Raw genomic sequence first — 144,179 nt, forward strand, 5'->3', positions numbered from 1 at the left:
AAACAGAGGCCAAAATAAAAATTTTGAAACAATAGAGACAATTCTGTGAGCAAAAGAAAATATCAAAATAAACTAAAGAATACTTACCATTAACATTATTTAAAAATAAGATACATTTTTACATCCAAACAGCACTAACAAAATGCAAAAAAGTAAAAAAATGTAAAAAGATACTCAAAAATGGAAAGAACTCTTAGAAATTAAAAACATGATAGCTAAAATAAAAAAATAGTGAGCTTAAAAGTAAAGTTGGTGGAAAATAGTAAGGGATGTATTAGAAACATAGAGACTCAATCTAGGAGGTCTAGCAGATGGACATTCCAGGAAGAGAAAGAAAAAAGTGAATGGAAAAAAATTGTAGAAGAAATAATATAGGAAAGTTACCCTGAATTGAAGTTTCCATAACAAAAGGGCATACTTCCTGCCCAAAAATATGAGTACAAAATTTCAGAATATCTGGGTAAATAGAATATTTATAAAGTTTTTCAAAAGGAAAAAAGGAAAATATCAAGAATCAGAATGTAAGATTTCTCAACATTAGTTCTGGAAAATAATGGAATAGTACCTTCAAAGTTCTGAGGGAAATTTATTTTAGCCTGAAATTCTATATTCAACCATACTCTCAATCACGTGTGAGGATGGAATAAAGGAAAGGACATTCTTAGGCATGAAAAGATTCAAAATATTCATTTTCCCTACATTCTTTCTTAGAAAACCCCTAAGAGATACACTCCATCAAAACAAGGGTACAAGTCAAGAAATGGGTAGAAATTAAATCCAGGGATCTAAACAGAGACACAACAGGAATTCTCTGGTTGGTGAGAGGACGAGAGCTTCGCAACAGACCCAGATTGGAGAAGGCCAGCAAAGTGTCTCAGAAGGATGACTTCAGGGGGGAAAATGGTATTTCTAGATTTCCTGTCATGTTTGATTATTCTGAGAAGAGTTAAGAGTTCTGTTGGAGAATTTGGGAAAGAGTTAGCAAATAAAAATCAATTCAACTACCAACTTCAGAGAAAAAAAAACAAGAAAGGAGATCTAATAATAGTATACTACATGGCTCTCCTGCAAATAATATTTTCCTAGTCATAATTGCATAAACACTGATTACTGAATTAACTTAAAACCTTACTTTCACCAAATTAGGAAAATAGAGGAGAAATTGAGATGAGTGCTGAATTCTTCCCCTTCATAGGAAGAAGTTAATAATAATGTTTAACTCTGAAAACACAAGAAATAGTAGCATAAGCATGCTATTTAGAAATGTGGAGTTAAGATGAGGAGAAAAAATTATAAAAATAATTTAAAGAAGTTGCCTCTGGGGAGCAGGACTTGAAGGAGTGAGAGGTTGGGGCAGAGAGATGCTGGTTTTTATTATAAACAAGGTAGCACCATTTGAACTTTTTTTTTTTTTTTTGGTAACTTTGTTATTTTTAAAATTTGTTCTGAAATATTTCAGAGTTAAAAAAACATAAAAGAATAATATGATGAACATGCATGTACTCACAACAACTCACCAACACCATTATAAATCTTGATCATGTCTGCTTATTCCTCGCCATCCTTCTTCCCCTAAGGCCAGTTAGACTTTTTAAACTGTGTACATATATTATAACAGCAAATAATAATAATATTTCTAAAATATAATTTATAATCAGGATGAGCTTTAAATGCAAAGAAATTATGTATCTACTTAGGATTTATAATAGATTCTTCAGCTATGTCACAGCAATTCCATTCAGGATACAGGCAAGAAAAAAAGATTTGGAGAGGTCTCTGAGTTGGAAGAGTTGACCTATGGGAAGAGAGGGAAGAAAATTTTAACAATTGGTAGAAGAAAATAGGAGGAAAAGTGAGGGGGAGGACATTGCTATGACTAATAGTGTTACTTCATCAAAAAGTGGCCCAAGAAGAAAAAAATAGATAGAAATTAATCCAAAGAGCTCTCACTACCTATTCCTTAACTTTTAACCTTAACTTTGGCCTTTAAAGTCCTTCATGACCTGTACCTTCTATGAGTTCTTCATCTTCCCTGTCAGCCATCTTCTCCATGAGACCCTCCATCCCATCTCCCATAGCGGTCTACGTAAACCTGTGCCCTGGTCAGACCAGATCTTCTACAGATTGTTTCTGCTATATCAGCTACTTTCTATCTATGGCCTCTTTTCCACTCACATGCCTTCTCCCTTCCTCTGTGAGATCCAAATCCTACCCATTCTGTAAGCCCCAGTGCAAGCTGCATTACCCGCATGAAGCCCCTGGACCATACACATCAGCAGTGACCTGTCTGCCTTTTGGCCCTTCTCAGTCTTTCTCATCTGCTCTGTGCATTTGGCCACTTGCCTCCATTTTGTCCTACAGTAGCCTCTGTATATGTCTGATTTCTCTGACAAAACTGCGTTCACAGTCATAGGCAGATAGTAGGCGCTTGATATACATTTGATTTTTACCTTAGTTGATTCATGTAATTCCTGATTTAATTGCCTTTTCATGTTACCAAGCTACCAAGATATTTTGGGATTTCCTTCAAAATAAAATTATTTTATAAATCTCAGGAATTTATGGCTCGAAAAACATCCAACTTTGCAAGGAGAAAAGTAACTTCTTAGTGTTAAGAAGGAGAAAGTTAAGGAGAAAGTAACTTCTTAGAGGCTCACTTCTTAGTGTATTCAATTCAATAACAAGTGATAACTGTGTTTACTAAATAACTGCAGACCACGATTGCAAAATCAGGTCAATGTAAGAAAAAAAAAGCAAATGATGACACACATCATGGCAAGTGTCCTTCTCTGTTATTAATTACATGATGATACGAGGCCATTCATGCCACGTCTCACTATTATTTTCTAAATTCTGTGCAAATAGAATCAGGCTTCGACTGGAGAGAGGAATGAAGAGCCTTCTACTTTTATTTTTGTTCTTTATAACATTTTCTTCTGCATTTCCTGTAGACCGAATGATGGAAAATGAAGAAAACATGCAACTGGCTCAGGTACTATTTCAAGCATGTTATTAATGACTATCCATTGGAAGTTTATTTTATTGATTCTCTCAGGACCTAAAAAGACAGCAAGTTTCTGTAAAAGGGTCCTGATCTTTCTTGTGAGAAGAAGCTGCTTTCCATTTGTCCAGCTCTAAGAATATCCAGAAACTATGTGAGGGGCGGGGGGCTGGGGCAGGGTGGGGAAAAAGACAGGATCTGCTGCAACTTTGAGCAGTGGTCACGAGTGAAGGGATATTTAGTGAGAGGAGAAAGGGACATCCCTGCAAGGCATGGAGATCTCTATAAAAGCATTTCAAGACAGCCAGGAGGACCTGGTCTACAAATTGGAGCCCTAATCCCTATATGTGTGAAACATACATTGCTCTGGAGAGTTCCTCTAAAAAATTAGTGCAGTTAATTTGTCATATTTGGTTAAATCAACTAAATTTGCAAAATGGATAACTACCTGTCTCTTCTAGAATTTGTTTCAAGGAAACACCAAAATGAAAGTAACAGCAAAAATATGTGAAATATGTCATCCTTTAACAGGTAGAAGAAGCTTTATTTTCTTCTGTGAAGGTTTGGAGTTTCATGGATTGTGTGGTTTGGCTAATTCTGGTCACTCATAAATCAACCAGTTCTCGGAAATTGAAAGCAGTCGGGTGACTCGTTTCTTTCCTCCTTTGTGTCCTTCCTTTCTTGTTTCTTCCCTCCCTCCTTTCTTTCCCTCATTAATTATTTTCTTTTATTTTTTTTCCTCTCTACTGCCAAAAGGATTTCAGGCAATTTTGTTTTATCCTGAGATGGAGATTTGCTCTCCTGTAGTCGGTGCCTTTTTTTGTCTTTTTGGTCAGGCATATCTCAACCAGTTCTACTCTCTTGAAATAGAAGGGAGTCACCTTGTTCAAAGCAAGAACAGAAGTCTCATTGATGGCAAAATTCAGGAAATGCAGGCATTTTTTGGATTGACAGTGACTGGAAAACTGGACTCAAACACTCTTGAGATCATGAAGACACCCAGGTGTGGTGTGCCTGACGTGGGTCAGTATGGCTACACTCTCCCCGGGTGGAACAAACACAACCTCACATATAGGTAATGCTTCCATCAACTTATTACCACCTGATCCAAGGAAACATGAATATAACCTTCAAGGAACAATAACAATAATTGTTTATTTTACTGAGCACTTCCTATGTGCATGGTACTTTATAGATTTCATTTAGTCCATCCTCTCAACAAACCTGTGCTGTAGACACTACTGTTATGGCCACATTATACATAGAGAAACCGAAACAAAGGTTATTTAACATAGGTAGGGTTACACAGCTCTTACCAGGAGAGTGGCTACAGCATACATGTTCTGATCTCTAGTCTCTGGCACCTTCATGTAAGCTCATGACAAGAAACTGCCATCTGACTGCAGATGCTCAGTGGGACAGATGAAGTATGCTCAGGAGAAAACAGGGGAGACCCTGGGGCATGACCGGTTCATGTTAGACATGTGTGAGCTGCCAAATCTCAGATGGACCCACAGGGAAGTATGGAGTTTCCTTCAGACATGTCAAGGAGAAGGGGACTGACTCATTGGCAGAAAGAGGATGAAGCGTGCCCTTGATCTGAGATAGAGCCAATGACGTTGACCACAACTCTAGGGTCTTTGTGATAGTTCTTCCTTCATTGTATGAAGTCTTAGGACTCGAGATAAAAATGAGTTTAGCAAGATAGGGAATATACACATGAGAAAAATCTTTTCCCAAGTTACTATTTGTGGCTCTTGAGTAAGACTCTTAATATATGACATATGCCCAAGACTGATTTCCGAAGCCATTCAGGAAGATAAATCTCAATTCTTTTTTTGATATATTTGTAATATATTCATATATAAGCAAATACATACAAAGATGAATGCTGTCCCACATAGGGTATGATCTTTGGGAATTCATTTAACTTCTTTAAGCCTCCTATGTTAAAGTGGAATACTACTCCCTGATTCATAGGGAAAATGAAAAAAATCGAATTATATAGCATATGTTAAAGTACTTCATTTAAATGAAATGCTATGCAAATGTAAGATGATAGCACTTTACCAAAAGTTACTGCAGCACATGATGGGCAAGCTAGAAATGACTTGTGTGGTATGTGTGTACATACATGCACATATAACCAGCAATTGATATATTTTTATTAATGTTTAAGACTAATGAATTACACTCCGGATATGGCACGAGCTGATGTGGATGAGGCTATCCAAGATGCTTTAGAAGTGTGGAGCAAAGTTACTCCACTAACATTCACCAAGATTTCCAAGGGAATTGCAGACATCATGATTGCCTTTAGGACTCGAGGTAAGGTTTTCAATAGAGAGAAAAGTGTGGCTATTTTTAATCTCAGGTGATTTAAGGAAGCTGCTCTTTTTTTCCTCCTATGAACTCTATGTCAGTCCATGGTCGGTGTCCTCGTTATTTTGACGGCCCCTTGGGAGTCCTCGGCCATGCCTTTCCTCCTGGTCTGGGCCTGGGTGGTGACACTCACTTCGATGAGGATGAAAACTGGACCAAGAATGCAGAAGGTGAGTCTAATTTTATTTATGAATAGAATTTTATTATTCTAAAGAATCCCTGAAAAGAATAGCTTTTTAACTCTAAACTTCCCAATTTCCCCACAATTTCCACGTTCCACAATGACACTGATGGAAGTGCTCAATATCAGACACAACACCCTCATAAAGTTGCCAATCCTTTTATGATCAGAGCATTCTTCATTTATTCATACATTCCTTCATATGTCCACAATGCCTGAGGGTTCCCTGTGTGCCTGGAACTATGTAAGGTGTTGTATGGACCCCAAAGTTGGACTAGAAAAGTTTCAGCTCTTTGGAGGTTCATGATCCTGTGTGATACATAAGGCTTAGCCCACACACCCACCATATAACGCAGAATGTGTTCTGTGTCATACCAGCGGTAGAAGTCATCTGTTCCTTGAGGATTCAAAGAAGACTCTAGGGAAGTGGTAATTTTGAGTTAGCAATTAAAGCATAGTGTGTGGATTCATGGCCCATAGAGGGTTTATTTAAAAGCATGAACTTTCTTGTTTGACTCTTGCCTATCTATCAAGGAATTAGACCGTAATCCTTATATTTGACTTATTCCTTCAAACCAAGTAAGTTGATTTTATTTCTCTTAATGGGCCTGCCTGGAATTAAGAGAGTTTTAATACTTTTCCAATAAAAAAACCACAAAACATGACTATAGTAACAGTGTGTGCATTAAGCAAAGCAGCAGGCTTAATGGATTCTCAGGTCCTCCTCATTCTTATTTTTTTTTTTTTTTTATCACTGACATCTGTCTTCTTGGGTGACAGCTAAAAACTGGTGGCTTCTAATTTTTTTAATAACCATTTCTGAGACACTGATTTCAAGCCATTTTCTTACTCTGGGTTATATTGCTCCATAATGTGACTAATACCAGTTGCTATCACGCTCTATAGAGGAATGTTTCAGGCAATGACAGACCGTGTATGTAACAGGGCCCTTAAGACTATGATGGAGCTAGTGATGTCATAGCACAGTGTATTTGGCACGTGTCGGTGGTGATGCTGGTATAAATGAACCTACTGCACTGCCAGTCATATAAAAGTACAGCACATGCAATTATGTACAGTAATAATACTTGATAATAAATGACTACGCTACTGGTTTATGTATTTACTATACTCTACTTTTTATCCTTAGAGTGTACTCTTTCTACTTATTAAAAAAAAAGGTAACTGTAAAATAGCCTCAGGCAGGTCCTTCAGGAGGTGTTCCAAAAGAAGATCCTGTTATCATAGATGACAGTTCGATGTGTGTTTTTGCCCCTTAAGACTTTCCAGTGGGATACGATGTGGAGGTGCGAAACAGTGATATTGATGATCCTGATCCTGTGTAGGCCTAGGCTAATTTGTGTGTTTGTGTCTTATTTTTAAAAAAAAGTTTAAAAACTAAAAAAACAATTAAAATTTTTAAAAATAGTAAAAGGTTCATAGACTAAGGATATAAAGAAAAAAATTATCCTACCCATAGAGCAGCAGGAGAGATTTAAGTTTAAATTTAAAAAAAAAAAAAAGATACTTTTTTAAAAAGAAAAAAATATTTTGTACAGCAGTGCCATGCATTTGCTTTTTAAGCTAAGTATTATTACAAAAAAGTCAAAAGTTAAAAATATTTAAAAGTTTATAAAGTAAAAAACTTTAGTAAGGTTAATTTAATATTGAAGAAAAAAATTTCTATAAGTTTAGCGTAGCCTAAGTGTACAGTATTTATAAAGGCTACAGCAGTGCACAGTAATGTCCTAGTCCCTTACCTTCTCTTACCCCTCATCACTGACTCACCCAGAGCAACTTCTGGTCAGGCAAGCTCCATTCATGTTAAGTGCCCTGTGTAGGTATACCATTTTTTATCTTTTGTACCTTATTTTCACTGTACTTTTTCTATGTTTAGAAACACAAATACTTACCATTGTGTTACAACAGCCTACAGTAATTCAGCATAGTAACATGCTGTAGAGATTTGCAGCCTAGAATCATTAAGTTCTTCCATATAGCCTAGGTGCCTAGTAGACTGTGCCATCTAGGTTTGTGCAAGTACATTCTAAGATGTTCACACCCTTGATGCATTTATCAGAATGTATCCCCATCATTCAGTGATGCATGATTGTATTAGCATTGAAATATGTCCAGATAAATTATGGTGCATATAAGAATTATCTGCTGTATATATAGCAAGCCTTTTCTTCATTTCCCTTAGTTACTTTCTAATCTCAGATGCAACCATTCTCCTTTTGATCAATTCATGTACTCCTATTCTCCCTGTTTTTATTAAGGATTCAACTTGTTTCTTGTGGCTGCTCATGAATTTGGTCATTCACTGGGGCTCTCTCACTCCAACGATCAAACAGCCTTGATGTTTCCAAATTATATCTCACTGGATCCTAGCAAATACCCATTATCTCAGGATGATATCAGTGGAATCCAATCCATCTATGGTAAGCTAAATTATAAATCTGAATATATGTGAACTAAATAGGAAGCCTTTCAGATGGGAAGTTGAGAAAATCACTTCCTGATATATTATCGTGAAGCAAGTATGCACTTAGGTAAGATACTTGTGTGGGCATGTTTCCTCATGCCTTCTTAATTCACTGTGGGATTTTTTTTTTTCTTATCAAAGGTCGGCCTAAGGTGCCTGCTAAACGAGAGAAACCCACTGTACCCCGTGCCTGTGACCCTGACTTGACTTTTGATGCTGTCACCACTTACCGCAGAGAAGTAATGTTCTTTAAAGGCAGGTAAACCCATTCCCCCAAACACCTCAACTTCCTATGAAGATTTTTCTTTTCAAGAGATTTGAGGATAAAGAAAGAGTGATGGGGATAGTAAAACTGTGTGACTTTTACTTTTCATTTTATAAGTGCTCATACCATTTGAATGTTTTACTATGTGCATATATCTCATTTGATGAATTAATTTTTAAATATATTTAAGAAATTTTTAAGTTTTCCATATAAGAAGGTGAAGTAGAGTCTACTTTCTGGGACTTCTTGGCCAGAATAATACACCAATCCCAGCGCTGTGCTGGGACCAACTTATGCCTGATTTCAGGATCCTACTGTTAAATTTTCAGGAATTTTGCAGACCAGTTCATATCACATTGGCAGCTTGAAACTGGCCATGATTGAAGTATTTACACCCTGGAAATCAGCAAGTGATTAAAGTCATGTCTTTTTCTCACCTGGAGAGCCAGTTATTAAACATGTATCAACACAACCACTGACCATTTTTTAAGGTTGCATCAATAAAGTGTTTGCTATAGTGGGATGTCCCTTCTCTCACTATGTAAAACTTATTGGACTTAAATTGCAGCATGATGTATCAGTTATGTATACCATGATTATATTTTCATAGCAGGTATGAGTACATACACCATTTGATAAGGACATAGGGGCCAAAGGAAACAATATTTGAAACCATGTTCTTTCTACCCACAATTATATAGTACTATAATTGCATGCTATCACTACCATGCTCTGAACAGCAGAAGCTGGGAAACTACTTGTCATGGATGTCAGAGAGGCGGTGCCTGTATGGGGAACAAAATGGAATATAAGGACTTTTTGATTCTCACTTATAAACTCAAAATTTTACAGCCAGAAAGGAAATTCTGAGGAAATATTTTGGCATGTCAATAACATTTCTTCATTCCAGCAAGCATCAGCTTTAAAAAGTTCCTCTTAGTAATGCTTGTTGTTGGCTTAGAATGTTGGGTGTTGCTACTTTGGCAAAAAAAAAAAAAAAAAAATGAGACCATTGAGTACTCAGAACTATTATAATATTTCCATGCATAGTTTGCCATCTGAGTACCCAAGAGAGTGGCCACAAAGGCATGTCTTGATCTTGGTAGTCCAAAGCGCAGAACTGAACTCCCACCTAAATTTGCTGGGAAAAATTGTGCTAACTCTCTAAATTATTTGAGGAAGATACCAACCAGTTAGATAAAAGTCAAGCCTGAGACTGTAGTGTTTTTACTGACATGAATAGAAAGGCTGCATGTGTAAAAAGGGTTTTGTTTAACACAGGCACCTCTGGAGGATCTATTATGATATCACTGATGTTGAATTTGAATTAATATCTTCATTCTGGCCATCTCTGCCAGCCGATCTTCAAGCTGCATATGAGAACCCCAAAGATAAGATCCTGGTTTTTAAAGGTAACCTTGCCCATTGTGATTTCTCTTCTCCCTCTGGAAGCCTGGACTGGCCAATGGGTATTTTGGCATAAGGAATATAATATTCATGGGTGAGCCAAATGCACAGGGCTTTTGACCTCATTTTAGGTTCCTCTCATAAAGAATAACTATCTAGGGATTCTCTGTGGCCGTGAAGATAAACACAATTCAAATTGCATAGAGACTAAAAGAAACCTGTGTGATAAAAACTAAAAAAATCTGTTTTTCTGCCAAATAAAGGTAATCAATTTCTCTTTTATGTTCCCTTTTTACTAGGGTTGCCAGATTTGGCAAATATAACTTTTTGGCACACTTATGACCCTTGCAATATTTCATATTTATTTACACCAAAAGTTTGTCATTCTTTATTTGAAATTCAAATTTAACTGGCATCTTATATTTAATCCAGCACCCCTACTTTTTATACAGATCTCATCAGATTACTAGCCTTTGAGAGCCCTTGACGTCTGAAATTTAGAACATGTCCAAACATACTTGATCTTTTTTGAATTTTAATTGACATAATAATTATACATATTTATTGGGTGCCACATGATGTTTTGATACATATAGACATTGCATGTTTGATTTTTTTGACTGACAGAATTAGCCAATTAAAGGTAATCAATACAGTGAAACCAACTGGCAAGGGTATGTACACTATTGATCTCAGGCTATATTGTTTGTATAATATTAGTGATATTAGCCGCTAAAGAACTTGGTAACAATAAAAGAAGACATAAAATTACTAAGTCTGTAAGCAATGAAGTTAAGAGCAGCTAGGCATCTAATTACTTTCAAACTTCTTAAGACATCTATTTCTCCCTGTAGGAAATAGAGCAGAAGATAATCACTTTCTGTCTTTCTAGATGAAAACTTCTGGATGATCAGAGGGTATGCTGTCTTGCCAGATTATCCCAAATCCATTCACACACTTGGTTTTCCAAGCAATGTGAAGAAAATAGATGCAGCTGTCTGTGACCGAAACACAAGAAAAACCTACTTCTTTGTGGGAATTTGGTGCTGGAGGCAAGTTCACAGTTAATTGACCGGTTTGTTTTATTATGGGGAAAAGTATTCACAACAGCATCACTTTGACACAGGAAAAAATAAAATGAATTTGTAGTCTTCTTAAGGTGAATTATGTTAAAGGAAATCTCTGGTGGATGACATTTACCAAACCAAAAGATGTTTCAATGAGCCCAGTGATTTTTCTCTAACTTAAAAAAATACAGATAAGATAAAATAATAAAGTTGCTAATACCAACCAAATTGCCAATGACACAAACACATCCAATCAAAATTTATGAAAGCTCCAAGCTGAGCCCTCAGTGTGACTTAACAATTCCTTAGGCCAGGCGCAGTGGCTCACACCTGTAATCCTAGCACTCTGGGAGGCCTAGGTGGGTGGATCGTTTGAGCTCAGGAGTTCGAGACTAGCCTGAGCAAGAGCGAGACCCCGTCTCTACTAAAAATAGAAAGAAATTAGCTGGACAGCTAAAAATATATACAAAAAATTAGCCAGGCATGGTGGCACATGCCTGTAGTCCCAGCTACTCGGGAGGCTGAGCCAGTAGGATTGCTTGAGCCCAGGAGTTTGAGGTTGTGAGCTAGGCTGACGCCACGGCACTCTAGCCTGGGCAACAGAGTGAGACTCTGTCTCAAAAAAAAAAAAAAAAAAAAAATTAAAAAAAAAAAAAAATTCCTCAGAATAACATCAATCTAACAAATGATGTGGCTTTTGTCCCTGATCATTGCTTGTTTGCAAGATACCATAAATGATTGAATAAAACATAATTTTCACCATGTTTTTAATATTGATTCAATTAGTTTTCCTCTACTAGGTCTATTTATCCCCCACATCCTGCTTGACTCTAAGTTGAGAAGTAGATTAATTAAGCTCCCCAAACCAATGATCCACTAGAAACCTTTCAAATCCTTGCATGCAGGTATGACGAGATGACCCAAACCATGGAGAAAGGGTTCCCACAGAGGGTGATAAAACACTTTCCAGGAATCGGTCTCCGTGTTGATGCTGCTTTCCAGTATAAAGGTGAGCATTGATGCCTAAACTATTAGGACACTTGGGAGATTGTATCGACTATAAAAGAAAACAGCACAAAAACTTAAATGTTTTGATTTTAATGTAATTTTATTGCTCGTAAGTATATGAAATAATAAACATTGACTCTGCAGGCATTATCATAAACTGAATCCAAAACATCCTGAATTATATTCTATGTTATACTATTTCAAATCTATCAAAAGTACCAAAATTAGTTTTGCTCCTCACTGATGCAAAAAAAAAAAAAAACCCTAAAAAAACAACCCAAAAGTGCGAAAAATAACTAAGCACATGAACTGAACAATGATTCTCAAACTTCAGTGTATGTAGTTTAATATGTAAAGCTTGGGGTTTGTGTATGAAACAAATTTCAAAGTATCTGAGGCAGTAGGATTGTGGGTGAGACCCAGGAATCTGTAGAAACTCAGGGAATCTGATGTACATAGTTCAGCTACTGTATCTGCAAAGACAATGACCTCCTAGACGGTGGAGTAATCAGAAGTCTAAAAATGTTTTTGAGTAACATAATCCATTTTTACAATGAAATCTAACACAGAACCTCAAAACCTAAAACAGATAAAAATAAAACAGCTTTAAGAAAATGAGGATGTAGGGCCCAAGGCCATACCCACAGGGACTCCTCCCTGTCACTGAGACATTTTGTTGAAACCTAGTTTGAGAACCTCTGGTGTAGACCACAGTCTGGCTATAAAGATAATAAGTCCCTTGAAACTGATACTTTATACCATGGCTTCCTTCTCATGGAAATAAAAATAATAAGATTTCCCACATGACAGTAAAAAACTAAAAATGTATCTATGTAATTCCACAAGTTTCTTTGTTCTCCGTAATGTCATTTTATTCTATATTCATAAAATTAAAATGTATGAAACCATTATATAGTTATGCCAGATAACTAATCATGATTCTCTGTCTCTAGGATTCTTGTATTTCTCCCGTGGATCAAAGCAATTCGAATATGATGTTAAGGCAAAAAACATTACCCGAATGATGAGAACCAATACTTGGTTTCAGTGTAAAGAACCATTAAACTCATCATTTGATTTTGGTGTCAACAAGGAAAAAGCACATTCGGGAGTGGAGATATTGTATCATAAAAGTTCAAGCTTGTTTATTTTCAGTATTATTCATCTGCTGAAAAATATTTATAGTTATCAATAAATTCACAGACCTGAAATAAACCTCAAGAGGTCTTTTAATCTAAGCTCTGCCTCAAAGTAGAATAGAACCATTCTTAAACATCAAATTGCCAGTCCTAGGTCTAAATATCTATTGGATAAAGATTCAACAACCATATGCAGCTGCCTAATTCTTTTAACAGGAAGTTGTTATGTATGAACAAAATCCCTGACTGTACTTTAAGCCTATTATATGCTTTGTGAACTTGGAGAAGCTAGACATGTCTTATAACTAAATACTAAAAAACATTTATTAAATCAATCTTCAGCATTCTATTTTGTCTGAACCTTTGGAGTTTAAGAGCCCCATTAAACTGCATTCCTCATCCCTATGCATGTTCTGAACTCACCTCCCAAAGAGAAGGCTGAGAGCCCGGATAGATGCAGGGTGTGTTACATTAGAGGTGATCCCCTTACAAGTAAGGAACTAGCAAAAGTAGGAGAGAAGTGTTCCCCCTAGCCCCTCAAACGTTGACCAATACATTTAACCATTCCCTAGAGTATAAAAATCAAGTTTTGTGCACATTAATCTCACATACAAGAAATGTAGAAATTTCTTCTCTGTGTTTGAGATATATGGGACATCACCTGAGCCTATGCTTGGAAAATAATCCCAGCAACTGAGGATGCTGAGGCAGGAGGAGAAGTTGAATCCAGGAGTTTGAGACTAGCCTGGGTAACATAGTGAGATCTCCATCTCTAAAATATATCTACACACACACACACGCACACACACACCCCTACCTCAGTTTCTCCATTTGTGAAATGAGCATTGTAAGAAATCCAGGCTCACAGAGTTGTTCAGAGGCTGAGCAACTGGTCACACAAAGCACATAGAATCAGTACTTGACGCAGTAAGCGCTCAGTAACTGGGAGCCATCATTACTATAAGTTAATCTAAAGTACAAACAATTGTAAAAACTAGAAGCTGAGCTCAGAGTGTCTCAAAATTGTAATACAATATTTACCTATTCTTTCTGTGCTATATCATACGCTTACCAGAAACAGATTAACTGGAACAACAAACACAGTGGACACTAGCATTGTCCCTTCTGATTATCTCGCGGGCCTACGATCAGGTCTTGAAAGGAAAAAAAACAGCTTTAAAAACAAGCATAAACAAGACTATGTTGGTAACAGTTACTCATTTTGGAGATCTGAACAGCTGAGGTGGAACAGAATGAATTCACACAGACAAAATGTATTTGAATTTCTTCTTGCCTGAGGACAAAGACAGAAATTCATCATAATCTTTCTAGTGTTTATCATGGGTGGATTCTTTTAAGACACTCACCTGAATGAATCATTTGCTCCAGAAAAGAATGAGATTATTTTTTTTTTGGTCTTGAAGTTATTTCAAACACATGACATATCTTCAGGGTGAAATTCAATCCTTTTTTTGTCTTTGGGAGAATCTTAAAGAGGCAGATCAATAGCTAAAACAGGTCTTTAATAAAATTGTCCCCCAAATCCTAAATTTTAATTCTATCTTTGTTCATTATCCAGAAGTCTTTCCAAAGTCATAGGGAAAATCAAAATACAGTTGTTACTTAAACAAATAACTTAGAATTTGATCTATAGAAGAGATCAAGAAAATGTGAACAAGAAAATGAACTATGAATTTAAGATTGTCTTAAAGTGGAAAATTTCCAGAAAAATGTTTCTGTTTGACCACTATTTATAGTTTCTCATAGTATTTATCGTTTAGTTGACCATAAAGCCAGAGTTGATTTTTGATCTTGAGATTTAATAAATTATTTTTTGCCCATTTTTTCTGGATTATAGTGTTCAGTTTTAATATTAATAGTAATAAATAGTGTAAGCATTTATTTTCAAGGTTGTTTTGCTTTTTTATTTATTTATTTATTTTAAATTGAGTTCAGAGTTTCAGATTGCCTGAACTATTTTTAGGAAATTGGAAGCAAAAGTCATCAAGTAGGAAGCATTTTAACTGGACAAATTAATAAAAATGAAATGGAAAATAGCTGAGTCTAAAAGCCCTCAGGAAATATGATACTAAGGATTCAAAGAATTCACATATGAAAATACATCATAAACTATGAGATTCTTCAAATGAATGTGATCTCAGGAGTCTTGGCATGTTAAAACATCTCTTGAGATGGATTGCAACTAAGATGGCACCATATTATTCTTCACTTACCTACCTTTGTATTAAATTGTTAGTCATTCTCATTCATGCAATAGCATTTATTCAATGCCTGCTGTAAGTCAGATTCACTGGCTGTTGAGACATATTTGTTCATCCGAAGAATATCTGCCAAGTGCCTACTATGTGCCAGGCACTGTTCTAGGAGTCATTGATACAGCAGTGAACAGACAGCAAAGCCCCTGCTTGGTAGATCTTACATTCTAGTCAAGGTAGAGAAACCACAATTAAACAAAAAATTGTAACTATGTTAAGGATGATAAAAATGCTCTGAGGAAAAACATAGCAGATTGTGCCGGTGCTGGGCCTGTTTGCCCTGAGACTCCCTTTCCAGGGCTCGGAATGGGGTGGTGGGTGCTGCCCCCTGTAGATGGAGCGTGTCCTCGTGTCCTCGGTGTCAGCGCCTCTGGGTGAGTTCACCCAAAGGGAAGCACTGAGGGAGGCTGGAGGGCAGGAGGGAGGGAGAAGCCAGGTGTCACTCCCTCCCCCGCCTCCCTTGGCAGCATCTGTAGTGGCTGCGTCTCTTCAGTGCTGCAGCTTCTGCCACAAGCACTTCAATTGCCGCTTTGGCCAGGTGATATGGGTGCCTTTGTCCCTCCTTTCTGCGGGGAGGGGGCTAGCAGTTTCCTACTGATCCCAACTTCTGAGTTGCCTCAGTGTCTGTCCTCTGTTTGGCTTTTCAGCCTCCACCATCACACATGTAACTAATTTCCATTAAATCACCCCTTTATTTCAGATAGTAAGAATGATTTCTATTTTCCTGGTTAGCCCTTGAGTGATTCTTTGGTTTAGCAAAGAGGGAGAGAGAAAAGGAGGAAAGAGAGAAATGTGGGGTGTTCTTCACCTAGAGCTCCTGGTGAAGACCTGAGATCTATAGCTGAAGGTGGTGAGCAAGCAAAGCATATCTAGGGAAAAGAGCACTCCAGGGAGATGACAGTGAGTCCAAAGGCCCTGAGGTGGGAATGTGCTGGGCTTGGTTTCTGGGGAGAAATTCAGACAGGGGTGGAGCGAGGGGGGCAGAGAGGAGGCTGGAGAAGTGTTAAGGAGGCAGGTCCTGTAAGGCCTTATTGGCCATCATACAGACTTTGGATTCAAGAGAGATGTGAGCAGAAACAACATTATTTGACTTATATTTTAGAAGAATCGCTCTGCTGCTCTGAGAACAATAAACCATAGGAGCAAAAGAGTAGAAACAGGAGATCTATTAAGAGGCTACTGCAACAATCTGGACAGGAGATGATGGTGGTAGCAAGCGAGAAATAGTCTAAGGTTCTATTTTGAAGGCAGAGACAAGATCTGCTAATGGATTGGATGTGTGATGTGGTATGAAGAGAGGAGTCAGGCATAACCCAACTTTTGTTTTTCTGAACAAGTGGAAGAACGGGGTGTCCATTCAATGAGGTGGTAAAGTGTGTGGGAGGCACAACTTTGGGGAGGAGTTCAAGATACCCAGTAGGCAGTATAATATATGGGTGTGTGAAGTTCAGAGAAGAGACTGAGCATAGAAAAATAAATTTTGGGGAGTTGTCATTATGTAGACACAGGATTTGGATTAGGTCACCTAGGTGGTGACCCAGATAGAGACAAAAAGAAATTGAGACCTGATCCCCAGTGATTACTTAAAAGATTAAAAGTAAACTTTGTTGTACATTTTATTGATCCCTATAGCAATTCCATTTAACATATGGGCACATTCTTCCTGTTGGGTGCTCATTCTCCCTGTTGGATCACTGAACTCCATACTTCACCCTGCATGATTTGCCAGAACTCTTAATCCTTCTAGTGGATTCTTCAAACCAGAGCATGGGCATGTTTTGCAGGATGAGGGAGGGAGAGGTGTGAGGGACTGGCCCCTAACTTCCCAGATTTAAACAACATAGAACATTCAAAAGCACATGAAATCATCTATGTCAACAACGTAGGCCATGGTTTTATTTCGTAAACATATAAAAAGGTCATAAATTTTTTATTAATGTAGAAAAATTTACAAAATGAGAAAACTTTGATCCTGCCATCTGAGAAGAGATCTGTTGTCTACAGTGTAGGAGAACTCTGCCTCTCCTCCTGCTAAATGTTTTCCAGCAAAGTTTCTGGCTTTGTGGGCTATTGAGACTTTATTTTAACGGACATTATAAACATGATTGACATTTTTTCCTTTTTCTACAAGAATGGAACTTGTTTTAACAAACAACAAAAAGAATCAATTTAAAAATTTTACATTAGAGAAAACATTTCTTAAAAAAAAAAAAACTCACTTGGCCATTTTCCACCTCAGTCATTGAATTCAAGTTAGGAAAATACCCTGCTTTGCAGACATGAGTCCTGGTGGCAAGGACAGCACATTGTCAGAATGCAGTGCCTCCTCTGTGACAGATGCTCAAGTGGAAAAGGAGTTCCTATATTTTTAAGCCCTTATCTTTACTGCTGAAGACAGTTTATCTCCCAGCTAATTCTAAATAGTCATGATAATAATAGCCATTTACTGAACACTTACAACATATTACAGTTACTTTATGTTACTTCATTTATCCTCATAAGAATCCTTTAAGGGTAGATATTGTTGCCATTTTACAAATGAAGAAAGATGCTTAGATTATTTTTGTTGCCCAAGGTCACATGATAAATGTTAGGATTTAATTCTGTCTTACATATTTACATTTTCCATGTTCTCATGGAAGATGAATGTTCTAGCATTCTATCATGCCCCTCACTCACCACCACCATCACTCAAAACCAAGCAAAACAAAAGCAGAAAGCCCTTCTTTACATTTATTTTCTTACCTACAAGAACCTGATGCTCCTGTCCACCCCCAAACTTGCAGCAGCAGCCAGCGGGCTCCATTGCGATGTGTTTCCCGGTTCTTCTGCAACAGATTTCACCAAAGTTCTGATTTCATGATGGCTGTGGTTTATTTTCTCAATAAAGGAGGGGAAAAAAGAAAGAACATGGCACAGTCCCCATTAAGCAATCCTACAACACACCAAGTGACACCAAAAGTAACCCAGATTGTGCCGGACCCCGTGGCACATGCATCAGCCCCCGAAATTATACCTGCAGAAGGCAATTGTCAGAGACACTCTGGGAACCAAACCATGTCTCAATTCTCCATCCTCTCAACCTGGGATTCCTCATTTCACAATAATAAAAATGACTAAAAATATTGCGAGTTATTTGCATGGAACTACATAAGCAAAAAAATGACAATAGTGACAATTTAAAGTTTGTATTTCACTAATTGTTTTCACATTCGTGATCTTATTTGGTTCTCAAGATAACATTTCAAGGCAAAAAAGAAGGAAGATACACCATTAGCTGGTAAGAAAGACGGAATTCATATTTAGATATCCTGGCCACTAGTCCTGTGCTCTTTTCACTGCAATTCTGTTCTATGTAACAGTCTTTGCCTTTCCAAATTATATTTTTGTTGTTATTGATTATGTGTTTTAGTCTTCATAATCCCCTTCTTAAATGTGGGGACCATGCCTTAGGCATTTTTTACCACTTTTTCTTGTGTGTGTAAATTTTTGTTATTTAAAGAATTTAGGGGGGTACGAGTGTTTTTTGTTACATGGATGGATTGTATCATGCTGAAGTCAGGACTTTTAGTGTGTCTGTCTCCAGAATAGTGTGCATTGTACACGACAGGTAGATTTTTGTCCTTCACCCCCCCCCCACCCTCCCCTGTTCTTAGTTTCCAACGTCCTTTACAACTCTTTATGACCATATATATCCCTCGTTTAGCTCCCACTTGTAAGTGCAAACATTCCTGACATACTTCACTTAGGATGATGGTCTCCAATTTCATCCAAGTTGCAGCAAATTCAGTATCGTGTCTAATACCAAAGAGACCTCAAGGACCATGTGTTGGATTGAAATAAACAATCTCTCATACTTTCGTGATCTTGTTCAGGCCTTCATGTTCCCTGAATTCATGCCATAAAACACAGCCTAAGGTCCTAGTGGTGGCTTGGAGAATATTAAAATCCACTTCACTATTTTACGTAATCCAAAGAAAAGAAGCAGTCAGTAAATTTAAAAGTTAATACCCAAAGATGTAATCATCCCAAGGATTATAAGACACTGGAGCAGGCCTTAATGGGAGCCATGTTCACAAAATCAGAGCTACAGCTTCCTTAGGATATCACGTCTACACACGATCTGTTCGATTAGCCTGAAAGCCCAAGACTCAGTTTCCTCTGAGTGTCTTGAGGCTGGAGCCCAGTGCTGACTGCCACCCAGCTGCCTGGGCCAGTCCTGAGGCTCTCCTGGAGGGACTACCTTCCCCCTGCCCAGAGCTGGGCCTTTCTCCTACTGGCTAACCTGGTCCCCATTTCTCAGATAGAGCCCTGGTTGCAGGCTGTAGACCCTGAGCTGGGTTGGAGTTGAATTTTGGACTTCCAAGACCTCCTTTTCTTATTCCACATTTCATTTTTTCATGACTTTCCCCTTACACAGTTAGTAACTTGAGCTTAGCTCTTTGCTTCACTCCCCCTGAGGGAACCGGAAAGTGTCATTGACTGATGGTGTGCCACTTAAAACTCCTGGCTTGATTCCTCCCTGCATCCTTCTATTGCTGAAACTCAGAAACCTACTCCTCTTGGGAAGGAAGGGTGATAACTGAGTTATTCTAGTTGAACTCCAGTGAATCCACAAAGAAAAATCATTCATACCTTTTAATATCTATGCAGAAGAAACCATCTTTTCTTCTGGAAAATATAAATTTATTTAACAATCTCTTCCTTAGAGCAGTAATTCTCAATTCTGGATGCACAATTAGAATCCTGTTGGAAGTTTTTTAAGTGACCAATAATTGGGGTTCTGTATGCTAGGCCAATTAAATCTGAATCTCAGGAGGATGGGGCCATTTCTAACAAATCCCCAAGCAGTATTTGTCCACAACCTTTGAGTAGCACCAACTTTCTAAAATGTTGGTTGTCAAATGTTAGTGTGCATCAAAATTACACAGATTTTCTGATTCAGTTGGTCTTGAGTAGGACTGAGAATCTGCATTTCTAGCAAGTTCTCGGATTATATTGATGTTGCTCGTCTGGAGTCCACACTGCAAAAACCACTATAGTTCACACTGCCCCTGGCCCACCCCACCCCCTACCCTTTTTTGTCCTTCTAACTTCATTGTGGTTACAAGAGTGAAGATCTGGGAGCATAAGGAGCTAGACCAAGGAAGACAGGTGGAGAGTTCCTAATCCGGTAAGTGTTCGTGGGTCAAATTCCATGAATTTGATGTCAGGATTTGGATTAAGGCAGCTAGCCACAGCCCATGCAGCCTCCTCGGTCCAACAGTCCCCATTTGTGTGCCACATGTTTATCAAACAGGAGCCAGCCTCGCATTCACTCAGGCCTCCTCATAAGCAGCCACTCAGTCCCCAAAGAAAATAGGCACCTCCCTTGGCCGGGCTAAAGGTTTGGAACACTGGAATGAGTGGTTATAGCCAATTGTGAAATAGCTTTCCCGGAAAAGGCCAACACCCACCTGAACTCTGAGGGTCCAGGAATCTGTCTGAAGCATATAGACCCTCATTAAATCAATTTGACAAACTACTTGGCAAGAGAATTTGCTCACAAGAATAGTCTGAGGACACAGACAGCATTTTCTCCCTATCATGACGCCTGATGTGACTGTCTAGCTGGTCAGGGGAACGGGAAGTGCCTGTTTGTGAGACAATTCCTGATTTATTCTTCTTGCCCAAGGAGGGCTGCCATTAATTACTTCCCTTGTTTTCACCCTTGGGCTCTGAGTGAAGGAAGGAGAGGGCCAAGTAAACATAGCTCCACCGTTTATGGAAGCCCGGAGTAGAGTGAGTAACTAGCCCACTCTCAGTGCCGGCCGGGCTTAGCTTGGAGTGGGCAGTTACCAGAGAAGGTGATTCTATCAAGGAGGGTCACAACTCACATTTCTAGAGCTTGATAGCAACCAGTCAGGTTCCACAAATCTCCACAGGGTTATTAGAGGAAAACATCAGGCTTGGCCAGTGTGAGAACATTCAACCCAATGACCAGAAAGAAATACGACCAGATCACAGAACTAGGCATACTGTGGTCACTTCCCCCTAAGCACAGACCTGAATTAGCTTCCTCCTAACCTCCCATAAAATTGATCTTTAGCTGAGTGGACCCAGAATATCAAGTCTGGTTTTCACAATTTTCTGAATCTAAAAACTTCGAATCTTAAGCATTATTTAAAATTCTCCATGCGCCACCTAGTGAAAACTTTAGTGAGCTGAAAAGGTGCTGTTTCATCTATCCTGTAGGGTCTGTCCATTGCTTTTGAGTGTTTTTGTTTTTGTTTTTGTTTTTGTTTTTGTTTTTGAAAGAGTGTCCCGCTCTGTTGCCCAGGCTAGAGTGCAGTGGCCGGATCATAGCTCACCGAAGCCTCAAACTCCTGGGCTCAAGCGATCCTTCTGCCTCAGCCTCCCCACTAGCTGGAACGACAGGCATGAGCCACCACACTCAGCCTGACCATTGTTTAATAAAGGGAAAAACACAAACATATACAACCTACTCCAGTGTTTCACTAATTTTAATGTGCACAGGAATCACTGGGGATCTTGGTAAAATGCAGATTCTGATTCAAGATGTCCTCGATAGGGCCCGAGATTCTGCATGTCTGCCAAGCTCCCAGGTGATGGCCACGTTGAGGTTCTCCAAACAATGCTTTGAGCAGAAAGGACCTATTCCACCTGAGCTGGTGTTTTAGATTTACAGCTGTTAAAGTGCCAAAAGAAAACATGAGAGAATTTTTTTAACATTTTTCTTTCTGCATAAGTCATAAACCCAGAAGTCACACAGAAAAATTTGATCAAATAAAAATTTAAATTTCTACATGACAAAAATACTATAAACAAGGCAAAACAGGAGAAATATTTGCTTATGGAAAGGGAGTGTTTATTTCTTTAATGTTAAAAGCTCTTTTAATATCAGTAAGAAAATGACTATCAAGTCAATAAAAACAACAGTCAAATGACATGAACAAACAGTTTTTATGACCAGGGGAAGGAGAGCTTACATGAATCTATGCCCAACCTCACTCATAATTAAAGAAATAAGATAAAAAAAAATGGAGATTTTTTTTTAACCTCTCAGATCTCAAAGTTGTTTTTTTTTAACGTCCTAACATGTGATGTTGATGGGAATATAGGATAAGAGGTGTTCTCCTGTCCTGCTAATGCACATGTAAACTGTTGCAATGTAGTTGAACAATTAACACACACACACCTTTTGATCCAGTCAATACCACTCCCAAGAATTTAGTCTAAGAGTAAAGATGCATATATACAAAGTTGCATATCCACAGATAATCATTGCAGCATTGTTTTTAATTCTAAGTTATTGGAAATAACTAAATATACATTAAATAAATCAGTCCTTTATTTCTGAACTGATTAAATGGTTAAACATCCATACAACTGTATATAACACAACCATTAAAAACATTGATAGAGTTCTAGATTATTGATATAAAAAGATCTCCAGAAACTTCAACAAAATCAAAAAGTTTTGCTCTATAATAGACCCTGTGAAGAAGATAAAAATACAAGCTACAGACTGGGAGAAAATATTTGCAAACCACATATCTGGCAAAACCTTCGTATCTAGAGTATACAAGGAACTCTCAAAACTCAATTTAAGAAATCCGATTGAGATCAAAGATGGCGGAGTGGTGGTGACGGCCTGAATCTGCGCTCCTGGGAAGGAAGGCATCGATCCGGACCTGCCACAACGCTAGAAGACCGCTCCCACACAGGAACAACGGTGTGAATCCACGGAGAATCAGCGTGGGACAAACAGAGCGAGTGAGGTCTGAGGTGAACGAAAATTGGGAACGCGGGACAGACACTAGCCAGTGGAGCGCGGGTCGGATACACCCGCCCCCAGCCGGGGCGGGTGCAGCCTCTCGGGAAAGCGGCTAGCCCTCCACTCCCAATTGAACAGAGCCCTGACCCAGGCCAGCACAGAATCACTGAGGGATACGTGGCGCATTGGAGACAGGAGGCTTTTTTTGAGAAATTACCTTAGAACCTGGGGGATCTCAGCTGAGACAGCGCTTGGCGGAGGGACGGATCTGCCCCAGGGCAGAAAAACACAAAAGACTCCCGGACAGCAAATAGCGTCGTACCCCGTGCTGCCTTTTTCGGCAGTTCTCCAGCCGGTCACCCCCGGTGCGTGTCCTTGCTGGCCAGCCCCTGGGCAGTGGCGGTCTCTGCCTGCCGGAGAGCCGGTCCCCTCCAGCCCCGGAGCACGGCAGGCGCCATCTTGAAAGCGAGAGCGAAACGGCTCGGGAGCCAAAAAGTGCCCAGCGGCTCTTTCTGCCGGTGCTGCCTTTTTCGGCGGTTCTCCAGCCGGTCACCCCCGGTGCGTGTCCTTGCTGGCCAGCCCCTGGGCAGTGGCGGTCTCTGCCTGCCGGAGAGCCGGTCCCCTCCAGCCCCGGAGCACGGCAGGCGCCATCTTGAAAGCGAGAGCGAAACGGCTCGGGAGCCAAAAAGTGCCCAGCGGCTCTTTCTGCCCGTGCTGACTTTTTCGGCAGTTCTCCAGCCGGTCACCCCCGGTGCGCGTCCTTGCTGGCCAGCCCCTGGGCAGTGGCGGTCTCTGCCTGCCGGGGAGCCGGTCCCCTCCAGCCCCGGAGCTCGGCAGGCGCCATCTTGAAAGCGAAGGCAAAACTGCTCGGGAGCCAAAAAGTGCACAGCAGCTCTTTCTGCCCGTGCTGCCTTTTTCGGCGGTTCTCCAGCCGGTGACCCCCTGGTGCACGTTCTTGCTCGCCAGCCCCTGGGCAGTGGTGGTCTCTGCCTGCCGAGGAGCCGGTCTCCTCCAGCCCCGGAGCTCTGCAGGCGCCATCTTGAAAGCGAGGGCGAAACCGCTCGGGAGCCATAAAGTGCCGAGCGGCTCTCTCTGCCCGGCGCCCTCCGCTGGTCTCTGAACCAACGCCAGGAGTGCGGGATATGCTGGGGCCGCGCTCGGGGTGAAGGGGCAGAGCTGCGCTAAGGCAAAAAAAAAAAAAAAAAAAACACGAACAAGAAGAATAGGCTCGCCGAACTGTATATTTTATTCTTGGTAAATTTCTTCTGGGTTTTGTTTGTTTGTGTTTGTGTTTGTTTTTGTTTTTTGGGGGTTTTTTCTTTTTTTTTCTTTCCTTTTCTTTTCTTTTTCTTTTTTTTTCCGGCGGCGGGCAGCCTCGGTGGGCACCTCTGCCCTCTGGGCCTCTGGCTGCCGCGCCTTTTTGAGCGCGGAGGTTGGATCCCCACCACCCTCGGAGCTGTGCGGGCGCGCAGACGCCATCTTGAAATCCACTGCGAAACCGCCCGGGACCCAGCCGGGCGGGCGTGAAGGGGCGGAGCTGTGCTAAGGCGTAAAAACAAAAACATCTAATGGCCGCTCCGGACCCAGCCGAGCGGAAGTGAAGGGGCAGAGCTGTGCTAAGGCGTAAAACAAACAAACAAACAAAAAAACATTGAGTCGCTGAATTATATACTTCAGATTTGTGTATCTTTCTGCCTTGCGGTGTGGTGAAGTGCTATGTAGTTTGTTTTTGTTCATTTTTGTTGGCGTTTTTGGTGTTTTTTGGTTTGGCTTTTTGCGTTTCTTTTCTTTTCTTTTTTTTTTTTTTTTCTTTTTCTTTCTTTCTTTTTCTTCTTTTTTTTCTTTTCTCTTTCGTTTTCTCCTCTTTCTTTTCTTTCTTTCCTCTTCTTTTTTCCTTTTTTTTCTTTTTTTTTCTCTTCTCTTTCTCCTCTCTTTTCACCTTCTAACTGGGGACCCACGGTGAGCTTCGGAACGGGTCAGGTCCCTGGCTCTGGTACATACCGGATCCTGAGTAGTCACCCCCAGGGCCGGAGATCTGCGGGCATGCAATTGCCACTCTAGGGCCCACAGCCAAGTCACTGCGGAGCAATAGGGTACCAAGAGGCTCCCTGGACGGCCCTCTCCCCTGGTCCACGGACCTTATATAGGATCCTTGCCCAAGTGTAAACACTGAATACTTCTCCAGAAGCGAGAGTGTGGAACCCGATCCCTGGGGACATTGGGCCAAGACAGACTTTTGCCCGTGGGAGCTACAGCAACTGGGGCACTGAGCAAGCAAAGTCACCGTCCTCTCCCCATAGCTAGTATCTTGCTGGCAGATAGAGTCAGAAACCTCCCCTATAGAGGAAGAACCAAAGGGAAACAAACAAACAAACAAACAAAGAGAATTTCGGTCTACTATTAGTGTGGACCCTGCCTGCCTTCTGAAAGACCACAACACAGTGTCCTAACTCACCAAAGCGGTCCTGGATCACTCCAATCCTCTAGGATCGGACCCATCGGAAGCAGTCCCCCAACGGAAACAGAAAAATCTCTGAACAATACACAACAGTCTCCCCCTCTTGCCAAAAGAAGCAACATACCTAGACTGTTTCACAGCCTAAGAATAGAGCACAAAGAGTCCTGTTAACCAGACTAAACCTATAAGTAAAGATCCAACGACAAATCTAGATGGGAAGGGCCCAGCGAAAAAACACGGAGAGCAAAAAGAATCAAATGGAAAGCTCATCCCCAAAGAGAAATACCAGCTCCCAACCATTTGACACAAACCAGACTCAAAACACCAACATGTCACAGGAAGAATTCCAATTATGGATTATAAACAAGCTGAATAATATACAAGAATCAATGGATAAACAACACAAGGAAAACACAAAAAAAATACAGGATTTGGAGGAAAAATTCACTAAAGAAATTGAAATATTGAAGAAAAACCAAACTGAACTCCTAGAAGTGAAGAATTCACTCAGAGAGCTACAAAACACTGTGGAAAGTCTCAAGAGCAGGGTAGATCAAACAGAGGAAAGAATCTCAGAAATTGAAGATAACTCCTTCCAACTAAATAAGTCAGTCACAGAGATAGATCGAAAAAGTAAGAGAAATGATCTGAGTCTTCAAGAAATGTGGGATTATGTGAAGAAACCTAACTTGAGAGTTATTGGCATTCCTGAGGGTGAAGAAGATAACAAGCAAGGGTTGGACAAGCTATTTGAAGACATAATCGAGGAAAATTTTCCAGGCCTTGCCAATACTCTAGACATACAGATTCAAGAAGCTCAAAGGACCCCTGGGAGATTCATAGCAAATAGGAAAACACCACGCCACGTAGTCATCAGGCTGACCAAAATATCCACTAAAGAGTCCCTTCTCCGAGCTGTAAGGAGAAAGAAACAAGTAACTTACAAAGGAAAACCCATCAGAATTACGCCAGATTTCTCAGCTGAAACCTTACAAGCAAGAAGAGGTTGGGGCCCCATTTTCACGCTTCTGAAACAGAATAATGCCCAGCCTAGAATCTTGTACCCAGCTAAGCTAAGTTTTCTATACGAAGGAGAAATCAAGACATTCTCAGATAAACAAAGGTTGAGGGAATTCACCAAGACAAGACCAGCCCTCCAAGAAGTACTCAAAAGAGAATTATACACGGATCAGCACAAGAAAGATCCACGAATGTAAAACTACTCAAGAGCTAAAGATGAAATTCCAGATACCACAATGGCCCAGGAGAGAAAAGATCACAATGAAGTTCTACCCAACAAGCTGAACAAAAAACTGTCTCACCTATCAGTTTTCTCAATAAATGTGAATGGCTTGAACTCCCCGCTCAAGAGACATAGACTGGCCCAATGGATAAAAAAAATACAATCCAAGTATCTGCTGTCTTCAAGAAACTCACCTAACCTGAAAAGATGCATTTAGACTGAAAATAAAAGGATGGAAATCGATATTTCAAGCAAATGGTAACCAAAAGAAAGCTGGTGTGGCAATCTTAATTTCCAATAACTTAGCTTTCAAACCAACAAAAATAATAAAAGACAAAGATGGCTACTACATACTGATTAAAGGCACAATTCATCAAGAAGCCATGACTATACTCAATATATATGCACCCAACCTAGGTGCACCTAGATTCATAAAGCAAACCCTACTAGATCTCAACCAAATGATAGATAACAATACTGTAATAGCTGGAGACTTTAACACCCCACTGACAGTACAGGACAGATCCTCTAAACAGAAAATAAACAAAGACATAATGGACCTCAATAGAATGCTAGAACAAATGGGCATGGCTGACATCTATAGGACATTCTACCCAAAGTCCACAGAATATACATTCTTCTCATCAGCTCACGGGACATTCTCTAAGATTGACCATGTCCTAGGACATAAATCATGTCTTCAAAAATTCAAAAAAATAGAAATTATACCATGCATCTTCTCAGATCACAGCGGAATAAAAGTAACAATGATCACAAACAGAAACCCTCACTCTTACTCAAAGTCATGGAAGCTAAATAACCTTCTCCTGAATAATTATTCTATAAAAGAAGAAATCAAGATGGAAATCAAAAATTTCTTTGAATTAAATGACAATGGAGATACAACTTATCAAAATCTATGGGATGCAGCTAAAGCAGTCCTGAGAGGAAAATTCATATCCATAAATGCCTATATCAAAAAGACAGAAAACATGCAAATAGACAACCTAACGAATAGACTCAAAGAACTGGAGAAAGAAGAACAGAACGATCCCAAACCCAGCAGAAGGCGAGAAATTACTAAGATCAAATCAGAACTAAATGAAAAGGACAACAAAGAAACTATAAGGGAAATTAATAAAACAAAAAGTTGGTTCTTTGAAAAGATAAACAAAATAGACACACCTCTGGCTAGACTAACCAAGAGCACAAAAGTAAAATCTCTAATAACCTCCATTAGGAACATGAAAGGAGAAATCACAACCGACGCTACAGAGATACAAGATATCATCTATGAATTCTACAAAAATCTTTATGCACACAAACTGGAGAACGTGGAGGAAATGGACAAATTTTTAGAAACACGTCGTCTTCCCAGGCTCAACCAGGAAGAAATAGAGTACCTGAACAGACCAATATCAAGAACTGAAATCGAAACAGCAATAAAAAACCTTCCCAAAAAGAAAAGCCCTGGTCCAGATGGGTTCACACCTGAATTTTACCATACATACAAAGAAGAACTGGTGCCCATCCTACATAAACTATTCTCCAATATTGAGAAGGATGGAGTTCTCCCTAACACATTCTACCAAGCCAATATAACATTAATACCAAAACCTGGAAAGGACACAACAAAAATAGAGAACTACAGACCAATTTCCCTCATGAATATAGATGCAAAAATTTTCAATAAAATACTAGCAAATCGAATCCAAGTACTTATCAAAAAAGTAATCCACCACGACCAAGTGGGCTTCATCCCCGAGATGCAGGGGTGGTTCAACATACGTAAATCTATAAATGTAATTCACCACATAAATAGAAGCAAAAACAAAAACCATATGATACTCTCATTAGATGCAGAAAAAGCATTTGACAAAATTCAACACCCTTTTATGATAAAAACGCTTAACAAAATAGGCATTGATGGAACCTACCTAAAAATGATACAAGCCATATATGACAAACCCACAGCCAACATCATACTGAATGGGGAAAAACTGAAAGCACTCCCACTTAGAACTGGAACCAGACAGGGCTGCCCATTGTCTCCATTACTTTTCAACATAGTATTGGAAGTCCTTGCGAGAGCTATCAGGCAAGAGAGCAGAATCAAGGGAGTCCAAATAGGGAAGGAAGAGATCAAACTCTCACTTTTTGCTGATGATATGATGTTATATCTGGAAAACCCCCAGGATTCAACCAAGAGACTCCTGGAATTGATTAACGAATACAGCAAAGTCTCAGGCTACAAAATTAATATACACAAATCAGAGGCATTTATATATGCCAATAACAGTCAATTGGAAAACCAAATTAAAGACTCAGTACCCTTCAAAATAGCAACAAAGAAAATAAAATATCTAGGTATATATCTAACTAAAGAGGTAAAGGACCTCTATAAGGAAAACTATGAAACACTGAGAAAAGAAATAGCAGAACTTGCAAATAGATGGAAAAATATACCATGCTCCTGGATCGGAAGAATCAACATTGTTAAAATGTCTATACTACCCAAAGTGATCTACAGATTCAATGCAATCCCTATTAAATTACCAACATCATTCTTTACAGACATAGAGAAAATAATTATACACTTTGTATGGAATCAAAGAAGACCCCGTATAGCAAAAGCAATTTTAAGCAACAAAAACAAAATGGGAGGTATTAATTTGCCAGACCTCAAACTATACTACAAGGCCGTGGTTCTTAAAACAGCCTGGTATTGGCACAAGTGCAGGGACACAGACCAGTGGAACACAACAGAAAATCCAAATATAGAACCATCCTCATATAGTCACCTAATTTTCGACAAAGCGGGAAAGAATATACTCTGGGGACAAGAATCCCTATTCAACAAATGGTGCTGGGAGAATTGGTTAGCCACTTGTAGAAGACTGAAACAGGACCCACAGCTTTCACCTCTCACAAAAATCAAATCACGGTGGATAACAGACTTAAACCTTAGGCGTGATACAATTAGAATTCTAGAAGAAAATGTAGGAAAGACTCTTACAGACATTGGCCTAGGCAAAGAATTTATGAAGAAGACCCCCAAGGCAATCACAGCAGCAACAAAAATAAATGAATGGGACATGATTAAATTAAAAAGCTTCTGCACAGCCAAAGAAACAGTCCAGAGAATAAACAGACCACCTACAGAATGGGAAAAAATTTTTGCATACTACACATCAGATAAAGGACTGATAACAAGAATCTATTTAGAACTCAGGAAAATCAACAAGAAAAAATCAAGCAACCCTATCAAAAAGTGGGCAAAGGACATGAATAGAAATTTTTCAAAAGAAGATATAAAAATGGCTAACAAACATATGAAAAAGTGTTCAACATCTCTAATCATCAGGGAAATGCAAATCAAAACCACAATGAGATATCACTTAACCCCAGTGAGAATGGCCTTTATCAAAAAAACCCAAAACAACACATGTTGGCGTGGGTGTGGAGAGACAGGAACACTAATACACTGCTGGTGGGACTGCAAACTAGTGCAACCTCTGTGGAAAGCATTATGGAGGTATCTTAAACAGATTCAAGTAGACCTGCCATTTGACCCAGCAATCCCATTACTGGGCATATACCCAAAGGAAAAAAGGTCATTCTGTAACAAAGGCACGTGTACCCAAATGTTTATAGCAGCACAATTCACAATCGCAAAGATGTGGAAACAACCCAAATGCCCATCAATACATGATTGGATTAGTAAACTGTGGTATATGTATACCATGGAATACTACTCAGCTATAAGGAATGATGAAGATACAACATCTCTATGGTTCTCCTGGAGAGAGTTGGAACCCATTATATTAAGTGAAGTATCCCAAGAATGGAAAAACAAGCATCACATGTACTCACCAGAAAATTGGTTTCCCTGATCATCACCTAAATACAAATCTGGGAACGACACCAATTGGACATCAGACTGAGGTGGGGGGTGGGGGAGGGGATGGGGGTATGCCTACACAATGAGTGCATTGCTCACCGTTTGGGGAGTGGTAACACTTGAAGGTGCTGACTCGGGAAAGGGGGGGTGGGGAAAAAAATATGAAACTATTGTTTTTAACTTGCACTGTTCACTTAATAATTTATCATGAATATTTCCCATATTATTTCATATCATTGTACAAGAAATAATGTATACATTATGAGGACATACTGTATCTAACAAGATATACTGTTAGACTCTTTGATTCTGTAAAATTAAATAAAAAAAAAAAAAAAGAAATCCGATTGGAAAATGAGCAAAAGGCATGAAGAGACATTTCACAGAGGAGGCTATTCTGATAGCAAATAAGTACAGGAGAAGATATTAAATATAGCCATTAGGAAAATGCAAATTAAGACCACAATAAGGTATCAGTACATACCTATTAGAACAGCTAAAATAAAAACTAGTGACAATACCAAATGCTGATGAAGATACTGAGCAACTGATGTCTCACGCATCTCTTGTAGGAATGTAAAATTGTACACTTGGGGAAATAGTTTGGCAGTTTGTCAAAAAATAAATAAATAAACATACTAGCCAAGCAATTGCACTCCTAGGTATTTATACCAGAGAAATGAAAATTTATGTCCACACAAAGATCAGTAAACAATTGTGCATAGCAGCTTTTTTTTTTATAACAGTCAAAAATTTGAAACAACCAATATGTCCCTTAATAGGTGAATTGTTAAACAAACTGTGGCAAACCCATGCCAGGGAACACTACTCAACTATTAAAAGGGATGAACTATTGATACACAAAACAATTTGGATAGATCTCAAAGGCACTACTCTAAGTGGAAAAAGCCAGTCTCAAAAAGTCATGTACTGTATGATTTCATTTATATTACATTCTCTAAATGACAAAATTGTAGAGACAGAAAATAGATTAGTGGCTGCCAGGGTTTAGGGATGGTAGGAGGAGAGAGTGGGGAGAGGGCAAGTATAACCACAAAACAACAGCACAAGGGACATCTTGGTGGTGATGGACTAGTTCTGGCTCTTGATTGCAATGGTGGTTACATGACTCTACACACGTGATAAAATAACAGAGAGCGATATACACACGTTGTACCAATGTCAATTTCCTGGTTTTAATATTGTACTACAATTATGTAAGATGGAACCAATGGGGGAACTGGGTCACGGGTACTTGGGTCATCTCTGTATTATGTTTGCAACTTCATGTGAATCTATGAGCACTTTTAAATAAAAAGTGTTTTTTAAAAAGCAGCCAGACATTCATGTTAAATTTAACATTTGGTTTGAGTATTGAAATAAATCTCTAAGACAAACTAAATAAGAAAAGAGGCAAGGTTGAGAATGATGATTAATAATGTGCTCCTATTTTTTCTTTTAGAAAAGCTGTATATGCATTTGCATATCTATATCTATATCTATATATATATATATATATGTGCATATATAGAGAGAGAAATTTCCTAAGTGACATCCAAGAAACTAATAGCAAAAGTTACCCCTGGGGGACAGGCTGGGGGAATCTAGAGCACAAGACATTTTTAAAAGTGATAGAGGACTCTAATTGCACAGAGACGATGGGCATTAACAGGGCCCAAACTGGGAAAATCAGAGCTTATAGTCACTGATAGTATACATTCAATAAACGCTAGTTATTGTTACTATCTTTTTTCTTCCTTACATTTTTATCTACCTTGTGCAAAAAAAAAAAAAAAAAAAGGTTTATGGTAGACTAAGCTATTTGTATTACCCCTCCTACTGAAAAAAGAAATCACAAAAACAGTGTTAGAATCGTGTTAACCCATCAAACATATGATAAGACATCATCTTAAAACACCTGTAAGTCACTCAGTTGTCAGCAACCCAAATGCCAGCCAGGCCAGGAAGGTAAGATAAACGTAGGAATTGGGCCAGGCATATTACTTACGGAAAGGTTCAAATTGTGGCAAACTGGAAAGAACGCTCAGGCAAAGCAGTGAAATGCAAATGTTTACAAGAAATGGCCTTGGCCAAACAAAATGCATCTCTGTCCTGCCAGTTCCCGATAGCAACCCATGCATGCTAAGGCATCCTGTTCCACTGCAGACAGGTCTAAATGCCAGAAAGTTCTTTATGCTTAGCTGACATTTACCTTTGATAATTTCTCCCTATATATCTTAGATCTGAGCATTTTTTTCATAATGAGATTCAGTTGATTTGGTTTCAGATAACACGTGCTGGTGTTTAATAAGAACTCGTTCCTTTGGTAAATGCTCAAAACTACCTAGTGGTAGGCATTGTCACTCAAGTTTGTCAGAAAGACCACGGCTAAATGTCACCTCTATCATCTAAAAGCTCTAGGACATTGAAAAAGTTATTTAATCTTTAGAAATCTCTAAATTCAAAATGAGGATAATAAAATGCTCAGCTTGCAGAGTTGCTGTGAAGATTAAATGTGGAAACATGTAAAATGCCTAGTAGATGTCAAATGAAGTCTTCCGTAAGAAAACAATTGTAATGAAAGTTATTTGGGGCTAATTCTTCAACTTGCTTGGATTGTTGTGAGAGTAGGAAATCAGCACATTTTCAGAGTAATTTCATAGCCAAGGACTGAAAATTGAGCTCAGTCACCTGGAAACTTCCCCCTTCCCAAACTGCCAGATGTGTTTCCTCACTCTGCCACTAGATGGCAATTGCTTCTTAGAGTATTTGAACTCAAAAAAAGTAAAATCCCCCAGGCCTCCCGAAGTTGATCTTCACATTATAAATCAGTCCTAGAGCTACACACTAGGCAACAAAATGGCTCACTTAGTAACTAAGACATTGGGGGCCCCTTCCTGAAATTCAAGGGGGTGGGAGTAAGAGGTGATTACCCAGAAGAGCAATTTATGACTTTTTCTGCCAAGGAACTCGTTCATCTGACCTTTGCACTTACCAACCCATCTTCCTATATTCTCTTTTTGTATTTGTACAGAGCACTCTTTTATGTATTAACTTAGTAACTCCATGCCTCCATAATGTATTATAAGTCCCAAGAGAGCAGGGGATGTTTTAGTTGCCTAGAGTATCCCCAACCTCAAAAAATATGCTCACCACATAGTAAGTACTCAATAAACAGTGGCCAAATGAAAGTTAAGTGAACACCCAGGAGTCTCAAAAGTTACTCATCCACTGGCTTAAACAACACTCATTTTCTTCTCCTCAAGAAAGCAAACTGAGACGCAAGTGAACAAGAGACATGGTCTGTCCTGTTGGCACAGGGCTTGATGCTTCTGTGGCTTCCCACCCCCCACCTCTAGAAATCACATCTACATTCCTTGAGCCTCCGGTGACAATCGCAAGGCTAATCGACTCACATGAGATGACGGAGAAAAGTCAGGAAGTCTTTCCTTATCAATAACTTGGCTTCTGGTAGAGTCCTTCTGGAGCCAAAGCTGTTCCCCAAACCCACCATCTCCTTCCTGTAGTCTTTTATCTACACCTGTAGGTCTCATAGGTGCTTCAAACCCAAGTAAATTCAGTCTCTCCTTCCATGACTGTCCCTGATAGTGGTATCTGGGTCACAGGACTTCAGGTCAGTGCTCTCCTTGGACCCTATATGTAATCATCTTCCCCCGATAATCTCACCTCCAGTGCACCTCTGTGTTCCTCTTTTCCATTCTCACGGCCACCACCCAGAGTCAGGACTTCATTTTCCTACAGACTATTTGATGATATGCACAGCTCTGGCCTTGACACTCTACCTAAAACCTTCCAAGGACCCCGTAAAGATGAGCTATGCCATCTCCTTATGAAGCCTCCCCGCTCCCTGCCTCTCTGGGCAGAATCGGCCCCTTGTGTCTCTACTGCGCTTCATGAAGACTCCTCTCAAACAGCTGTTCCTCTCTACGCCAGTGAATCCTTAGCCAGCTGCTTCCCCTACACTAGAAGATCTTTAGGGTTGGATCACATCGTTTTTTTTTTTTATGCCCAGTACCTAAACAGGGACCTGAAGCATAGTGCTGCCCATAATCGGTCCCCATCACCTATCAAATAAAATCTGAGACTCTTGCTTTGTCATCAGCAGTCACCAGGATGGCCCTTCATTACTCCCCCACATGTCTCTTCCACTCCCAGCCAGGCAGAGTCCCCCTGGATACCCCATTAGCAGATGTCTGGGACTACCTTAGTGTCCCTGGAGAGAGGCCCCCTGAATGATAAATTTTAGTACATGATAGCAGATTGTAATTAAAATGTTGGAATTCTGGTTAACTGAAGGTCCTAGAGCCAGACTACCCGGGTTCAAATCTCCCTTCCACCACTTACTAGCTGTGTGACTTGGGAAAGTGCATTACCTAAGCTTCTCTGTGCTTCAGTTCTTCACTGGCAAAAACATGCTAATAATAGTACCTTTCCCATGAGGGTTTTTTGGAGATTAGGCTAATATATGTAAAGCGCTGGACCAATCTTACCACATAATAAGCATTCAACTAATTCTGATTATTATTGAGTGTTACATGTCAGCCATGATGCTAGAAACTTGATACATATTACTTCTAATCCTTACAAATACTGCAAGTGGGCAGTATTTTCTTCCTTCAACTGGAAAAAGAGTTAAGGCCCATAGAGATTAAGTATAATATCTTTCTCTAATTCCCATGCTCAGAAAGTGTTGAAGCAAGGATTTGAACACAAGGCTTTTTGATTCTTTTCACTATGCTAACACTTTCCAAACTTCAATCAACTGTGTACTACTTGTGTGATTTTTGCCACATGTATATTATCATTTACTGAATACCCTTTTATTTGGCTCCTTTCTTTTAAATAAAAATAATATGTGTTAGCTAATTACCCTAATTTGCATTAAAATAAAGTTATAACTCTTCATATAAATGGCTGTCTGTGTTCCACCTAAAACTATCCTGTGTTCCACAGTACTTGGTAAACACAGTACTGAGCCACGCTGCTTAGCCTGTTTTTACTTATATGAATTATAAAAGAATAAAGTAGTTAATTGTTTTATAAGTAACAAGGACTTCAAAAGCAATTTATTCTAGAAATCAGTAGGCAAATGTCATGCTCTCTGTGCCGCTGGGCCCAGGAGGCTGGGGGAAGGGGGCTTGGCCGTTCTTCGTCTTCTCCAACCCACTCAGCTTTTCAGAGGTGATGCCCCATCAACTTTTCTTCCTCCCGCCAACATTCCCTAGCTGGACAACCAGCAGAGTTGTATTTTACCAGGAGACACGAGTGAGTAACAGAGGAAGGAAACTGTGGCAACTCCACGCACTGCAGTGATGGTACCGTGGGAGGCAGCGGACCCCGCGCCATCAAGGCGGCAATGAAAGGGATGGACAGACGATGTGCTGGACAGGACACTCAGCTGAGGGGGGCATAAACACCAGGAGCTGTAGCAGCCAGACACAGTAGGATCCCGGCGAGTAAACATTGTTTAATGTGATAACTGTGTATTAACCCTGCAGTCAGCATTTAGCCCCTGTCCGTAAGCCGGCAGGATGCCTCTAAGTGCTTACTGGGGCTCTTGCATGTCTATATTTTCCTGCTCCAACACATACTTAAGGCAGACACTGGGTTGTGGTAAGGGATCTTTTTTATGGCTATTTACTTGGGCCAACTTGTGATGCCCATGTGGACAAGCCTCTACTTATTTGGTCCCCTTTGAAGGAGAAAAATAAATTCTCCTACTGATTCTCTCTCTGATTCTTCCTATTCTTTCTGGTATTGAAAAGAAGGGAGGTTTGTTCAGTTGTCAGGATCTCTCCAGAAACTAAAAAAGAAGGGTCAGAGGCCCTTCCTCTTCTGGCAAGACCAGGCCTCTTTTTCAGAAAATGTCTAAAGGACCATGATACAGAAAAGAGTCAACATGGCTGACCTGAACTGCTATCCTTAGAAAGCCCTGCCTGCCAGGTTGGCCCTTGGCTGGCACTCAGAAACTTAGATTTCACAAGGTTCCCACCATTCATGGGTAAGAATGACTCACAGTGCCTAAACTGTTCATGCAAAATATGGTGTATGCTCAACACCTGCTTTCCTTCTGGGAGTCTGGAATTGGAGTGCCTGTCAGACAGAGGCAGGTAGAGGGGGTGTGTCACTAGACCCCACTTAAAAACCCGGGCACTGAGTTTCTAATGAGTGTCCTTGATTGGCAACATTTCACACATGTTGTCACAACTCATTGCTGGGGGATTTAAGAGTGTCCCGTGTGACGACACTAGGAAACTTGCACCTGGCTTCCCCTGCACTTGGCCCTATGTACCTTTTCCCTTTGCTGATTTTTCTCTGTTTCCTTTCACTGCAATAAATCGTCACTGAGAGTAAGACCACATGCTGATTCCTGTGAGTCCTCCCAGGGGATCGTGAAACCAAGGGGCAGATGTGGGGAATCCACTGGCACAAACACTATTGTTTTCCTGCGCTCTAGGGATATAAGAAGATGGGTCATGGCCAAAAAAAACAAAAATAAAATAAAAACTAAAAATATGAAATTTAAATATAAGGTGTGAACTCCATAAACATCAACTAGAGAGAGTTGATCTATGTCTTGGACAAGTGGGGAAACATGATGAGGTTCTTGCAGCAATTGGAGAAGGTTTATTTCGCCCTTGAAAAGCATCGTTTAGCTTATGATCTGATCTTGCATGGAAGAAAAGAAAGTTACCATGTAAGTAAATGCTAGTTAATACAAATGACCTTCCTTGATGTAGAACTACCTGAAAAATGGAAATGTAAAGTTCCTTCTTGCTTTGTTGTAAAGGCCCTGTCTGCCATAAAGGCCTTTAGAAAACCTTAGACCTGAAGGGCTCTGGGAGGTTGTCATTCCCTCCCTTCTCAGCGTAGAAATCCTCTCTAGAACATTCATATCCAATCTGACTTGAGCACTTCTCTTCCGCTCAGTGCTTCTCAAAATTTTCTTCCAAACTTCCCTAAGAAAATAACTTATTGGCAGAGTAGATACAGGTGTAGTTCAAATCAGTATTGCAAATATAAATATCTATCTCTGAACGTACTTGCTTTTGCGTAAAAATTATCTGATTTTTGCTATTTCATTGCACGTCAGTGTTTACTTAATGCAAAAATATAGATTCACACATAAACTGGTATATTTCTGTGGAGATAGTCATCACCATTTTAAAAAGCATGGCCTCAAAGATCACTGAAATAAAGTACATTTTTACATAACTTTTTTCCTAATTACAAGACACAGCAAAGCACAAAGGAAAGGGGGCAAGAATAATGCATGATCCCTGCACCTCCATCCCAAGATAACCACTTTTAGTATTCAGGTCCCTGTCTTAGAAAGAAATTTTTAATTTAAAGAAAAAAGAACAACTACAATATATTGTGATAGGTTCTACTTGCAGAAAAACTAAGAAAGAAAAAAAGAATTGGGAATTACAATTTCAACAGAAGTGCCTGAAATCTAACTTTGACTAGAAGAACTAGAGATGAGAAAGACAGAAAATTAGATATAATAACCATGTTTCCATTTTAAAACATATATTTCAAGTAAGGATCCAAATGCTTCAGATATAATATGGCCAAGACAGAGTCCAGAAAATTGAAGAAAGGCTGTCTGCATGTTTATTCACCCTGATTCTTTGTTAATATGAGGTTAGGCATCTATACACCCTTTAGTTATGCTACTTAGCAGCTGTCAGCAGAATCGCTGCACAAGTGAAGAAACATCAGTGCTGGGAATTTATTTTCCAGTCTTTGTGTGTGTGTGTGTGTGTGTGTGTGTGTGTGTATATATATATATATATATATATACACAGGTTGACATATACAGGTCTTTCCAAGAGGAAGAGAACTGAATCTCATAAAAAAAAAAAAATAATTGTGCTTGCAAGACTATTAAACTCTGTGTTTGGTCAAATAGGAGGCCTAGGTAGGTTTCAAGTGCCTAAAAGAAGTGCATGTTGCACACACACACACACACACACACACACAAAGGGGCGGGGTAAAACTCCTACTGAACAACAACAACATTCCACCAGGTACCTGGCTAAATGACTGGAAGTTACACCAATGGTTGGAAACCTAGAGAGGCACCTACAGTGTTTCAAAGAAACTGAAAATTTGCTCTGCCAGAAAAAGTCCAAGTTCTGCCATTTCCCGACTGGCGGCCTTTGCAAGCCATTTCACTTCTCCAAGCCTGTTTTCCCATCAATAGCATAGGTATAACAATGCCCACCTTGAAGGATTAAAGTCTGAATAATTTAGAATGCCTGGTATATAATAAATACTGAATAAATGATAGCTCAGAGGGTTGTTATGCTGATAAAATAAAACAATACATGTGAAAGGACTTTGTAATCTGTATAGTTACCTGAGAATGGGAGGGAGCAGAAATCTTACTGGAATGCTAATGTTTAGAACTAAGGATTACACTTAATAGGGGCCTCATAGGCTAAGGAAGGCAAACAGATTTCACCTGGAGGGACACCTCCGTTCGATGAGGAGCTGTTGTCTCAAGTGCTGCTGCATTGTAAAAAAATCCTGAAGCCATGTGTACAGCAGGGAAAAAGCAGTACAGCACTCATGCCTGGTATTGCCTTGTAATCTAAATGAGTCCATGTTAGAGCTTCAGCCCAGCAGGGACTTAGAGACAGGTGCCCTGCCTGCACCCTGGCTCCCTGATCTGCAGCCACTCCACTTAGTGTTGCAGAAAAAGGCTTCACGAACAGACAACAGTAATCATAAACATCAGACTTGTAAGATGTATACACTGTTTTTCAAATCTATCTAAATGCATCATCTCAAATTACTGGGTATCAGCAAAAAAGAACAGGGAATCTTCCCACCCAAAATCCAAGGATAATAGCAGGCGTCAGTTTCCACTAAATATGAGAGTACTTATAGTTCTACTTCCTACAGTTTTTATGAGGAATATATGAGATGAAATACATAAAATACCTAGAACACACCTAGCATGTGGCAAGCATTCAATAATATTTAACTATTATTATGAGCATAAAGATTTATCTTTTGTTTCAACAATTTATAATATGATTTGGAATGATGTTATAAAATTAATGAGTAATGCAATACTCAGGTCAAATCAAAATGATTTTTTAATAATCCTTGAATTGGCAAGACCTGAAGACTTGGATGATGCAAATTCATTTATAATTTCTCTTAAGAATTAAATCAAACAGAATTAAAAGACTTAAAGTTGTCTTCTACTATGCCCTAGTCTGACAACTCAGAGACAATTACTGCAACAGATTTAATTATATTCAACATCATTTCTCTAAGTAATGTATTTATGCATTTATTTCTTGATTTGTGTGTTTGATACATCTAGTGACTTCTGATAAGATATTTAGCTGTTATACTCCCAACCCTCCACCCCTTTTCCTCCCTACATTCCTTCTTTACTCATATCACAATTTTTTCTTACTAAATCGATAGTGCTTACATTTTTACTTATGTAAACATTGTTTACTACTTCTAAGTTAAATAGTTTATTATAATTAAATTTTCATTTACAGACAACTTTCTGATTTTCCTAAAAACGTTTTTTTCCTGAAAGTTAGTAATTGCTTTATTTGTCATTGCTTGGTTTTCTATGTGCCCATTCCAAGTTTTTCCAAATGCACCAGCTGATTTGATGTGTACCAATCGATAATTATTGGTACTCAGTGGTAGCCAACCATTTCATTCAGTAACATATTTTTCCTCCTTGAGGACGAAGCTGTCTATTCAGTTCTGATCAGAACTGGTAGCTTACTAGCCCTGATGCTCAGCTGTTTATCCTGAAATTTTCCCTTCACTTCTTTCCTATATTGGGTCCCATGATTCCTCAATACCATGTTACTCTCTTTCTTGTTTTACACTATCAATTTGCTGAACCATATTATGCAATAACTTTCTGAGAAAGGATACATGGAAAATTTGTTTTTTGGCTTCTCATGTATCTTGATGGATGATTGGTTGGGTATAAAAACCTGAGTTTAAATCATTTCTGCTTAGAATTTTGAAGGTATTTCTCCATTGTTTTCTAGAATCCTATATTCTAGCCATTTGAATTCCCATCCTTTGTGACCAATTTTTTCTCTTTTTACCTCTGTTTTTCTGAAATTTCAAGGTAATAATGCCTTGATGTGGGCCTATTTGCATTTGTTAATCTGGGCAATTGGCAGACTCTTTCAGTCTAGAAACTTTCAGAGAAATCTTCCTATATAATTTATTTGATAAATTCTTCCTCTCTTTTTTCTTTTTCTGGAATTCTTGGCTGGATGCTAGTTCTCCTGGTTTGATCTCCAATTTTCTTCTTTTTCTCTCCAATTTTTTACCTCTTCATCTTTTAGTTCTATTTTCTAGAGTAAGCAATATCCTTCACTTTATCTATTACTTATATTTTTAATAAAATTAACTAATTTGTTTGTATTAGTCAGGGTACTTAGTTACAATCATGAGAAGCAGACTCTGGCTAATTAAGCAGAAAGGGAATGTACTTAAAACATTTGGAGCAGCTTATAGAATATATGAGATGGAAGGACAGACTTACAGACTGTAATATCCAAGAAACCAAAATATCCTAAATACCCTACAGAATTTGCTCTATAAAGACACTACTGTCACTATCATTGGGCATAGTCAGCACAGCTTGCACTGCCAGTGCTACCAACACTGGCTGTTAGATGGTGTCTCCAGAATCTCCACCAATCTACCACTGGAAGTTGAAATTAGCTGCAACCACAACTTCTAGACTTATCAGAATGGACCTGTGTGGTACCCGAGTCTTCCTGTCATTAAATGCTAATTCAAAGCCTGGAAAATCTGACCAGGCCCTAGTTGCAAACAAATGCTTGGCATTTTCAGTTTCAAAATTGGAAGTTGTCTCTGCCTCATAAGGTATAGAATCCCTCAAACATAAGATAAGCGTTCAAAGGTTGGGCAATAGCAAAGGATAAAAACAGTCCAATGAAGTCCACCCTCGATCCATTCTACACCAATATTCACAATTCTTCTATACTTATACTTCTTCTAAAAATGCTCCTACATAGCATAATGAAACCAACAATCCTTCGTCCAGCTGAAAACATGGGCATCTTTTTCCCTAATATTAAAAAAAGTGGTCAACCTAAAGTCTCATTATTATTTGTTCTTTCCATTCCAAGACCAAGATCTCTGAGTGATGTTCATTGTCCTTTGGTTGTGTCCTGATTCCACTTCCATTCGATATCTTGTAATCTATGGATTAATTAGTAAATTTAGCCATAGTAAACAAATATAAAGTAGCAGGAGATGGAAAAGAAATGAAAGAAAAGAAGATAATTAGCTCAACTGTCTAGGATACATAATTCAAGAAAATATTGGTAGATGCTATTTTCCTTATTTCTCCAAATCACCACAAAGCTTGTGATGGGCTGAAAAATGGCTCCCCAAAGGTATGTTCACATCCTGAACCTTGGAACCTGTATATGTTACCTTATTTGAAAAAGTCTTTGTAGAAACAATTGAATTAGGGATCTTGAGATAAGGAGATGATCCTGGACTATCAGTGTGAGCATGAAATCCAATCATAAGAGTCTTTATAAGAGAGAGGCAGAGGAACACTTGACACAGACAGAAGATGAAAACTCCATGTCCCCCCAGAGGCAGAGATTGCAGTGATGTGGCCACAAGCCAAGGAATGCCAGTAGTCACCAGAAGCTGGAAGAAGCTAAGAAGACTGTCCTCTAAAGCCTTGGGAGGGAATATGACCTGCTGGCAGGTTGATTTTAGCTAAGTGAAACCGATGTCAGATTTCTGGCCTCCAGAACTGTAAGAGAATAAATTTCAGTTGTTTTAATCAACGAAGTTTGTGAGAATTCGTTACAGCGGCCACAGAAAACGAATATGAGGCTGCAGTCATTTGTAGGATTTCCCTTATCTACGATCACGCTTAGAAGTCTGTATTTCTCAAATGCTCCTCAGGAAATACCAGACATTATTTAGATTTTTAAATTACTGCTCTGTTAGCAGCAGCATCTGCTAAAGGGATCACTTCTTCACCACCCCTGATAGTTCCTTCTACAGGAAAAAGCTCCTATAGCTTTAACACTTCTGATCTGCCCAATTCCTCACTAATTGGTGAATTTAGAAGGAGAAGGTCTTTTCTTTTTAGAGCTTTGCTGCCTGCATGGAGGCTTTTACAGTCGGGGTGTTGGCTTTTAACTGCTGCAACCTGAACAAGAGGCTTTTAAGTCTAGGCCACACAGTGTTTTGACTTTTGTGGATGATTGTAGGTTAAGGAGGCTAAATTCCACAGGCAGAACTTGACCCATGAGTAGTTCCAGAGAAGTGGCAAGTGGAGGCCACTTGGGCCTCAGCAAAGACACTGAAGCCCACACATCTCAGCAAAAGCACCAGGCAGAATGTTTGGTGGGGTGAGAGGACCTCAGCCAGAGGGAGTTCACACAGGGGCTGGCAAAAAAACTGTCACCACTCTGTCCTCAGCAAATGTATAGGCCTGTAATGGGCACAGGTAGCCTCACAGCATTGGCAGAAGCAGTTCAACCTTTGACTGCATGTAACACACCTGTGTGGGCAGCAGGCCCTTTGCAGATGCCTTGGAATATGGTGGGAGTCCCGAGTCACCAGGAACATGGGGCAAGGGTTCAGTCATAGGGAAACGAAAGCCTTTCTTCCTATAGGCCTTTTAGACATTAATGACAGCACAATGTTTGTGTTTTTTTAAACTGAAAAAAAGGTAAAGTCATGTGCACTAGGGGGTTTCTAGCTTTATATCATTTGTGTCTGGCCTACATAAGAAGTGCTAAATCGGCTGTCCCAACTTCCACTCTATGTTCCCAAGGGGAGAGCTGCAACAAGGTTTACCCTTGAATTCATGAGTCTTGCACCTGGACTCCAGAATCATTCCCACTGTGTAGTGTCCCATTTGATTTATCTCATATGAGGAAGAAACCTTCCCCAGGGAGTAGTTTTCTCTGACCTAAACAACCACATAGGCAGAGGGGGTGTATAATGACTACTGGGCAAGATCTGGAGCACTTTGAGTATCAAAATAAATGATACTAATATAACACAATTGAATAAAATAGGACTACTATCATTTATTTTGATACTTACTCAAAGTGCTCCAGATCTGGCCAGCAGGAGCCCTTCAACCAGGCTTCTGTATCCTTTTGACATGTCCCCGTTAATCTTTAAACACCTCCTTACTATCTAGAAAAACAGGCTCATCTTGTACTTTTTCTTTCCTGTCCCTGGATCAGTTGTTTCTCCAAGGAGCTCTGGTTCCTTTGAAGAGGGAATGGTACTTAGAAACCAAGATCTAGGTGCTGGTTGTGTCTATTGCTATTGAAGTATCACTGCTTCCAGGCCCCTCATCAGATAAAGCTGGAAAATATACATCTATACAATCATATGCACACCTGAAGACACTCGTGTATGTGAACACACACAGACTTTTACATCTGGACTTATTTCTCTCTCTGTATGTATCTTGAAAACCATGAGTTCACATTAATGTCCCAAATTCCAACCCAACACTTAGGTTTCTCTTTCCGTACTCATAATGCTGCCTCTAATAGTAAGAAACCCACCTTCTATTATCCTTATGATATTTACTTGTTTGAGCTATCCTCTAGTATGTGCCAAACCTCCCGTGTCCCTTGCTGCCCTAGACCCCATGCAGATGCCCTCTTCATACCTCTCAGACTGCAGCACCCTCACTGGGTTGTCCACACCCACACCCCTGCGTGGACACCCTCCCGACCCGACTCATGCTCCAGGATGCTATGCTGGGCCCCCCACAGGGGCCACCTCCTCACCCCATTTTAGGTTCTGGTACCCTGCTCTGGATACCATAGCCTTCCTCCCACAGCCGCCCCCAACCTTTTCATGACTTCTCTTAATAGCTTTTGGAGCGAATTATTTTAAAAGGAAAGCAAAGGAGAGGAGAAAGAAAGACATTTAATCTTTAAGAACTTGATTTGACCAAAAAATGTGAGCAAATAGAAACCTAAAATCCCTCAAATTTTGTTAAAATGTGGGAAAGATGTTTAGATATTACATCTCCCAACTGCCAGTGAGAAGGCCTCTATATGTGAACTATAGCATGACCCTGTATTTTTTATAATTTTTTTTCCTTTTTTTCCTTTTTTACAAAAAATTCTAATAGATATAGGGGGTATAAGTTGAATTCTTTTACACGTATTATTATACAGTGGTGGAGTCTGGGCTTTTGGTTTACCCACTATTTGAGTAATATACATTATAACCCATAGGTGATATTTCATACCTCATGCCCTTGCACCTTCCCCACTTGTGAGTATAGTGTATATTATACTACTCTGCGTGCCCTTGTGCAGACATAGTTTAGCTCTCACTTAAAAGTGAGAACATGTGGCATTTATTTTTCTGTTCCTGAATTAATTCACTTAGGATACTGGCCTCCAGTTCCATCTAAATTGCTGCAAAGACGTTATTTCATTCTTTCTTATCACTGAATAGTACTCCATGGTATATATATGCCACAGTTTTCTTAATCCACTCATCAGTTGATGGACACTTGGGTTGATTCCATATCTTTGCGATTGTGAATTGTGCTGCAATAGACATATGAGTGCAGGTATCTTTTTGATATAATGATTTCTTTTCCTCTGGTTAGATACCCAGTAGTGGGATTTCAGGATTCAATGGTAGATCTAGTTTTAGTTCTTTGAGAAATCTCCATACTGATCTCCATAGAGGTTGTGGTAATTTACATTCCCATCAACAGTGGATAAGTGTTCCCTTTTTACCACATCTGCATCAGCATCTATTGTTTGTTTTTTTTTTTTTTTTTACTTTTTTGATAACAGCCATTCTAATTGGTGTATGATGGTACCTCATTGTGTTTTAAATTTGCATTTCTCTGATGATTGGTGATGTTGAGCATTTTTTCATGTTTGTTATATCTTCCTCAAAAAAATGCCTATTCATGTCATTTGCCTACTTTTTAATGGGGTTGTTTGTTTTTTACTTGCTGAGTTGTTTGAATTCCGTGTGTGTGTGTATGTGTGTGTGTGTGCATGTACACACACACACATATACACACACACCCCACACTTTCTTTATCTACTCATCAGTTGGTGGACACTTAGGTTGGTTCCATATATTAGCAATTGTAACTTGTGCTGAGATAATTGTCCCCTCCAAAGCCCGTGTTGAAATGTGTTGCCCAATGTTGGAGGTGGAGCCTGGGGAAAGGTGTTTGGGTTATGGGGTGTATCCCCGTGATTGGCTTGGTGCCATCCTTGTGGCAGTATGTGAGCTCTCTCTCTCTATTAATTCACTGGAGAGCTTGTTGTTTAAAAAGATCTTGGCACTCCCTCCTCTCTCTCTCTTGCCCCCTCTCTTGCCATATGACACACCTGCTCTCCCTTCACCTTCCACCATGATTGGAAGCTCCCTGAAGCCCTCACCAGAAGCAGATGCTGGCACCATGCTTCTTGTACAGCCTGCAGAACCATGAGCCACATAAACCTCTTTTCCTTTAAAATTTACCTAGCCACTGGTATTTTCTTTATAGCAATGCAAACAGACTAAGACAGTGGTATTTGGCAAACTCCAGGAACTAAGTCACCAGCTCTTTCAACAATCCATGAATGCTACAATCTAGAGTGGTATGGCCTTTTTAAGAACCTTGTAATCAGCTATGGACCTAAACCTAGATGATGGGTGTTGACCTGAGCAGACAACCAAAAAGAGGAAATAAGGTTGTATTTCTGGAAAGTAAGCACTATGTTGAAAGAATGGAGGAATGGAGTCATTTATTTAGAAGAGTACATGAAAATGTAATAAGATGAAGAAGAATCTAATTTATCAAATTTCCTTTGTTAGGGAAAGCACTGTATTTGTCCTGGAATAAACATCTTGATTAGCCACTACTGGTTAAGGGTGAGAATCACCCATGCCCCACAGGTGCATGTCAAAAAACAAGCATGGGTTGCTAAATTATTCTGCATCGTAGAGAGGTGAAGAGTTTTTATTTGAAAAGAGAAAGAGAAAAGGCAAAATGTGTATGCAATCTGAAGAGAAACACTAGCCAAAGGAATACACAGATTAATGTAATTGCTATCACAATTCCAAAGGCATTCTTCACAGAAATAGAAAGAGCAATCTTAAAATTCATATGGAACCACAGAAAAAAACCCAACTAGCCAAAGCAATACTGAGAACAAAAAACAAAATTGGAGGCATCTCACTTCCTGATTTAAAATTATGTTACTAAGCTATAGTAATCAAGACAGTATGGTACTGGTATAAAAACAGAAATGTAAACTAATGTAACAAAATAGCCCAGAAATAAATCCAAATATATATGGTCAATTAATTTTTGTCAAGGGTACCAAGAGGATACAATGGGGAACATACAGTCTCTTCAATAGGAAAACTGGATTTCCACATGCAAAAGAAATCAACCTAAGATGGATAAAAGACCTGAAACGTAAGCCTAGAGACCATAAACCTCCGAGAATAGAACATGGGGGAGAACCTCCTCGACATTGGCCTTGGTAATGATTTTTTAGATATCACACCAAAAGCTCAGACTATAAAAACAAAAATAAATAAATGGAACTATATCAAACCAAAAAGCTTCTGCACAGCAAACGAAATAATCAAAAAAAATGAAAAGACATCCTGTGAACTGGGAAAAAATAATTGCAAACCACAAATCTGATAAGTGGTTAAATCCAAAATTTATAAGGAACACTTACAACTCAATAGCAGAAAAACAAAAAACCTGATTAGAAAATGGGCAAAGGATCTCAACAGACATTTCTCTAAATAAGGCATACAAACAGCTGACAAGTAAATGAAAAGTTGCTCAACATCACTAACCATCAAGGAAATGCAAATTAAAACCACTATGAGATATCATATTATACTGTGAGATATCATCTCACATTCATAAAGATGGCTATTCACAAAAAGATAAGAGGTAACAAATGCAGGCAAAGGTGTGGAGAAAAGGGAACCCTAGTACACTGGTGGTGGGAATGTAGACTGGTACAGCCATTATGGAAAACCGCATGGAGGTTCCTAAAGAAATTAAAGATAGAAGTACCATATGACTCAGGAATTCCTCCTCTGGGTATATACTCAAAGGAGATGAAATCATCACTGCACAAGATATCTGCATTCCCATGTTCTTTGCAGCATTGCAGCAGTATTCACAGTAGCTAAGATATGGAAACAACCTAAATGCCCATATATGGACAAATGGATAAAGAAAATGTAATACACACACACACACACACACACACACACACACACACAGTGGAACGTTATTTGGGCTTAAAAAAGAAAGAGATCCTGCTATTTACCACAACATGAATGGACCAGGAGGACATAATGCAAAGTGAAATAAGTCAACCACAGAAAGAAAACTATTGCATGATCTCCCTTATATGTGAAATTTTTTTAAAAAGATCTCAAATACACAGAGATAGAGAATGAAACAGTGGTTGCCAGGGGAGCGATGGGGAGATGTAGGTTAAAGGATACAAACTAGCAGATGCATAGGATGAACAAGTCTAGAGATCTAAAGTACAACATGAGAACTAAAGTTAATAAAATTGTATTTGGGATTTGTGTTATTAAATAAGTACATTTTAGCTGCTCTTGTCACAAAAAAGTAACTATGTGAGATGATAGATATGTTAATCTGCTTCTCTATAGTAACCATGTTACCACCTGTATGTATCCCATAACATCATGTTGTAAAATTCAAATACGCACAATAAAAATTATTCAAAAAAAGACGTCAGAGAAAGAAAACTCCCTGAAGTGGCAAAAAGAGAAATAACTGAGGAGAATAGATATCCCAGATGGTTAAACCATAACTGGAAAAGGCTTAAATAAAATATTATTTCTTTTAAAAATGTTTGGACCTCTGTGTCCTTCCTTTCTTGTATATTTTAAAAAAAAACTATAGGGTAAGCAAATGTTTGCAAAAGTTTAAACTCATGTCTCCTTAGAGACAGGGACTAAAAGACCTTTTGAGACCTTCTTAGTCTTGTGATTCTATGACATTTCATGGAATCAAGAGCATGATTAAACCTGAAGAACTATAATAAAACAAAGCTTACATGTAATTATAATATCCAAAAGTGCCTGCTTCATCTCTTTTGCTGCTGCTGCTTGTATTTTTACTGAAACAGCTTCAAACTGCAAATTAGCATTTTTGAAAAGATCCTGGGCTGTCAAGAAAAAAAAGAAAGAAAGAAAAAGGAAATACTTCTGAATTCACAACATGATTCTGGTTTCAGGTCAATATTTTTGCGGCTGCTATAATTTCTCTGATACAACAAATATTTGCTAAACTGTTCTCTACAGTTCATATTAGATCTTATGGGGAAGGGGAATTGAAGATGAGTAAAATATGACTTCTGCTTTTAGAAAACTCATAATCCAGTGTGGCAGACAGAAATACAATAAATAGCCCAAGTAAAAGCAGGTAAGTGCAGAAATGGAGTTGTGTGAAATTGCTACCTAATGAAACAATTCTTATTTAAGACATGGAAAAGTATATCCACTGCAAATCTTTAGAGCTGTTCTCTGTAGTACTATCATATCCTATCATCTTTCATATCAAAACTCAAGTTAGTCTTCTGGAGACAAACAATAAAATATGACAGTAGATGATAATGCCACGTAAAAGAAAGAGTAAGGCTCTGAGCCCAGAAGTTGTAGTATAACTTCATAAAGGCTACCAGCCTGGTTGTCAGATTGTTTTGCAGTGTAAGCCAATTCGTGGCCTCGCCATTCAAGGATCACAGAGAGTGAGAAGATACAAAGTGCCCTAGGAAGAGTCAGCCCTTAGGAGTTGACACTACCACTGCCACCATTTCATTCAGATGAAATCAGGTTAAGATGAACATCAAGGAGAGACAAAGAAATCATAAAGGCAATTTGCCACCTTCCCAGGCTGGTCTGTAGAAGTAGAGAACTTTGAGTTGATTGGATGATGATGGTCTTGGGGGAGCAGCAAATGCTTCAGATCACTTGAGCCCCACCAGCTAAGTCACATCATGCCCAGCACCGTCAGCTTGACCTTGAGACTTGAAGACTCCACAAGGGGACCCCCCCCACCCACTATTTGCTGCCATCTGTGGATGGCCCTAATCTCTGCTCCTCCCACCAAAAGACCCTAAGGCCAACTGGCTATTTGCAGACAAAGAAACTACATTTCTTGATTTCAAATCAATGAACAACCTCTGAAGGCTTTCTGGGGGAAAAAAATAATAGTACTTAATAATCTGAAAACACAGCAGAGTTTCCTTCTCTAATTAAAATTGCATTATAATTAATGCATTATAATTAAATAGAAATCACTTACAGTGCCTTTCTTTCTCATTTCACTTTTTATTTATTCCTCTTCAATAAAATTTGGGGGTGGGGGAGGGTGACACCAAATTTTAAGTGACATGTGCCAGAATTTTTTTCTAATTCAATGCTACAAGGAAACAGGAACACATATTTTAAGAAATCAAAGAAAACTGTGAAGATAAATTACAGACAAGGGCTGTAATATATAAATATGTGACAATTGAACAACCAGTTTTGAGGGGAAACAAAGCTAACGGCAATGACAAAATGAAAAATAAAATCATTAATAAGATTAAATTTCCTTTGAATTCAATCTCCGAAAAGAAAGAAAGAAGAAAAGAATCCATCGAGTGTATAGAACCTTAGCTAAAGTCCAAGTCAGTCATCGTTTTCGCAGTGGCTGTTACAATATTTACTGTAAAAATGGAAGAAGCTACTTTTACAGTAAATATTGCAATTTTTTACAATAAATATTGTAATCATTTATCATAATAAATAAATGTGTTGAATGATTGTTTTTCTCACTTTAATAGAATAATCATACTTAAAGGTCAAGATTTTTCTTTTGAAACAGCAATAAGGGAAATGAAAACATGGGAATAAAATCTAAAAACTTCTCACTTAAGTAGAGAAAAAAAGATGATCGCAGGTCGTTGCAAAAGTGAAAATAAGCTCTGACAACTCAAAAAAAACACACACCTGCACAGGGAGAACCCAGTAGTGCACCGGAAACTCAGACCCGGATGCAGGAGGTCAAGAGAATACATCGCAGCTTCTTTCTGTTCCCTGTGGACCCCAATTTCTCAGGAATACACATTTTCAGCCAGAGCCAAGCATCCATTCTTGATATTAGAGGCAACCGAGGGAGGAAAACCCAAACAGGAAAAGCCAGGAAGTTGCAGTTGAAAGTGCAGGCGGGTCAAACCCCTCCGTGTTTATCTCTCACCTCTGCAAGCTGGAGTCCGACTCTCGCTGTGGCACAGAAGACGCTCCATGGCCTGACCCTGTGGCCTCCTCTCCCTTGTCTCTTGCCACCCACCCTGCCCTTCAGGCATCAGGAACACTGGTTTGTGGTGTTCTTGTACAAACCAGGCACCTCATTCTGTCCCACTTCCTAAAGCACCACCTTATTTTCCTTTGCCTAGTTCAGGGCTGCCTGTCCTGTCATGCTCAGGAAGGCCGCCCTCATGTCCCAATAATCCCATAACAATGACATCCTATCTCAGCCCTGGACCTTGCTTTGTAATTGCTCTTTTGTATGACTGTCCCTTGGATCAGCCAGTGAGCTGGACAGGGCTGGGTCAATGTTTACTATTAATACAATATGACTGGTGCCGGGCATGTGGCCATTTGTCAAGTGAATAGTGACTGAGATACTTGCAAACTTCCATTCAGCCATTTATTTAACTTTTGCTGACAGAATCTTCCTAAGCCATGTTCCAGGGATGACTGGGGAAAAGGAAGGAAGGAAGGAAAAGAAGGAAGAAAGAAAGAAAAGAAGGGAGGAAAGAAGGAAGAATGCACAGTAAGCCCTGTGTCCTTAAAGAGAATGCCTTTGAATTTTGGAGTGGTTGGACAGGGGTAGGGGAGGTAAATTTAGGATGTGTTTAAAAGATTGGGAAGGAGAAAATTACGAAAGAGGAAAAAAACAGAGTATTCTCATAACCACTCGTTAGGCTGGGCACATTTGCTTGGCAGTTCTAGGCATGCATGAAGGGGTTCAAGTGAAAAAGGAGGGACACTGAGAGGATTTGCAGATAAATTACATCTTATGCTTATAATAATGACTATATAGTAAATCTTAATTGTATGTTCTATATGTGTACATAATATATAATGCTGTGTATTAATACCAGTAATTTATCCAACACTTTCTACTTTCCAGGCATTGTGCCAAGCATATATACCATCTCATTTAATTCATATAACTCAATGTAGTAAGTCTTAATATCCTTATATCATAAAAGAAGAAGCCAAAATTTAGAAAAGTTAAATAATTTACCCAAGATCACGCAGTGGTAGTGCTTATTTATCTCACATATATATAAGTAATCAAAAAGATAAGTAACTTAATTAACTAAAATTTCCATCACTATCCATAAACAGACTTGTCCAAAACAGGAGGTGTCCTGGAAAGAGCTTTTTTTCATCTTGCTGCAAAAACATCTCCTGTGTCTCAAACGCACCAATAATTCTTCCCCAAAATGGAATGTTACCCTTGTTAAGATTCTGATTAATTGTAAATGAATCATAACTTGTGAATTGTTTCCTTTAAATTTGTCCCAGATTATTAGGAAAAGGGTTTATAAAACAAAATTGAGGTTTTATTTATACATTATTTGGGTTTCAAGAAAACATTTGTTGACATAAGTAATTTGGGATTGCAGATTAGAGAGATCTAGGGCTATTCCCTCTTAAAGATGAAAATAAAATTATTTAAGAAGCTTGATAAATACAAAATACTGTTTTATTTGTTGGGAACACTGAGTAGGAAGTTCTGTGGTGGTTTTATTATGTGTTCATGAATTACTATGATTATGTGGTTTAGGACAACTAGCCTTTATTTATTTATATACGCTTCTTTTAAATCACTGCTATGCACATTGCACTTCATTCATCATCTTCCTTATCTAAATGCAAATATTTATGTTTAGTGACTTCTTAATTCTATTAAAATCCTCTGTCTGAAACTTTTTTTTTTGAGACAGAGTCTCTCTTTGTCGCTCAGGCTAGAGTGAGTGCCGTGGTATCAGCCTAGCTCACAGCAAGCTCAAACTCCTGGGCTTAAGCAATCCTCCTGCCTAAGCCTCCCAAGTAGCTGGGACTACAGGCGTGTGCCACCATGCCCGGCTAATTTTTTCTATATAGATTTTTAGTTGTCCATATAATTTCTTTCTATTTTTAGTAGAGACGGGGGTCTTGCTCTTGCTCAGGCTGGTCTCGAACTCCTGACCTCAAGCGATCCACCTGCCTCAGCCTCTCAGAGTGCTAGGATTACAGGTGTGAGCCACCGCATCCGGCCTGTCTGAAACTTTTAAAATGATTGATTTTGCAGAATTCAATATTTGAAATCTTTTTTTATTCTTTGAGCTAAAACATTACACGTAATAATGGGCACTGATGAGCAATGAAACTAAAAGGCTAGAATCAAATTATTTTAAGTCATTATTATCAAATTTATTTTCAATTTGGTTCACAATGTAAGTTTAATTGAGATCTACTCTGTCGTCCCTCATTGAAATTATGGCTAATGGTTCTGTCATCCTAAGACCCAGCTCCCTTCTGTCTTCCTTGCACTGCTCTTCCCCAATGAAAACTTTTCATTTGACTGATAGCTTCCAGTATTCTTCCTTCATAATCATGTGAAAGAAAGAAAGGCCTGTCCACTTGACTCCAAATTGAAAGATTTTGTCCTTGTTGTCGTTTTATTACCTTTGAACTCATTGGAAAGGTTGGATTTGTGCCCCTGGCTGACAAGCCGCCCATATATGTCCATTGGAGCCTAGAGGATTTCTAAGAAATATGGCCTTCCCATTAATACACTCAGTGATGATGGAGTCCAAACCACCTAGGTCACAGTATTTGTGGATGTAGTGGACACCATGGCACAATGTCTAAGTGCTCCCCATCCTGGATTAAAGCATTTATTTATGGATTAAAGGGTTTATTTCACCCTTTTTTGAATTGCCTCAACTGAAGAGAGTTTACCTCTCCCCAGGCCATATCTGCTTCCCAGGGCAGACCACATTCAAGGACTGGTCCATGTGAGGGGAGTGAGGTCTATCAACCACGCTCCAACTCAGGGCAACTCTGAAGAGCCATGTCACTCCAGAACTGCCCATGGGGTGCTGAGACCATCCTGAGACTACATTACAGCCTAGCTTCTCCCTCTGCATACGTCTGCTTTCTTCCCCTCCCTTCCACTAGTGATGGTCCCAAGAGCGCATCCCAGTAACTTCCTATACTCTCATGATCTTCTCAGAGTCTGCTTCCAGGGGAACTTGATCTATGACAATAAAACCTCACTCTGACAAAAGTATTATAAAACTTAGTTTGCTAAATCTTTCAATTCTAAACCACATCATGTTTAACTTTTTCTAGAATCTAAAGAAACTACCATGTGGTCTTATTCTTACATACTCAGTCTTCATTCTATTTCCATTTTTTACAGAATAATTTTATTAATTCATTCAACAGATACATTTTGTTTATTTATTTAAAATTTAATTTTCTAATTCAGTCAATAAGCATAGTTATTAGGTGCCAAATTTTTTTTTGTTAAGAAGCTCAAAGCATAAGGAGAGACAGACAATTTCCCCAATAGTATGAGAGTATTAGTGACAGATAGATGATATCTAAGCTGAGTCTAGAGGACTGGCAGGCTAAGAGTGAAGTGGTGGAGGGTGTCCTGGTAGAAAGCACAACATAGGAAAGGGAGAGCAGGATTAGAGCTCATGACACAATTCGAGGATGAAAATGAGTTCTTTATAGCTGTAGAAAATACTGCAAGGAGGAAGAGGGGGAAAACAGGCTGGAGACAGCAAGACCAGAGCAGATAACTCATGCAAAGTATGATGGGCATTTCTTGGAGCCAAGTACAGGATGATATGATTATATTTTATTTTTAAAAATGTTCCTTTGGTAACAGGACAGAGTTTGGATCAGAAAGTACAAGACTAATGCAGGGAGCATGTAAGGGTTTCATCCCAGGGATGCAAGACTGGTTCAACATATGCAAATCAATAAATGTGATTCACCACATAAATAGAAAGAAGCAAAACAAAGACCATATGATCACCTCAATCAGATGCAGAGGAAGCATTTGATAAAATTCAGCACCTTTTCATGATTAAAAGAAAAACTCTCAACAAACTAGGCATAGAAAGAACATACCTCAAAATTATAAAAGGCATATATGACAAACCTACAGCTAACATCATACTGAATGGGGACAAGCTGAAAGCATTCCCCCTAAGAACTGGAAGAAGACAAGAATGCCCACTGTCACCATTTCAATTCAATATAATATTGAAAGTCCTAGCCAGAGTATTCAGGCAAGAGAAAGAAATAAAGGGAATCCAAACAGAGAAAAAGAAGGTCAAACTATCCCTGTTTGCCAATGATATGGTCTTCTAACTAGAAAACCCTAAAAACTCTACCAAAAGACTTCTAGAATTGATAAATTCAGCAAAGTCTCAGGTTACAAAATCAATGTACACAAATCAGTAGCTTTTCTATATACTAATAACAGTCAAGCTAAGAGTCAAAGGAATAATAGCCTTCACAATAGCTACAAAGAAAATAAAATACTTAGGAATATACCTAACTAAGGAGGTGAAAGATCTCTATCAGGAGAACTACAAAACCCTGAAGAAAGTAATTATAGATGACACAAAGGAAAACAGTCCTTGCTCATGGATTGGCAGAATCAACATCATTAAAATGTCCATATTGCTCAAAGTGATTTCTGGATCCATCAAAATACTAACATCATATTTCACAGTTCTAGAAAAAACAATCCTAAGCTTCATTTGGAACCACAAAACAGCCCAAATAGCCAAAGCAGTCTTAACTAAAAAGAACAACTCTGGAGGCATGACCTTACCTGACTTCAAATTAAACTACAAGGTTATAGTAACCAAAACAGCATGGTACTGGTATAAAAATAGAGACATAGACCAATGGAATAGAATAAGAGAACCCGGAAATAAAACCACATAGCTGTCATCAACTGATCTTCAACAAAGCAAACAACAACATGTACTGGGAATTAGAGGATTGCTTGAGGCCAGGAGTTCATGATGGTGCTGGGAAAATTGGATAGCCACACGCAGAAGAATGAAACAGAGACCCTATCTCTCACCGTATACAAAAATTAATTCAAGATGGATAAAAGATTTAAATATAAGGCATGAAACCATAAAAATTCTAGAAGAAAACATAGGAAAAACTCTTCTAGACATCAGCCTAAGCAAAGCATTTATGACTAAGACCCCAAAGGCAAATGCAGCAACAATAAAAATAAATAAATGGAACTTAATTAAATTAAAAGGCTTCTTCATAGCAAAGGAAATAATCAACAGAGTGAATAGACAACCTACAGAATGGGAGAAAATATTCACAAACTATACATACAAGAAAGAACTAATATCCAGAATCTACAAAGAACTCAAACAAATCAGCACACACACACACACACACACACACACACGCACACGCACACACACACACAAAAACGAGCAACCCCATCAAAAAGTGGGCAAAAGACATGAACAGAAGTTTTCCAAAAGAAGATTGACAAATGGCCAACAAACGTATGAAAAAAATGCTCAACATCAGTAATCACCAGGGAAATACAAATTAACACTACCATGAGATACCACCTTACCACTATCAGGATGGCCAAAAAGTCAAAAAACAATAGATGCTAGCATGGATGCAGAGAGAAATGAATGCATATACACTGTTAATGAGACTGCAAATTAGTACAACCTTTATGGAAAACAGTATGGAGATTCCTCAAAGAAATAAACATAAATCTACCATTCAGTCCAGCAATCCCACTGCTAGGTATCTACCCAAAGGAAAAGAAGTCAATGTATTAAAAAAGACACCTACACTTGAATGTTTACCACAGCACAATTCACAATTGCAAAGATGTAGAATCAATCTAAGTGTCCATCAATTCGGAAGTGGATAAAGTGTGGCATATATATAATACAGAGTACTACTCATCCACAAAAAGGAAAGAAATAATGCCTTTTGAGGCAACTTGTATGGAACTGGAGACCATTATCCTAAGTGAGGTATCTCAGGAATGAAAAACCAAACACGATATATTCTCACTAATAAGTGGGCACTAAACAATTGGCACACATGGGCACAAAGAGACATGATGGACACTGGAAACCAAGAAGAGCAGGGTGAGGGATAAAAACTTACCTGTTGAGTACAATGAACACTATTCTGGTCAGGGGCACACGAAAAGCTTTGACTTAAGCATTGTACAAGGTATCCACATAATAAAAACATTTGTACCTCCTTAATATTTTGAAATTAAAAAAAAAAAGACATAAACTAAAAAAAAAAAGAACAGCCAATACCCTATTATATGATAACATGGACAAAGCACTAAATAAATATTGAATCACAACAGGAAAAAAAAGGATATCAGAAAAATACACTTTCTTCTATTAATACAGATCATTTTTTATGTATAAATGAAGATTCACAGCCCAGGCACAGTGGCTCACTCCTGTAATCTCAGTACTTTGGGAGGCTGAGGTGGGAGGATTGCTTGAGGCCACGATTTTATGATCAGTCTGGGCAACATAGAGAGACCCTGTCTCTACAAAACATAAGCAAATTAGCTGGGCATAGTGGCACATACCTGTAGTCTCAGCTACTGGGGAGACTGAAGCAGGAAGATCACTGGAGCATGGAAGTTCAAGGTCACAGAGAGCTATGACCACACCACTGCATTCCAGCCTGGGGAACAGAGTAAGACCTCGTTTCTAACAAAAATAAAAATAAATAAAATAAAATAAGATTCATCATAAGTACTTAATGAATCACAAATTTTTAACTTATTTGGATTTATCTTTTATTCCAGTGTTTCCTTTACACAGATAAACAAAACTAGAGTTAATTTGCATGGGTATGGTTCTACAGACTGTTTATAATATTTTCAAAAAAAATATTTTCTAGCTTGTGTGTTTTCATAATAATTCCTAATTTTCTAGAGTATTTATTCTTCTCTTTGGATGACACAACAATTTAAATTTACAAATAACTTTCACACTCTTTCACTAAGCTGACAGTGAAGAAGGTAGTCTGAGTCCTATTTTTCTAGCATGGTAAATTGAGCCTGAATTATTTAGATGATTATTTTTTTTTTTTTTTTTTTTTTTTTTTTTTGTGGAGACAGAGTCTCACTTTGTTGCCCAGGCTAGAGTGAGTGCCGTGGCGTCAGCTTAGCTCACAGCAACCTCAGACTCCTCGGCTTAAGCGATCCTACTGCCTCAGCCTCCCAAGTAGCTGGGACTACAGGCATGTGCCACCATGCCCGGCTAATTTTTTCTATACAGATTTTTAGTTGTCCATATAATTTCTTTCTATTTTTAGTAGAGACGGGGTCTCGCTCTTGCTCAAGCTGGTCTCGAACTCCTGACCTCGAGCGATCCACCCGCCTCGGCCTCCCAGAGTGCTAGGATTACAGGCGTGAGCCACCGCGCCTGGCCTAGATGATTATTTTTTAAATGTTTATTTTTAAAATGTATTTAGAGCTGTAAAAAAAAAAGTAATAAATAAATAAATAAATAAAAAATGTATTTAATTTTGAAGCAGTTTAAAACTTACAGAAAATTTGCAAGAATAGTAGAAAGAACTCTCACCCAGAGACCCCATTTAAGTTTTTTCAATTGTGCCAGTAATGTCCTTTACAGCAAAGGATCCCATTGCCAAATCTCTCTAGTTTTCTTCAATTTGAACCAGCTCCTCAGTCTTTCTTTGACTTTCATGACCTTGATATTTTTTTAAAGCATAGGCCAGTTACTTTGTAGAATGTCTCTCAGTTTGGATTTGTCTAATGTATTCTCATGATTAGGATCAGGTTATGTATTTTTGTCCAGAGTATCACAGAAACTTTGTCCTTTTCTTCCCAACATATTGGTGGCACACTGTGGCTATTTATCCCATTACAGATGATAATAATTTTTTTCCTGGTAGTTAATACGCATTTTGTGAGGTGATACTTTGTAACTATATAGAAATCCCTTTCTTCACCCCACTTTCACCCACTAGTTTTATCATCCCTTGATGTTTCTTGCCTGACTCAGTTATTACTAAGATTGCTTCCAATCTTATTTTCTTTTTTTATTGATACATAATAATTGTACATTAATTATGGGGTACATGTGATATTTTGATACATCCATACAATGTATAATGATCAAGTCAGGGTAATTATGGTATCCATCACCTCAAATATGTATCATTTCTTTGTATTGGGAGCATTTCAAATCTTCTAGCTATTTTGAAATATACAAAGAATTATTGTTAACTATAATCATCTTACTGTGCTGAACACTAGAACTTATTCATTCTAACTGTATTTTTATATATTAACGACCCTTTCTTCAGCCCCCTCCCCACCCTTTCCAGCCTCACTTATTCACTTATCATAGTGACCTCCAGTTCCATCCATGTTTCTGCAAATGGCAGGATATTGGGGTTTTTTATGGCTGAATAGTATTCTATGGGGGGTGTGTGTGTATATATGTATGTGTATATATATATAATTTTTGCAGCCATTTTTGTATCCATTCATCCACTGACGGACACTAAGGTTGATTCCATATCTTGGCTATGAATAGTGCTGCAATAAACATGCTAGTGCAAGTATTCATTTGATATACTGATTTCCTTTCTTTTGGATAGATACTCAGTGGTGGTGTTGCTGGATCATACAGTAGTTCCAGTTTTTGTTTTTTAAGAAATCTCCATCCTGTTTTCCACAGTGGCTGTACTAATTTGCATTCCCACCACAGTGTACTAGTGTTTCCCTTTCTCCACATCTCCCCCAGCATCTGTTATTTTTTGTCTTTTTGATAATAGCCATTTTACCTGGGGCAAGATGATATTTTATTGTGGTCTTGATTTTCATTTCCTTGACAACCAAATGTGTATTTTTTAAAGCCATCATTCTTTCCACATTTATTTATTAGTTGGCTTTTAACCAATAAGGAAGAGCTTTCTCATCTCTCCTTATTTGTTTGTTTATACCAGTGAAGACTCTTGCATTTTTATTTCATTCAATGGAATACAACCCATTACAATCATTATGTATTTTGATGCCCAAAGAGTCCCAGGTTAGGCCAGAGGAGGCTCCAACAAGCTGGCCTGTGCTCGTGTCCTTCAGACACGCCTCCATCATTCTTTGAGCACTTCCGTACTACCTGGCATCACAAGATGTTCCAGGTTTGTCTCAGTTCATAGGGGCTGCAACAACAAAACACCATAAACTGTGTGACTTATAAACAATGAAAATTTATTTTTCACAATTCTGAAGCCTGGGACATCCAAGATCAAGGGCCCTTTTCATGATGCATAGATGGTGATTTTTTTGCTGTGTCCTCACATGGTGGAATTGGCCAGGCAGCTCTCTGGGGTCTCTTTTTATAAGGGCACAATCCCAATCATGAGGGCTCAGCTTTCATGACAAAATCACCTTCTGAGGCCCCACCACCTAATACCATTGCGTTGGGGTTAGGATTTCAACATATGAATTTGTGGTGTGGGAAGGGGGGCGGGGACACAAACATTCAGACCATAGCACTAGGGGTGTGTGTGGTAGATCCTCCAAAACAGTTAAATTGATTTTATGTGTAGACAAAACTCTAGAAGAAAAAAACGGAGACTCTCAAATGAAACTGCTGGGCAAACCATCAACTTCCAGAAATTGCTGATTCACACACTGAAATAGGCCTATAATTTAGTGAATTGACTCACATAAACAATTGAGTGAGTAGAATGTGCTCTAATGGGACGTTTAACATCCTGCCCTCTACACAGGCAGCTGTAAACACATTTACCAACCAACCTCAAATGCTCACATTGGTGATCGTTGCATTACAGGCTGGGGATTTTACAAGAATAAACAAAATGCGAGCTATTTATACCGGCAAGCGGGCCTCTCATAACCCACCCCTCGGTGCCCCCCCCACCCCCGCATCCCCACTCCCCTCCAATCTATGCTGCACGCTCCTTTCAGAGCAGCCATTGTGTACATGCAAACCCCATCATGTCATTGCTGGCGAAGAAACGCTCTAGTGGTTTTCCGTCACAAACCGTTCATGTCTAGATGCCCTAGCCTGGCACAAAAGGCTTCCATGACGTTGCCCAGTCCACTCCTTTCCAGCCCCTTACATAAACCCTGCAAGCCCTCAAAAGCCCTGGCTGTACTGTGGCTGCTCCACATGTGTTCCTGCCACTCTGCCTCCTTTGTTTTGCTGACCTTATTCCAGTTCTGCGCCTTGGATCCACAGGTTGGGCTGCAGCTTGCTCTCTGGCTTTCCCTTTTGGCTGTGGCTCACCCAGCAACTGACTCCTGGCCTCTACCTTCCTGTTTTGGTCACTGGAATTGTGGGTGAGAGGTGTCCTTCAACAGACAGTTCTCTGCCTACCTTTTCTCTCCGGTCCTGTTGCTTCTCCCAAATTGCCTTGGGCATAGAAATACCATCAGTTTCTCTAGAACAGATGCTCTTTGACGTCTCACCCCCTAACCTCTTCAGCTTGGAATTTCTCCCTCCTTACTTGCTGTTGCCATCCCTCCTTCTCACCTCGCCCCTCTCACTGTGAGCTCTAACCGTGCGGGCAGTCGGCACTCAACTAATGCCCCACCCCATGGAAAGCCCACCCTGCCCCCTCCTCCACTCCATTTCACGCCCATCCTCAACTGCTTAGTCAAGAGATGGGTTTTCCCTCTTCTGCCCTCACTTCTGCACTTAAATACCTCTGTTATTCCAATAATTATACTGCAGGATATTTTGAGTTTACCTCTAAGTCTCTCCCTGGAGAATCTAAGACCCTGGTAGGTAGGAACAGGTTATTATTTACGTTTTGTACCTCCAGCACCAAGCCTAGTGCCAGTGTACAGAATAAATGCAGGACTTCTAGACCGAGTGAACAAATAAAGCACACGGGAACAAATGAATGAGTAAAATATGCCACTGGGCTTGTCACAATATGCCTTCTGTTTCTCAAATGCAGATTTAAAGTGTGCATTGATACAGTCACACAAACTTTCACTAACTGCTTTCAAACATTGCATGGTAGCATTAGAGGAAAATGTACAACAATTGTTAGGTACAAGGCCATGCCACCCTCATATCATTGCTTTTATTTCTCCAGATTTCCTCCCAACTTTTTTGCCTATACACTTTTCTTTAGTAGATATAGAATCAAATTTTGTGTAATTTTCTATTTGCCTTTTTTTTTTTTTTGGTTAAAATTGTTCTTTTAATATTTCACACATTGCTAAATCATTTCTAATAACTAAATTATATATCATTAAGTTGCCATAATTTATGTAACCACTTCCCTATATGTTGTTTCCAGGTTTTTACTCTTATAACTAAACATAAAATAAGTATTTTTGCTTTTATTTATCTAAATATTTTCTTAGTGAATATTCTTAGGAGTGGAATATTGCCCCCAAAATATGAGCCTTTTACAGTTCTTGTTACTTATTGCATAATTGCTTTTTTAGAAGGATTCTACCGGTTAGCAATGTAAAGGCACATTTTTTTGGTCACAAGGATTCAGTCAATCTTTATCTAAGATTTTACTTAAAGTTTAATGTTATTGCAGTAGTAAATTTTGAGCTCTTGGAGTATAAAACCAGTGTGTCATATCTCTGTATTTTTAGTACCTAACAAATAATTGATGCTCAATACAGATTAATTGAAAATGTGAATGAATGTAAGTATTTTACTTATTGCATTAATATACATAACATATAAATATTTATAAATTATATATAATATATATGAATAAAATTTGGTGGAGTCGTCTAATCTAAGCTTTCCTCATATATCTGAACCTGAGCACACAGGCAGAACCTCACAGAACCCAATCCCTTCTGAACGGTCCTCTGCTCTGTACTCGAAGACTTCTGAAGGCATCTCCACAAACTTCTTTAATATCTCATTTTGATGCTAGTAACTGCTGGATCAGAAGGTTGTTTGTTTCCTTTTCTCTAACCAAAGTCACCTATTATACAGAGTAAATGTGTCTGTTTCTTTTCTTTCCTCTCCTTCCCTTCTCTCTTCCTTCTGCTGTCTTTGGTGAAGATAAACAAGTTGGCATCTAGGTACAAGCTGGCCAGGCCCTCTCTGAGCTTCTCACTCTCACAAGTAAGGTAAGATCATTTGCTCACTTTCTGTATGAGATTCTGAGTGTCGTCTTTGGTTCTAAGTACACTTTTTCTTTCTTCTATTTTTATTACATCTGATTCTAGAATATGTGTTTACCTAGAAATTCATGTTATTCTATATTCTTATTGAACTTTTCTAAATTTAAAAAATACCTCTACAAAAACAGAACATGATAGGATTTACAAGTTAAATAAAAACACTTTTTAAAAGCCAGGCACTCAAAGTGGTGTGTATTTACTAGAGCCATTTGGAGGAAGGTCTGCGGCCAGGCTGGCTATGGGCTAAGAGGCAGGTGGTGGTTGCTGACTCAGAAGCCTGCCTCACTGGGAGGCATTCTTTACCTTGAAAATTTTACCAGGTTCTGATCAAGCTCCTTGGAAATCCAGAAATCTGATCATTCACAAAAGTAAAATTCACTAGAGACTGAAATGTAGAAACCAGAGTAACAAAGAAATGGCTTGCAATGAGAAATACTATCATCAGCCAGGGAGCTCGGACGGCCTGGGCGGCCCAACTTCTGTGCAGGCAGGACGCACGAGAGTGCTAGGGAGCTGCACAGCTACTGGAGTCGGCCCTGGTCTCTACCTGCCAGCCAGCTAGAGGCCCAGGGTTCCCCAGGGCACCGCTCCCATGGGCACCAACGTGTGCTTCCTGTAACTGGTAAGAGCACAGGCTTCCAGGTCTAACAGATCTGGGTGAAAATCTTGGGGCCACCATTTCATATCTATGTGAACTTCAACAAATTATTTATCCTCCCTGAGCCCAAGTTTCTCCACTTGAAAAATGGGGTGTCATAAAGTTGTGTGAAAAACAGACATAAGATACTTGGCTGAATATCTGGTGTATAATAAGGGTCGAAGTATCTTAAACAAGATTTAATCTCAGTTTGTCTGACTCGAAAGTGCTTTTCCCATGACTCCTTAGAGTAATGCTACACATCTTCATTTGATCTATTATACGGGTTGATTTAGAATTATCCCCCTGAGGACAATATTGTTTTCCTTATTTGTGTCTTTAATCATTCAATGGATCACTCATTCATGCATTCATTTATTCAATGCCTGCTTATTGAAAACCTATTTTGTCCCAGGCACTAGGGATATTGCTGTAAGCAAAATATATAGAGTCTTTATCCTTATGGAGCTTACATTCTAGTGGTGAAAGACAATAAACACATAACAATATATAGTATGACAAGGTATACATTTAATGATGTCCTGTTTATTTTTTCTCACAACTGTTATTCAATCAATGGCCAATTTAATAACCAGTGATGTCTTAGAAGTAAGAAAATATCATATGTTTATTTTTATTAATCTGTCATAACATTTCTGGAAAATTTTTACAAATCAGAGCGAAAGTAATTCTGAAATCTCCCACTTAGGAACTGGACTGAGTGCCAAACAACCATTAGCCATTTTTGTCCTCCTAACATTTTTCTAATATAGCTGTGACTATCCTAAGTCTTACAGAAGAGGAGGTAGAAGTTTAGGAAGGTCACTGATTGTGTTGAACATTTTCTGGGTTTGCTTTTGATTAGTTTTGATTTGCTCCTTTGTCAAGGACATTCCCCGTTACATATGTTATCGGTGGTGTCTGCAGAAGTTGACCTGCCTCCTCATATAGAGGTCCTCCTGCTTCTTGCCTCCGGACATCAGGGTGAGGGGACATAACCCAAGCCTGACCAACAGACTCTCGCACCCAGGACTTTGAATGCTGAAAAGTCCTGCAGCAACAGCCTTCACTGTCTGGTGGTAAGAGGCAAGGGTCCCACCGACAGATCATGCCTTGGCTTTGGTTTCTACTGCCCACCATTCCTGGCAATTCGCTGAGCTACCTAATATCCTCCCCACAAAATATAGATTCTCTTAAATTAAACCAGCGCTGATTTCTGAAACTTGAAATTTAAGAACATTGGTAATGTTCTAGAAAATGGTCAAGTCAGTGTTTGATTCTACGTCTGCCTAAATACAAAGCCTGTGTCCTTTACTTAAGTAAGACAAATAGGCAATCTGTCACTTATTCAACAATTATTCATCAATTTATCACGTGCATGGAAGGCACAATCTCAGAAACCTAAATGTTGAAGATCTACTAAAACTTCCATGGAATTCAATTCAGCTAGGATCTAGCAAGGAGACATTCTCTGTAAAAACTTGATTTTATAGTTTAAAATCCTTATTCCCCTGTATTAGTAGCACATGGAAACTTAGGCTCTGTTTAAAGTTTCTAAGAAATCTACAGGATCCCGAAAGCATCATGCCTTCCTGAAGGCTATCAATGTCCTATCTCCTGTATATTATTTTTACCATCCAATTTTTCTACAGATACTATGTTTTCCACGTTTCTCTGATAGGTCTCTCATTTCACATCCTTTTAGTCATTGGCTTGCTTTGATATGATCTTTTTAGGTTTGAATGATTGAACTTAAATTTAGATTTGATACAAGAATAATTGAAAGAAAGCAGACTTTTGCTCCTCCGTGAAGAGAGAAAAATCAAGAAGAGGAAAATTCTATCAAGAAATGACCAGACATTGAGTCTGTCATTCTCTCTGGAAAAGGCAAAGGGGTTGCCTAGTGTTGACTGTGAGGTGAAATTTATTCACACTAACATAAGAACATAAGTTGCCATTCTTCCTCAAAATTTTTGCACTTAGCAATTGAAGTGCTGCACTTGGGAATATTGGTATTGATTTCACTCATGTGTTAGAAGAGTGGATATTAGAACCTTTGAGAAGTATCTAAATCACACCTTATAGGAAGTTATTTACTTCAATCTACCTCCAAAAGTGAAACTTAAAATACTCACTCTTTAGAGTCCTAAAGGCAAGAATGTCGGCTTTAGAATTCCTTCCCCTCCAATGCCTACCTCCCTATCGGCCTTTGCATTAAGGTTCTCATGATGAACATTTAGGGGGACAAAAGGGAAGAAGATGACCAGTTGGAGGGAAGTTTCAAGGACTCAGCTCTTGTTCTTCAATTTTGGCAGCTGCTGTGAATCTCTACAGAGGATAGGAGAACATATATATAAATGCAAATTTTTAAAGATTATTGTAGTATCCTTTTCCTTTTCTGAGACGAAAAAGTGACAATTAATATATTTTGTACATTCATTCATTCAACAAACTTGATTAAGTGACATTTTTATATCACATAATCTTCAAAGAGCTTACAAGTTTGTTAGTTGAATGAGTCTAATAGATCTTTGGACTTCTTTCTTTTTTTCTTCTGAGACACGTTTTGTGCATCTCACAGTATGTAACAGAGATGACATCTGGATGTGTCATCTTGAGCACCTGGGGTTGCTCACTAGACCCCATATGCTGGCTATAACACCATCACTTCCTCTTCCATGCAAGAAAGTGTATCAGAATGCAACAGAGCAAGAAAGAAAGACATCACTATAAGGATAACCTTAGATCTAAATGTCTCTAAATGTGAAAGTAAGTCATCCACATACTTTCATGGTTTAACAAGTATTAATAATAAATTATTTGCAACAGACTTCACAAATGGCTTTCAAATACCAAGTGGGTCGCCACTAAAAAGCACAGTCCCATATGGCAAGTGCAGTACTGAATGTCTTCTGGGACTGGGATATTCTTGGCACTTTCCATACATTTTTTTCATTTCACCTCAGACCCCATAATTCTATTCACTCAACTAATCCAGTGGTTTTCCAACTTTAGCATGCATCAGAATTACCTGGAAGGCTTGTTAAAATGCAGCCAGCTGGGACTCATTCCCAGAGTTTCCCATTCAGTAAATCCGGGGGAGGGGCCTGAGAGTTTGCATTTCTGGCATGTTCCCAGGACATAGTGTTGCTGCCAGTCCAGAACCCACACTTTGAAAATCATTGATCTAGTCATCGATTCATCCATTCAAAAAAAATTATGAAAAGCCTACCAAGTACCTGGCACCAAAATAAAAAGGTAAATTGAACATTGTTTTGTAAGAGATAATGCCTACTAAGCATTTTGCTAAGAGCTTTGTTATTATGGGATTTCCTCCTTTATGACAATTCTGCAAAGTAGACATCTTTTCCCTATTTTACAGATGAAAATAACATAGTTAAAAGAGATTAATCAACCTGCTGAAAGTCATATGGACATTTCAGAATTAGTATTTGAACCCAGTTCTAACGGATGCTATGTGGTGCTAGTAGAAATCATGCTCTATGATGTGTTACCCTATAACCTTGAGGAGTTTACATATGGTAGTATTGGGCTATTAAGTATGGAATGTCTGATTTCCTTAAGTACTAAATTTGACAGTTGATATCTCTGACATATTACTTTGACACCTCTTTATTTTTTTTAATTGTGAAGGTACATCCTCATTCTTTCAAACGCACATTTTGGCTTGTGATTATCTTTCAAAAAATTTTTAGAGCAATTTTTGTGAAACATGGATATGTCAAAAATTCATGTTATCTTCAAATATGAGTTCCATCATGGAACCAATACAGCGTAGACAGCTCGAAATATCAACGAAGTGTTTGGGAAGGATGTGGCTAATCAATGCACAGCATGTCGATGGTTTGAGAAGTTCTGTTCTGGTGATTTTAATCTTTAAAATGAGCCATGTGGGTGTCCTGAGACCAAGGTGGATAATGATGAACTGAAAGCTGTCATGGAAGCAAATCCGTCTCAACCTAGATGTGTATTAGCAGCAAGGTTTGATGTTACTGTTCCAACAATATTGGACTATTTGAAACAAATGGGCAAGGTAAATAAAGGTGGATAGATGGGTACCACATGAATTAAACAAGCATGAGAAGAGAAATCATCTCGAAGCTTGCCTTTCTTTGCTGTCACAATATAAAGGCTAACCATTTCTACACCGTATTGTTATATATGACGAAAAATGGATTCTTTTTGACAATTGTAAGCATTCTGCACAATGGCTGGATAAAGATAAAGTGCCAAAACACAGCCCAAAACCAAATATTCATCAAAAAATGCTAATGGTGTCTGTTTGGTGATCCAGTGATGGTATTATCCACTATGGCTTCATGAAACCTGGTCTGTCGATTACAGCAGATGTCTACTGCAACAGGTTGGACAAAATGATGAGGGATGCTAGTGATTAAGTAGCTGAGATTGGTCACTAGAGACAGGTCAATCCTCTTGCAAGACAACACTTGAGCACATGTCACACAAACAATGCTGCTCAAACTATATCAGCTGGACTTGGAAACTCTCTGTCATCCATCATATTCACCAGACCTTGCACCAACTGATTACCACTTCTTCCAGGCTTTGGACTACCTCTTGCGAGGAAAAATATTCTATTCTCAACAAGCTGTGGAAAACGCCTTTTGCAATTTCATCACCTCTCACTCTCCAGGTTTCTTCGCTGCTGGCATAAGCAAACCTGTTAAGATGGCAAACCTGTATCGATAGTTTAGGCACATACTTTGATTAATTGTACTGCTTCTTCTTTGAGATATAATAAACTACACTTTCAATCCAAAATCAGACATTTCATATTTAATGATCTAATATTATTGTCAGTCTTTTGCAGAGTAAAAAAACTGATGTTCACAGAGCTTAACTAACTTGTCCAAGGTCATACAGCTAGGAAGTATCTTAAAATTTAATCTCAGTTTGACTCCAAAGTGCTTTTCCCATCATACATCATCATTTTTCCATGCGATCTCTAGATCAAAATCCATCTTAATTGGAGCCAGAAAAAAGAATATGACTCCAGTTAACCAGAGTGCACAGAGAATGGGGAGTTCTGCCTGATGTTTTGGTTCACTAAGGTAACTCTTGTGTTAACTCACTGAAAAGCTTTCTAACAGTATCAGTTCACTTTCCACCCTAAGTCAGCACAGTATAATATAATGTTACCTTGATGATTCAGAATTTTACCTGTCTCAGAACCATCATTATGAACAGCATCTGTTACTAGAAATGTCGAGGCCGATGCAGAAGATACAGGCGATTGGGTTGAATACACGGGCAGCCCAGGATTACTGTGAAGGTAAATTCAATTATGTTCTAATCATTCAACTTTTCTGTAATCAGAATGGAAAAAGGGCCCCAAACTGAGACAAATGAAATGTTTCAGCTGAGTTGGGTCCAAACCAACCAAGTTTACCCCAGTTCCCCAATTTGTGTCGGTAGCTGGCAAACTTCATTAAAAGGAACTGGTTTTCTCCTTTTGCCGCTTGGTACATCGCAAAGAATGAAGCTTTCCTGACTCCTGTGTACGGCTGTGTTACCCCATCATCAGGGAGCTGTGTAATTACCGTTTGAGACATGAATCATCCCTGCTCGGAGGGCCCAGACCCATTTGACTCTATAAAAGGAGCTCAGGGTCGAAGTGCAAATGTGCACTGTCTGCCATCCCCCAGGCTGATATAATTACCGAGCCACGGTAAGGAGATGAAGGTGCTCCCTGCATCTGGCCTTGCTGTCCTCCTCATCACAGCCTTGAAGCTTTCCACGGCAGCCCCCTCCCTATTTTCAGCCACCCCCAGGACCTGGAGGAACAACTACCACCTTGCACAGGTTTGTGAATCTTTGCCCAATTCCCTCTTCCTCCTCCTGCCCTGCAAAACCTAAAAGGGCATAGTGAGAAAATAAGCAATATATCTATTATACTTTTTTAAATCATTTTATAAGTCCATTGAAGTCTAATCAGTGTTATCTCCTGTCCATCTAAGATTAGTATCTGGTGCATACGAGGTGTACGTGTTGCATGACTGAATCGATAAATGAATAAATATCTGTCTAGGTATCTTGCTTCATACAGAATTCGAGGTGGCTTGCAAATAACATGCAATACAAAAAGACAAAGCAAGTATTTGAGGAATAATGTAAGAGGAAAAATAGAGGCAGAAAAGTAAACACCAAGATATAAAATGCACACACTAGAGGCACGTTGTGAATTTAGGTCTAAGCTTCCTAGCAGTTGCAGCAAACAGATTAGCTGTGCTCACATTTTTTACTTGCCTAAATTGGTTCCCATGTGTTCACATTTTTTAAATGGCTCTCGTATTCAAGGTAACCTTGGTCAAAATTTAAAGTGGATGAGGGCCTTTCCTCTCTAAAGCATATTCCCCAACTAACCTTCTTTACTTAGACTTTCTGTATTTTCTTCTTTTAAGATCTCTCCCATATGACTGATGGAAAGGGTCTGATACAAATAATTCACATTAGTACTTTTATAAAGAGTAAGTGACTCAAAATGAGCCAATGTGTCTATGCTTCCAAGTGTTTTTGCATTTAAAAGGAAGGTGGTAATCCTTAATCTAAAGAAATGGATTTCTAATGATGGAATTTCAGACATTAGGGAAGAGTATGTGGAAAAGATGTTTTTACACACAAGCCTCTCTTTCGATGTCTGTCACAATTGTAGCAGCTCTATGATTACCAGCTCTGCCTCAGGGTTGTTTTCCTGCAATCCAGGCTGCGCCTGTGCCCTGCTTGGCCATGGAGTCATGGAGCTCATTTATACCCATGCATTCCAGCATGTCCCTACCAATGTTTCTGCTACTTGTTCATTCTAATTGGTCAGTTCCCCTACCGCACCAGTCCTTAAACATTCTGAATATTAGCCCTGCATATACACAGATGCCCAGTACAGGCCTGTTAAATTAAACTTCTTTTGATTTGAGGTCACTTTTAGATGAACTAAATTCAAAATAACTCAGAATATTGCTATCTGTTAAAAATTATATTATATGGGTGCCATCTAGCTTTGGGTCCCTTCTTCCCAAATGTAATTTCCTCCTACCCCACCTCATGTCCTCTGATTCAGAAAGTACGGAGGTTTTGTGACTCCCAGAAGGAGGGCCATGCTGAGGGTGGAATAGATCTGAGGTGGAATAGACCAGAGACCCTGATTCTAGCCCGGCGTTGGGGCAGACTACAGTCCTAGGGCCAGACCTGGCCATATCCCTAAGTTTACATATTACCTATGCTACTTGTGTGTCACAATGGCAGAATATAGCCTGCAAAGCCAAAACTACTATCAGTTCTTTACCAAAAAATTATCCAACCCCTGACCAGTCTATGCAGAAATAAGGCCAGAAAGTCTTGGATGAAGCTATTCTTGCTCCAGTCTGGGGTCTGCTAGGGGTGTTTGGAAAGAAGGGGGTGGCCTTGGAATGTTGGGGACCTTTAGTGATTCCTTACTTCTTCCTCTCCAAAATAAATCAGTCCTCCTCAGTCTTCCTTATGACATACTCTCAGAAAGGCCTTAGACCAACAGTTCCAGTCATCAGCTCTGGGTAGGGACACTCATCACTCTTTAGAAGCCTGGAAGGATCTGGGCAAACCTCTAAAGTGGATCCCAGCAACTAGAAAGAATTAGTGTCCCACCTTACAGTTTATAGAAATGTTACATAACAACCACATCAGCCTTGTAAAATTACAAACAAAAACATGACAATAGGCAGCTTAAGTTCATTTATTGAATGCTTACTGTGTGGTATGTGCTGGAGAAGCATGAGCGAACAAAACAAGTCCAGTCCCTGTTCCTGTGGCATTTCCATGGGGATGACGGAGCAGGTGGGAAGGTGCTGGGAGGAGATAAACGAATCAGCCAAAAAGGGCACAAGATTATTCCAGAAAGTGACAAATGATATTAGAAATAAGTTAACCAGGATGATAGCAAGTGACTGGGGTAGCGAGGGAGGGGAGGCAGGTATTTTCCATGGAGCAGTCCAGGCAGAGGAAATGGAATCTGCAGCAGCCCCGGCATGAAGGAGCTTGGAGTGTGATCATCACACCCATGTGACAAGTTGAGAGACCAGGGAAGAGGGTCCTGGAGGAGTCCCAGGGACAGAGGCCAGCAGGTCATCTGGGGCCTGGCAGCCTGGGTCAGACTAAACAGAGAGAGTGCTTAGAAAGATGCTTTATTCTTCTAGATCTCTTGCTAAGAGGGAACAAATGGCTCCTTGTGCCTGGAAACACCAGATAGTCCGTATTTCCAAACATTATACACCTCTCCCTCCAAAACCCGTGGATGCAAAAACCTACACTTGAAAAGATAAACACGTTCTTAGTTAATTTATTCAATGTCTGCTTGCATCCTTTAAATTCGGGCTTGCTATTTTGCATACAGGCTTCAAAAATGATGGGATGATAAAATGCTTACCTATTTTCATAATCCAGGGTTTTATTCTGGCTTGTTTAAAAAAAATAAGTAGTATCAATATGACAATTTTTTTTATCTATTAAAGGTATTTTATTGTGTATAATGCTTTCTGAAGCAGAAATGTAAGAGACAACAAAATCATGCTTTTTTCATATTCATACAGATGGGACTATAATGAAAGGTTGTCTTCTGCCACAGGCATAACTCTGAGCCCCTTGGTAATAAAGCAAATGTTTTCTAGGACCAAGGGATTTATATGCAAAAATCATCTTCACAATGCAAACTTTGTCTGAAAAAGAAGGCTCTTATTTTTAAAGGAGCCTTGCTAGTATCAACATAACATTTAAAACAGATTTTTTTAACTGTCTTTAAAAACAAGAAAATTTTTCATTATCATATTATTATAAACTAATAATTAAAATAAAAATAAAACCTTTCAAATACAAACTGTTAAATTCAGATGTTTTTACTACCATTTTACTTTCCGTGATAAAGATTTTTTTAATTGTCATTGTCTTCAAAATTTGGTTTTTACTTTTCTATTTTGTCATAAGAAAATTTTGATTTTTATACTAGTTTTATAACATTATTTTAAATAGTCACAAATATTTCAGAATATAAATGAGTTATAATTTACTTGACCCTTTCCTTTGTTAGACAAATAGATTATCTCCATATGAATAATGTTTCTATAAGCATCTTTGTACATCAGCCTAATCTAAAGGATTATTTTTCAGGATAGGTTTCCAGAATGGAATTAATGAGTAAAAGGGTTTTCAAAGTCTTTTGATACATTTAAAAGTATTTTCACATTGAGGATCTTTTGGATCCTCACAGTGGTATGGTCAGTAGGACAGAAACCAACCTGATTCTATAGGGGTTTCTTTTTGGTTTGGGAGAGGGGTTTGTTTGTTTGTTTGTTTGTTTTGAGACAGAGTCGTGCTCTGTCACCTAGGCTAGAATGCAGTGGTGTCATCATAGCTCACAGCAACCTCAAACTCCTGGGCTCAAGCGACCCTCCTGCCTCAGCCTCCCTCGTAGCTGGGACCACAGGCACACACCACCATGCCTCGCTAATTTTTCTAGTTTTTGTAGAGACAGGGTCTTGCTCTTGCTCAGGCTGGTCTAGAACTCCTGGCCTCAAGTGATCCTCCCACCTCGGCCACTCAGAGTGCTAGGATTACAGGTGTGAACCATCGCACCTGGCCAACCCATTCTATAGGTAAGAAAGGTGAAACCACCAGAAATTGAAAGAATTGGCCAAGCTTGTTCGTGACACAGCCTGGACTAGAACCTAGCATTTTTTTGGACAGCTTTAAAAGTTTTCACAAATCTATTTATGTGATTTAGAGAGAGAGAGAAAGAAAAGAAAGAAAGGAAAGGAAAGGAAAGGAAGGAAAGAAGGAAGGAGAGAGAAAGAAGAGAAAGGAGAGAAAGAAAAGAAAGAAAAAAAAGAGAGAAAGAAGGAAGGAAGGAAAGAGAGAAGGAAGAAAGGGAGGGAGGGAGGGAGGGAGGGGAAATAAATAAATAAATATACCTTAAATTTCACCCTGGCTTTTTAAGAGTTTAAAACCTGAGTTTTAAACTCTAATTCTCAGAGGCCAGGTGTGCTGTCTCATGCCTGTAATCCCAGCACTTTGGGAGACTGAGGCAGGAGGATCGTTGAGGCCAAGAGTTTGAGACCAGGCTGGGCAACATAGAGAGACCCTATCTCTCCAAATACAAACAAATTAGCTGGGTGTGGTGATGCCCCTGGGTGATAGAGCAAGACCCTGTCTCAAAAAAAAAAAAAAAAAAAACCAAAACAAACAAAAAAAAAACCTCTTAATTCTCAGAAAAGAAAAGGACTAGGAAAGTGCACTGAAGGTGAAGGGTTGGGAGAGAGACTGAAGCTGCTAGCTTAGTTTGCAAGGATGGAATCCTGGGCCTCCACTATTTTTATCTGTCACATACTGAAAGAGAAGTAGAGAGAGAATCATCTTATATCAACCCTAAAATTGTGACTTTAACAATTTTAACAATAGAGGAGTGAGGAAAGTGGGGAGCAAATGATACAATTTTGATGAGTCCTGAAATTTTGACCCTTGGTCAATATTGTTGAGCCAACTGCATACAAGTATTAGAGTATAACACAAAAGCAATTCTAAGTGCATATCTAACTGCCTGATGGAACATTTTGACTCTGAAAAATATGCCAAAAGTGTTGGCAAGAAAGTTCCCAGAATTTGGGAACATCTGTTAATTCTTTAAAGAAGCATATTCCCATATTGTGCCTAACGAAAAAGAGCTCAAACATTAACTGAGCATCTACTCTGAGCCTAGAACTGCGTCAGGCACAGGACCTGCACCTGTGAAGCAGTCACAGGAAAGAGCTTGCAGTTGAGCAAGTGGGAGCCAAGAAATTGGTGGAAAGTAGTAGTTTACAGTGCAATGTGACACGTGTTTTACTGGCATAAGAACCACATCCCATAAGACCTCCAAGTAGGGAGAAATTTGTTTATATCCTGCAGTGACCAATTTTTGTTCTCTTTTTAAGAATAGTTTCTAATTTTATTTTTATTTCATTAAAATGTACTGCTTTAAACCTGCTTGCTACAACTAGCCATAATTTACAGCCTTTTTGTGCTGTAAGTCTAACATCTTATGCATATTTTAAAGAAAGAAACAGCTGTAAAAATTGTATAGGTTCATAATAGAAAAATTGTAAAAACTCTATCATTAAAAAGAAATCATCTTAATTCCATCATTAAGATATAGCCACTGTTAATCCCTTAGATCATATCTTTCATAACAAGACTTTTCTATGATTCAGAGCCAGCATTAGGGTGCGGCAAATAAGGCAGGAACGCATCCTGTCTTTATTTTAAATTTTGAAATTTTGTTTATCATGAATTGTTTTGCATTAGTTTTGAGTTTTTTGAATTTTGCACTAAACCATTATTTATCTTGATTACTGAGTTTCTGGTGACCCACCACTGGCCCCATCCTAGTCCTGGTTTATAATCATATATCACTTTGTTTATAAACATGGCTCCTAGCTTCGTAGTGTAAACATGTTTTCCAATTAATTTACCATATGACCATATTTTGTGAAACAAGAATTAAAATATAGAGTATCACACTTAACCTCACAGAGAACAAAATATTTAAAATCAACTGTCTCAGAAATACAGAACATCTGGTGTTCTACACAGAGCTTAACTCTGAGGAGCACATTCAGACATTGCCACGAGCATCGAATTATCACAGCATTAACTTACGCAAACAGGAATGACTCATCGTGTCAACTTCATCTTGCAGAAAAGATCAGAAACATAAAATGCTTATTTACGATGGTCTCGTCAGAGATGGAACAGAACCAAATAGTCATGGCTTTGTTTCAGAGAAACTCTTCTAGGTTTCGGGACCTGGAGATCCATGTTGCCTCTCTCTTTGCCTCCTCTTGGCTTCTTATGTGACCTAAGATTTTTACAAGGGACGGGAGGGAAAGTGAGCTCCTCGAGCGTGCAGGGCAGGCAGGGAAGGATCAGTTGACCCTGCAGTGAGGAAATAGAGCACCCTCTCCAAACAAACGAGGAAGACTTACTCCTGTTTATTTTTCACCTTAACAGTAACAGTCACGCTTGTTGTAAAAGACTTTGGGATGTAGGAAAGGATAAAGAAGAAATTAAGCCACCCATACTTTCACCACCCAGAGATAATCAACATTAATATTCAGGCATACCTCCTTTCATTTTTTATTGTGTATGTGTGTGTATTTGGTTTATTTATAAAATTGTGATTATAATCTTATAAACATTTCTCCTCTGCTCTTCTCAGTATATTGCCATTATATCAAGAGCATTTTTCCATGCCATTAAATATTTTTCAAAACTGTGATCTTAGTAGAGGCCTAGTATTGCCTGACATGAATATATAACAATATATCTAACAAATCTTCAATTGTAAGACATTAAGTTCCCTTTTAGTTTTTTATTATTTTTATATATTTTTTTAAATGTGTGCATAATATGTAAATAATTTGTATAATTTATATATGATAATACATGGTTATTATATAAATGAGTAATATATAATTATATCTAATAAATAAACAAGTTATATACAATTGAATATAGCCAGGTCCCCATATCCATGAGTTCCATATCCAGCTGGATTCAACCAACTGTGATTCAAAAAAATTAGGGGAAAAAAACAGATGGTTGTGTTATACTGAACATGTACGGACTTTTTTCTTGCCATTTTCCCCCAAACAATACAGTATAACAACTGTTTATATAGCATTTACAGTGCATTACATATTATAAATAATCGAGATGATTTAAAATATACAGGAGGATGTATGTCATTTATATACAAATACTGTGCCATTTTATATCAGGGACTTGAGTACCTGTGGATTTTGGTACCCATGAGGGTCCTGGAACCAATGCCACAGATACCAAGGGTACTGTATTTATAAATCTATAGCTGCTCTTTGATTATTTTCCTGAAATACATTAGGTAGGTGAAATTCGTGGGCCAAAGACAGGCCTCAACCTCGTATTTGCACAACCCTAACTCATTTTACCCTAATCCTAGCCCTGAGTCATAGAAATGTGTTTTGAACAATATACACTAAGGGGTTTTAAGTGTTTATGTGCAAATGAAAGCCTTATAATTTACGGCTCATTTTACTTGCCTCAAGGGCCAAAGCAGCCTTGCCTAGGAAACCTGCCCATAGCAACAAACTCCACCCTACATACTGAACACACTTGAACTGACTAAAAGCCTCCACTGAAAAGTAGATTGACCTTCTTTCTACCTTTGTAAAGGATGAGAGGCTGGAACACAATGCCTCTGACAGTTAAAAACATACTGATCTTACACTGTGCATGATGAAACTATGATGCCAATAACTGTTTACCAAAGTAAACAGATAGCTTTTGTCTTGCAAATTGGGTAAAGAACTTCAATGACAAATAATTGATCCATGAAAAAAAATGTTCATATTAGTTTCTTTCCACTATTTTTTCTTTAAAAAAAATTAAAGCAAAAATGCATATTCATTGTAGAAAAGTGATAAAATGCAGGTGGACAAAAAAATATTAAATTATCTAAATTCCCCACTACCCCAAAATAATCATTGTTAATAATTTGGGATATATCTAAGCTTTTTCTATGCAAATATGTCTATTCTTTTTTCAAAAAAAATGGGAATATATTCTACACACTTTTTTTTAATACATCGAGAATAACGTTCCCTGCCTTACTTGAGCATGCATATTTCCCAGACCACATCATAGATGCATCAGCCTGTCTCTGCGTTTCAGGTGTATCTTGACAAGTATTACACGAAGAAAGGAGGACACCAGATTGGTGAGATCGTTGCCAGAGGAGGCAATTCCATGGTAAAGAAGATTAAGGAGCTGCAGGCCTTCTTTGGCCTCCAAGTCACCGGGAAGTTAGACCAGACCACAATGGACGTGATCAAGAGGCCGCGCTGCGGGGTTCCCGACGTGGCAAATTATCGCCTCTTCCCAAGTGAACCCAAATGGAAAAAAAATACTTTGACATACAGGTAATGAGATTGAGTCTCTCCAAATTCCGAGAGAAACACCCCTGCCCTCTTTTTTACTTTTCTTTTAAAAATATCTTCCTTCTGATCTGTATACAAATCCTGACTCCTAACAAGCATAAGAAAGATTAAGAACTTTTTAGGTGCAACCATTAGGCAATGACAATGGCCGATTCACTATGATCTCGGGACTACGGTAATGACTGGCCATCTGAGGCATTACAGACCATTTTACCAGTTAGAAACAACACACTGATCTTTAAAGCAAAGTAATCTAATCTAGGATTAAGGACCTGACAGTACAAACCAGTTTTCTTAAAACAACCCACTCAATAAGAAAGATAAAACTCGCCTATTAATAAACTAATTTCATAGATTCCAAAAATCATTTATTGATTATTTATTCACCATCAACACATGCATTCAATTTGGGGATATAAAGGTGAATAGATCACCTTTCCTGATCTTAGGGAACTCACAGTCCTTTGGGGGAGGCAGACATGCCAACATATAGCTGCAGCTGTGCGTGAGAAATGGGAAAGAAACCACAGGTCTAAGCAGAGACAGTTACCAAGTGGCCTGGGGACCGGGCAGTGACATCTGAGCCTGATTTAAAGCAGAACAGAAGCAGTTCCACCCTTAGCTCCAAGCTCCCCCCAGCCTCTCCCTGCAGTCTTCCCTCCCCTCATCCTCTGTCCTCATTCTGTATAGACCAAGGGGACACACCTAGGGGAACCTTTGTCCCTCCCTGCTGTGCTCTGGGTACCAAGGCCAGAATTGCCTGCCCCAGTGGCATGGATCTATTTTGGGGCCAGTGCAGGCCTCTTCCCCAGGTTGGTCCAATCAAGGGCAGACCATGCTTGGTGGCCGACCCTCAGCCTGAGGACGGCACTGGAGGGGTGGACTGTGCCTACATGTGTGGACCTCACACATGCCAGATGGATGCAGGCTGGAAAAGAAGAGTGGCCTCCATTTGTGGTCTTGCTCCAGGCCTTGCAAACATTAGGAGTTTTCCAAGTGGAAAAGCAAACCAAGCAAACAGCAGCAGTGAGTGGACCTGCGGGGGTGTTGAGCAGCACACCCGCCACCAAAACCTAGTGCCTGGGCTGGAGTAGAGGGTGCAGGAAGGGGAATGGCAGGAAATGAGGCTGGAGAAGCAGCGGCAGGGCAGCTAGACCGTGCTGTTGAGGAGTTTGGGCTTTCTCCCCAGGGCAGTGGAGAGCCAGGCTGGGACCAGGATCAAGTTGCATTTTTAGAAGAGCACATCTAGACGCTATCTGGAGAAGGGGAAAGGCTGCACTAGCCCACGCTGTGGTGCGCTGGAGCTGGCTCCTAACAGCTCACAGCAGCCAATCTTTAAAGTGTCAAAAATTTTGCAGCCAGTTGTTAAGTCTCCAAGAATTTTATGAGCTGGTTGCCATTATTAAATAGCCATTATTAAATCTTGTAAATTTGCACTTAAATAAATTATATTTTAAAACAAAGGTAATTGAAACATCGCTTTTCATTTTACTTCATTTTATTATTGTCTATGGTCTGGAGGCTGTTTACATCTGTTTTATCTGCACGGTGGAAACACTGCGCAACGGTGCACTCCTGCTCACCTCTTCCCAACCTCGAATTCAGTGAGGGCAAGTCGGTAGCTTGAAATTAGCCACGGTGAGAGATTTACAACACAGGAATCAGCAAGCCATGCAAATCAGGAGGGTTTTCCCTTCCCCTTGTAGCACCACTTGTTAAACTGTTCCAAGACACCAGAGTCCGTTTGATCAAATGAGGGCCTGAACACAGGGCGTGGTCAGATGATTCCGTTAGGCCGCTTGTCACCCGCTGTGAACCTATAAATCCATAAGGTGGCGCTCTGAACAAAAAAATCAAAGTAATGGGCATGGAACACCCCCCCATGCAGAGTTAAACACATGAGTGATCGTGAGATAATAAGAGTAAGATAAGGAAAATGTGTATAAATCCATGGAGTTTTTTTCATAGTTTTCTTAAAATAAGTCGTGCCCTGTGTTAGTGTGTGACTAGGTACAGCACAGACGAGGGGCAGGGAGCCAGATAACGGGAGACACGGGGAAGTCTGATATCCTGTGATTAAGCTGGGCGACCCTAGACCCCCTCAACGCACTCACGCTGCCGTCCACGCTTGCTCCCAAAGTCCTCCCCGTCCCCTCCCCTACAAAAAGACACCAGAGGCTATCCTAGTAGTCTGTCTGTGTAGCTACTGGATTTCAGAATAACTTCTTAAAACCCAGAGGATTAAGAAAGAAAAACTACAGCAGAGTGCTTATGTGCTTAAGCTTTGGAGTCAGACAGAACTGGGCTCAAAAGCCTGACTAATCATAAAATGTAAATGACTATTATTATTATTATTATTATTACCTGCCTTTCATGACTTGGGAGTGGGGATTGGATAATATACCACATTTAAAAGTGCTTAGAACAATGCCTGGCACATAGTATGTCTTCAAGAAATATTAGCTCTTATTACTATTGCTTTATCAATCCCTACACCCTGGGCAGGATTTTCTCCACATTCTCTTCTTTTCTGGTGCTGTCCCTTTCTCCATGCTTGTTTTCTCCAGCCCAACACACATATTCAACTCAAAGATCCAGCTGACATATTGTTAATGGAGGGAATTTCAGTGTACTAACTATCCAGACTTGTGATAAGTCACATATTAATATCATGCAGTGGGCGTGGCATATTTTGAAAGCATTTAATAGTCCCTTAAGGGTCTTTCTGGTTTCCCCCTTCAACTCTACAGCTCCCTTCCCTTGGCCCCAACCTCTGGGGTTATAGAGCTCCTTGGTCCTTTCCTCTCGAGTCCTGAATTTACTACCTTCTCTGTGGGACACGGTCCTTCCTTTTGGGACCCTATGATTACTGCTATTGGTCCCTGGTTGCAGTTGCCCCACCTGCATTGGAATAACCTAGGATATTTGTTAAAACACAGATTTCTGGACCATACCTCTATATTTAACAATCTTCCTAGGGAGTTACCATGGGTCCTAAAGTTTGAGAGCAACTGAGTAGGCCCTAAAACAGCTAGTTTTTAGCCTTTAATTCATCCATCATTAAGCATTTGCTGAGCATCTACTACGTGCAAGGCACTAGACAAGGAGATGGAGAAAGGGAGAAGGTAGGCTCAGTTCCTGCTCCCAAGGTTGGCTCCCACAGACCCACTTCTCACTTTGCACCCATCACCCCAGCCCAGCCTCAGGTCCCAGGTAGAAGTTGCTCTCTCCTGCCTTTCCTTTGCATGCTGCCAGAGACCCTAGCCCCTACGCTCCAGAGCAGAAAGTTCTAGAAAATCACCAACTCTGTCTTCACCCAGTTTGTCAAAAAAGCACTACGTGTTTCTGCCTCCAGATGTCGTTGTCACACCAGGACTTGCTGAAGGCTCAACCCTTTTTCAGTCCCATTGAGCATCCTTTTTTAAAGTTAGCCCTTCCTCTTTAAGAATGCATTATTTTCAGAAAAAAACAGTCCCCAACAGCCCTGGGGAAATCCTGATGGCCTGTGAATGAGAATTTGCAAAACCTCAAAACTTCACATTTATATTTCTTATAATTGAAAACTTGCATTCCCTTCTGGGGAAGAAGAGGTCCCCCCTCCAATAAAACCGCTTTACAGAAAATGGATTTTTTTTACGAGTTATAATTTTATACAACCATTATTCTTTAAAATCAGTGATAGTATAATAACAGTGGATGCCAAGTTGTTTCAGTACCAAATTATCTCAACTGTCTCTCATTTCTCCTCTTCATTTGCCTTGCTGTTTAATATGCAGCAATTTAACATACACAGAAACAACATAAGAATGATCACTTCAGAGAAAAAAATCTAAACTGTCAATTTATGTTCAACATTTTTGTTTTTAATACAACCTACAATATAATTCTTGCCTTCTTCACTCAGGAGCATTTACTGAAAGGAAAACATGTCCCTTTTATTTTCACAGAATATCCAAATACACACCTTCCATGAGTGCTGCCGAGGTGGAAAAAGCCATAGAGATGGCCTTGCGGGCCTGGAGTAGCGCTGTCCCTCTGAACTTTGTTAGAGTAAATGCAGGAGAAGCGGATATTATGATCTCTTTTGAAACTGGAGGTACTGTGGTACTTCTTGGGTTTCATCTACTAGTTCAAAGGAGAATCGTTCTAGAGCTGTTCCTTCTACACGTTCAATCCAAGTGATCAGCACAATCCTCCTTCGCAGTGTTATGATGGGCAGAGGCCAGGACCGTGGTAAAGTCGTGCTCTTCATCTGGCCAGAAAATAGGGCCATATGGGTTCTTAGCATTTCTTGTCATCATTAGACCCAGGTGTAGAAAAGATTCACTATACTAAGCTTTCATTATGGTTTTGCCTCATTTGGGGACAAATTCTGTCAGATTTAGCTTTCCCATTGGCCACCTCATCCAGTCCCATCATGGTGTTCATCACAGTATACCCTATTCCATGTTAGCCAAGAGTCTCCCACCTTGAATTCTCCCTGATGGAAGTAAATTCCACAGTGACCCTGATGTAGCTTGTCGCCCTGCAGCGATGGTTAGGAAAGCGGTGTTCCTGTCTTGCCCACGCTTGCAGACTACCTTTTGGGAGGTCCCAGGGGAGGCCTGCCTCCAACTTGCCCCCTTCTCCCTTCCCCACCCACCCTAGTGAGGAGCAGGGGAATAAGTTTGCACCAGCATTGGTGGAGAGCTCTGCGCCTTTTTCAGAGAACCATGTCTAGGAAGTAGACAAAGGAAGGGCCAAATGGCCCATGAAATTCCTTTCCCTTCTCAGCTTCCTAATAGTCAAAGTAAGTGAGACCCACTGTCTCTTCCCCTCCGCAGATAATGTTTCTAAGTGTCCTTGTCATTTCAAGTCCTGATCTTAATTTTAATCTGATGTCACTGGGGGAAAACATGCTTAGGAGCTAGGAGAGAGAAGATCAAGCAAATCCTGAGCACAAACCCTTTAGGAATGTCCTTGGGTGTGCAGCCTGGCCCATGGCAGGTCCTGTTTCTCCCAGAGGACCAAGGCCACCCTGGTGAGGTGGCAGGGCAGTGTGACACAAGGCAGCTTTGGGGGCCATGGAGTTAATGTCTGGTGTCCTGTCCCCTAACACACAAGCTGACTAGGCACTGCTGCCACTGCCTTCAGTCCTCCAGGCATGCAACCTGATTAAACAGCCTTGCACTGAAACCTGAGAAATAGCTTACCGGAACTTTGGCTGGGTTTTTAAAAAAACAAAAACAAGTCATCCTCTCTAAGATTCTAAAAAAATTGTAAAATGTAGCTTTTTCTACATCCTTCATTTTGTTCTTCCTCCTTTTCTATTAAATTTGTAATGAACTGTTAATTAAAACAGATAATAAAACAAAAACACAAAGCTTTGAAAGTTAGGATTTTATAAACACCTTTATCATTTCCATGGGTTTTACGCATGAAAGCATATCAAAATTACAGAGAAATTTTGTGTTTTTTTTTTTTTTTTTTTTGAGACAGAGTCTCACTCTGTTGCCCAGGCTAGAGTGAGTGCCTTGGCGTCAGCCTACCTCACAGCAACCTCAAACTCCTGAGCTCAAGCGATCCTCCTGTCTCAGCCTCCCGAGTAGCTGGGACTACAGGCATGCACCACCATGCCCGGCTAATTTTTTCTATATATATTTTTAGCTGTCCATATAATTTCTTTCTATTTTTAGTAGAGATGGGGTCTCGCTCTTGCTCAGGCTGGTCTCGAACTCCTGAGCTCAAACGATCCGCCCACCTCGGCCTCCCAGAGTGCTAGGATTACAGGCGTGAGCCACCGCGCCTGGCCAAATTTTGTGTTTTTTGACACTTCCTTAAATTGCACTGTGCTATTGAAACAGTAAGCACACACTTGTTCAAGGCACCACCACCATCTCAGCTGAATCTTATTTCAAAAGCTCATTCCAACAGTAGGTTCACCTGCCAAGCAGTGGACTAGTTGCTATCTGATTCCCCTCTGTTCCTAATCCTTTTGTAATCTATGGCAAGTGCAAAGTCCACAGTATGCTATGTGTCAGTTAACAGATGTCAAAACAAAAACAATAGCCAAATAAGGTTTTTTATTTTTTATTTTTAACACTTACTATCTCTGCAGTATAAAATAGCCCTCTTTATTTTTCAATAGGCAGTTATTGACATGTGAATTTCTCATTATTAAAACATGAATGTTGAAAAATAAATTTAAGTGTCAGTGATATTCAAAATGTTGCTTATTTTCTGTAACGTTATGTGCCCATCAAAATTACTAGGACTCAATCCTATTGGCCTTTCTCCCCACTTGTTTAGATCACGGGGATTCCTACCCATTCGATGGGCCTCGAGGGACTCTAGCCCATGCATTTGCCCCTGGAGAAGGCCTGGGAGGAGATACACATTTCGACAATGCTGAGAAGTGGACTATGGGAACGAATGGTATATATGCACAATTCACCATAACCTGGAAAATATTGTACCTTCTTCTGGGCCTCCATCATGAAACCTTGAGGTTCAACGTCCCAAGCCACCCTTTAACTAGGGGGGCTGGCTAGGAAAAACAAGTAAGCCAAAAATCCAAAAGGGAACACCATAAGGGAAAAGTTCCACCCTCAGTTGTGTTGTAGACGTGTCTGATCTCTGTCTCATAGCATATGATCTCAAGAACCAGTAATCCCCTCCTCAACACACAGCTCTCTTTTCCTTCATAGTACGTGTTGTTTCTCGCTTGTACTTTGAAATAGGCTACATTCAGAAATGATCCGGGGAATCAGTACTCTCCTGAGAGGTGTGGTGGGGATGGGTATAAAGGTTCCAGAATATCATGAAGGTCATTGGAAATCTTCAGTGTGAAATGTGTGTGGATAAAAAGGAGGAGGCCGTAATACCAGGGAACTATTAAGGCACTTGTAGTCAAAATCTATGTATTATAAGCCAAATATCACTGCCATTATTCACTCCGAGGCCCTACTTAATCAAGCTACCAAACACCACTGACAATGAGCAAAATAGATTGATTTATATTTCCATCCTCCCTGATCCCTAACCCCCTTCTAGCCAAGGGGAAAAGGATTAGACCAAAGTCAGCAAAGCTAAGTGCCAGAATAACCTACCGGCCTTTGCATAATCTAGTTATGAAAAGGAGACGCGTTAATTGTGATTTGGGCATAAATTCTCCTGTAAAGACAGATGATGGAGAAGACAAAAACCCATGCTGATGCTGTCTTTTTCTCTCTCATATTGTTTAGGTTTCAATTTATTTACCGTTGCTGCTCATGAGTTTGGCCATGCCCTGGGCCTGGCCCATTCCACGGACCCATCAGCACTGATGTACCCAACTTATAAGTACCAGAATCCCTACAGGTTCCACCTCCCCAGCGATGATGTGAAAGGCATCCAGGCACTGTATGGTATGACCATTACACTTCTTTGACCACTAACCCCAAGAGTGACAGGCATTCGGTCTCCAACTTAAAGAAAGTGCATTTTGCCTGCATAGGTAAAGACTAAACTAGAAACCACAGCCCCAACTATGCCTTCTTGTAGAGAACTTATTTGCCAGTTATGAATATTGCTTTCTTCTCTAAGATGTGTGATTGAATTTTACATCTTTTCTGGATAGCCATATTTCTATGGCTAGCCATATTACATATTTCTGGATAGCCATATTACATATTTCTGGATAGCCATATTCCAGTCCCTTGTCTGTTTACACACTGGGAGAGGATGGATAGATTTTATCATTCACCTACATGGTGCTCGCCCATTTGCAGATCAGTGACCTTATCTCCCTAAAAATAGCAACAACGATGATAATAACTCCACTCAGCCATGCACAGTCTGCAGTTTACGAAACATGTTTGCATGTGTTGTCTCGCATGAGTCTGTGGGGTGTGAAGAGGTTGCCTCACTTGGGGAGCTGAGGAAGCTGAGGCTCAAAGACAATAGTATCTTCAGACATTCACAATTACCTCAAGTGCTAACATCCTTCCAAAAAGTAATAAGAGATTATTAGAAAACCTATATCCAATTCAAATCCATTGTGGCCTGGAAGGTCACCGCCATTCTGATGGCCACTGTCACTCGGCCAGGAGCCAAAGCATGTGTTCTAACATGGCTATTAATACACAGTTGAATGAAATGTAAAAACACAGTTTATGTTGCCAGGGAGCACACACGTCATCAACCCCAGACCACCTTGCCACTCCTGACCCTCATCACATCTCTGATCTGACCCATTTCCAGTTTCTGATCTTCTCCAGAAGGCTCACTCCACCTTGGATCCTGCCCACATTGCTAACCCCTACTCCATCCCTGCTCTTAAACCACCTCGACCCTTATCAGGCCCTGAACCTTTCTCCTTCCCTGTGTCTCGCTCCTTCCCTGAATCTCACCTCTGCATACAAAAGGCTTCATCAAGGAGCAGGGCCCTGCCAGGGCAATGGTCCAGGCAGCGCAGCCTCACTCTTCTGTGCCTGGCGCAGTCCTCAGAGATGCCGGTTGGGAGATGAAAACTCACCGACAGCTCTCTCAAAGAGCAGGTACCTGTTTTACAAGAGGATCCACCAGAAGAAACTTCAAATAGCAAACATCTTCATGTCCTCCAATTCCACAAGAATTCACTCCGTCTTTCCTGCGTGCCTAGGCTTAAGTCCAGAGCAGGATGCCAAGGAGTATACAAAAATAATAGGAAAACACACAGGAGAGGTATAATCTTATTGGGAAAAAAAACAACTTAATTACAAAGAAATAATTCATGGCAATCTTTACATTACATTTCTAATTTGAAACACCTATAGTTATCAAAGAAATTATGTATAACAATAAAATAATGGTGACCATTTTTTGCACACTTACTATGTGCCAAGCACTCTACTAAGTGCTTTATGGGCATTATTTAATTCTCACAACAACCTTCTGAGATAGGTACTATTATTAGCACTCCTTTTTCACAATTAAGAAAGCTGAGGCTTGAAAAAGTTAAATTATTGGCTTCAAACCACACAGCTCAGTAACTAGCAAAGCCGGGATTCAAACCCAGGTCTACCTGCCCTCAACAGCCGTGCTCATGATCACATACAGAGGGAAAATGTGCAAGCTCGCCTGGGTCTCTAGAACGGAAGTGTACGAACTCCAAGTTCCTGTTACCATTTTGACCAAGTCACTTTGAATCCTAGGACCTCGGAAACCATTCCTGGGAAATCCCACTATGCCCCATGGCCCCCCTCATAAGCCGCCCACCCCCGGCCTCTGTGACTCCAGCACATCCTTTGATGCTGTGACAATGCTGGGGAAGGAGCTCCTGTTCTTCAAGGACCGGTAAGCCTAAGACATGTCGCCGGCTCTCGTCAGGCCTCGGCTCCACCTCCAGACACACCTTGCTCTAGAGGTCCTTGTTGTGGCCATGTATGAAGGTCATGCAGAAATGCTGTCCTGTGTGGCAGTAGGGTGGGAGGCAGGGGTCTTTGGGGAGGTGTAGAACTGCCAAACCTACTGTTTGTGGAGCACCTACTATGGCCTTGCTGCTGTGCTAAGCATTTTCCATATATGCACAGAATTTTTTTCTAACCCTTTTTACTGTAGAGATTAGAATTCCCAATATACGGATGAAGAAAACAGCTCAAAGAGAGCAAGCAGCTTTCCCAAGGTGACAGTCAAGTGGCTGAACTAGGACATCAGCCCAAATGTATCTGGTGTCTGCTTGGTTTACACGGTTCACCACTGTCTCCCTAGTGAGAGCACACAGCAAATGCTCAATAAACATCCGGTGAATGAGAGTTGGCTAGCTGCATGGATGAGCAGGTAGCAAGTTGGAAGGATGGATGGACGATGAGATGGATAGATAGATAGGTGCGTGGTCAGCCTTCTTCATAAACTCCTTTTTCAGGCCTCCTGACCTTTGACCTGGCAGATAGCATAGCAAAGGCAGATCCCTTTTCTCCCAGTGGCTTCTCAGGGAACAAGGCTGCTCTGTCCATGATGCTGGTAACTGTAACTACTTCTTTCCATGGAGTAAAAGAGAAACATAGCAATACTCACCCACACGCCTCCCTTTGCTGGAGCCAAAATTCAATCTCACCAGAATAAGCAGAGGCAGCTCAGGAATATTTGTGTGTGATATTTTCTCTTCTTCATTGGCAAAGTGTTCAGTGAACCCACACTGGGTGCCAAGCACTGTCCTAGTGTCTAAGGTTGTGAATACGGATTGAAACTCCGCTCCCAGCCCTGCCTTTGCATACCTCACAGTTACACGAGGGAGAAGGGTGTTCACAAAGCATTGCAAGACAGTGTGGCACGAGCTCTAAAAGGCAGGGCTGTCAGGTAAAACGGGGATAAGTACTTGGGAAGGCCCAGAGAGGATTCCCTAAAGAGGTGATGTCTGAGAAATGTGATGTTCCTTTTTTATTTTGTACTTTGGAGAATAGATTTTTAAGCTGTTACTATTAGAATCCTTTTTGCTCATCAGAACAGAGAGAGCCAGGCATGGTGGCTCGCACCTGTAATCCCAGTGACTCAGGAGGCTGAGGCAGGGGGGACCACCTGAGCCCAGGAGTTTGAGCCTGCAGTGAGCTATGACTGCACCACTGCACTCCAGCCTGGGCAACAGAGACCCTGTGTCTAAAAAAATAATTTTAAAAATAAAAATAAAAAAAGAACAGAGAAAAAGTAACAAAAATATTTTTTAGAAAGCAAAATTTACCTAGAGTCCCACCACCCAGAGTATATTCATCTGCTTGGGCTGTCATAACAAAAGATCACCAACTGGGTGGCTTAAACAACAGAAATTTATTTCTCATAGTTTTGAAGGCTGGAAGTCCAAGATCAAGGTGCCTGCAAGGTAGATTTCAGTCTGGGGCCTCTTCTCCTGGTGTGTAGGCGGCCACCATCTCACTGTGTGCCCACATGACCTCTTCATGCACATGGAGAGAGAGAGAGAGAGAGAGCTTTCTGGTGTCTCTAATGGAACCTCTGATAGTCTCTAAGGCCACTAATTCCATCATAAGGGCCCCACCTTCAAGGGTGGCCTCATTTAAACCTAATTATCTTCCAAAGGCCCCATCTCCAAATACCATCACATTGGAGATTAGGGTTCAACATATGAATTTAAAGGGGGCACAAACATCCAGCTCCTAACACAGAGTATTCACATTATCAACCATATTGTTATTTATTCTTTCAGGCTTTTTCTCTGAATAGAGAAATACATATTGTGAATACGGGAGGGGGCAAGGATTTCCACAAAAACGGAATTTTACTAGTTGCATTGATACGTGAACATTTTTCACTCACAAATATTTCATTTTTCTATGCCAATGAATTTTAATTTTCATCTTTTATATATTTTATCCCAATAAATAGATAGATCATTACTTATTTAACCAATCCTACACTTTTAAACATCTAGATTGCTTCTAAATTTTAAAAATTAGGAACAGCTTGAACCAAACCTTCAACAATGGGTAGACATTCACTTTTCAAAGACATTCACTTTTCAGAGCTTGGGAACCCAGGTTTTCATATGGGGCTAAGTGGGCTTTAATTCTGCCTCTTACTTGATGAGGTGACCCGGGGAAAATAACATGCCAGAGACATAGTGTCAAAAAATGGCAGTTACTATTTTAAGGAACGGGAATCAGAAAATACATTCAATGGCATGAAGGCTTAGAAACAACTTGAGGCATTGGAGAACCTGATTGGTTCTTTTTTATTATTATTGTTTATTTTTACTTGATAATATTATAGTTTTTAAGACTTGTTGATTATTGATGTTATTTTTATTGATTACTACCAAAAAGTAAAGCGAGTGGAATCGGCAGGCAATGACCCAGGCAGGAAGGGGGGGCAAGGTGCAGGGTGGGAGAAGCCTAGAGCACAGCAGTAGGTAACATAGGCTTCACCTGAGGATGACATTGTCAACGTCTACACTGCCGGCACACTGAAATAGCACATATTAAGAGCTATATAATTCAGGGATAAAGATGCTAGCCATCGTGAAGAGTGCAGCTTATTGTTTTGGTAAACATCAGTGGTTGTGGTAGGGGAAAAGCAACCAGGGAAGTCAAAGATATTATCCATTTCATTCGATGGTCGTTGTTCTCTTAAGTCAAAAACAAACAAAAAGAAGCCCTCTGTTTATCAAATCATGAGTATTTAGCAATTACTTATGACTATGTGAAGTTGTTACATCTTTTAACATAGCCTTGACTATAAATATTGAGGGTGGTAACAGAACAGCGTGGGAGGCGTAGCTGCAACAGACACCTGGAAATGAATCATTAGCGAGGAGGTCTGCGGGAAGGAGAGATGGCCAGCTCACGTGCATCTGCTTAGCCGACACCTTCTCAGCTTCTCCCATTTCAGATCTGAGGAGCTATTGGGGATAGGACAGGTAATTCCAAAGAACTAGGACGAGCTATAAGGAGAGCACGGAGTCAGGATTGGTTCCTTCTAGCTCTGGATTTGCCATTCGCTCCCTTCTTTGTAAAGTGAGGGTGTCATCTGATAAGAATAGTGACTTTATATGTTCGGTACTCACTATGTCAGGCACCTTGTTATCCGATCCTTACAAATACCCTTGTAAGGTATGAAGTATTACTCTCTTTTGACAAGGTAGAAAGGACAAGCAACTTGTGCAGGAGCACATGGCTAGGGAGGGATGGAGCTGGGATCCAAACCCAAACCGTCATCTTCCAGAGCCCGTGCTAACTGCCCTCCCGTACTGAGGTGCCATTTAGAGCTAGAATGCCATGACTCTATTGTGCTGATCCCCCAGCGGTTGCCGCCAAAAGTCCCAAAGTGCTTGCTAAGCCTGGACAAAGAACAAAGAATTCTTTCAAGCCACAGTTACAATGGCAACCAGGGAGCCACTGATTGTGAAAGAGCTCCCAGCCCGTCCTCTCCCACTCACTCCCCAGCCTGGAATTCCCCGTCGCCAACAATTATCTGTGGATGGGACATTCAAGCCGTGGGCATAATAACCACATGGTTTGTTTCCAAAGCACGATGGAATGAGGTACCTTTTAAAGTCACCGTGAGATTGTTAGATGTTCTCCGTCATGTGTAAATGTACATTCAAATGGTCTGTTTGAAGAGAAACAAACTTTAGCCATAATGAGTTGAAAGGCATATATATTTTTAATGTATATACATTTACTCTTTATGATAGATGATAAAATATTAAGGCTACCTCAGAATTCCTGTCACTTAGGGAAGAGAAGAAAGAAATGACTGGAATTGTAGCTATACCAAAATTATATTTGCATCTGTCAGATTATTTTGGGTTTTACCCAATATAATTTTAAGAATAAAAGCAAGATGATCACAATCAGCTATAGCCCTTAGTAGAATAATAGAATTTACAAATGGAGCAAGCATAAAGGTTGATCATGTCCAAATACTTCATTTCAGAGATAAGGAAACTGGTCCCAGGTCTCTCAGCCTGGCAGACTCTCCCTTGAACCCCAGACCTTCTGAGCCCCAGTCCAGAGTCTATCCTATTGTTAATGTAGAAAGCCTCTGGCTATGAAATGGAATTACCAAGAAAAGCACTGAATTTTAACTTGAATGAACCTTTGCCTTTTGACTATTACACATTTGAGTTAATGGGAAAAGCACTTCTGAGCTGTTCCTGTGCTCCCAGGCCCTCTGCCTGCACGTGGGGTAACCAGCCACAAAGAGGAGGATGTTCTTAGACTGTCGTAGGTTTCCCAAACATGTTTTGTGTGTTTCTCCCCACGGCTCAGAGTGCGGAGGAGCAGACACCGGCTCCCGACACCGGGCTCTGTCTGGATTACGCCTCTGCCGAGGGGTCACTGACTTCCAGCTGGATTCTCCTTGGTCATTTTCTTTCATTTTAAAAATTAACAAGCAACCCTAGACAAAGTTAAACGCTGCATTTTATTTGAAGTTTCGGAACACTGATATCCTGAATGACTCATTATGAGAAGCAGTAAAGTGTAGTGTGTGTGTAGGCAAACTGGAAGTGTACTTTTGGAATTTTCTCAGGCGATAGAATCATAAAATTCCTTCCTAAATAGCCTTGATTAAGGGTATGGTGGGCATTTCGAGGACTACATTGAAGGAGAGTGGCCGTTCTAAATCAAGTGTGATTTTGTGCACCGGGGGATATTTGGCAATATCTGGTGACAATTTTGGTTGTCACAACTGGGGGTGGGCAGTGCCACTGGCATCTAATGGGTAGAGCAGGGTTACCACTAACCATGCCACAGTGCACAGGACACCTCAACACAAGACTTACCTGGCTCAAAATATCAGTGGTGTCAAGGTTAAGAAACCCTGCTTTAAACACTGTTCTGACATATTACAATGTATACAATGTACATGCAAGACAGAAATAAACACTATCCATCATTTATGTAAATTATCATAAATTTCAAAAGGAATCTGTAATCATGAAAATTTTCAGTAAATGAATGAAGAAAAATTATGTCTGGTGGATAAGAAAACAACATACTCAGAGGATTTACATCCTTAGAGCTATAGATTACAGTAATAAATGAAGTCAAATTCACAAAAAAGTTATAGCAAGTAACCTCCTTATACATCTGTAAATGAATTTAAAATATAAGCAAAAAAGAAAAAATAACTACAAGCCTGCTGGGAAAGAACAGCTGCAGGATGTATTGGAACTGGGTAATGAAAATAGAGAAACAAATCATATCTACAGCCTATAATCTGCTCTTTAATAAAGAGGGCAGAACAATGGAGCTTATTGATATTTTAGATTAGATATTCAGCCGCATATTTATCTTCATGTACAGTAGCTAATGCTATGCCTGGCACATAGTCAAGGTCAGTAAATATTTGTTGGCTAAATGAATGGGTGCCAGAGGGTTGAGCAGAACTTCTTTGATCAGCGATTTTCATACTCTCTGAAAGTTTCATTCCCTTTTACTAAAGAGTAATAGCCGATCAAATTTGAGATTAGGTCACTGATAGCCTTCCCCTGGCCTCTGGCAGCTCTCCGCCAGTCCCTCAAACTCCCTGCAGGCAGGATCATGGATTAATATTACTCATCTTTTTATCCTTGTGTGTATGGTGCCTGGCACACTGAGGGACTTGATTCATGTTGTTGACTCTTTGTCCTTCTTTTTTTACACCCAACCATCTTCACTCCGCACCACCTGAGCAGACCCTGTCAGCCTCTCAGTTTCAGGAGATGCCTTCACCTCCTGCTGCTGGACCGTCAAGGCAATTCAGCGAAGGACGGCCCTCTTCAGCCTCACACTCCCAGATTCTGCTCTTCTCTGTCATCCTGTTCGCTACTTTGGGGAATAGTTTCTTTCTTCTTTTTATCTTTTTGATGCTCTCGGTTTCCTTGCTGCCCACTACCCTGAGATCAGGCAATGTGGTGCAGTGAAAGAAACAAGTAATGCTTAAAACCTTGTTTTATCACTGGGTATGTGACCTCGTGTGAGTCATCTAATTTTTCTGAGACTCAATTTTCTTCTCTCAAATAAGAGTGAGAATAATAAGGATATCTGCACAAATACTTCAAAGGATCAACTGAGATAATGCATATGAAGGTTTTTTATAAACCCTGGACTACTCTTATAATTATTTGCAAATACTTTAAAAAGACATGTTTTCACTCTAAAAATGTACTAATTGAGGGTATGTAAAATTTAAACTTAAGAGTTTACCGATGTAGCTAAGTTTCCTCCCAAATTTGTTTCCCTGGGAACTCTGAAGTACAAACCATCACGTCCTGGCTGAGAAGCTGTTCATTCCGCGAGGATCATTAACCATGGTGCTTAGCTCTGAATGCTTCAGATGCCACGGAATCAGCCATGCATCATCCACCTCACTGAACCCAAGAAAAACACAGCTCATAAAATTAAAAACCCACGCGTAGACAGTGGTGTGGATTAAAAATAGTCAAAGCTGTGCACAGTGTTCTTAAATTGAGAGTGTTTCAACCCATCTTAGGAGCCTACGGGGACCTGTGTTCATAGGTCATAACCTGGGAAGATGTAAAGGGGCCCGTCCTCACTCCAGAAGTGACAATGAGTCAGGGAGCTTAGAGCACCTTCTGCCTCTCTGTCTGAATTCTCACTGGATTACAGAGACCAGTATGAATAAACACAGCGCCATTTGTAGACTTTCAGTGAAGCAACCTCACAGCCAGAATAGACACAGCCCAGGAGAAAGCGCAGGAGGAAGACTCCTCCTCATCTGCAATCCTGGGAAATCCCGATTCCAAACATGCTAGTGATCACTGGCCTTGTTGTCCTCCTTCCTACACCATTTTGCATTTCTTTTTCCCCACTGGCTCCTCTTCGTGTCTTCAGACATGAACATTTTCCATCTTTGAAATCGTCTTTGGACCCTGCTGCTTCCACCAACTTCCTTTGTTATTAACAAGATTCTCAAACAAATGATTTGTATCTACCCCTTTCATTTCCCCCAGCATTTGCTCTTTTAACTGTGACCTGGCTTCCTTCCTCGCTGCTACCCTGCCGCTATCCTCCTTCGTTATCCTGGCCAGTCAGCCCCTTTTCTTCAGTCTTCAGTCTGGTGAGCTCAGCAACATTTTCCACTGCTGATCATGGATCATGAGGCTGCTACCTTCTTTGACTCTCCTTTTCCATTGTTCTCACCAAAATAGTGTTCCAATCCTGCTGGCGAGTCCTTCTGAATGCCTCTCTCCCCACGGCCTCATCCCCACCGTTACAATTCCCTGAAACGCACACCTCGTGTCTTAGCACAGTGGCTTGAACAGAGCCAGCCTTTCAGAACTATGTATGGAATCGAATTAATTGGAAGACACTTGCTTTTCAGATTCCTCCCCAGGTTCCCGGTTAATCCAAAAAATAGTTGCTGAACTCTTCTGTTCACCGTGAGGTGGTGGAGACAAAAGAAAAGAGGGAGGCTGTCCCTCTTGCCTTCAGAAAAGTCCAGGTCTCATTGGACAAAGGGTTAAGTCATAAACAAAGAAAAACCACAGATCACAAGACTGAGAATGAGCAGTAGATGCGACAGGGCGTGTGATGAAAATCGAGACAGCTGGAGTCTAATCCGGGCTCTCCCTGCCCACGACCAGGTGACCCTTAGTCTGACAGTGTTTCCAGGTCTGTTTTTCATCTGTTAATCTAGATAAGGCTGCTATGTTTTGGGCCTGTGAATGTCTATGGTGGATTCCCAATTAGTGGATAATTAAGACCTAGGCAGATAACAATTTTTTAAACAGACAGTAGCTATTCATATGGCACTTTACAGTTTATAATACACTTTCAAATGCATTATCTCATTTGATCCTTATAATGATCTCAGGAGATTGACCAGGAAATTATTATTCCCATTTAGAGATGATAAAACTGAGGCATGGAAAGGCTGGTCAGCAGTGGAGTTGGAACTCTAGTCTTTATCTTCTGAAACACAATGTGCTTTTCCTTCTGGATCATGATGCCTCTTAGGAAACATGAAGAAATATTTCTCCCTTCTCAGCATATCGCTTTCAGATTTTATTATCCGTTTAAATGGCCTCATCTGGGGCAACTTCATTAAACTCCTAAATTCGGGGGAGTATCCCCCTGAGTGCTCTCGGAGCATCCTGAACTTAACTCTTCATAGCACTGCTCACTCTGCATTATAATCGCCTCATTACTTACCAGTCGCTACTACTCGGTTCTAAACATCTTGAGGGCAAGGCCTGGGTCTTGTTCAGTGTTTCATCCTTGATGTCGACAGTGCCTAGTGATAGGTGCTCTATAAATATTTGTTAAATCAACGGATGAGAAAACTCAACATAAGATTTTGGGGGTTCCTAATTTACTAGGAAAGTTAAATGTCAAAACTTTATTGCAGTTTCCTCATCCACAAATTATCTTATACCTTGATTCTGGGCTTCTAAGGAGCCAATTAAACTATTCATGTTTTATAAAAATGATTTTCATCTCCAAAATGCAAAATAGACCATATTTACACTGATCAACCCAGTACCCTCATGTGTATACTGCCACAATTTTATGAAAATAATATTGGACAAGTGGATGGATGAGCTGCTAAGCCTTAAATTAATATGTGTGTCCTGGATTTTCTGTTAATTAGCCATCAGGCTCAAAACTGCAAACACTTCTAGGAGACAATGATGTAAGCAATGCCATAATTTATGGTTATTAATGTTTTTGCTATTTTTACAGAGACTAATTAACATCTCCCAACCACAAACTCTTAGTTCATTTATGTACTATTCATAATGTTCACCATCTGGATCACATTTATCTTTGTGAGATTTTAATTTTTAAAAGATCAGAATAGGAAAGAGAAATTTGTATCAGGTGGTATTTAGAACAGGAGGGTGCTCAGCTTAAACATGTAAATCATTGATGCTACCTCTGTATCCTTCTATGTCTTGAACACTCTTAAACAAAAGAAAAGAGATCACAGAGATGCTCAGACAATGAAAAGAGAGAGGACATTGTTTACCAAAGTCAAAAAACTATGTTTTCCTTAGAAACAAGGCAAGGACAAGGGCCATTTAGCAAGAGCCTCTGAGTTCATTTCAGTCCAAGTGCAATTTAAGACCTAAACCAACCCTTGATCTTGATGTCTTTTGGAACGCCCGACAGGATTTTCTGGCGACGGCAGGTTCACCTGCCGTCCGGGATCCGGCCCAGCACTATCACCAGCTCCTTCCCCCAGCTCATGTCCAACGTGGATGCAGCTTATGAAGTGGCTGAGAGGGGCACCGCTTACTTCTTCAAAGGTACCGTACAGGTCCCGCAAAGAAAGAAATGGCAGGGGCGCAGGGCCCCATCTCTTTGGAATGTCTAGCACTGACAGCGTTTGCTCTGCGATCCTGGAGCATGTTGCAGTTGCTCCTTCTCCTCAGGTTGGGTATGAAATGCCACCCTCTGTGTTGTGACAATGACAGTAATGATGGTGACTGTGAAACTGTTCTCAGAACGAAGCCTTTTAGCCTAGTGGAGCACTGTGCTAGGTGGCAGTGTCCAGGGAGCTAGAATCCTGGTCCCTACCCCCAGCACCTCTGCTCAGAGTGACACGGTGGCGTACTCCAGGACAGCCTTTAATTAGCAGAAACCAACTGAAACCCAGTGTGGGGTACACAATACCCTCGCTGCCAGGCCGTGCTCAGAAGCAGTGGGGAGAAGAGAACAACTGTGACTTTAGGAGGTGGACATGCACGATACCAATCTCTGGCCCCAGCTCTTTACGATTTGAATGACTTCGGGAAGTTACCTACGTTATCTCTGAGCCTTCGCATCTTCCTCTGCAAAGTGCTTATAGTAATATCAGCCTTGAGGATGTGTTGCAACAATGTATAGTCAATGGAAATAATCTGATCGGTGGTAACTCTCAGTGTTAGCTTATATTTTCTTGATGCTAAACGATAAGAGTAGAAGGCTGGTGCCAACTTAAGTAAAAATCATAGCATTTGCATGTCACTTGTCCCTTCTCTCTCATAGACATATGAAGATGAAATGAGATTATAAATGAAAGGTATCTTGAAAAAATTAATGTGCTTAATGTAAGATACAATTGTATTAGTGTTATTGCTTCTTTAAGGTATAACCAGGTACTTTGCCTCCAGGGAAGTTTGAAGTCTTTTACTGAATTAAGTAATTAGAGGATTATGTCTTCTGTTGGGTTATAGCCATGGCAAACATCACATGAACTAATCCCACTTATGATGCTTCACAGAAATCTTTATGAGTGAATTGCATCACTAATTGGTCTGGAGTTTTTGTAAATGTTGATTTCTGTTTTCAGGCCCCCACTACTGGATAACAAGGGGATTCCAAATGCAGGGTCCTCCTCGGACTATTTACGACTTTGGATTCCCAAGGCACGTGCAGCGAATAGATGCTGCCGTCTATCTCAGGGAGCCGCAGAAGACACTGTTCTTTGTGGGAGATGAATACTACAGGTATGGCTTTTCTCCTTTTGACTGTCTAAAAATATTCAATGGGAAGGACAAAAAGCCTTTTACAGGAAAGAATGCAAGACAAGTCTGTAATAAGCCCCTTGACTCTTTTCGGCCACTGGGGTGCCATTTACAAATGGTTGACTGTCTTCAAGATAACCATCCAAATGATGAGTGAAACATCCACTCAATAGTCCTATTGTTCAGTCTCTAGGACATCAAACATCCTAATCTTTCAATGCACTCATTAAGTGGACCCCCAGTGGCCTGAAAGAGTGGGTGCAGCATTGCCAAATCCCTAACTCTGCACTGGGAGTGCCTGAGGAGGCACTGCGCCTGCTGTTAGGTAAGTACCAGATACATTCCAGAATACTCTGTGATGTGGAGCAAAATGGATGTGGTCACGACTGTGAGGCTCTTTGAAGAAAAGTTCTGCTAAAAGGAAAACTCCTCATGGCTAAGCCATTTTATCTAGCCTAGAACATGAAGATTCTTCTTATCTAAATGGAACCATATAATTTCCATGCCTGTCCTGCAGAACATGTCCTTATGATAAGCAGATCTCAATTCAGTGTGATTTTTCATTCAGTCACTGCAAACAGGTCCCACCTTGTCTCTCCTACTGAGTTTCTATCCTTAATTGAGGAATGAGTGCAGCTCTTTGCCAAGCTCCTTCAAAGACCACCTCTGCCTCTGCGCATCTTCCCTCTGTTCCTGATTCTCTCTTTGGCATTGGCTTGTTTCCCTGAACTTCAAAAGAGAGAAGCAAAAGCATATTCTAAGCAGATGACTATGCTAAATACTGTAGATCTGTGGTAGGGTATGGATGGAAGCAGAATACCCAAGAGCTTTTATTTTATCTCATACTACCTATTTTTAATAACCATTTGTGTGGCATAAAAGAAATTTTAAGATAAATATTTGTCATCTTCTTCCACCTGATTGATACTATCTCCCCCAATTTAGAGCTGAGAAAGTAATATAACTGGAGCACAGAAATGTTCCATGAGAAAGAAAATTTATTTTGTAAAAAAGAATTTCAAACAAATATGGACTCCACTGACCCTTCTGGGCTACTGAGAGCCCTGGAAGTATTATGTGGTGTAATGAGTTGTCACTTCCAGACCAGTGCCAGCTGTTTTTCTCTCAGACCTTCCTTTCTGAAACATAGTCACATAAATTCATTTATTGAGCCCTTACTATCTTCTGGGCAGAGTATGATTCTGCACACGTTTTCTTTAAGGTAAGGTGGTTGTAGTCACAGTGCTGACATACAGGAAAATAGATATCAAGAAATGTGATTTCCCTGTGGATTTTGAGAGAACGAGATCAAGACAAGCACATGTAAGTGTGTGTGCAAAAGTGTGACACTTTTATGTTAGGATTATTCAGTTAGTGTTATAAAGAGTGTTCCTAGTCTGATTCTCATTGGGGGATTATCCACTTTCCCATTCTCCCTCTTCTCCTTTTATCACTCGATCTTTGGTCTAATCTACCGTCCGCCCAGCATGCTCAGTAAAACATATACCTCCAACCCGGCTGGACTAAGGATTAACAGCTAAAGCAAAAGATGAGGGCAGAGGTTCAAAATTCTGTGTAAATTTTAGGGCAGAGAAGGAGAGATTCTCTGATTTTAATGATGCCTGATGCCCGAGGAGAAATAATACTGTTCCTTTCCAGCTGGGCCTTTATGAATGTCTACTAAGAAAAAGTCTTTTGTTATCTAGATAAAACAGATTCATTAAAAAGTTGGTCTAGGGCATTAACTCAAATATTAACAAGCTTATGTTGCTGGTTAGGAAAGGAAACCATGGTAGGCATTTTTAACCTTCTCAGGTTATGGAGGGTATTAAGTGATATAACGCACGCAGACTCCGACACCTAGCAGTGTCTGCACATGGTTGGTGCTCACAGAGAGTAGCTCTTCAGTAACGGTTAAGAATTTAATTTAATTTAAAATGATTGCTTTAAACTAACAAATTTTTGCTTAAACCTCTATATTTTTCTGAGTGGCAATCCAGTAAAAGAGCTGGCCAAAGGAAATTTCCTTTATATTTTTCATTTGTAATATAAGGAATTTTCCATTAGTATTTTTAAGTACTAATGGTCCAAGACATTGTACTGAAATTACTGCTTTTGGAAAAACACAGACAATCCCTTCCCCAGTGGGAGTCTTCTACTTTACACCCATCAACACACACACTGGTGTATGCACTGAGAAGTAAGACAGACAATCTTGACCTACAGCTCAAAGGTTCAGAAGAAAGCGAATGTACCAATCCTATTAATAAACCCTTCTGAATTCTGCATATTGTGTTTTGCAGGACCTCATATGCATAACATCTTATTGTCCTGTCAAGCCCTATCTTCGTTAGAAATTGCACGCAGCTGCTAGTAACAGAGACCCTAAAATAATTGTGACTTAAATACATAAAGCTTTGTTTTTCCCATATATGTATAAAAAGGCTGAAGTTCAACAGATTTAAAGCTGGTATAGTGGGTCTGTGGTCACTGGGGCCCCAAGTGTCTTCTAACATTTTGCTCCACTATTCTTAACACGTGGCCTCCATTTTCATGGTCGTCTCATGACTCAAGGTGGTCAATGGAGCTCCAGTCATTACATCCCTACCTCAGAAGGGTGAAGCTGGAAGGAAAGGGTAAAGGCAACAAATGAAGTGTTATAGGTAAGCACATAACCACACCCTAAAATACAGAAGACCACAAGTCTCGAGTTATGGAATGAGAATTTTATTATAATGACATCCACTGACAACATGTTAGGTTTTATTCCCCTTAGTCATTTCTCAGGGTCTTCCTTAGTCTCATACTAGTTCAGTCTGTGACACAAATAATGTGCCAAGGGAAGAAAAGTCTCTTGATGCTTTTGTTATCAGGAAAATTCTCCATGAACACCCAGGGTTTGTATGTAGCGTCAGTGAATGAAGCACCATGAGATCATGATTGAGGAACTCCCTCCACAGAGGATTGAAGGTTGCCTTAGGGCCAGGTTGGTTTAGGCTCTAAGAGTGAGAACCCGTGTGTCAACATCATCATAACGTACAGGGAACAGCACACAGAGAACCACAAAGTAAAATCCAAAAAGGAAGCTCTACCATGTTGATGCTATCATAGACTACATCACCAAATGAAGTATTGGTTAAACTTTGCCAATTAAGGCTACTTCCTTTTACTTTTATTCCTTCCTTTTCTCTTTCTAGTAGTCCCTAATGATTCAGATATATATATATATATATATATATATAAAAATATATATATATATATATAAAACTTTTACTACCTATAGCTAATTTTTCTCTTTAGATGTTCTCCCTCTCCTAAAAGTAGTAGAGCAGTGGCTACATCAAGGGGTTTCTGGGGGTCTGGAGGGTACCATCACCTCCATCATTTTTCAAGATAGAAAGTCAAAGATTTCTGAATTTTATGTAAAGTGATTTGCAAATCTAGAGATCCCACTCTTTTCAATCATATTGTCCACCCTGAATCACTCTTTCTATACAGACAGACTGGAAGCATCATTGCTACAAAGTAGGCCACATCCCCCACATTCTCTCTTTACTGAATGCCCCAGGAATACTAGAAAGGGATTTTTTATTTGAGGATTTTATAACTAGTCACCACAGAGAAATAAGTAATACAAATAAAAATGATGAAGTAGAGTTCAAAATCTTATTTTTTTAATGTCTTAAACTAAAACTATAAAATTCATTATCAAACTACCACATTCAACCTACATTTATTGGGCATAATTATGTGTCAGGCTCTGTACTAGGCTATTGACCTTCAAGAGAAGGCATAGTTTGCTGGTTAAGAATATAGGCAGGAGTGAGAGAGTCCTAGTGTTATTTTCAACTCTAACAGCAATTAATTATCTGGCAATCTGGATCATCTTTCTGTCTTAGTTTCATCATCTGCAAAAGAGAGGCAGAAATAGTACCTACTTCATAGTGTTACAGAATTGAATGAGAAAAAAAGTGTGAAATGCCTGTCACATAAAAAGCACTCAATTCAGGTTGGCTGCTATTAACACTTTCAAGAGGTCTTACAGATGAGAGTAAATTTATAGGTAAATAATTAACATAAATCTATGTGCCAAAAGTACCCTAATAGAAGGCTGTCTGGAGATCAGTGGACCAACACAAAGAGGAAATGGCCAACTTTAGCAAAGGTATCAGTAAAGAATTTTAGAGGAAGTGATGACCGAGCTCCTTTTTGAGAGTTGTGTAGGAGTTTCCCAGACAGGGGGTGAGATGGGAGTGGGTGGTTTCCAAGCAGAAAGAGCAACTGAAGCAAAGGCACTGATGCACAAAACAGCCTGTGAGTATGAAGAAAACCTTAAGCAGTTCAGTATGACTGGAACATGGACTAAAATGAGAGACAGGGCCCAAGGAAAGCAGGGTATAGATCATGGAGAACCAATGCCTTTCTATGGATATCAGTGTTTACTCTATAGAAAGAGGGACATTTTTAAATATCTTAAATAAGGGAGCAGCTCAATAAGATTTATGTTATAAAAACAACACTCTGACAGCAATGTGACTGGATTAAAGAGGAACAAGACTGGACACCAGCTAAACTAGTTAGGCAGAAGACAATGGAAAGCATATTCAAAGTGCTCGGAGAAAAAGGATGCAGCCAAGAATCCTATAGACACCAAATTCTTGCAGCCAAGAATCCTATGGACACCAAAGCTATCTTTCAAAAATGAAGGAGAAATAAACACATTCCCAGACAAACAAAACCCAAGAGAATCTGTTGCTTGCAGATTTGCCTTACGAGAGATAGTAAAGAAAGCTCTTCAGGCTGAAAGCAAGTGTCACCAGATAGTAATTCAAACCCACACAAAAAAGCCAGAGAGCACCAGTGAGTGTAATTATGTAATTATAAAAGAGAGTATAAATGCATATTTCTTCTACTTTCTTCTCTTAATTTAAAATTTTAAAAATCAATTATATAAAACAAGTGTATATAAGGATACTTTGAGGCTATAACATGTAGAAAGATATCTGTGAATAATAGCATAAAGGAAGTGAGCGGAGCAAAATTATATTAGGCAAAGGAAATGATACCAGATAGTAACTCAAATTCATAGGAACAAAAGAAGAGAACCAGAATTGGTAAATAAGAAAGTTAATGTAACAAAAGCTGCAAATATATACTTGCTCTCCTTTCTTCTTTCAGCTTCTTTAGAAGGTAATAAACTATGTAAAATAATAATTATAAAATTATTTTGGGTTTTTTAACATATATAGGTGTAATATGTATAACAATAATACTACAAAAGGGATTAGAAGGAAATAGAGCCATATAGGAGTAATGTTTCTATATTCCACTGGAATTAAGTTAGTATAAATCTGAAGCAGATTTTTGTAAATTAAGATATATATGGTATGCCCTACATCAACCACTAAGGAAACAATTCAAGAAATAAAGTGAAAAAATTATGAAAGAAATTAAAATGTTACGTTAGAAAATTTTCACTAATGCAAAAGAAAGCAGTGAGGAGGAATAAAGGAGCCAAAAAGACATGTGTCATATAGAAAACAAGAAGTAAAATGGCATGCATAAATCCAACTTTATTAATAACATTAAGTGTGACTGGATTAAACAATCTAATCAAATGGCAGACATTGTCAGACTGGATTAAATAAAACCAAGATTCAATTATGTGCTCTCTACAGAAGATACATTTTAGATTCAAAGATACAGATGGATTGAAAGTAAAAGAATGGGAAAAATATATTTTGCAAACAGCAACCATAAAAAAGCTTGAGTGGCTATACTACTATCAGGCAAAATAGACTTTAAAAAATGTTACTAGAGATAAAAAGGGACATTTTATAATGATAAAAGTGTCAATACACCATGAAGACACAAAAATTACAAACATATATGAAACTGACACAGAGCCTCAAAATATGCAAAGCAGAAACTGACAGAAATGAAGGGAGATATCAACGATGTAACAATAATAGTTGGAGACTTCAATACCCCACTTTCAATAATGAAAAGAATAATTTGACAGGTCAAACGAGGAATAAAAGACTTGAACAGGACCTAAGAGATATCTATAGAATGCTCCACCCAATAAGAGCAGAGTACATATTCTTCTCAAGTGCACATGGAACATTCTCCAGAATAGATGTTAGGCCACAACACAAGTCTCAATAAATTTAAAACAGTTGAAGTCATAAAATGTATTTTTTTCTAATCACAATGGAATAAAGCTAGAAATAAATACCAGAAAGAAAACCAGAAAATTTACAAAAATGTGGAAATTAAATAACACACTAATAAACAATTAATGGATCAAAAAAGAAATCACAAGGGAAATTATAAAATACTTAGAAGTAAATGAAAATTAAAACACAACATATCAGAACTTGTAGGATGCAATGAAGGCAGTGCTCGAAGGGAAATTTATAGCTACAAATTCCTATATTAAAAAAGAAGAAAAATCTCAAATCAATAGCTTAAACTTCTGCTTTAAGACATTACAAAATCAAGAGCAAATTAAACCTAAAGCAAGAGAAAGAAGGGAATAATAAAGATTACAGTGAAAATAAATAAAATACAAGATAAATAAGCAACTTAAGAAAATCAAGAAGACCGACGTGTGGTTCTTTGAGAAGATGAACAAAATTGACAAGCTTTTTACTAGATTGACCAAGAAAAAATAGAAGATTTAAATTACTAAAATCAGAAATGAAAGGGGAGACATTACCACCAACATTGTAGAAATAAAAAGGATTATAAAGCAATATTATGAATTGTATGCCAATAAATTAGATAAGTAAAATGGACAAATTCCCAGAAAAACACAAACTAGAGAAACTGAGTCAAGAAGAAATAGTCTAAAGAGATTGAAGTAGAAATCAAAAACTATCCACAAAGAAAAGCCCAGGCCCAGATGGCTTCTCTAGTGAGTTCTACCAATACATTTAAAGAAGAATTAATACCAATTTTTTATAAGTACCTCCAAACTACGGAAGAGAACAGAACTAATACCAATTTTTCACAAACTCCTCTACAACATAGAATAGAACACTACTGTACTCATTGTATGAGTCCAGCATCACCCTTATACCAAAACAAGACAAAAATATCTCGAGAAAATAAAACTTCAGACCAATATCTATTATGAGTATGCATGTAAAAATACTAGCAAACCAAATCCAGCAACATATAAAAAGAATGCTACACCAAGACCAAGTGGGATTTTTCCCAGAAATGCAAGGTTGGTTTAAGATCCAAAAATGAATTAATGTAATGTGCCATATCAATAGAACAAAACAAAAATCATATGATCATCACAATAGATGCAGAAAAAGCATTTGGCAAAATCCAACACCATCTCATAATAAAAACACTCAACAAACTAGGAATAGAAAGAAACTTCCTCAACTTGATAAAGAGCATCTGTGAAAAACCCACAGCTGACAGCATACTCAGTGGTGAAAGACTGAATTCCTTCTTCCTAAGATCAAAAAACAAAAATTTCCACTTTCACCACTCTATTCCACATTGTACTAGAGACTCTAATCAGGACAATTATGCAAATAAATGAAATAAAACTTATTCAGGTTGGAAAGAAAGTAAAACTATCTCTATTTGCATATATGATCTTTTATATAGAAAATTCTAAAAAATACTCTAAAAAATTTTAGAACTAATAAATGAGGTCAGCAAGGTATGAGTTCAATGTATAAAAATCAATTGTATTTTTTATACACCTCAACGCAATGAACAATCTCAAAATGAAATTTGGAAAACAATTCTACTTATGATAGCATTAAAAGAAGTATAAAATTCTTAGAAATAAATTTAATAGAAGAAATGGAAAACTTATAATCTGAAAACTACAAAACATTGTTGAAAGAAATTAAACAAGATCTTAATGGAATAATATATCATGGTTTGAGATCCAAAAATGAATCTTCATGGATAGGAAGCCTTAATATTTTTAAGATGGCAATACTCCCAGAATTTATCTACATTTTTGACACAATTCCTTTCAGAATACTTCTGGCTTCTTTGTAGAAATTGACAAGCTGATCTCAAAATTTGAAGATCATAGGACCTATAATACTCAAAATGTCTCAAAAAAGAAGAATGAAGTTGGAGGACCCATACTTCCCAATTTCAAAACTTACTACAAAGAAATGGTAAATAAGACAGTGTGATGGTCGCATAAAGAAAGACACATAAATCAATGGAATAAAATTAGAATTCAGAAATAAACCCATATACCTATGGCCAATTGATTTCTGACAGTGTTCTAAGGCCAAAAAATGGGAAAATAATAGTCTCTGCAACAGATTGTACTGGAAGGAGTGGATAGCCACATGGATCCCTACCTCACAACATATACAAAAACTAACTCAAAATTTATTAAAATCCTTAAATATAAGAGCTAAAACTATAAAACTCTTAGAGGGGAATACAGATATAAATCTCCATGACCTTGGATTTAGCAATGGATGCTTAGATATGAGCCAAAAATAAAAATCAGACAAATTGGACTTCATCAAAATTAAAACTTTTCTGCTTCAAAGGTCGCTATCAAGAAAGTGAGAATTCAACCCAGGAAATGGGAGAAAATATTAGTAAGTCATATATTCTAGACTTGTTTCTAGAATATGTAAAGGACTTGTAGCTTAATTAATAACAAGAAAAATAGCCCAGTTAAAATATGGGCAAAGGATCTGAACAGACATTTCTCCTTAAAAGATATACAAATAGAGAATAAGTACATGCAAATATGACCAATATCAATAGTCATCAGGGAAATGCAAATCAAAACCACAATGAAGTATATCTCTTTACACCTGCTAGGATACTATAATCAAAATGTCAAATAATAAGTGTTGGTGAAAATATGGAAAAATCAGAACCCTCATATACTGGTAGTAGAAATGTAAATTCATATAGCCACTTTGGAAAACAGTCTCCTGTTCCTCAAAAAGTTAAACATGAAATTATCATTTAACTCAGAATTCTACTCCTGGGTCTATATCCAAGAGAAATAAAAACACATGTCTGCACAAAAACTGCACACAAACATTTATATTAGCATTATTCATGACAGCAAAATGGTGGAAACAAAATTTTCATCAAAGGTTAAATGGATATATAAAATGTGATAAAGTCATACAATGGAATATTATTTGGCCATAAAAATGAATGAAGAATGAATGAATGTACATGCTACAACATAGATGAATCTTGAAAGCATTATGCTAAACAAAAGAAGTCAGTCACAAAAACCCACATATTATAGGATTCCATTTGTATGAAATGTCCTAAATAGGCAAGTTTTACAGACAGAAAGTGGATTGATTATCAAGGTCTAGGTGGGATGGGCAGGGGGTGGGGGATGGAATGGAAGGGGAGTTGGAGACTCATGTTTAAAAGGTTTTTAGGGTGATAACAATGTTCTAAAATTGATTGTGTTGACAGTAGCAAAATTCTGTGAATACAGTCAGGCTTTGCTTAGCAATAGAGATACATTCTGAAAATACGTCATTATGTGGTTTCATCATTGTGTGAACATCATAGAACATCTAGCACAAACCTATATATTATAGCCTACTACACACCTAGGCTATGTGGTACAGCCTGTTGCTCCTGGGCTACAAACCTGTCCAGCATGTTACTGTACTGGATACTGCAGGCAATTGCAACACAAAGTTAAGTATTTGTGTATCTAAACATAGAAAAGGTACAGTAAAACTACTGTATTATAGTCTTATAGGATCACCATCGTATATGTGGTCCATCATTGATCAAAACATCATTATCTGGCACATGACTGTAAACTAAAAACCATTGAACTGCTAAACAAAAAAGAGAGAACAGACTATTGCAATAATCCTGCCAGAGATGATGAGTTTGGGGGCTGGGGGTAGATTTGATTGCTCTTCAAGCAGTAGAAAACTTAGATTTAGGTGGTGACTACTTGAGGATCATTTCTCTGATAAATAGGTTTTCAATTTTGCCATTTACCAAGACAATAAATGTAAGAAGTAAAGCTGAATTTGGGGAAGAATAGGCAGTTTCATTTCGTATATGTGGAGTTTGACTTGCTGGTGAGACCCAAGAATGGAAATATGCAGAAAGGGGTGGGACATACAGGTCTTGAACTCAAAAGAACTCAGGCAGGAAAGAAAAATTTGGAATTCATCATGTAATCAGGTGTTAACTGAGGTGATGTGAGAGTATGAGACTGCCTAGGAAGAGGGATTCAAGGACAGCATGCGATGTTTGTTATAGAAAACATGGAAAATATGAAGAGGAAAGAAAGAAATTTCCTCCAATTGCCAACACTTGCAAGATCTTTTGATAGCCACTTAATATTTTTTCTTCTAATTTTTTCTGGTTTTTTTCTCCATTTTTAAACAGGTAAGTGTATAATTTTGTATCCGGACATTTTTCTACTTAATATCATAGAAGTTTTTCTATGTTGTGACAAATGCTTCATTCCAGAATCTTCTCACAATCATTTTCCCTACAGGGTCCTGTTTCCTGACCCTCATCTGGATGGTGCATGGCAGCTTTTCCCTCTTCTGCCTTCTTGTCATTCCTGATCACTCTCCCCACTGCCCTTCTCTGGTATAGATCACAAAGGCCCCTTCCTTCATGAAAGCCATGTGATTTCTAACTAGAAGCTGATTATTAACTTCAAAGAGTAATTTCTACTTGGTAGGTTTCTACTTCATTGTCCCTCCTAATGGAAAGGTCACCTTAAGGAAACTTCCTGAAATCATCTCAGATAATTTATCAATAAGTTCCCTGTTTTTGCCATTCTTTCTCACATTCTCATTTAGTAGCCTTTAGCAGACTCAACTCTCCATTTGATACTTCAAAGGAGGTAGGATGGAATCAGTTATGCCATTGACATGTGACAGAAACCATCACAATCAAAACACCAAAAATGCCCAACAAATCTAAGTTCTAAGCATACGTGTTAGGTTAAACAAAAATGCAGGCACTTTATCAAAGTAGTCCTCAAGTCCTTAGACTACAAGTGCGGAGAGTAAGATAATATATCTGAAAACTACATCAGACGTCTGTGGCACTATGATATCACTAGTAAAGTTTAACTGTCAGCAATGATTTATTTAATATCTATATACCATTTAATCAATATTAAATAATGAAACAAAAGCCCATAAAGAAAATAAACATAGTTACAGATCATTATTTTTAGTTTGATATTTAGGTTCACAAACAAGACTTCAGTGATGAGAAAATATATGCAATGATTTTAGCAGATACTTAGTATATAGTGGATTCTCAATTAAAAAAATCATTTCTTTTCTCAATATTCAAATTCAGCTAATATTTATTGATGGCTTGCTGTGTGTCAGGAATAATGCTACATATTTTCTCATATTCTCTCTTTCTTTCATCTGCCTTCTAATCTTAAGAAGTAGGTACTATTATCTACAATTAACAGGTAAAAACATTGTAGCTCAGAGAGGTTATATGATTGGTTTAAGATCACACAGCTAGTTCAGACTCGGGGGGTTGGGGGGGCATGGGCAACATACATAACCTGAACTTTTGTACCCCCATAATGAGCTGAAATAAAAAAAAAAGATCATACAGCTAAAAAGTCCATCTGAAGGTGAAGCTGTATCTCATGTCCACTGAATCCAAATCCAAAGGGCCCTCCCATCCACCACATGTATTCATTCTTCAGTTGTCTTCACCACTTATTTATCATCCATCAAGATGCCCATGATTCTCACCCTACCATAGAATCTCCTTTTCTCTTACCCTCTTGGCAAAATTCTCAACACACCAGCAGACCTCCTTGATCTTGATTCCTTTTCTGACTTGGTTCTCTGGACTACATCCAACATTTTTTTGCCGTCCTTTTTCACCTGTTCTCAACCTTGCCTACACCTGCAAAATGTTTCCTGACAAAGTGTGTTTAAAGATTAAAGATTAAACTCCTTGATGACTTAGAATCCCAGATCAAACAACAAAGTTCGCTCAGCCTCATACTAACAAGTCAGACTTAATGGTTCTTGGGGCCAAAATAAACAACAAATTCTTATGGCTTGGGCCTGCCAAGGTGCTGCATGTGCCAGGAACCTGTGTGTATATGCACACGCACGCACGTACGTACATACGTCTGTGTGTGTGTGTGTGTGTGTGTGTGTAGGTTTTCTCTTATCTTCATGACTACTTTTCCAGATGAGAAAACCAAGGCTTAGAACTCACAGCACATTCTGCTGATCATAGAGCCAACAGATAACAGAGTCAGAAATTCAAACCAGAGCCATCTGACTTTGTATGTTGTGCTCTTTGCTCTGTAACAGAAATCTTTAAATATCTGTCCACAAAGGGCTAAATCGTCACAAAGTTTTCATCAGTTTGCAGCAAAATAAGAACATCACAATACTATAAATGCAAATAAGTGTGGTCTCTGTCAGCATAAAACAAATTTTTGGCAAGAACTGTCTTTTATTCTGCATTCATATCCTTTCTTCTTTTTTGGTGGTAAAATTTCTTTTCCTTGTGAAATAATAATGAAAATAGGTGGTAATAGGTTTTTTCAATGGTTTGATTCGTAATGTTCTTACTTGGTAAAATGAAAAGTAGGTAACCTTGTATTAGTTATATAAGCCCCTGTCTACACAATGTTCATATGAAAAGCCCAAATGAAATATTAATATGTTATATGTAATATGTTGGGAGAGTTAGCTTCCATCCATAGCCCCAACGTTCCGTAAAGCAGCTCAAGCCTCCAGTTTTAGTTTCAGCCTGAATACTTCTTTCTGAATGTGCTTCCTGCTCTGTATCATCAGAGATTAGTCCCCTGACCTGTGTAGTCATAGCCACAGGAGAGACACATTTCAGGAGATAGTGGGTGTGATCTGCTGCCCCAGGAAACTACCCAGTGGCCCAGGCACCAGGAGCAATTGACCTCTTGGTAGTAAAGGGGTGGGATGTCCACCTGGGAATGTCCCCGTTTGGAGCTCTGTGCAATGAAGAAGGGACTTTCTTCATTGAAGAGGTGAGAGTCATCTCTGTCTACTGCCATACAAATCATTTTGACTCATATAAGTCACAGTATTTTTTACAAATTGTAATTTAGGTCACGAAGAGATGTATTAACCAGTCTTGAGTTATCATTGAATGGCGGTTGCTGATCCAGAAAAAGAAACCTAATCTACTATTCAGTCAATCAAACTAATCTTTCCAGGAGACAAAAGCAATGGAATTCAACTAATTTTATTTCAAAAACAGAGGTTCGGTTATTACAGATTTTCTTAGTTCTAATTTACTGATTGTTCACATATTTGTTTATTCATTCAATGTGTATTATTTGTTCAACTCTTTCTCTCGGGGTACACAGCACTAAGCCCATGAATAAAAACCCCTATAAAAAGCTTTCAATTGTTTGATGAGCCAAGAAATTGATACACAGAGAGAGAAAAATAATAATAATTATGATAGTAAATAAGGAATTAAAAATATATGTAGAGTTCCCTTTGAAAGACAATATATTTTTTTAAAAAGTTATAGGAACATGTTGCTGTAATGTGTAGCATGACTAATTCTATACAACATATTTGGAAATTTTTTTAAAGGCTGTTTAAAGCAAGTGACTTCCAAACTGGTGGTACCAGAATCTCAGGAACATGAGAGAATAGCAATAGAGGTCTATAATCTACTTTTGGTATTTCAAGAGCCCAATTTAAACAACAACAATAACAAAGTGCATGTGTGTGTATGAGAGAGAGAAGTTTGTAAAATAAGTCATAAGTCTGCCCTGGCTGAATATGCTTAACCAGCATGCTGTCATCTATGATCGATAAAGATCTCTTATTAACATTATTTATGAAATAATATTTCTTCCAGCTATGATGAACGAAAAAGGAGGATGGAAAAAGACTATCCAAAAAGTACTGAAGAAGAATTTTCAGGAGTAAATGGCCAAATAGATGCTGCTGTAGAATTAAACGGTGAGTGTTTCCACCAAAAACTTCCTTTCTGGAAATTATAAGAAGAAATCTGGACTCTGCTTCAACACAACAGAAAATGGGTTTCTAAATGGGAGTCATTGGTTCTTATTTTTAGTTCTATGTCCTTTTATAAGTTTAGCTAACCAGATTAGCTACTAGAAAAAGATAATTATAAAAGGTCTCCCTTGTAGCTCTGTCTTTGCTGATGGAAAGTTTTAAAAATATTGCTTCCATCCATTAGTCAGCTAGACCATAAAGTCTACCCAGGTCAAGACTATCTTTTTCATCTTTAAAATACACAGTCTCAACCTTCTCAGTGCTTTTCCCACTCCTGAAATTTAACACATAGCTAGAAAAGTTGAATTGAACTGGGTTGAATAAATTTAATTGGCTCTTTTGGATTAGTCATTCAACACACTCCTCTTGGGTATGCAACACAGAGCTGGACACTGTTCAGAAATGCAAAGATAGTTCCAGACATGGCTTCTGCTCTCATGGTATGGTTAGCATCTTTGGGAAATGTTATCCATCCAACACAGATGAAATTACTGGAAAACAGACACTCTATAATTTAGTATTGAATCACATGGTAAACTTCATAGTAATTGAAAGAGATGATCTGAGAAAGAAAAAAAATCAGAATTGGCAGCAGGAGTTGGAAATTTCATAGTGGCACTTGGGAGGGGTTTTGAAGGTTGGTTAGAGGCTTGACTAGGGAAAGAAAAGGGGATGGGGGCTTGTTAGAGCAGAAGAGCGTGAGCAGAAGCAGAAAGCATAAGTGAGCATGGCATGTTGGATGACCCCATGGAGAAGGCCTGGCCCTGGCTAGAACAAAGAGAAAGATAAGAAAGGACTAGGAAGGTAGAGCTGTCAGGTTCTAGGGCATGGTGGAGCCATGCAGGAGACAAGATGTCACCTGACTAATGCCCAGTTCCCCTTTGGTGCCACCTCAAGAAAGTTACAATTACGAACCCTCCCATTTATAAATGTGCCAGTCATTTTCAGTAACCACAATTTCAACTTTGTCTCTTTTAGGCTACGTTTACTTCTTTTCGGGACCAAAAACATACAAGTATGATATAGAAAAGGAAGATGTGGTTAGTGTGGTGAAATCTAGTTCCTGGATTGGTTGCTAAATAGAAAAGTCTAGTGTTTCCCAAGGAATGAAGATGACTGCAAGCAGCTTATAACCGGATCTTAAGGACTGAAGCAGAATGTAGGATAGGGATCCTTCCCATGGCCTTCACATCTAAGGGTAATGTAGGGTTCCTTGAAAATGATATGTCAAAATTTTTTCATAGTTGTATATTCAGAATATTAATCCAAATATGGCCAACTTTACACAAAATCAGAATCAACACAATGCACTCTTCAGTTAAACACCATTATTTTTTTCTTACCTAACATACTAAATTGATCAGTTTGATTTTTATTTCCAGGAAGAAGCCTACTTGTGGATTCCATGACATGTATTATAATTCTTTTAATAAGAAATGCCATTACCGTCCAAATGATAATTATTTTTTCAAGCAGTAGCTGTTGTGGTCATCACTTGGTCATCATTTGTTGTGATAAATATAAATTTACCCATTTTTACTTTAAACACATAATGAACAAAATCATGCATAAGGTTTGTTTCCTGTTTGTTTGTTTAACTCTGTGTCTACTCACTAGTCTCCGTACGAGTCTTAGGTAGATAAACCCATACGAATGAATTTTCCTACTAGGCAAGAGATAGACACTTTGCAACAGGAAAACTTTTTAACAAAGGCCAATAAAAATGTTATAGTAGAACAGTTCCTCATTTCTCTTTTCTGTTGATCTTTACTAGCTTCCATAGCATTTCATTTGGCAACAAATTCTGTGTACCTATAGAAATCTTAAACCATAAGATAGTATCATGAGTACACAGACCCAGAAGAAATGACAACAGTAATTCACTCAATTTCCTGCTTCCTGATAATGTCCTTAATGAAACTATCTCTGACTCATCTATGTGAGTCTCTTCTGAATAGTTTTTCATTTAGGGGAGTTTATCTTTCTGTTTTAGCTTTTTTTTTTTTACTTCACACTAAACCTTTTCTTTTCCTAGTCATCAGTACAGATAGAATTATGTCTGTCTGTCATTATGATTTTGTTGTAATCTTACCCTCTAGAATATAAGAATTCTAAAATAATGTAGTGGTTCTAAAATTGAATGATAAAATACATGTAATGTACTTCATAGACTACCTGGAACATCTATGGTGTTTAATAGATGTTAACTGTTATTGTCACCATCATTTATTAAATTTGTTTCATACACTTGCTTAATATATTTAGTATTAAGAAGGGGTGGGACAGGTACTCAAGGTTACTCTAAGCTTTCCATTTGGTTTCTGTTACTGAAAGTGGTTATTTACAGCCAACCAGATGTTAAATATTTGTTGAAGACAATGTCTGACATCCTTGCTTTCCAATGTCAATGTGCCTCTATAGAGGAGAAAAGCCACTTTTGCAAAAGCAGTCAGATAAGGAGAACTTCTTACTATCAATAAGCAAGGAGGAAAACAGTGTGGCAATTCTTTAAAACGTTAAACTAGACTTACCATATGATACAGCAATTCCACTCCTAAGTATATATCTATGAGAAATTAAAACATGTCCACACAAAAACTTGCACACAAGTGTTCACAGCAGCATTATTTATAATAGCCAAAAAGTGGAAACATGTCCACCAAGTCATCAATGGACAAATAAAATGTGGTAACTTCAGACAATGGAATACTATTTGACAATAAAAAGAAATGAAGTACTAATACATGCTATAACATGGATGACGCTTAAAACATCATGCTAAGTGGATGAAGTCAAACACAAAAGGCTGCATATTATGTGTTTCTATTTATATAAAATGTTCATAATAGGAAAACCCATGGAGACAGAAAGCAGACTAGTGCTTGTCAGGAGTTGGGGATAGGGGGTTGTGGGGAGTGACTACTAATAATAGGTATGGGGTTCCTTTTCGGGGTGGTGAAAATGTTTTAAAACTAATGATGGTGATGGTTGTACAACTCTGTGAATATATTAAAAGCCATTAAACTGTACACTTTAAATGAGTAAATTGTATGTTATGTGAATTATATCTCAATAAAATATAAAAAAATAAGCAAGGACATCAAATTGGTGTGATGATCCATGAAGGTCATGCATCCTGGCAGCTGTGGCAGAGACCACACGGCATTGAAGCATCAGTCTTAAGACACCGGTGCTGAATACAACCAGCTAGATGTCCTCCTCATGCTCAGCGCTGACCCAGGAATATGCACATGAAGACACTTCAGTAAATCAATGAATGTTACTGAAAGCATTAAAGCATATACTCTGAGGTCTCATTAACTGGATTCAAACCCAGATCTTCTATTTTTAACTGTTTCACATGGATCAAAATCCGTAATCTCTCTCTGTCTCAGTTTCCTCCTTTGTAAAATTGGAATAAGAACAGTTCTTCCCTCCTAGTGATATTTAGAGGCTTTAATATATGAGTCAAAATATGCAACACTCTTAGAGTAGTCCATGGTTCTCTACAATTGGGCTCTATAATTATTGTTCTTGCAGCCATTAGAGTTGATTTTGTTTTCAGATATTTTGGAGCATCTGCATATTTCCCTTGAGATAGCTAAAGACCTGATGGCTGTAACACCACAAGAATTGACAATCAATGACCTGAAATTTTTCTTCTTAAAATTCTAAATTAAATCAAGAATTTAAAAATATACTGACTGTGGTTAACCCCCATCTCCAAAAAATAACTCTTACTAATTATCATTCCTTTGTTGAGTTAGAGAACTCTTGGCTCCCAGATATAATTAGTATGTATCTTGGAAAGATATAGTGTCTCTAAAGCACGAGAAACAGTGATTGTTTTTGTGTCATAATACAGAGCACTTTGCTCTCAGTTGATAAAGAACTTTGTGCAGAAATAATTGATAACACTTACTATTCACTTGGCTTCAGAGTGAGTGAGTGCAAAAATGTCTCATTAAATAACAGTTTTGAACAAAGTGTGGTTCAAGTCATCCTGTGGGGATCAAGAGGAAGCAGAACAGAGTTCCCTTTCCGATGGACTCCATGCATCATCCTAGTAACCTCAGTCGGTGACTGTTTGTGGGCAGAGTCTTTGAAAGCTCCAGAAAGGCTGCTGAAGATGAATGGATTTGCCTGGTGGGGAGCTTCCCTAACAGCTCCACGTTACATTTTCTGTGGTTGGGACCACTCTCTTCCATTTAGCTAGTCTGCAACAAAGACCTAACTTTGTCTATTGGGACTCGTGTTTCTTTTCAAATGTTTATTTGGAAACATTTTAGACATCCATTTCGCAAAGCAGATGGCAAACAAACTATGAAGTTGTTTATTCAGAATTCTGTGTGTGATATCTTTAAATGATCACAGGGTCTTCAGGGTGCTTTTGTTTATATATTATCCAGATGTTTTCTCTTTATTCCTGTTTTTAGTCATTTTTTTCTGTAAGTTCTATTGAAGTGTCTTGGTGAATATTCATAGCTACAATTACCCAGTGAAGTTCCATTTGAGAGGAAATGCCTAATGCTGGTCAACAGGTTGGCATTTCAGACTCCCATAATGGAGCATAGAATAAGCTAAAAGACTTTCTGCATTTTTCCACAGTAGGCCTGGGTAAAAGGAAGAAACAGCATCCTCTGATCATCTTCCATCTGCCAAGCCCAACTGGTTTCATTCCCATCCCCAAGTGGCTTGTCAACATCCAGACTAAAAGGCATCCTGTTACATTCAAAATGCCATAATCACAGCTTTGCTCCCAACACCTAGACTCTTGGAATTTAAATAGGAGCAGAATCGGAAAGCTTGCTGGTAAATAAATTACAGTGGGAAATTAGTGAATGACTTCAGGGTCCAAAAGAGGACTCTGTTTTTAGTGCACATACCCTCATTTTAATCTCTTCTCCATTAATCTTAATCCAACATCCTTTCCTTAATTCCAATGTATCATTTAACATTTTGGGGGATGAAAGTAAATTTTGTTGCACAATGCAGCATGTTGTTCTGACAAGAGTTGGAGGAGAGATCAGAAGAGACAAGAATAGGAGGGAGTTAACGAGAAAACAGTTGTGAAAGAACAGTCAAGAAATGTAACATTTAAACCCATCTCAGATCATCTACAGTGGGGGAAAGCATATCTGTAGAAAGAGTTAACAGTCTATTCATTCTTGGAAAGTCCCAGGCTTGTAACGTGAGCTTTCGAGCTGGGTAGTAAATGTGTTTATAGCCTCCTTTATAGAGGATGAATGTCAAAAGTCCTGTTCGAGTACATTCCATTTGAATCACAGACTTCCCAATGACTGTAGTGTGTCACTTTGTTGAATTTTAGACATATTTCCCTATATGAATCAGCAATTTCTGGAAGTTAATTTTATCAGTAGTTTCTTTTGAAAGACTTCATCACTTCTCTAAAATAAGTCCATCCCTACAAATAATCAATTCAGCCTTTTTGAAGGATCCAACTACCCCACCATCTCCACCCTCAGTATTCAATAGTTTGTATTGGCACAAACCTAGGCTTAGCTGCTTTCTAGCATAAACTTCTGCCCTCAAGGAGCTTACATTCTAACGACAGAGACGTACAATATTCAAATGAATAAAGAGATCTAGATATAACGAAAGATAGTAAAAATGCTTTGAAAAAATAAAACAAGGAAGGGGATAAAGGGTGTTGGAGTGCCATCTTATAAAAGCATATTTGGGAAAAGGATCTACCAAGTCTGGGATATTTATGCAGACACGAGTGAAGGGACGGAGGAAGCCATAGGGATCCCTAAGGGGTTCAGGTAGAGGAAGCAGTAAGTGTGAGGCCTTTAGATGGGAAGGGGCTGCACCTGTCAGGCACAGCAGGGAGGCCAGTGTGGCCGGAGGCAGTGAGGGAGACGCAGAGTAGAAAGAGGTGAGGTCAGAGAAGCAGCCAGCCCATCTCTGGAGAGCCTTGTGGGCCCCTGAAGTAGATCGGATTTCACTCTGTTATGATAACAAGGGTGTTGAGCAGGTGCATAACATGATCTGACTTAAAAGGATCACTCCAGCTGCTGGGTGGCAAACAGTTTGTACAAGCACTTGAGTGGATGCAGGCTCACTAGACAGTGCCGTTTTCTGGGACAGAGATGACGTCGGCACTGACCAAGGAAGTATTAATAGTGAAGATGCTCAGAGTGTTGGACTGAGGAATATTTTCCAAGTAGAGCCAAGAGGTTTTGTCCCTAAAGTGCATGCGGGATTTAGGAAAAAAGAGAAGTCAAAATTGACTGTATGCTTTTTGGTCTAAGCAAGAAGGATAATCGCAGTGAAACAAGGAAGACCACAGAAAGAGCAGGTTCACAAGGGATGGAAATCAAGAGAGCAATTTTGTATTTTTTATTATTTTTATTTATTTATTTTTTGAGGCAGAGTCCCACTCTGTCACCCTGGCTAGAGTGCCGTGGCGTCACCCTAGCTCACAGCAACCTCAAACTCTTGGGCTCAAGCGATCCTTCTGCCTCAGCCTCCCGAGTAGCTGGGACTACAGGCATGCGTCACCACGACTGGCTAATTTTTTCTGTATATTTTTAGTTGTCCAGTTAATTTCTTTCTATTTTTTAGTAGAGACGGGGGTCTCGCTCTTGCTCAGGCTGCTCTCAAACGATCCGCCCGCCTCGGCCTCCCAGAGAGCTAGGATTACAGGCGTGAGCTACGGTGCCCGGCCAAGAGAGCAATTTTGAATTCGTTGAGCTTGAGATGCCTGTTAGACATCCAAGGGGACGTATCCATATATAAAAACTTGAATAGCTAGATAGAGATAAAAAGCTTGTCTACGGCCATACCACCCTGAATGCACCCGATCTCATCTGATCTCGGAAGCTAAGCAGGTTCGGGCCTGGTTAGTACTTGGATGGGAGACAGATATAAAAAGCTTAAGTTTGAGGAAGAGTTTGAGGCCAAATATAAAAATTTGTGTGTCATAGCCTTATACTGGTATCTATACCCCTTCTGATTCCCCCCCACAGACTACATGGAATTTAGGACAAAAATGGATTATGAAAATATAAGAAGGTGGATAAAAAACGATCTCAGGTTTTCTTAATCGGTACCCAGTGTTCAGTCTACTGGCCTATTCTCCTCTTTAAGAAGGAGGCTTAGTTTTCAACAAAAATTAAACACTTTCTTTTAAGCATTCTTTAAAAAAAAATTTGGTTTTACTTTCTATGACTCCTGTTTCTAAAATCAAAGAAGAAATCACAAAAGAAAACGTAAAATTTTAAGGCTTGCCCTTCTGGGAGAAAGTTGTTGGCAGCCAAGGAACTTACTAAAAAGGATAAAAGAAGTTTCAAGATTTAAAAACGACCATTTTATTCTTATAGTGAAAACAGCTCTGTTTGTAATCTCACCAAGCCTTGCAGAGAAAGTGACTCGCAAGGTCCCTAATCAATTCCTCTGAGTTGCCTCCTAGCTCAACAGAGGCTCCAGGCCTCAGTTGTCTTGAAGAGTGTTGCCTTCCCCAGTGTCTGAGTCAATCTTCAAGGCAACACTCTTCAAGACAACTGAGGCCTGGAGCCTCGGTCAAGCCACCTAGTGGGGCTTGCATCAGAAGGGCCAGTCTTGCTCTCCAGTGGGCCAGTCTACTAAGGGCTAGGATCAATCCCACGTCTGGATACTCTATCTTGCCTGACCCCTGTCTATGCCTCCCCAGTGTGTGTGCAACCAGGCCTGTTTCCTTTCCCAGTGCACAGGTCCCTAACCCTGACTAAACCCCAGATCATGTGGCTGGCATCCCAGAATCACTTTTCCCTTCTCAGTCTTTGTGCCTTGGACCTCCAGTACAATGTCAACTAAAAGTGATGAGAACAGGCCAGGCATGGTGGCTCACGCCTGTGATCCTAGCACGCTGGGAGGACGAGGCGGGCGGATTGTTTGAGCTCAAGAGTTCGAGACCAGCCTGAGCAAGAGCGAGACCCCCGTCTCTACTAAAAAATAGAAAGAAATTAACTGGACAACTAAAAAAATACAGAAAAAATTAGCCAATCGTGGTGACGCATGCCTGTAGTCCCAGCTACTCGGGAGGCTGAGGCAGAAGGATTGCTTGAGCCCAGGAGTTTGAGGTTGCTGTGAGCTAGGCTGATGCCACAGTACTCTAGCCCAGGCAACAGAGTAAGACTCTGTCTCCAAAAAAAAAAAAAAAAAAGTGATGAAAGCAGACATCCTTGCCCTGTTCCCATTCTTTGAGAGATGTTATTCAGTCTTTCACCATTAAGTACGATGTTAACTGTACATTACTTGTAGTAGCTTTTCATTAAATTGAAGAAGTTACCTACTATTCCTAGTTTAATGAGAGTGTTGTCAGAAATGGGTATTGAATTTTGCCGTATGACTTTCTGCATATTGAAATGACTGGTTTTCTCTTTTACTACTGTGTTAATACCATGAATTAAATCAAATGGTTTTCAAATGTTAAACTAACCTCTCATTCATTCCTGGAATAAGCCTCACTTGGTCATGATGTATTTATCCTCTTTATATATTGCAGGATTCATTTTGCTAATATGTTGTTTAAAATATTTGCATCTATGCACATGGAGGGATGTTAGCCTGAGCTTTTCTCTTTTGTGTTTGTTTGGTTTGATATTAGGTTTTTGCTGTCCTCATAAAATGGGTTGGGAAGTACATCCTTCTCCTCCGTTTCATGAAGCAGTTTGTCTATTTTTTTCTTAAATATTTAGTTGAATTTACCAGTGAAGCCACCTGGGCCTGGAGTCTCCTTTGTGGGAAAGTTTTAATTACAAATACAATTTCTTTGATTTAGGGCTGCTCAGATTTCCTATTTTCCTTGTGTCCATTTCAGAAAATATTTCTGTCAAAGAAACTGCCCATTTCAATGGAGTTGTTGAATCTATTGGCATAAGATTTTTAAATAATATTTCTTTATGATCCATTTAATGTATATGGTAAATATATTAATGTCTCCTCTTTCATTCCAGAAATTGGTGAGTTGTATTTTTAATTTTTCTTAATCACTCTATATAAGTGTTTGTCATTTTTATTTACCTCTTCAAAGAACTAACTTTTGTTTGCATTGATTCTCTCAACTGTGTGTCCATTTCCTGTTTTGTTGACTTTTCACCCTTCTCTTTATCCACACTTATACTTAGTCTGGGTTTAATTTGCTGTCCTATTTCAGGTTTTTTTTTTTTAGACAGAGTCTCTCTCTTTTGCCCTGGCTAGAGTGCCAGGGCGTCAGCCTAGCTCACAGCAACCTCAAACTCCTGGACTTAAGCAATCCTTCTGCATCAGCCTCCCGAGTTGCTGGGACTACAGGCATGCTTCACCATGCCTGGCTAATTTTTTCTATATTTTTTTGGTTGTCCAGATAATTTCTTTCTATTTTTCAGTAGAGATGAGGTCTCGCTCCTGCTCAAGCTGGTCTCGAACTCCTGACCTCGAGCGATCCTCCCGCCTTGGCCTCCCAGAGTGCTAGGATTACAGGCGTGAGCCACTGTGCCCAGCCTATTTCAGGCTTGTATCTTAATCATGCCCCTTTGCACAATCCTTATGTTGCTTATTTGAGCACTTCTCCCTTTTATTTCAAATCGTTTTCTTCAGATGTTTGTTTACTTAGAACCAACATGTTATTCATTTCTTTATTAGTATATTTGTTTTCTATTTCTTGGATTTCTGCATGATCTCTAATATCTTCTTCTTTTTACATACTTCGGACTCATTTTGTTCTATTTCTTCTTAAATTGGACACATTAATTTTGAGTCCTTTTTCTTTCCTAATACGAGATTTTTCTGTTTTTATTAAATCACACAGGTCTTAAAATTCAGTATTTTCATTATTGTGTAGGTCCAAGTATTTGAAAATTCACAATATAGTTTTTTTCCTTGACCCATGAATATTTAGAAGAATGCTTCAAAGTTTTCAAATGTATGGCAATTTTTTCAATTAATGTTTTTTGTTGACTTCTAATTTAACTGAGTATGCGGCCTGAATGATACAAGCTGTTTAAATGTGTTGAGACTTACTTTAATTTTCTTTTGACTTCATACATGATCAGGTTTTTATAAGTGTTCTGTATGGGTTCAGATATAGGTGTTCAGTGTGTGAACTTTCTTTTGGACATCTTGTTCTCCTCAGATGTCTGACTAATTTCCCCTGTTAGCTCGCATTTCCATGAGATCATCGGTTTCCCCAGCGGGCGAGGCGTGAAGTCCTGGGTCTTTGTGCACCGCCTGATGATTGTAGAGATTGCCATGGGATTGAAGTACCTCGGGGCAAGGTTCTTGGTGATGAAGCCTGGACTCAATCCCTTTCCATTCTCATATTCTCATTCACTCTCCTCAGTGAATGTTCCCCTCAGGGACCCCTCAGAATTCAGTCTCAGGCTTTGAGCCTTTCTTTGTTTTGTTTTTTGTTTGTTTGTTTGTTTGTGTGTTTGTTTATAGACAATGTCTCACTCTTTCACCCAGGCTGGGGTGGCCCAATCATAGCTCACTGTAATCTCAAATTTCTAGGCTCAAGCAATCCTCCCACCTTAGCCTCCCTACAGCTAGTATTACAGGCACATGCCACCATGCTGGGCTAATTTTTTTTTTATCTTATTCTTTGTAGAGACAGGGTCTAGCTATGTTGCCAGGCTGGTCTTGAACTCCCGACCTCTAGTGATCCTCCTGCCTCAGTCTCTCAGTGTTGGGATTACAGGCATGAGCGAGCTACCATGTCTGGCCCTGTTCTGAAATTTCTGGGAGCTCTTGCTGTGTCTACAATTTTCTAGTCTCTAGTCTGGGGAGGGGTGAAAGAAGAGATCTTTTGGCAGCTGGTGAGGCTGACTGCACACCTTGTTATTAACTTCCCATCTTTGTTGGCATCCATCATCGATTCCACATTAATTTATTTAAAAATAGTCAGTGAGCACCTATTTGGCCCTTAGATTATATCGGCAAACAAAACAAAAGCCCTTGTCCTTATGGAGCTTTCAATGTACCAGGAGAAGACAAGCCATAAGCAGTCGACATAATTGATTAAATTATATAGCATGGTAGAAGATGATAAGTTCTATGGGGAAAAATAATTATAGGGCAGTGCCCAGACATTTGGGAATTGGGGGTTGGAATGCAGGCTGTAATTTTAAGTAGGTTAGCTAGAGGTCTTACTCAGAAGGTGCAAATTAGCATCTTCATGAGAAAGCAAACCCATTTATTATTTTAAAATAAAATGTATACTTATATTATACTTAATACTGACACATCAGAGAAAAGACTTTGCTATTTTTTTAGAAAACCAAAATTATTAAATAAGTCTGATTTGCTGAACATTTAGTGTCATTATGTGAATTTAAAGTCTTCAAATTTTTCTAAGCTAACAGTCCCTGTAAAAGGAATTTTTTAAAAGACTCAATACATTTAACATAGTAAAACTTTAGTTTTCTTATTTTCTATTAATTAGGGGAATATTATAATTATACAAGTCCTTGTTTATCTCTATAAAAAAACATATGAGAGCCCCTTTAATTAGAGACATTACAACCTAATTTATCAATTAATATTAATTAATAAATTAATACTCTGGTATTAATATCTTCCAGAAACTGAAAAGCATTTTCCACTCTCACAATTGAAGCACAGGACCTTTTCCAATTACAGATACTAACACATGTAGACAGACAGGTATACAGAGAGCTTACGGCTTCAGTCTTTCAATTCAGCCATGAGTCAAGAATAAACACAGAAATACAAAAACTAACTAGTCTAGGTCTTAAAAAACCATTCTTCTTCCTGGTGGGCACAACAACCTGAAATTAGAGCTCACAAATGGATGAACATACAGAAAAAAGAACAAAAAAGACTAACCAACCAGATTCTCTGTTGTTTCTCACCCAATAAAAAAAAATTCATCTCCACCATCTAGAGAGATCACCAAATGGTTACACTATAAAACTAAATTCCTAATCATTTCAGCAACCAATTAAGAATAGGTTATTGACAAGGGGGAAACCAGAAACAAAAACTAAACACAAAATTACTAGAGAGAGAGAAAAACAAGATAAACAGAGAGTAAGCAAAACCAAAGATCTATTAATGCTTGGAATTTACTCAAGAAAAGATGTTCCCAGGTGAAGGAACCATTAGTGAACTTCTTCAGCAACACAGTGTAGGGGAAGAATAATACATTTTCTTCATCCATCCTAGGTTCATGGCTGAGGCCCCTATAACAAAAGACAGATTAATGAGAGAAAAGCATACCATTTATTTAATACAACTTTTACATGACATGGAGCCTTCAAAAGGAAATCAAGACCTAAAGAAATGGTAAAACCTGTGTATTTTTATGCTAGGTTTGATGAAGAGTGGACAATTGTAGAGAAATATGATTGGACAAAGAGTATGGTCTGATGGTAATAAAAAAATAATGGTAATAAACTGGGGAAAGCTTAGCAAGTATTGTTTGATCAGATTCTTCTTTGTGTTCCTTGTCTTCAGAGATAAGGATATTCCTTTTCTCCAGGTATAGAGCAGGCACCTCTCACATGAGAGTCTTACAACCTGCTTCAGGGAAAGATCAGAAAATCCTTCCTAGGTTTCATGGCCTGCTTCAGGGGAGAAGGGCAGGGGGAAGGTGAGATGAGTTTCCTACTTCTCAAATTCCTTCAGCTTATGCCGAAGTGCCATATTTGGGGGTAGTGTGTCCTGAACCCCATCAGCAGTGTTCTTGCTGCTTTGTCAGGAGCGCCCACTTGGGCTTCTCAGCGGAATCTCCAAAACTGTTAAACTATCATTTTCTAAAAGGTAAAATCATGACTCTCAAATGAACATACAATGGACATGTGTCAAATAATTTATTTAATTAATTAAGGAGGAGACTAGGAAAAGAATCTGGAGAATATATATGTGCAATTAAAAATGCTAAAATGATTTTTCTAATAAGTACAAAACTAGTTGACATCTTATAGGTCAATAAAATATAAATTTTACATGTTAAAGTTTTATCTCTATGAGACAACATTCCTTTGCATGTCTATGAACAAGAATTGTTTGCGTTACTGTGGGCAGGAAAAACCTGCCTTGTTATCAGTTTTCTACAACTTAGTGACAGAGCTATAAAATAGCCTAGTCAATCAGACAGAGGCAGTCAAATCAAAGTCAAAGACCCACCCCATGGAATCACATACTTGCTGGAAGATCAGCTAGATAATGCTCAGGACCACTTCACTGAAAGAACATTCAATGCTCTCTTTTCTGCTCATTTCCAAGTTTTTGATAATTTTTCTTAATGTTTAAAATAAATAACAAAAATGAAATTTCCCACATCAATTTATTCAGATCTATATAATTAATTCTTTGTACAGGTGGATCTTGGGTCAGCAGTTTCTTTCATATATCTGTCTGGGCTACGGAAAACTAGCACTGGTACCTTATAAGCACCCAACTAGATTTAGCCATTATTTGAAAGTTAGTTCTAATATTAGTTCCCAATATGATGGTGGGACTTGGGGTTTAAATTCATAAAATTTCTTTTTTAAGTAATTCTTACAAATAAAGTCAATATATTTAAAGTTAAAATTAAACAAAAAAGAATCCTCTAAGTACCACAGAATGGTACCGGTCCGTGGCCTGTTGGGAACTGTGCCACACAGCAGGAGGTGAGCAGCGGGTGAGCGAGTGAAGCTTCATCTGTATTTATAGCCACTCCCCATCGCTTATATCACCACCTGAGCTCCACCTCCACACACACCCACCCCCAGTCCATGGAAAAATTGTCTTCCATGAAACCAGTCCCTGGTGACAAAAAGGTTGGGGACCACTGTTTTAAGTCAAAACACTGCTTTCTCCTCCAGTTTTGCCAAATGCTATTCTTCAGAAAGTTGGTTACTGGGTGGACTTAACTCAGAGATAGGACATCTGAGTGAAGGGACACTTCCTGGAGCAGGGCTTTTGCGGACAGCTGATGTGGGCTCCAGAAGTTCACCTGACCTCCTGAAGGCAGTGCATGGCATCTGGTAGCTGTTGCTGCTTTGGGTCTGGAAAATGCAGTCTGGTCCAGATCCTCTAAGTAAGGACTAGCAGCTAGTCTCCTTTCTGTATGTACTCAGAAACTAGCCTCCAACCCCACACCTGATAGGTAATTGGATATGTATCTATTACTTGGGCAGTACAATGCCAAAATAATTGGCTAAATAGAAAAATTTTCATCCAGTATTTTTGGGTGTAATCCCAGTTTTATCAGATGTGTAAGAAACTCTTGGCATTTGAAGTTTTGATCATTGAGGTTTCAGCTTTTTGCAAGCACAGAATGTCCAAGGACACGCATTTACCATTTTTGCTAAAGCAAAAATTTGTTGCACTTGCGTTGTGAGGTTGGTGAGTATGAGGGAAATACTCAAACAGTAAATCCTCCTAGCCACGGGGCATCTACCGTGTATAATAATACAACTTACCAGTATCCCTAGCCAGTGTCCAGGTTCTGCTGTATTTTTAGTTTTGAGGCCTGTGGCCTGTTGGGACACAGAAAACAATACCCCAAAATGTGGCACTTTGCCATGTGGAGTAGCTTTGAATTAAAGAAAATCAAAAGGTCTCAGAAATAAGCCTCAGAACCAAGGTCTCTGATGTTCCCCTGCCCTCTGTCTCTCTGATCCTCTTTCTTTCCTGAAACACTGGAAGGGACTCTCTCTGGAACTTTTTTTTCTGACTAAGAAAGCTTCCTTCCAAAAAAAAAAAATGCAATTAGCTTAAAATCCTCTCCCTAAGAATTGCATCAAATAACTAGGAAAGATTAATCCCAGAGAAGAGACTGGGAAGCTGTTACCACACCCAGACAGATTTTCATCTATTCTTTTGAGGGAAGTTCCAGGAGATTATCTGTATAATTAAGACAACCTTTGTTCACAGTGGAGTTCCACCCCTTGCCTTCCCACTGCCTCCCCCAGAGCTCAGAGCTTTGTCACTTACTCCTACACCCTCCACCTCCCCTTCCTCTATGAAAAATATATATATGCATCCGGACGTCACTGCATTATTGCATAACCATTTTTCTGAAATTCCCCCATGATTATGCACGTTATATAAATGCTATGTGCTTCCCCCCACAGTTAATCTGCCTTTTGTCAGTCCATTTTCAGTGAACCTTCAGAGGGTGAAAGGGAAGCTTTCCCTCTCCACCTGTACAAGCCCTTGAGATATACTGAGGCATATTCTTCATTACAGTAAAACTTCTAAAGCAGTTCTGTGCTGTAAGAAAGAACAATGAGTCTCTTTCAGTTCATTCAAGTCTATTCGACTGTTACAAATAGTGCTATTGTGAATATTGCTGTATGTATCTGTTGGTGAAACTCCCTGTGGTAGCTTCTAAAACAGTTAATGTTCCCTGCCTCCTGCCATTCGTATCCTATGTGATCCCCTCCTCTGGGAGTAAAGTAGACCTAGTGGCTCGCTTTTAATGAATAGAATACGGCAAACATCATGGGGTACTACTTTCCAAGATTAGGTCATAAAAGGGTGTGGCCTTGGTCTTGCTGGGGATCTGTCTCTCTCTCCTGCTCACTCTCGCTCTCACTCTTCTTGCTTGCTTTCACCAATGAAGCCTACTGTCGTGTCGGAAGCTGCCCTGTGAGGAGACTCGGTGATGAGAAACTGAGGACAGACTTCTGCGAAAAACCGAGGTCTTCACTCTAACAACCCATGAAAAACTGAATCCTGCTATTAGGGTGTGAATTCGTACTCAGGTTGAGAAAGATTTCTCACACAAAGATTAGGATAGAAAGAAATACAAAGGTTATTATACTTTAAGGACTAGAATAGTTTTAAAGAAAGAAATTTCATTTTACTTCCCAAAGGTGGGAAGGGCATGACACAAAGGAAGGAAAGGAAAAGTGTTGGCTCTGAACAGAAGCAGTGCAGGATTTTTATGGGGACAAAGAGAAGAGAGAAAAAAGTAGTTATGGCCACCGGCTCGTAACAGAAGCAGCTGTGGAGCTGCTATGCTTATTTTTCCCTTTTTTTTTTTTTTTTTTTTTTTCCTTTTCTCTGTGAGGCTGGCTTTCTCATAGTCCTTGGAATCTGGTTCTGGGAGAGCTCGGAGGGAGCTCACACCCCTACTGTCCGCTTAGGGCTCTTCAAGGCTGTAAAAACAAACTTTTAGAGATGACGAGTTAGGCTTGAAGACAACTGAGTTGAGTCCCAGGTGTTTAATCAAACAAAACAAAGGGGGCTGTGCTGTGAGTTTTCTCTTCAAAGGGGGCAATTATGTGCTGTGAGTTTATTCCTCTTACTTTCTGTTTGATAGTTTATTTTTCTCTGTTAGCCAGTTTATTAACAAGGCTGCCCTTTCACCTGCCAACAACTACTTTTGTAAGCCTGGAAAATGATCCTTCCCCAAGCAGGCCTGGAGGTGACCACAGCCCCCTGATACCTTGATTGTAGCCTTGTGAAATACCCTGAGCCAGAGGACCCAGTTCAGCCACCCCGGAATTCCTGACCCACAGAAACTGAGACAATAAATGCTGTTTTTAGCCACTGAGTTTCAGGATGATTTGTTATTAGACAACTAACATGCATGCATTTGGGTAAATACAGAGCTAGGGAAATACAGAGCTAGAATTGTTGGGACATAATCTATGCATATGTTCATCTTTAATATATACCACCAAATTATTTTCAAAAGCAGTTTTTCTAATGTACACTCCCACCAGAAATGTGTAAGAGTTTTTATTCAATTTTAATGAATGAGCATTTTTCTTGAGCATTTATTACGTGACAGGCACTATTTAAGTACTTTACATGTGTTGTTTCATTTAATCTTCACAATTCAGTGAGGTGGGTATTATTACTTCCTCCCTTTTCAGATTAAATGAACTTGCCTCAGTCATATAACTAAAAGGAGGCAGAGCCAGGATTTGAACCCATGTTCAATTCTTTTAACCATTAAGCTGAGAAAGACTTAAATGCAATTATAGAAAACACATATGAAAAATGTCCCTCATTACACACTAAAGAGCAGCATTTTGTCCTGTGTGTAAATCACCTGTCAGCTGTACACAGCGCTGTATCTAAGGGCCGATGAGAGCAGACAGAAGGCCTCCAGATGATGTTTGTGTGGAAAGAAAGATTGGGAGATTAGGGAGGGAGGGAAGGATGGCTTAGGCCAGGCTGGGAGTTGGAGAACATGAGTGAGGTCAAGAGCTCTGTGCATTTGCCTCTCTCTGCCCTCTGCATCTGCAGCCTCCTACGCAGGTGTCATCCTTGGCAGTGAGTTGTCTCACCTGTGGAGCTCTCTCCAGAGTAATACAGACCCCCCAGGGTCCTGAATGAAGGAGTGATTTTCACACACATTTCATCTTTCCCAGGGGAGAACATTACTCAGTTATTTCTTCCTGGAACTCCTCCCTTTGTTCTTTTGCTCTGTTTGTTGTTTCTGAGTGGGACTTTCTTCTTCTCTTCCTCATTCCTGCTGGTGCTTATCTATTTAGTCACCACTCTGATGGGAATTCCTCTTAAGGTGCTGGCGGTTTCTTTGATGAGCCTCCCCTCCCAGACTTAAGGTAAACTCCTGGAAGGATGCCCTGAGCTTCTGGCTGTCTGACCACCTTCCCACAACCCACAACCGGAGCGTTTCTGTGCACGAATTGTCCATTTTCTCCTCTTAAAACCCTGGGAGACTCAATCTGCCTCTTTGAGATCCAAAATAGGGCCTTGCCTTACTCTTTGGGTGGATGCTTCTGTGGGCAAGCTTATAGCATCACATTTTAGCCCAAGTGTCTCCAAAGTTCTACCTTTGAAGCCACACTTTTCTCTAATATCCAAATACAATAATGAGAACCCCCATCCCACACTGGGTCTCAAATTATCCTCTCCCCCCACAAACACCACCACCACCGAATCCCTCTGAGAATGTCCATGTTAGAGGGAGGCTCCCAGCCTCTACATTGTCCCCATCATCTCTTCTCCAAGCTCCTTCTCTGAGCACTGACATGATGGTCTGCACCTTGTCACCCTTCCTGGGTCTGGGGTCTTCTTCAACATGGACACGACTCTGCTTCTCAAGCTCCTACTCACCATTTCACACTGTTGACGAGGGCAGCAGATTTAGTGCACGTTTAAAAGGGAGGTTAGAGCACAGGAGAGAAAACAAGTTACAACTGAGTATCAGCCCTCACTCTTGCAGCCTTCCCCGGCCATGTCCATCCCTGTCTCCTGACTCTTCACAGGCCTGGTCTCAGTTGCCGCAGCTTCTTTCCCTCTTGCCTGTCTTCTCCCTTTTCCCACTTCTCCAAATTCAGCGACCCTGGAATACGTCCTTGGGACCACCAGGAAAAAATAAAAGATCCCTATTACTTTATTACATGAGTCAATTGCACTTCTTTTGCCTCCAATTCCCATTTCCTGGACCTTGACTTTCATAACCAAAGTGCTGTGAATGGTATTCTCAAAAGAACACTGTCCACTCTCAGCTTCCAACTTCAGCAGTAGCCTGGAACTCTGAAATTATTATTTTTTAACAGCTTCAAAGTTTCCAGTTCTAGTTTCCTTAGCTTCTCGGTAAAAGCACGTGTGCTTTCCCCTCCCAGGACTCTGTAGGTAGCAGAGCAGTTAACAGTCTCATCTCACCGCCTCCTGGGCAAACATAAGGGCTTGAGCTCTTTTTGTCTCCTCTTTCATGGATAAAAATACTTCTCATGGTCTCCTAAAGAGGAATCATGTCTCATCAGGCAAAAATTCAATTTAAGAACCAGCCATATAAGAGGATACAAAAAAATCTTTCTCTTCCCCACTATTATGGAGCACACACATCACAAGTCAAACTGAATAGCAAAATCTTGTCACATATAAAAGATCTGAAACATATTTGTAACTTCAAGATGTATGATATTTACATGAGAGATTAGGTCCTATTTCCTATGGTCCACGTGAAACAACCTTTTTTGTTCCCCTACTGTATGCCAAGAGTTTAATTCTCAGAAAGGCCCTGGGAGATGAGTTATTAGTCTCACCTAACAGGCAATATAACTGAGGTTCACAATAAGATTTTTGCCTTGTTTAGCACAAATACTTGCCATAAGAATAATTAAAACCTTGTTATTCAAATTCCAAGTCCCTGCCATGTTGTGGTTCCCCAAAATACAGGTGATAAGTCAAACATCCAAGTGGCAGTCTGACTCTTAGCACCTGCTTCTTACCCCAAGTCCATCAGATGAGGAGACATAAGAGGCAATGAGACAATGAGATATAGAGACAGGTCTCTGAAGCAGGAGAGAAGAACATGAAAGATAAATAAAGCATTAAATACATCAGCCTATGCTTATTAAGTATATTTGTGGCCTGTTAATTCATAAAAGTATCTGAATTATTAATTATTCTTTGCAGAAATCTATACTGCTCTGCTCCTCCAAAGTAGGGAGAACAGATATAAATAATAATAAAAAGAACAAGAAGAACAAAATACTGGAAATGAGTACCTTCAAGAATACCAAGCACAGGACTTCCAGCTCAACTGTCAGAGACATAATGGAGGAGAAAATCAAGTGAAAAATGAGAAGAAAATGTCAGGGTACAGGGGCTATAGATTGCTGATCAGTGCATTGTGACCAAAGACCAGATGCCTGAGACAAGGCAGCTTCAGAGCCTCCCCAGCAATCTATGAAAGGTCAAGACACAATCAGGATTTTGTAGCTCAAGAGAGCTGCCCACAGGTTCTTCAGACCCCACTGGAGCTGCTGCAGTCCACCCGCTGTTGTAAGGGTTTCATGCTTCCCTCCTGGAGGGGCCCTTAATGACAACTGTCCCCCTTCGCACATTATTCAAGTAATGAAGGTTAAAGAACATGCCTATGATCCCACAGATTGTCAAAGTAGAGACTAGCACTCAGACCCAGCCTGTGTCCCCAGAATCCAACAGTGAAAAGGTGAATTGCTAGGTGGGTAGAGGTTGGGGCTCAGGGAGGAGGGTGGCAGCGACTATAGCTGGAGCTCACAGCTTCAGACAGTCCTGTGGTTCAATGTGCTTTGTCCCACTTTTATCTTTCTGATGACACATACACCTTAATAATAACACATGGGGCTGTGGGGTCCATAATCAGGCCAGTAAGAGCTGATTTGGGGCAAATTATTTACTTCTCTAAGCCTCAGTTTTCTCATCTATAAAACGGGACTAATCATTACGGAATTACTGTTGTAAGAATTGAGATAATCTAGATAAAGTGTTTAGCACAATGCCTAGTTCATAATAAACAATCAATTAATAATTCACCCAATAATAGAAATGATTATTATTTCTATTTCCCTTCTGAAACCCTGAGGACAAGCCCCATGTGGTGGTGCAACCCATCGTTACTCAATACCAGGTAACAAGAAATCTGGGCTCTAGTCCAAGTCTCCTGCTGATGAGCTCTGTGTTCTTGGATGACTTTCTTCATCTTTTCAGACTGGCTGAAACTCAGTCTTCTTTTTAGTGTCACCAGGTGCCAGCAATTCCAAATATCATTGACAAAATCTTTCTCCTCCCAAAATCTTATATGGGTCTATGTTCTAAACAAATGCTGAAGTTACTGTTGTATTTGAACAATATATATGTATACTTCAAACTAGCACATTTTTATTATTTATCTTTCACAGATATTGTGTCCCACATGGAAGTTAATTTGAAGAACTTCTAGCTATGCAGTTAGCGCTGGACAAGTGAAGACTCAGCGATACACAAACCCTTTGAAAGTCAGTCCATAATGGCTCCCGCTAACTCACTTTGTTCCTCCAATCCCTGCAGTGCTAGACATTCCTGCCTTTAAACAGTGGATTCAAGGTAAACAATAGTGCTGGGTGTGGTGTCTCATACCTGTTATCCTAGCACTCTGGGAGGCCGAGGAAGGAGAATCACTTGACATCAGGAGTTTGAGACCAGCCTGAGCAAGAGGGAGACCCCGTCTCTACCACAAATAGGAAAATTAGCCAGGCATGGTGGTGTGTGCCTGTAGCTATCAGGGAGGCTGAGGCAGGAGGATTGCTTGAGCACAGGAGTTTGAGGTTGCTGTGAGTTAGGCTGATGCCACAGCACTCCTAGCCCAGGCAACAGAGCGAGCCCCCGTCTCAAAAAAACAAAAACAACAACAAAACCTAAATAAATAAATAAACAATAGGAGCATGAGATTATAATGATGAGAAAACAGAACTTGAATTCCATCAATTCTATCCTTGTGACACACAGAGTTTTTATCTGTATTTTAGATTTTTCAAAGATGAAGACTTCTGAAAATCAATCCCAAAGAAATGCACATGGTAGCATTGTGATTTCTGGAATTGATGTGCAAAGGGATCCTTTATGACTTTGACAAACATCCTTATGTTTAAGACTTTACCAAACTATTTGTGTATTGGTTACTGTCTGTATAAGAAACTTTTCAAAAATCAAAATTAGTAAAAAGTATTCTCCAGTTAACTATGAATAGAGATAGATCGACACATTTTTTAACATGAATATGCAAGGATCAACTATGATGATATTCAGGCTCAAAAAACAAAAACTAACATTGTTTATTACTACGATAGATTGTTAGTGGGGATACAGTTTCTCCTTTTTTCAACATTAATATAATTTTCCCTTTTGTATTTGAATATTCATTTTATTTGCTGTTCGTTTTCCTGCATAATTACCTATAAAATGTTCAGTAACTGAAATTTTCACTTTCTGCATTTCTTTTCCAGTCAATATTCGTATTCATTTTCTGATTAGTATTGAAAATAATTTTTTTGTATAGAAAAAGGGGTTGTTAAAATATGATCCAATCCGTGGGCCATATGTACTAGGTTTGTTCCTGCCCCTTCCAACCAGGCGTAAAGGCACTGCACAGGTTCAGGGATTGTAAAGGAGGGGCCCATAGCAAAAGCTAACCTAAAGGTGTGTTTTGTTTGAACTGTATGGTGTTGGACCACACAGTAGTGTTCTTTTTAAAATGTATTTATTTTAATTAGTTGATATTTAAAAATCAGGGTCCTCATGATTTAAAAATTAAAAATTTCTGACATCTCTTGAACAGTCAGAAAATCTAGTAACAATCAGCTAGAGCTGAGCAGCAACTGTTTAGCTTAGATGTGGCTCTCCAGTTGACGGAGGTCACCACCTCTCCCTTTTCACCACCCTGACCCAGAGGCTGAGCTTTGGCAATTTGCCAATTAGCTCTTGGTTTGCAGTAAACTACTGTACAAGTGCAAAGTGTCCTCAACGTGCTGTGTCTTTGCTTGAGGCTCGGGGAGGCAACATAGCATCCTTAGGTTAGTCAACAACAAAACCGAAACCACCACCCCAGAACTTCTGACCAGAGTCCCCTGTCTGAGAGAGAGAGAGAGAGAGAGAGAGAAAGAGAGAGTGTATGTGTGTGTGTAAGAGAGACAGTACCACATAGCAGGTGTTAGTGCAAGGACAAGAGGTGTACACAGAAGATTTGGACTCAGCATATTGAGAAGCTTTTATCTTTCAGAGGAATAACTACTGGATCTAGTTCTGGGCCATATTCTTCTGAATCCTCCATCCCTCCCTCCCTCCCTTTCTCCTTTCTTCAAGAAACACATGTCCCTAACTGCACCTATTGAACACCTATGATGTGTCAGGCATTACCTAATCACTATAACACTTACTTTGCCAACACATAAATTCTCTCAACTCCAAGGTTCTCAAACTGCGTGCTGAAGCAACCTCACTACAAAGGTGAACTCACAGAATATGTTAAGTTTTCAAGGGAAATACAGTGACAATTGACATTTGCTGGACACTGCACAAACTGCTCCAGTTAGTTCACAGTTTTAATACTAGATCATGCTATGTTCCTTTAAATATCATTAAAGTTGGAAAAGGTTTTTTGCAGTTGCTGTGATCAAAAGCAAGCACTATACGAAAGTCAATGTGGACTGATCTGATTAAAAAAATCAAGAAGTTGTACAGTGCACAAAATGTGTACACACTCCATCAGTAAGGAATTGTTGCTATTTAAGAATAAAATAAAAATATTATTTTTACTTTTAATTTATATGTGTTCCTTTTTTAAAATAGCTACCAAGTTGGGACATAAATAAGTTGATTTGGACCTAACTACTTTATAAACAGGACTATTGAACATTTCTTTTGGCCTAGGGGCATTGTGAAAAAATTTAGTCAGACTCCAGTGACCAGAAACAAGAAAGCTTTAAAACTTCTATATTCACCCATTCTAGAGGTGAGAAATTAGGCCCAGGGAAGTTAACTAACTTGCCCAAGTGATAATTCTAAGATTTAAGTCCAGATGTACCTGATCCCAAAGTCCATGCTCTTTCTGCGGCCCTATATTGCCTCCTGCATGTCAGAAAACACACCAGTTCCATGAACACAAAGCAGGGTCAGACTTGGTCACTGTCTCAAGAGACTCGTAAATGTGGCCCTGTGTGTCATGGGTGCTACACCAACCACTCACATTATTTACAACCTGCCAGGAACTTCAATTATTTCCCCAATTCTCTGTCTGGCTCACAAGCACACACCAAACTCAGGTCCCTAAGGAAAAAGACTGTCCCCTACACAACTCTGCTAGTGAGATATGGCAACATGATGTCATCTCGGGCAGTCTGTGTGAGGCACAGACAAGGGGGTGGGGGAAGTTCCATCACTGACGTCGGTCCTGGGAAAGGAGAACTGTCAGTTTCATATTTACCAGGGAGAATCTTCTGACTGTGTGTAAGCACCTTAGGAAATTCTCCGACTAGAATGGCTAGTAAAGACGAGATGTTAGAATTACTTCCAAGGAATAGATTAAACATTAGAGAGTTCTTTCCTTCACCATAAATGAATGCAACTTCTTCAAAACAAGGAAGGAGGCAAAAGAAAATCCTGATAGCAAAAGTATGGAATGTATTACTAAATGCCACTACCGCCACGCCCCCCCCCCAAAAAAAACGTAGTGGTGTGTTGGCTAATTTAATCATGATTTACATCAAGAGAAGAAAAACCAAAAATAATCAAATGCAAATTATCAAAAAGAAAAAAAAAAAAAAAAACACCAGCTACTAAGTTGAAGGGAAGATAGGGGACTTTTCAGGTGCAGGGCCGTATCCCCCAAGGCCACGTCATCTGTAGGTACTTAATAATTATGATCGAGTTGAATTGAACCAAATTATTTGACCCTAAGCTGATTCCAAATTAGCTTCACCAGAGTGAATTTGGAAATTCTACCATGAGCTAGAGTGAAACTCTAAGTTTTTTTATTTTCTTTTAAAAACCAACCACCATTATGGTATGTAAATTATAATTCAATAAAGCTGTATTTTTAAAAAACAATATCTACTAAGCTCTCTTGAAAATTTCAGAGGTTATAATTAGAAATTCTCTATTCATCTTGTAGAAAATTACTTATTTTTCATTCGCATTTCTTAGTCACACTTTGAAATTTCTCCAAAATACATAACATACATATTTGTAGGGGAGGAAAAATAATATTCTCTCTACCCTTCACAGTTCTGTAACAAAAGACAAATTAACAAGAGGAAAACAAATAAGTTTAATATTAATAATATGTATACACAGAGATAGGGAAAATGAGTAGATCTCAAAGAGGTAGCTTTGAGCTCAGGCTTAAATATCACCCTCAACTGAAACAAAGAAGGAAGGATATGGGGGTGGAAGGACCAGGGAGATTCCCAGGAAAGCAAGGTAAACAAGGGTAAAGTTTGTTTTGCAGATTCAAGTTAATGTCTTGTCTGTTGATAAGAGTTTCTAGTGATATAAAGTTAACATTCTCTTCCTGGTACGGTGAGAGAGAGACAGACATCCTTACAAATAAAGATTTCTTTTATAGATGTGAATTTCTCTTGCAAAAGGGTGACTTCTCTGTTTTCAGAACTTCTTCTGTGCCTTCTGTTTCCCAAAATATTCAGCTCAAAATAATCCTTATACTAAAGAGGCATATTTGCAGTAGCATATTCTGGTCTGCCACAGTCATATATTGAGGTGACATGTTCTGAACCCCATCATATTTATATGCATGCTTACCAATAAATTTAATAATGTAGGATTGAGAAAGCAGTTTGACTGGATAATTAAGAGCATATTTTTAGTGTCAGACTGGGTTTAAAACTTGGCTACACCACTCACTAACAAGTTACTTAAACCCCTTGTGACTCACTTTCCTCATCCGTAAAGTGCAAGTGATGATAATGATGATGATGATGATGATAGCTATTTTATGAGTTTCTATATGTGTCAAGGACTAGTCTAATAAGTGCACATGTATATCTCGATTAATTCTCATTATTACTTAAGTACCACTATTTCTCCAGTACCCTACTACTTAGGTATCACTTTTATTTACATTTTACAAATGAGGAAACAGGGAATTAAATAATTTGTTTAAGGTCATAGTTACAAAACTAGTCTGTTCATAAGCTGAGATTTAGAGTTTAAACTCTGGAATATCTACAAGCCAGAAGACCCCACGCTTTTAACCACTAGTATCTTCCTCATGGGGTTGTGATTAGTAAGTGAAATAAAGTAGGTGAAGACTCAGGACAGTGCCTGGCATATGCCAATAAATGTTATCTCTTATTAATGGCTATATGGTAAAAAGCAAAAATCTCCCTTGATCTGTTCCAATATCCTCCTTTTCCCAAAATAAATCACTGCTATACATACATTTTGTCTTTAAATGCGTATTTGTTTATGTAAATGGAGTAATACTAACCGTATTGTTTAGCGACTTGCTTTAAACTTACTTCTTCATCTTTGGATACTTGGAGACATTTACATGACAGTCCATAAAGATCATTTAATTTAGGATGAAGATAATGCTTTAATTCAGCAGAAAAGATGAATTATTTAATTCATGGTATTAGCTCTACTGGATTATCTTTTCTTCCACATGGTCCTGTTCACTGTGCATGGAGTCCAGCGGTCTGGGACATACCAAATATCCCCTCCCAGGTAAACACCAGGCTACTATATCTTCTACCTCCTATCACTAAGAAATAAGCACAGCAATCTTTAGGTTTTCGAGACAGCAGGTATCATTCTGACCTATTCATTGGATGAATTGGAAGGCTGCCAAATTCAAATAGGGCCAGAAAGGTAATTTTATTGCAGTTTCAAACCATAAGATCTAGCAGGCCCCAATAAAAGAGTCACAGCTACAGACCCCCAGGATTCTGAAACAAGAATGGGCTCTTTGTAGCAGAGATCTGTTCACCATTTGAAAGGCAAACATGATAGAAATGGCACATTCAGGGCCAGACCCAAGCTGGTGAAGGGTCAAGTAAGTCACATGAGTAGGTAACCAAAACTCTCACGTCACTTACATCTTTTGCACCAATGCCTCTCCCCAGCTGATGCTTACAGTCCTGTGAGAATTCTCTATGACTAAGGCAGGGTAGAAAAAAATCCTTTTTCCTCTACCCTCCAGGTTCCCTGGCTGGGGCCCTATAAATTAGACTGATAAAAGATTAACAAGAGAAAAACAAACAAAAGTTTATCAACATATGCATCAAGCTTACATGTGGGAGTACTCACTGATGAGTAACTCAAAGAGGTGGTTAGAACTTGGGTTTAGGCCGGGCGCGGTGGCTCACGCCTGTAATCCTAGCACTCTGGGAGGCCGAGGCCAGTGGATTGTTTGAGGTCAGAGTTCGAGACCAGCCTGAGCAAGAGTGAGACCCCCGTCTCTACTAAAAATAGAAAGAAATTAGCAGGACAACTAAAAATATACATAGAAAAAATTAGCTGGGCATAGGGGCGAATGCCTGTAGTCCCAGCTACTCGGGAGGCTGAGGCAGAAGGATTGCTTGATCCCAGGAGTCTGAGGTTGCTGTGAGTTAGGCTGACACCACGCACTCCAGCCTGAGCAACAGAGTGAGACTCTGTCTCAAAAAAAAAAAAAAAAAAGAACTTGGGCTTATATAGCATCTTAATAAAAGAATAATAAATTTTTAGAGAAGTGACAAGACAAAGGAAAAGGACTTTGAGTTTCTAGACTCAGTTGTGTGAAGGTAAATATATGTGGGAACCAATGGAAGATAATGGCTAGTTATTAAAGTTTGTTATATAGAATCATTCATGCTGTCTCCAGGCTGAGAAAGGTCTAGAGTTGTCTCCAGTGAAAGTGATTAACTTCTGTGCTCACTGCTATGAAAGGGATGGGAGATCTCTTACACATTTTAAGCAAATAGGGAAAGAGCAGAGAGCTTTTCTTGTATCTGTTTCCGTTCATTTGCCTTCAGCTCAAAATAACCCTTATGCCAAAGTGGTGTGTTTTGGAGTGGCATATTCTGCTACCCTTTATTAACTAACTCCACTAAGTAGGAAAAAAAAATTCCTGCCTGGCTAACTATAAATAGACTGCTGCTGTACTTTATCCTCACACAAGGATGACTCCGAAAGCCAAGAGGGAGAAGAAATGCCTCCAGGAAGCAGAGCATTGAGTACATTCAGTGTTGATGGTGACAATAACGAGCACTGAGCACTGGTGTGGAGTGGGAGTGAAGTGAACCAGGTAAGAAGGCACGTAGATTACTGGATAATCACAAGTTGCTGGACTGGTTTGTCACATTCTGGAAGGAGCAAGATAGCAAGATTATGAGATCAGAGACAAAGATGTTTGGGAAAGTAGCACCTGAATGAACTTAGGGAATTAAGCACAAAATGTGTGGATCTTTGTGTCTTGCATCAATGCCTGAAAGAGAACTTCTACTGAGGAGGAAACACTGAACACCTGTGTGACCAGGATGTGGCAGTCAGCCAGCTCTGTTCTCTACACAGTGACCCAGTGAACACAATGGTCCCACGAACAGCACGGCCGTGGTAAAAGGCACAAAGGCTATTTGGGAGCCCAGCTACAATTGAGCTAGTTGCTGCTGCTGCTGCTGCTGCTGCTGCTGCTGCTGCTGCTGCTGCTGCTACCAAAGGTCTGACTTGTCAGCACTAAGGACTGAATCTGAGCCCTCAGTATGGTACCATCTTTCAAGGGGACCCACCAGTCACTTGGTTACAAGTTCATTAAAGCAGATCCTTTCCACCCTGTAGGGGGACATGCTTTTCAGGACTGATATGTATCACAGGCATGGGTCTGTCTTCTTTGGCCTCGTGCATCAGCCACTAAGACTGAGCTAAATGTTTAAATCTTCCTTATATTTCTTCACCTCAACAAATACCTTTACCACTGCACAGAACACACTGCATTCTAGTTCTGTACACCTGTTTCACACACAAAACTTCTTGAGCTTCTTGAGGGCAGATCCCAGGTCTTATTCTTCATGAGCTCCCATTCCTACTACAGGGCCAGACTACATAGCATAAGCTTTATAAATATTTGGTAAGTAAATGAACAAATAAAAAACTCATGCAAACACCCAAATGAGGGATACTGAGAGCCATAAGTAGGGCAGTGGCAGTGGGTTTGGAGAATCCTCTGTCCTTTGTCCCCCAGGGCATGCTCCTGTGAATTGCCACAGCAAGAATAGGGAGCCCTACATAACTATACAGGCTCAGGATAGAGGGAGAATCAGACCAGAGAGCAATTCAGTTGGTAAAACTATTTTATTATCTATTTATTATTAATAACCGTGATTATCACAGTGACACAAAAATCTAGTATTAGAAATCTGTCATGAGTCTCGATAGTCCTAGCACTTAGCACAGTACCTGGCATGACACATACGCTATTTGTAGAATGAATAATAAATGTTTGAATTCCTGAATGAGAAGTAGCATGGAATGTTGAAAGAAGTATGGGCTTAACAGACAAGCAGGCTTGGACTCACATCCGATCTCTATCACTTGTTAGCTATGTAACTTTGGGGATATACTAGCTATAACAATAACTTCCTGTATTATGCGGAATTTGTTTGGTTGAAAGTGTCAAAAAATCAACCCAAACTAGCTCAATCAATAACAAAAAGTGTGGGAAATTTTATCAGCTTGCATAATTGGGAAATCCCACTAGTATAGACTCCTTCGTGTCTGGGTTAAATAAAGAGATTCAAATTATATTATTGGAAATCTAATGACCTCTGCTTGACTTTATTCTCATACAGATTTTCTCCAGGTGGTAACGAGATGGCCACTATGTGTTCCAAGCTTATTATGGTCCTTATAACTCATGTTCCGGGAAAAGAACAAGATCTTATCTCAGCCATTGTCTACATCAAATCCAGAAACAAATACTGTGAGTATTGTACACAGGACAGAGCAGATGATATGAGACAATCACTGCCTTCATGGATTTCAGAATCTAGACAGATGTGCTAAGGTTTCAATCGTGCTTTAGTGAGAAGCACGCAAACATTGAAACACAAATAGTCTCCTTGGAACATGGGGGTCATTTGAGAAGAAGCAACATCTAGGGTGTTATACAGGATGGATGAGACTTCTCCAGACAGTTAAGTCATCTGGGTAGGGTGCAGTGGACAGGGGATGGGGACAGGTGGCAGGGAACTCAGAGGAAGGAGAGTGGGAAAGTCTCTCCAGGATGATACATTCAGGAGGTCAGACGTAGCTTGGTATTGAGAGAGCATTAAGTAGAAAGAGGAAGTGGGAGAAAGTGAAGCTGGAGAGATAAACAGTTATCAGATCCTAAAACTCCATTAATGCCTCGTTAAATAACTTTGTCTTTATTCTTGGGTTCCAGCTTCACAGAGTTAGGGCATTTATACCTCCATGGGTGAGTGGGAAGTGGAGAAGAGCAGGTAATGGAGAGACACGATAGGAGCACAGTCTTATCTCTGTTTAAGACTCAGAGGTAGCTAAGTCAAGATTTCTAGACTCAGGAACCAGATTTTGTCTGGATTTAAATCCCAGCTCCAACATTCAGTAGCTCGTGAGACCTTGAGCAAGTTACTAAACTTCTCTGTGCCTCAGTTTCTTCATCTGTAAAATGGGCTTAACAACAACACCTATCTCATAAGAGTGTAAAGATTAAATGCACATAAAACATTAGAATAGTGCCTCAAACAAAAAAAATGTTAGTTATCATTATTCCTGCAATGATGATATCATTATTCTTATCATTCATTCCTAAAATGAAGTATCAGTTTGTTAATCCTTTTACTGTCTATTTGCTTAAAGATTTAGTAAAGAAAGCTTTTTTTATTAAAGACATATCATCAATTAAAATGCAAAATTTGTGTGAATCATTATAAACGAAACATAAGACATCAAAGACCTTTTCCCCACTTATGGGGAGAGACTTTAGACCACACCCTTGGAATATCCAAGGGCACCTGAGTAGAAAGGTTTGAGAAACACAGTTATAGGCAATAAGAAACTAGTGACAAGACTCTCTTCAAGTGACAAAGGCCCAGAGGCTAACACTGTCCCTGGGCATTGGCAAAGTAGGGAGGACCTGAAGGGAGGTAGGGAGGACCTGAAGGGAGGTAGGGACAGGCAGGAAGGCCTCCCTTCCTTCCAGAATTGCTCTAACTTATTCAGTGATGCCTGATACCTCTTGAAAAGGACATGACCATCCTGAGTTATAGACATAGGATTCAAATGACGTGCCCGTTGGAGTGTTAATGGAGGCTAAAGATCCCGGCAAGGTGTAGATGACCTATGTAGATCCTAAGAGTTGATGAAGGAAGAATAAGTACTGGGGAGCCTGAAAGTTGAAGAGGGTGGGGGCAATGACAATCCACTGGAGAGAAAGGGCCAGAAGAAGAAAGAAACCTCTGGTTGATCCTAGAATTGGCTCCGATCTGAACCCAGTCTTAAACTGGCAAACTCCCTCAGCCATAACCACATGAGAAAACTGAGTGAAGACACCACCCTTGGTGAACCACAAATTTGGCCTCAGAAGAACCGGAGGGTGTGGTCCAGCCAGAACCCAGGGGCTGCCCTGCGTATGGACAGAGCAGTTAGAGGCAAGCGGATCCGGTGTTGTGGGTGTCTCCCTCCCTCCTTCCCGGTCAGCCCAAGTCCTAGGTGATTGACTTTCTTTAAAACTTATCGCTGATTTTAGCTTTGCAAACTGCTTAAAGCTATGGCTACAAACAACACAATAAAAAGTCACAGTAACTGTTCTGCTCTAAGCCTCAATCTAATTAATTTTCAGTGTCCATCTAAACATGGGAAGAGAGAGAACAGGGGAGGGTCAACTATTCTGAGAGTAAGTGATGGAAAGCCAAAAACATTCTCAGATACTCTGAGTAATGACTCAGAGTAATTTTTGCCATCACAGTTTTAGACACACTCTGAAGTTATTTGCTTCTATTTTTTTTTTAAGAAAATCACAAAATAAAATACACTCATAGCTATGAATTCCCTGTATACAGACTCTCAGAGGAGTTCATGTTATCTGATGCAGCTCAGGGGCTGAGTTCTTGTTTTGCCAGGAGGCATAGAGCTTCTCTAGAGAAATAATCGTCTCTGGTTAGAAAAATACCTTAATAAACTACTTGGCAGTGGAAAGGGAGGCCCTGAGAGCTTGGGTTTGGATTGTAAGGAGACAACCTAGAGATTACAAAAGGGTTTCTAATTTTATGGAAAAAAAAAAGAAAAAGAAAGAAGGAAGGAAGGAAAGAAAGAAAAAAGAAAAGAGAAGAGTGAAAGTTCATTGAAGGGACTGAAGGCAAATAAAATAGGAAAATGCAAGCAGCAGGACAGGAAGCAGAAGAGCTGGTTGCTGGAAGATTTTTTTTAAGGACAGGGAAGCTTAGCATTCATTTTTAGATTATCTATAGTATGACGCTGGGCTGAAACTCGCCTTCCATCACCCGCTCCTCTCCAGTAAGATCTAGTCTCCAGAGCTACTTCTGTGAGTCCCTATGGAAGAAGTCGAGCATACAGCATTATATCCTACTTCCAGGGATGGGCTGCGACAAAGGTGATTACTTCCCTTTCTTTCTGAAGTGTAACTTGTAAAAATGGGCACTAATGGAAAACATGTCCAGCCCCATTTAAAAGTTTGCCTGCCCTTCCTCTTGCAGGCAGAGGAGATGCACTTGGTCAAGCAAGGTCCAAACTCTTTACAGGTTAGGGTCTGGGGGAAAGAGAGGGATAGAAAGGAAGAGTGAGTGGTTTTGGTTTTGCCTTCTCCCTTTGGCGATAGAGGGAGCAAGCTTACAAAAGAATGGCATCTGAGCGGAGGCTGCAGTCACTCAGACATCTTCTCCCTCACTTTCCTCTCACTTCCCTTTCCTCCTTGTGCTCCTTTCTCCTCCAGATTCCCAGTTCTAGAACATTCCATCAGCCGATGCATGTGCCTCAGGGCAGTTTCACTGAGAGGCAATGTTGCTGCAGTAGTTCCCTTGTGAAAGGCTTAGATGTCACCTCATTTAGTTGCCTCTCACCCAAACATAGTGGGAGAGACACACCATTCCACTGCCTTCCTTTCCTCTGCGTAAATCATTCTTCTCCTAAATGTAAGATGTTTCCATGTATTTAAAATTACAATTGTGTCACCTGTCCTAACATCTGATTTACCCTATTTCAATTTTTGTGACTTTTTCTTCCTTGAATATGTTCGGTCATTTATGAGCAACAAAGATTTTATTATGCATCCAAAGATTTTATTGATAAAAGACTTGTGCTTTCTTGTGTAAAAAGTTAATAGCTTCTAGGATAAGGAGATTCTTTTGGTTGATTATTATAACACATCTCGTAATATTTAAGCTAGTTACTTCCTTGTGTCTCAGAAAACATTGGTGTTAACTGTATCAATAAAATTATTGGAACAG

General features: G+C 39.4%; 2 protein-coding genes across 2 annotated transcripts; both read left to right on the forward strand.

The window, feature by feature from the left end:
- The first annotated feature begins 2,890 nt into the window (after window positions 1-2,890).
- On the forward strand, window positions 2,891-12,991 carry MMP27 (matrix metallopeptidase 27). The gene is made up of 10 exons (XM_069469015.1): window positions 2,891-2,992; window positions 3,838-4,076; window positions 5,181-5,329; window positions 5,425-5,553; window positions 7,844-8,005; window positions 8,191-8,308; window positions 9,596-9,726; window positions 10,614-10,773; window positions 11,694-11,797; window positions 12,750-12,991. The coding sequence occupies exons 1-10, from the start codon at window positions 2,891-2,893 to the stop codon at window positions 12,989-12,991; spliced, it is 1,536 nt and encodes a 511-aa protein (XP_069325116.1).
- Window positions 12,992-69,293: 56,302 nt separating this feature from the next.
- MMP20 (matrix metallopeptidase 20) lies at window positions 69,294-113,099 on the forward strand. Its single transcript, XM_069469016.1, has 10 exons — window positions 69,294-69,430; window positions 77,336-77,583; window positions 81,549-81,697; window positions 83,890-84,015; window positions 84,825-84,986; window positions 86,754-86,895; window positions 96,168-96,304; window positions 97,330-97,486; window positions 111,377-111,480; window positions 112,516-113,099. The coding sequence occupies exons 1-10, from the start codon at window positions 69,305-69,307 to the stop codon at window positions 112,614-112,616; spliced, it is 1,452 nt and encodes a 483-aa protein (XP_069325117.1). The 5' UTR covers window positions 69,294-69,304; the 3' UTR covers window positions 112,617-113,099.
- Window positions 113,100-144,179: the final 31,080 nt, after the last annotated feature.

Source organism: Eulemur rufifrons, chromosome 6 (genome assembly GCF_041146395.1).
Source record: "Eulemur rufifrons isolate Redbay chromosome 6, OSU_ERuf_1, whole genome shotgun sequence".
NCBI classification, from domain to species: domain Eukaryota; kingdom Metazoa; phylum Chordata; class Mammalia; order Primates; family Lemuridae; genus Eulemur; species Eulemur rufifrons.

Coding starts and splice junctions, on each gene's coding strand:
- MMP27 (XM_069469015.1), top strand. CDS start 2,891: ATGAAGAGCCTTCTACTTTTATTTTTGTTCTTTATAACATTTTCTTCT. Junction 5,330..5,424: donor GATTGCCTTTAGGACTCGAG/GTAAGGTTTTCA, acceptor ACTCTATGTCAG/TCCATGGTCGGTGTCCTCGT. Junction 5,554..7,843: donor CTGGACCAAGAATGCAGAAG/GTGAGTCTAATT, acceptor GTTTTTATTAAG/GATTCAACTTGTTTCTTGTG.
- MMP20 (XM_069469016.1), top strand. CDS start 69,305: ATGAAGGTGCTCCCTGCATCTGGCCTTGCTGTCCTCCTCATCACAGCC. Junction 81,698..83,889: donor GATCTCTTTTGAAACTGGAG/GTACTGTGGTAC, acceptor CCACTTGTTTAG/ATCACGGGGATTCCTACCCA. Junction 84,016..84,824: donor GTGGACTATGGGAACGAATG/GTATATATGCAC, acceptor CATATTGTTTAG/GTTTCAATTTATTTACCGTT.